General features: G+C 43.0%; 2 protein-coding genes and 1 pseudogene across 5 annotated transcripts; 2 read left to right on the forward strand and 1 right to left on the reverse strand.

Annotated features, from left to right (window-relative positions):
* The first annotated feature begins 9,409 nt into the window (after positions 1 to 9,409).
* Positions 9,410 to 12,680, forward strand: LOC147639387 (ferritin-like catalase Nec2; annotated as a pseudogene). The gene is made up of 3 exons (XR_015263490.1): positions 9,410 to 9,730; positions 10,662 to 10,887; positions 12,210 to 12,680. The product of XR_015263490.1 is annotated as a ferritin-like catalase Nec2 (transcript).
* A 41,552-nt stretch (positions 12,681 to 54,232) lies between these two features.
* LOC147639388 (uncharacterized) lies at positions 54,233 to 112,828 on the forward strand. 3 transcript variants are annotated; one of them, XM_086790762.1, is made up of 3 exons: positions 54,233 to 54,575; positions 110,545 to 111,542; positions 111,641 to 112,828. In XM_086790762.1, the coding sequence occupies exons 2-3, from the start codon at positions 110,574 to 110,576 to the stop codon at positions 112,577 to 112,579; spliced, it is 1,908 nt and encodes a 635-aa protein (XP_086646888.1). In that variant the 5' UTR covers positions 54,233 to 54,575; positions 110,545 to 110,573; the 3' UTR covers positions 112,580 to 112,828. The 3 variants fall into 3 exon arrangements, with proteins under 3 accessions (XP_086646888.1, XP_086646899.1, XP_086646894.1); XM_086790773.1 differs by having other exon boundaries at positions 54,273 to 54,575; positions 110,515 to 111,542; XM_086790768.1 differs by having other exon boundaries at positions 54,274 to 54,575; positions 110,510 to 111,542.
* Positions 112,829 to 113,604: 776 nt separating this feature from the next.
* Positions 113,605 to 116,525, reverse strand: LOC147639389 (ACT domain-containing protein ACR4-like). The gene is made up of 7 exons (XM_086790779.1): positions 116,420 to 116,525; positions 116,263 to 116,308; positions 116,026 to 116,140; positions 115,685 to 115,752; positions 115,009 to 115,587; positions 114,822 to 114,926; positions 113,605 to 114,566 (listed from the first exon to the last, which is right to left on the reverse strand). The coding sequence occupies exons 1-7, from the start codon at positions 116,482 to 116,484 to the stop codon at positions 114,213 to 114,215; spliced, it is 1,332 nt and encodes a 443-aa protein (XP_086646905.1). The 5' UTR covers positions 116,485 to 116,525; the 3' UTR covers positions 113,605 to 114,212.
* Between the last annotated feature and the right edge of the window lie 27,654 nt (positions 116,526 to 144,179).

Here is a 144,179-nt window from a genome sequence, read left to right on the forward strand (position 1 = left end):
CATGGACACTCTTTGGGAGGGTAGGGTCTACATAAGATGTGAATGGTGAATCTACTACCCCTCCTTCTTCATTTACTTCGCTTGTCGCATGTTCAGAGCGTGTAGCTCTACTAAAGGTCTCTATTAGACGACTAAACATGCTATATCCGGGTTGTGGGGCCCACACTGGCATGTTTTGGCTTGTCTCCTCAGGGTTCTTGGTAGGGTGCCCTTCCATGGCTTCTGAGTCAGAGGACGAGTCACTATCCACTATTCGTGGATCTTGGGTTGCACTCCCTTGGGGGCCAAGATGCTAACGTGGAGGGATGGTGTGAGCCTGCGTAAACTAAAACACTTTCTAGTGGTTTAGGCTCTAGCACCCAACCAGACGTAGATGCATGTGACGTGGGTACCCTACGTGCGTTGGTAACTACCCTTGAAACTCACACAAGTGGTTTCTTAGGTGTTTCGCACCCCATTTTTACTTGTTTTTAGATTGTTTTTAACCCGTTTTTGACCCCCTTACTTATGGTCGAACCTGGACTAGGGCGTGTGATAGCTCGAAACGAGCGTATTGTTCAAAGGGTCCTAGTGTGCTTTACAGCACCGTGTTCGCCTATCCAGAGCTCTCGTGGTCCTCAAAACAGTCCGTTTCCCTATGGGGGAAGGGGCAAAAGCCTATTTGCTTTGGAGGAAAGGGTGAGGGCTTTATCCCACATGCTCCCTTTACTCCTTGGGCAGTGGGCTACATATAGGGCACGACTTCCCATAAGCTCTCACTTGAAAGAAAGCTATGGAGGCTCACTCTCCTATATATATATATATATATCAAAAGACCGAGACTGAGACCGGGGCCGTGGGTCGTGGGTCAATTGGGGTTCTTTCTTTTCAAAAATTTTTTTCTCCAATTAGAAAATCTTTCCTCTCCACACGTTTGGTTCTTTCTTTAAAAATAAAATTTAATTTTTAATTTTTAATTTTTAATTTTTTTGATTTTTATTTTCTGTTTTTTTTAAAGATAAGTATTCTAGGGTTTCTTTAGGGTTCAGCCTTGGCCGCGGCGCAGTTCACACACAGCACAGGTCTAGGCATTCAGAAATCCCCCCTCACACGCAGAAAACCAGATAACAGAATACATGCCCACACGCGGAGCGGAAAAATAACAAAAGAAACAGAAATGCAGAAGACAAATTGCAGAAACAGAGATTGAAAACCACAGAAACACCTCAACAGCAACACAGACGCCTTTCCTACAGTGTCAATTAAACTTCACGCAGCAGCCCGAGCTGCAAACCGGAGCTTGGTGCAGGGCAACTCCCCAGCGCAGCGGCACCAAAAATGTGCGCTTTTGCCGCACAGGTCGGAAGAGCTGGGGACTTGCCGGACACTGTATGCGAGCCACAAATGGCTGCAAGCATATAACCAGGGAAGGAAGCTCAAACAGAATGCAAAGGGTGTGTCACTCACCGCTCAACCGCCGCCGCCTTGAAGGATTCCCGCGTCGCAATGAAGAAGGAGCCACCGTCGCCGCTCTACCGCCTCTCCGCCGCCCCGTCGTGCCACTACACAGTGCTCGATCGCTCTCTCACTCTCTCTCTCTCTCTCTCACACGCAAGAGAAGGAAACCAAGGAGATAAGGCAAGAGCACTCTTGTATTCACAACACATGAGAATGAGGATTTTAGGGTTACATTTGACTCTTATAGGTGACTTGGCCGTTCACACTTGGGCGCCCATACATGGCCGGCCGACCCTAACCCTTATCCTACTGATACTCAAGGTGCGCCTCTCATCGGCGATCACCCAATCCCTTCATCCTTAACATATGGTGCCGACAAGCCCGGCCCATGACTCAGAATATTTAAATTAATGACGTAAAACATAGTACGTCTCAATGTCCGTTCATAGGTTAACAGATTCACAGAAGGCTTGGGATAGGTGATTCAATACAATATGGGAAGGGGCCACTGAAAAGCATCAATGTGTTGGAGTGGTTAATATGTTACAAATCATTGTGGACATGTGACAAGATGAATAAAAGGGGCTTGAGAGTTAGCATCATGCAAGATATGTGGGGCTCAATCATTTATTCATCTGATTCCCTTGATCCTCCACCTTATGGAATAGAATTCGTTGTCTACTCTTAGAGTATCACCCTCCCAAGCTTTCTTGAAAGGAGATCTTGTGTGAAGAGATGATCTGTGTTTTAAAATTTTCAATGATGTGTGGTTTGTTTGGCATTAAAGATGTTGTGTTGTTTGCTTGGTGAAAAGTTGTTGCTTTACTCATGTGTTATTGTTTTATCTTTTACAGTGTGGAGATAATATTGGAAGACACAACCACCCATTTTTGTTGAGATATCGAGCTCATCTAGTGAGGCGGTGGACACTGATGACCCGCCTGGGGGATAGGCCCCACACTTACACCACTGGCATGGTTGGTGAGATCATGGGTGATATACGGCCAATGGGATGACAGGCTGTGTGACAGCCATTCTGGCATAGTTATTCACACTATAGAGAACCCTAGTATGTATTTGGTTGAGTACCTTTTCATATTGTGTACTCTTATCTTTGTATATGGTGTGTTGAGTGTTGTGTGAAGAAGAAGAAGATTTTCAGCCTCTCACCTAGTGTGCTCTCTTTTAGGGTTTTGTGAGTGTGTGTGTGCTTGTAAGAGCTCAAGCTCTCTTCTCCCTCGCATCTTTTCATGGTATCAGAGCCTGGTTCATGCAAGCAAGGGAATCATAGGAAGCGGTACAAGGGTAAGAGCTTCATCTACTCTTCCCTATTTGTGTTGGCGAGACTACACCCTTGTCGAGAGCTCTACGGGAGGCACCGGCAAACGATCTCTGATTGAGGAGCTTTCTTCACGCGGGAGTAAAGCTATAGAGCTTCATCTACTCTTCCCTATTTGTGTTGGCGAGACTACACCCTTGTCGAGAGCTCTACGGGAGGCACCGGCAAACGATCTCTGATTGAGGAGCTTTCTTCACGCGGGAGTAAAGCTATAGAGCAACTATACTATCTTATTGGACGATATTTTTGGGGCCGAAAAAGCATTTCGGGCGCATTATGACCTCCGTTTTTCAGAAAGCAGGCGATTTCGAGCACTGCGAGTAAGTCATCGATTCTCTGCAGAACTCTGTTTTAAGAACTACTACAGGAAGACAGATTGGTTGTGCAGACATTGTGTGTGCTGTGCAAAGGAGGTCAACAGTTGCCATTGGGTGTATATATGCACATTGAGGTCACTGGTGGTTGTTGTGATATTTGAGTGCAGTACAGTACCGTTGCAAAAAATACAGTAGTTTGTGCAGGACAAACCAGAGTGCTATTTCTGGTAAATTTGTGTGTCTGGCAAGTTGTCAAATGATGACATAAACCAGATTGTTGCTGAGAAGCTTGATAAGAACAACTTCCATGCTTGGAGGTTCAAGCTGACAAATTTCCTGATGGGAAAGGGTTACTGGGACTATATAGAAGGTGAGCATGAAGAGGCACCGGAGATACCAGAGATCAATCCGACTGCTCTGCAGATGTGAAAGAGTTCAAGGATTGGAACCAAGGAGCCAGAAAAGTTATGTATTGGCTCTCTATCAGTATACAGGACACCATGATTGGGCACATACAGGATGCCAAGTCCCCCAAGGAGGCATGGGACACCTTGGTAAAAAATGAATACCAAGGCACGAAAGATACAATTGAAGAATGAACTTCATACTGTGGAGAAAAAGAGTATGTCTGTGAATGAATGACTATGCATTGAAGATCAAGGGTATTGTGGAATCCCTTGCATCTATTGGCGTTTCAGTAGGATGATGATGATGATAAGGTGGAAGTCTGTCTACGTGGTCTCGGGCCACAATAGAAGGCATTCAAGACGTCTATTCTCACTCGGAAAAACATTCCCAATTTCACAGATTTGGTGTCTATGTTGATTATAGAAGAGAAGAGCTTGGGTGATGACTAACAGCCTTCACAAAACAAAAATAGTTCAGAGCAACAGGCCTTCTACACAAGTTCAGGAAGAGGACGAGGTAGAGGAGGCCGTGGACGCGGCCTGGAGCTAACCCAAGGAAGCAAAACCACGGAGGAATATCACCAGGCATTCGCTCTCCTCCTCAAGTGGCCACAGGTAATCAGAATTATGGCCAGCAACAAGCAGCAGCAACAACAACAACAGTCCCAAAATTCACAACAACAACACGCATGTGGAAGAGGCCAATTCAGAGGCAGGGGGAGTCAAAGAGGTCATGGAAATTGGCAAAGGCAATATAATGATACACGTGGATGATTTTATTGTGGTAAGCCTAGACATGTGCAGGCAGATTGCTATAAGAAGCAGGCTGACATGCAAAATGAAAAATTACAGCAAAACAGCTATGCATCCTTGAGCAGAAACAATGAGGATAATGAAAGGTTGTTTGTTATGCAGCATGTCGTTAATGCCATGTTTGAAAATGTTGAAGTAGCACATAAAGATGATGTATGGTATGTTGGTTCAAGTGCTTCAAACCACATCACAAGTCATGGGGAGTGGTTCAAGGAGATGTATGGTATGTTGATTCAAGTGCTTCAAACCACATCACAAGTCATGGGGAGTGGTTCAAGGAGATGAAAAACCTTGAAAGACCAGGTTTTGTGGAAACATGGGATGACACTGCTCATCCAATTGCCCATGTTGGAGATGTGCCATTGTCTATGCAGGATGGCAAAGTGAAGTACCTTGTAGATGTACTTCATGTTCCAAACATAACAAAGAATCTGGTTTTAGTTGGCCAGATGATTGAGTAGGGTTTGCAGGTTCGTTTTAACCCTGATGGTTGTTATGTTGACTTTAAAGACACGTGTAGGTTGGTTGCAAAAGGCAACAGAGTGGGCAGAATGTTTACATTGAATGTAAACATGCCTGAAGTGAGTGTTGCGATGTTTGCAAATGGTTCAGGAATTGTTGCAAACACAGACATTTGGCATAAAAGAATTGGGATGTGAATGTGCAGAGAATGAAGCCTATGCAGACTAAAGGAATTGTGAGAGGGCTGCCAAAGTTTAAAGTTGAAGATATGCAGAAAATATGTGAAGCATGCCAATTTGGAAAGAAAACAAAGCATGTATTTCCACATAATAGAAATGTGAGCAGAAATGCACTAGATGTTGTGCATTCAGATGTATGGGGTCCTACGAAGACCATGTCTATGGGGTCCTACGAAGACCATGTCAAGGAGAAGAGGTGTTCACTCATTTTCAGAATTTCAGAGTTATGGTTGAAAAGCAAACAGGGAAATATGAAAAGTGCCTAAGGTCAGATAGAGGGGGAGAGTACTTCTCCAACGAGTTCTCTGAATTTTTGAAGAAGAATGGTATTCGGAGACAATTTACATGCAGATACACTCCGCAGCAAAATGGAGTTGCTGAGCAAAAAAACAGGCACATTGCTGAGATTGCGCAAGCATTGATGGGAGAGAAGAATATGCCGCATAGCTATTGGGCTGAGGCTATTTCTACACAGCAGTTTACATCATGAACAGGACTCCAAACTGCAGCCATACATGATGTAACTCCAGAGGAGAGGTTTACTGGCAGAAAACCTGATTTGTCTCATGTGAAAGTCTTTAGATGCATTGCATATGTGTATGTGCCAGATGAGCTGAGAACCAAGCTGGATCCAAAAGCTGAAAAATGTGTGTTTATTGGATACTTCTGTATATATCTATAAAGGACAGAGAGAATATTCAAATACACGTATATACATACATACATACGTGTATATCTATATATGAGCAAAGGGATACAGGTGTTATAACCGTGCTACACGTGAGTTGAGGGTAAGCAGGGATGTTGTTTTTGATGAGATGAGCAGCTGGTATGCTGCTGAAAAAGAAGCTGTCGGGGCTGATGTGAGTGGAAATGTGGTTGCATAGAATACAAGTCAGCAATCACAGTCTTTGAGTGGACCAGGAGAGTCCTCATCTAGTGGTTCAATTGATAGACCATGGAGTGGCAGGCTGTGTCATAATACCAGTCCTGCAAATGTGATTAGTACATCACATAAAGGCAAAGAGAAAGTGGTTGAGCCCCTTAGTATGCCTGACATTTCTGCGGGGCATTCTCATGTTGATGATAGAGAGTCTAGTGGCTCAGAGATGAGCCTTGATGAGGATCTTGGGATACCAGCTATGAGAACACCTGGTGTAAAGAAGGCTATGGAAGCCATGAATGCAAAGCTGCGAAGATCTGGGAGAGTGAAGAATCTTGTGCAGAGGTTTACCTACGATGGTTATGTGGCACATCACTATGCATACATGGCAAAAGTTGTGCAGGTTGAAGAGCCCACATGCATTGATGAGGCTATTGGAAATGTGTGTTGGGAGAAAGCTATGGATGAGGAGATGGATGCACTATATGGAAATGAGACTTGGGATTTAGTGCAATTGCCTGAAGGCAAGAAAGCCATTGGATGCAAGTGGGTGTACAAAGTAAAACATAACAGTGATGGAAGCATAAGCAGGTACAAGGCTAGACTGGTAGCCAAAGGATATGCACATACATATGGCATTGATTATGAGAAAACTTTCAGCCCAGTTGCCAAGATGGCAACAGTGAGAGTTGTGATAGTAGTGGCTACGTCAAAGCAATGGTCTTTACATCAGGTGGATGTAAAGAATGCATTCTTGCATGGGGATTTGCAGGAAGAGGTGTATATGTTGCAGCCACCTGGTTATGAGGATATGAGTCACCCCAAGCATGTTTGTAGGTTGAAGAAAGCCTTGTATGGCTTAAAACATGCACCAAGAGCATGGTCTGACAAGATTTTTGAATATCTTGTCACTATTGGCTTTCATGTAGCCAGTGCAGATTTCTCGCTGTATGTGAGACACAGTGATAGAGGGGTTGTGCTTGTTGTTATCTATGTAGATGACCTGATCATTACGGGGGACCATGATGCAGAGATCTTTGATGTAAAGATCTTGCTTAGACAGAAGTTTGAGATGAAGGATCTGGGGGAGCTCAGATATTTCTTGGGCATTGAGGTGATTAGGTCACCACATAGTATTGGATTCCTACAGAGACAGTATGGCTTGGACATGTTGTGTCCAAGTATGGTATGACAGGTTGTAAGCCTATCTCAGTGCCATTAGATCAGAATGGCAAGTTGAGTACAGATTCAGGAGAGATTTTGGAAGATCCTACTGTGTATAGGCGCATAGTAGGAAACTTGATCTACATGACGATCACCAGGCTAGATTTGAGCTATGCTGTTGGGTTGGTGAGTCAGTTTATGCAGGTTCCTCGAAAGCCGTATTTGGATGCATTGAGATGTATACTGAGGTATGTGAGGTCTACTTTGCATTGTGGACTATTTTATGAAACTGGGACAGAGATATGTGTACATGGGTACACAGATGCTGATTGGGCTGGTAGTATCTCAGATAGGAGATCTACTATTGGCTTCATATTTTCTTTGGGGAGTGCTGCTGTGACTTGGAGCAACAAGAAGCAGCCTACGGTTGCTCTATCCAGTAAACAGAGGCCGAGTACAGAGGTGCTGCTATGCCAGCATGTGAGGTAGCTTGGTTGAGAAAGCTACTTGCAGATTTGGGTCTATCAGTGGATAGACAAGTTGTCATTTTCTGTGACAACATTAGCAGTATACAGTTAGCTAGGAATCCAGTTTTTCATGCTCGCACGAAGCATATAGAGGTCCACTACCATTTTGTCAGAGAGAAGGTTTGGCAGGAGACGTTGACCTTGTTTATGTCAGCACACAAGATCAGGTCACTGACATCTTCACCAAAGCATTGGGTAGTACAAAGAAGCTCCGCAGATTCAGGGCTTCGCTTGGTGTACAAGAGATGGAGTTGAGCTCGAGGGGGAGTGTTGAGATATCGAGCTCATCTAGTGAGGCGTGGACACTGATGACCCGCCTGGGGGATAGGCCCCACACTTACACCACTGGCATGGTTGGTGAGATCATGGGTGATATACGGCCAGTGGGATGACAAGCTGTGTGTGACAGCCATTCTAGAGACTGCTGGCATAGTTATAGCGCCAGCTCATTTAGTTGGGTTCACACTATAGAGAAGCCTAGTATGTATTTGGTTGAGTACCTTTTCATATTGTGTACTCTTATCTTTGTATATGGTGTGTTGAGTGTTGTGTGAAGAAGAAGAAGATTTTCAGCCTCTCACATAGTGTGCTCTCTTTTAGGGTTTTGTGAGTGTGTGTGTGCTTGCAAGAGCTCAAGCTCTCTTCTCCCCTGCATCTTTTCAATTTTGATCTAAGAAGTTAAGGAGACTCCACTATCCCATCCCTCATATGCTTCTTTAGATATGAACCTAAGAATTGCACTATGCTAAATCACTAATTTAGTGCAAAGATGCTATGACTAATCCACTCCCTTATGCAACTCAAGTATGTGACTCTTGGGATTAAAGTCGACATTATATCTCTCTTGACCCTACTTTGATGAAAGGGTAACTTTTACAGATTTTGGATTACATAAGTAATATATTGCTCTAGTTTTAGAGAAAAGAAAAGAAAAGAAATTTCTCAAAGAAGTGTCTCTCACATTTGAAAGAACCAACATTAAAGAGTGATATAATTTTTAGTTGTTCAATACATAAAAAAGCATTCCATAAGGCATGAAACCTTTTAAGCCATAATCTGTAAACTCCTAAAGCTAGATGGAGGGAGGTGTTGTCAAACCCTGATGTCTAAATAGTTGAAAACTTCAAATTTCTTACACTGACTTGTGTTTCAAATCGATTGGCAAAAATACATTAAGTATATGTTTTTTATAGATAGATAAAGGCTTGTCCTTAACGTGGTATTTCGAGAGATCCTAATGTTCTTAAGATGATAGCTAGCTCGTGAGTTAGCCCTCTAGGAGCAAGGGATGTTCTTCAAGTTAACACAAGGGTCATGACGACTTAACTCAGAGTGTGTACCTTTGTTGTTAAGTCATGCAATCACTCTTGTAAATGTAAGTGTATACATTGCATTTCACTCAATGGGAAGGTATAAAATGAAACGAATATGAGAGGGGGGGGGGAACAAGAAAGTTGTTGGAAGGGAAGACATACAAAAGATCAAACTTGAAGAAGGGATAAAAGTGAAAAGGAGAACTAATGAAACGAAACACACATTGGGCATGGCCGAGTGAGGGGAAAAAGTGTGGGTGAGTGGGATGTGAGGAGTAAAGCCCAAGGAAGTGCTAGCATTGCTTTATATAACACGATTTTCTAATGGCAAAGCTATATATATATATATATATATATATATATATATATATATATAGAGAGAGAGAGAGAGAGAGAGAGAGAGTGTGTGTGTGTGTGTGTGTGTGTGTGTGTGTGTGTGGAGGGGGGTAGCAATGTGGCATTATAATGGTGGAGCGTATTTGTGTGTGCTCTGTCTTGTGGTGGCGGTGGGGGGCGGTTGTTTTGTGGAAGCCACGGATTGCTGCCATCCTTTCGACCCGTGCCGGTTTTACAGCAGGTCCACGGGGGCGTACACGCCCGCGACCAGCGTCAGCACGATGGACGAGGACCTCATGGAATTTGCGCTCAACTTGGAGTTTTTGGAGGCCGAGTGGTTCCTGTGGTCTGCATTCGGATATGGTCTCGACCTAATCGCTCCTGAGCTCGCCCGTGGTGGGCCAAGTCCCATCGGCGTCCAGCGCGCCAACTTGGACGACTTCACTCGCAGCATCGCCAGCCAGTTCGCCTTCCAAGAAGTGGGCCATCTAAGGTAAGGTTAGAGGAACACTAATAAATCCTTTACATTACTAGAAGAGGACATTCTAATGTCTCTCTCTCTCTCTCTCTCTCTCTCGCTCTCTCTCTCTCTCTCTATAGAGTGGGAGCTGAATTTAAGGTTAGTCAACAAATGATACAATTTGGAGCTTCCCAACTAGAATGATCGTGGGCATCCTACAACTAATTACATTTGATTAGATTTTCTACAATCTACCTATTCAATTCACCCAAGTTCTTTACTAAGCTGGTCTATAAACCATACAGTGTGTGTGTGTGTGTGTACGCACATACATGCATGAGTGCATGTGCATGCACATACACACAAGCACACGCACACACACGCACATGTCTGCATACGTGTATGTTTGTGTACATGTATATGTTTGTGGACGTGTGTGTGCATGCATATGTGTGTACGTATGCATGTGAGTGTATCCATGTGCATGTATGTATGTATGTGTGCATACGTGCGCACGTGTGTGTGTGTGAGAGAGAGAGACACACACACACGCACACACACACACACAAGCACGTCAATTTTAAAGCCAAGTCTCCTCCTCCATCAATTTTCATCATATGGATTTGATATGCATTTAAAGCCAAGTCTCCTCCTCCATCTGACTTCATCATCATATGGATTTAAAGCCAAGTCTCCTCCTCCATTAGTTTTCATCATATGGATTTAAAGCCAAGTCTCCTCCTCCATTAGTTTTCATCATCATATGGATTTGATAAGGAGTGGGCATATCTTTATGGTCGTTATCCCACTTTACAAAATGAAGTAGTAGGTTTCCAAAAAACCTAACATATGTTTAGAATTTATGATGGAGGTTATGGCTATCCTTTGTTGTGGATTGTCTTCTTTTGTGTGTACTATAAGCCATAGATTATTCACTAATGTTTGCATTTTTTGCTTTGGCTAGAGCAATTTTGAAGACCGTGGATGGATTTTCACGACCACTATTGAACCTTAGTAAAGGGGTCTGGGAAGGAATCATGAATGAAGCATTTGGAAGACAACTAGAGCCCCCATTTAATCCTTATGAAGACGCCTTGAAGTTTATAATCGCTAGTTATGTAATACCTTATGTTGGGTTAACAGGGTATGTGGGTGCCAATCCCTATTTGGAAAGCTACACAGCAAAGCGGGTAAGCAATAATAACTATGTCTAGGTGCTTTTTGGTGGTGCTACACATGACTATGCATTCATGCATGAGTTTAGTGGTCTTACCCATGTCAGTGAAAACTAAAGGATTGATTGTTTTATTCAATGCTTAGACATATTATTAAAAGAAATTATTGTCTTTATAATAAATAAAGTTTATTCCTTAGCATCTATTTATTTTTACTAGATTACAATAAATGCGTGCATAACATCTCGTATGTTTTGTTAAGAAGTAGATTTAAAATCACTTTTTGTGTAGAAAATATAGGCATATTGGATCATCATGTTGTGAAATTTTTTTTTAAATATTCCACCTTGATAAGACCAAAATCCTCTGTAAGGCTAACAAAATAATAAGCCAGTTGTAATTTTACAACCCTTTACCTTTTCATCATTAAAGAGAATACAAAAATAGCTTTTCCATCATCAAAGGGAAAGCATGTTCATTATTTGATAAGAAAGAAAGGATGTACTGGTTTATGGTTGCCTCGCCCATAGTGGCACTACATGTCTTGATTCCATAACTATGGTTGTTCAATTTCTAATTTTATAAATGAAAAGGCTTCAAAGGACACATTGAAGAGAAATGCCCCATGATTAGACTTGAATCTAAACTACCACTAAAGCCTTTCTTTCTATAGCATGCCAAAGAGACCAAGGCTTGCATGAAGGAGGACCATCTACAGAGCCAGCTTGCCAATAATATTTTTAAATTATTTTAAGACTACTTTATTTGAATTTTGTGATTAGATATTGAAAACACAAGGGTTCTTTTCAAATTTAAAGGAATTAAGACTTGGTAGATAAAAGCCAATAGTTACAAGAGCTCACTCTAAGAAGTTACTTTTGGGAAGCAACTATTGTATTGATATTAAATCCAAAATACTTCAACTATGTGAAACCTTGTTGCAAATTCAAGAACACATCTTACACCCCGTTGTCCATATATTGGTCAAGTTAAACACTTTACCTTTGCTGCCCACATTATTTCCTGAGTAGCTAGTAGGAGTTCTTCCATTGCCTCTCCATATCCTCATTGGCCCAATCCTTAAAGACAAGCATAACATTTGCTATCATCCATTGAGTGAATACCCATATATATCTCGTGCTTATTTTTGTGAAACATAAGGTGGCAGCTTGTGGCCACATGGGTTCGAGGACCCCTCTACAAGGGGTGGCACGTGTGGGTGTGTGTGGTTCTTTCTAATTCGAGCCAATTGTTTTTTAATAAATTATAAACATAATGTAGAAGTTTATGGCCACATGGGCATAGGAAAAGCTTTATTAATTTACTTAATGTGGCAGCTGGTGGCGGGGCTACTAGGGGTGGAATCCGGACAAGATGCAGTAATCAGGACATACTTATATCGCAGGAAGGATGTGAAGGTTGATGGGTACACGGTGGCCGACTTCACAAACAGGATATCGAGGCTCAGGAATAAACTCGGGCGGACAGGCGTTGTGGATGAAGGGGTTGTGGTTCCCGAGTGGAAACCGAACCACCCAAAACGTGCTCGCTGCTGATCGATTCTCCGTCTCTTACTCGCGTGCACCGGCTCAAATACTTGGCATTGTTTATGGTACCGGAAGTGAATTTTACCCCGGTGCCTTCTACCCTAACGGTGCTAAAGGAAACATTGCTACATCATACCTCACCTATCCCCCCCCCTAACTCACGCCCACATAACACCACCCCACCTTCCATACCCATGTACCATCTCAATCATATGCACCCCCCACATAACACCACCATCTAGATGCCCACCTTCCATACCCATGTACCATCTCAATCATATGCACCCCCTTCCGTAAATAATTATGTGTATGCCTCCTACCTCTGTTTTATCAGTATTCGATTGTCTTTCAAGATATCGTTCATGTCGCTTACATGAATTTGAAAGAGGTGCATTATGCTTCTCATGTAAGGTGTAGAACACAGATGATGTTATCGATACATGACAATATATCATCATTTTTCCTTTTTTCGTAGGAAACTTCTAAATGAAAACATATTTCATTATGCTTCATGAAGATGAGAACCATTTATGGTGCATGTGTGCTATATTATAATGGAGAAGCCATATGATGCTATGTAGCCTCTCTCTGTCTTCATGCTATATCAACCTCTTTCTTACATGTCTCACCCTGGAGCCCATATGCACTACTCGAAATCCGTGCCCAAGTATGTCTAATTCATAAAAATCAAAATCCGTGAGCTTTTTATTTATTTATTTAAAAATCGTGAGCCCACTAGCAAGACGTGAAGAGATGAGTCCACCGGACACCTAAGCCAATATTCATACCTCTTATGATGGCCCTACCAAGGTCAAAGAAGTAAACCTTGCTGGCCCAGGTGAAGAACCTAAGCCATTATTCATTGCCAAAGACCTCACCCTAAAGGAAAAAGGAGAGTTGGTAGCTTTGCTCAAAGAATTCCAAAATGTTTTCACCTGGAAGTACACCGACACACGAAGGGAATTCCATCCCTCTCACTATGAAGGCACAAAACCATTAAGTGAATCCCAAGTATGGTCAAGTGGTTAAAGATCTTAACAAGCTCTAGCATGAGATTTGCGTATAAGATTGAGCACACCAAAGTAGTGATCGTTTCCAAGAAGATGTTTCCAAGAAGATGTTTCTAAGAAGAATGGAAAGCTTAGAGCATGCTTACCTCAAAAAGGTTATACCAAAAAGGAGGATGGAAATATTAGAGCATGTGTACCTCTCATTGTGGAGGCACAAAACCATTAAACAAATCCCAAGTATGGACAAGTGGTTAAAGAGCTCAAGTGACAAGCTCCAACATGGAATTTGTGTATAAGATCAAGCACACCAAAATAATGATCATTTCCAAGAAGACGTTCTAAGAAGAATGAAAATCTTAGAGCATGCATACCTCAAAAAGGTTACATCACAAAGGAGAATGGAAAGATTAGAGCATGTGTACCTTGGTTCGTGATCATTATCCTTTGCCTTACATACATATATTAGAGCAAGTCACAACAAAGATGCTTACAGCTTCTTGGATGGCTTCTTAGGCTAGAGCCATGCATGTCATTAGGAATCAATTGATAACATGAATACTTTACAAGAAGGGTCGAGAGGGCATCATGAGGAAATGCATTCATGATGATGACTTTGTCACAGTCCTTAAACAAGATCATTCTATCATAGGCGAAGGACACTTTCCCAAGGACATGATAGCCCACAAGGTTCTCCAAGGTGAACTATGATGGTGGCCTACACTCTATGGAGATGCAACAAAACTCCAACAAAATTTATCAAATGTTGCATGAATGCCAAAGGTTTTGCTAAGGTCCAAGAGAAGGATCGCATACCCTTAACCCCCATAATTTTAGAGCACCATTAAAAAATGGGGATTAGATTTCATGGGTCCCATTAGCCGTTGCAACCACTAAGGAAACCCATGTGCACTTCACTATAGTCACCATCAATGATAAGTGGGATGAGACCAAAGCTACGTGGAAAGTTAGCACGAGAACTACCACCAAGTTCCTTTATGAGAACATGATTATTGGTTTTGTGCCCACCACTAGAAATAGTGAGCGATCATAGTACACATTTTATAAACAAAGTAGTGCAGTTCTTGCTCAAAGAATTCCTTATGTTGCACAAAAAGTTGACACCTTACTACCCACATAAGTGAACAAGACAAGTTGGCAGAGATAAGATGTTGTGCATTATTCTCACCACGGTGGTAGAGGCACCGAGAGAAGAGATTGGGAGCATAAGTTACACCTCTATGGACCTGCCGCATTGCCTACAAGGTGGTTCAGCTTACATTCAGGCTTGATGCTATCATGCCCGAATGAAACAGTTATGCCAACACTTGACGCAATCATTCATTGGCTTGGCCAATGAATCACTTAATTCCAATCCTTCGAATTGCAATGCTGATTGGTGCTTCACCACTAAGTAGGCTTGATAGATGACCTACCATGACATGTTTTTTGTCAGGTCTCACAACTATGGTAAAATCAAATTCAAGAAAAATTAATAACCGCCTTGTGATTCTCCTTGTGGAGCATGGTTTGTTTAACAAGGTATAAGAGAGCTTGATGATCAACATAAACAATAAATTTATTAGCAATAAGGTAATGTCTAAATTTCTTAACAGCATATACCATTCCTAAACCCTCACACTCTATGGTGGTATAATTAGTTTCAGCCTCATTTAATTGACGGCTTGCAAAACTAATAGGGTAGTCCAATTTATAATCACCTCGCTAGGCTAGGACACATCCAATTGCAAAGTTAGAAGCATCAATATGCACATGGAAGATAACATCCTATTTTGGCACTCGTAGTATGGGAGCGCTAGAGCCAAAGCTTGCTTTAACATGTCATAGGCTTGCTGGCATTCTTCTATCCACTCAAATATAATGAGAAGCTTATACAAAGTTCTAGCTATCTTAGCATAGAATAATATGAACCGTCGATAGTAGCCAACATGGCCCATAAATTTTTGGATCCCCTTGTAGTTTGTGGGCCAGCGGTAAGTCTAAAATGACTTTCATTTTTTCCTCATCTATAGAAATACCATTTTTGGACACTATATGTCCCAAGATCATTCCATGCTTGACCCAAATTTGGCATTTGAAAGGGTTCAATGATATGCAATAAAGCTTACACCTTTCAAATATCTTTCTTAAGCATGCTAAATGTTCTTTCCAGGATGAATGAACGCATAAGTCATCTAAGAAAGCTTTAACAAACTCTCTTAAGAAGTCCTTAAAGGTAGTGCTCATCAGCCTTGGCAATGTGGCTGGTGCATTGTTTAGGCCAAATTGCATAAAACGATAAGCATACACTCCACCTTCTTCAATAAATGATGTTTTATCTTGGTTCTCAGGTGCAATGGAAATCTTATTATTATAAAAAAGCTTGAGTAATGATCTAAAAAGCTATAAGTGTCCTTGCCTGCAACTTGCTCTAGCACATGTTTAGAATAAGGCAAGGGGTAGTGATCCCTGTTGAGTGGCAGCACTCACCCTCTTGAGATCCATGCACACTCTAAGTTTTTCTTGGGCACAACCACAATAAGTGAAACCCACTCTGAGTGTTCAATCTCATAAATGAATTCGTATTCAATAAGCTTGTTAATTTCTTTATTCAAAATTTTGGCATATTTAGGATTCATTGGATAGAGTCATTGCTGAACTGGTCTAACATTTGGTACCATTGGGATGGTGTGTTGTACAACACTACTAGGCACTCCCTTCATGTCATGATAAGTCCACGCAAAGCAATCCCTATACTCCTTGAGGAGAGCTATATGTTTAGCCCCCTCGGCCTTACTTAAGTCCCTAGCTATGTACATAGGCTTGGGATCTTCTCCGAATTCAGCTAAGTCTACTTCCTTGACCTCTGTAGGCCCATCATAGACTCATCCACTCTCTTTTGTAGGGTTACATTTAGCATTATCAAACACTAACTTGCATTCCCCTATGGTGCATGGCTTGTAATTCTCAGGTGTTGGACATAAATCACGCTCATTGTCCTTTCCTTTATCAGTTTTACATCACTTGCAGCCTTAGCCTCTCGTTCCTTCTGTGTGAGTTCATGATTTTGTTTCCTTGTGGGCTGAGCGACTAAATTTTGGTTCATCATAGACTTTCACCTTAATTATATATCAATTGGGGGGTGGCCTACAATACTTGACCTTTTGTAACTCCTCTCCCTAATTGTCTCTATAAACTTTCAATGTAAGTCTACTACCCCATGTAGTACTGGAGCCATTGGGCGGTAGTTGTTCTCTCTTCCAGCCTTCTATGATGAGTTGTTACATAACGTTTACATCTCCACCATCTTTGGAGATGCTCCTTGGTATTTTGAGGAACTTCATCCCTTTCTTCATATTGGAAATCCGTATGAGATTCAGAGCTACTCCCTGCAGTTTCTTTTGATGTCGTTAGCTCTATTTTTCTTGTGGTAGCTAAGGAGTTGGTGTTGCTTTCAGTCTCTGTTTCTTCATATTGGAAATCCGTATGAGATTCAGAGCTACTCCCTGCAGTTTCTTTTGATGTTGTTAGCTCTATTTTTCTTGTGGTAACTAAGGAGTTGGTGTTGCTTTCAGTCTCTGTTTCAAACTCCTCACCACTATTGGTCTTAGGCTTGAGTCATCCCATGTGTCACTTTCAGTCTCTGTTTCAGACTCCTCACCACTATCGGTGCTTGGGCTTGAGTCATCCCATGTGGTCTCAAGTTCACTAATAACCAATCCCCTCGACATTAAAAGGTACAGCATGCATCATTCGTAGAGGGGCACAACCTTAGGGAGCTCCTCACCATCAGGTGTAACCCATGTAGATCCTAGCCATCATGTATATCCAGTTTAGATCATCTTCAAGCTCAATAGCTTGTTTTTTAGCATCTTTATAGGGTGGGTCCTTCCCTACATTGGTCTCTTCTCTACAAGTACATCAGTATTGCAAAGGGGTCGAATAGATGGTAGTATCAAATCTCTAGTCGAATAGTCCACCACTACCCATTGGATGTACGTGACCAATCACCAGGTCTACTCTAAGGATTAAGTCATCAAATTGTAGGTAGACATGGTTTTTGGACCAATCATGGACCATTTTAGCTTCACGCATAAATGGTCTCCCTAAGATCATTTCATAAGAATAAGGTTGCTTGGAAAAGTCCATCATGATGAATATATGCCTCACCCAATGTTTCAACACCTTGATCTTAAGGTTACGTAACATTCCCATTAGTTTGGTAACAATACCATCATCGATTTTAACCACAATGTTTGAGACTTCAAGCCGGGGTTTTTGACCATTTTTTTCTAGCATTTTTTGGTGATTATACTAACTCCTGCACCACCATCAAGGACTCCCATTACTTTGGCAATGACTAGTAGTAATACGTTAGATTCATTACCTTCAAAGTATTGACCCAATTTATTTCATGGAATTTTTACCATTGATTTGGCGTACTCATCCTCTACTTGGATTCTTGGATCTTCTATAACTTGAGTCGGTGAAATTTGATAGTAGGGTTGAGTCTTGTGGGTTTCTACAAATGGTGGTAGTCCTATAGGAGTTCTCCATTTAAAAGATCTTTCAATGCTCTAAAGAGCTTGGGATCTCCACAAAAGTGCTAGTCATCATGGTCTTTATTTCCAAAGCCATGAACTCCAACATTTAGGATTGTTCAAGGAAGTACTCGTCACCTCTCTACCATATGAGAGTGCTGGTGATATTGGAATTTCCACCTCTTGAATGGGTTCAGGGTTCTCATACTCAAACATTCTCCTAAAGAGTTGAGAATTCATGCTTGGGATAGGTGAGTTCTCACTGACCTCAAGGATGACACTAGGTATATCCAAGGGTTTGTGGGTTACAACGATAGGCTTTAGGTTGTTTGGATAAATAGTGTCAGAGATGTTTACTTGTTTTAGTCTTGGTTCTAACTCCTCCGATGTATGTGTTGAGAATTCATGCTTGGGATAGGTGAGTTCTCACTGACCTCAAGGATGACACTAGGTATATCCCAAGGGTTTGTGGGTTACGATGATAGGCTTTAGGTTGTTTGGATAAATAGTGTCAGAGATGTTTACTTGTTTTGGTCTTGGTTCTAACTCCTCCTATGTATGTGTGACCATATCCCTAAGCTTATAAACTCGTTCCAATTCTTTTATAGGGTTAGGGTATAAACCAAGTTTCTCTTTGTTTGGTTTCTTGAGGGACTGCATCCTTTCCTTTTTGGTCTACTTACTTTTTGTTTGAGTGTCTCTAGTTTTCTCAGAGGTAGCGTGTGTGTCACCGAATCGGAATCCTCATCAATATCATTCATATAGATTGGTTCATTAGGTTTTCCAAGTTCACTCATTCTATTTTCTTTGTGTTTCTCCCTTTTATGGATTTCTTTCTTTTATGGCTCCTCTTCTTTTTGGATCCCACTACTGAAGTAGCCTGGTTTTCTACTTTCTTTTCCACAACAGGTGTGTTTTGAGCCATGAGTCTCATTATTGCATTCACAGGTGGGTTATGATTTCTCAAAATTGATCTTTGAGTTTGACCACCCACTTCAATCATGTTGAGAGGTATGATGGTAGGACCATTCTACTAATTTTCAACCACCACTTTCATTGGGCAATCTTTGATCCAATAATCTATGCCATAATGATTATAGGTTGCAGCACAACAGGTGGCATGCTGTAAAATGAAATTGGGGTGATTGATTAGTTTCTAATGAAACACTTAGAGACTCGGTGTGGTCCCTGACAATGATAGCATTGAAGAGGCATTCTCTTGGTAGTAGAGTTGTTGATGTCTCAACCTCTTCCTACCATGGTTAGTTGGTATACTGGTTTGCCTTTACCTTTTGCATCAACTACATAGTAGTCCGGATAAAGCTCTGTGTGGAGTACCTCGTATCCTGGACACTCAAAAGGTTCCTCAAAACCTATCTGATTCAATGGTGTGATCCTCGGGGGTGGAGGTTGAGATCCCAAAAGTGGTGGAAGTAACGACAAATTTTGTTGCATTGTAAATCTCCCTTGAAATAGGTGGTTATGTCGTTTGCTCAGCATTGGGTTAGGTGTTTGTTAACCCATTTCTAGGGTTAACAAGAGCTACTAACATGATCTTATATCAAGGAGTCAAGGTAGATATACCAAAAGGTCATACATTCAAGATATGAAGCAATGATGTCCAAATCTACAACTTGGACGGGCGCCCGTAATGGTTTGAAGGAATACTTATGGGTAATTCTTGCTGCAAGAGCATGTGGTAGTAAGTTAGGATAAAGTCCTAAGTGATGTACTTCATGGATATATTATGAGAGTAGTCATTGTAATAGCATTAGGCCTTTGATGAGCCTAAAGTGCCCGACCAACCACAGTTTAAGTGAGTGTGAACACGTATGGCCATGTATATAAGTGAATTTCTCTCATAATACAATATACTCTCCCATTGTGCAATAGAGTCTTGCTCCTGCTAATCTCTCTCTCTCTCTCTAATGCATGCTAGTGAGTGTGTGTGAGTGATGTGAGGGTGAGAGGAGGGATGAGTACACGTAGTGCAACGCGGTGATGTGACAAAGCTCGCGGGAGGTGCGGTGGAATTATTTCTCAAAGGAGTTGTAGAGCTTGAAGACCTCGAGGGTTATGACCTCGGCAATTGGAAAGATCCTCACGATAGTTGAAGTTCACCCGGTAATCTCTTATTGGATGTGTTCCAAGGAGGGTTAGGGTGAGCTTTAATAATGTTACAGTAGGCATTATGGCTTGTGGCTGTGTTATGGAGCTGGTAAAGCCAACCAGGTTTGGAAGCATTAGCAAGGGTTTGCAAATGCGTGCATCACTGTGAAGCCTCATGACCATAACATCCACCAAAAGTAAAATTTCCATTATAATGTGCCCTTAGGACTGGGCACTCATTAGTCAAATGCCCTTGTCAGCAGATTGAGCACCATTGAAGCTCTCTCTCCTTGGATACATATGTACGTTTTCTGGATATTTATTGGCCTTCATTCCCTCTTGGAGTACTTTCATTCATCTCTGCTAAAGTGTTTCCTTTAGCAAGGGGTTTAACTATAGAAGTGCTATGTCCCGTGACTTCAAAAGCAACAAATTTAGAATCCGGTGCATTGGCTCCCTTGACCATCAGATTATCATCTGGTTGGATGACATTTGTTGTAACTTCATCCCATGTAGTGATCCCTCTAATGACTAATCCATTACAGGTCTCTTCATTTTTAAGTCCATGGATGAATCTTTCAAAAGTAGTTGATTATCCAAATAGCATTCATGTGGAAGCCAACGAGAGTTCAAATGCTTGAGATGACTAATGAAATCTCTAATCAACTCCTCTTCTTCTCTCTCAGCTTTGTGTATATGTGAAGCTACAACCCATAAGACTCCTTGATGCACAAATTGCTTCAAGAACAATCTCCTAAGAGTAGTGAAGTGCAAGCATCCTCAACCTTGAGAGTTCTATACTAATCCCCAGCCTTACTATCTAATGTTAAACTAAAGGCATTGGTCTTGGAAACCTCATTTCATTCTTCGAGTACCCACACACTTGATCAAATACCTCTAAATGTCTCCTAAGATCACCATCTCCAGTCAATTTATGAGTTCGCTTGGCTATCTAGGTAGCCTTTCCATGGCTATGTCGACCACCATTCTCACAACAGACACTATGCTCTCCACTATCGCTCTTCCAAGGGCCTATGCAAAAGCAACTGGGTATGTGGGTAGACCTGGTGCTAGCATAACAAGAGCAATGATAAGAGTAGGTGGAGGTGCAAAATGTGGCACTGCTTGAGGATGCCCTGAGGACCCTGGTGGGGGTGGATGTGCTACATAAGGTATGTGTCCTACTGGCACCCCAATAAGTATTTTAGTCATGTGGGCATTAAGCCAGTTGGTCTCACAGCAAGAGTTGGTAGCACACTCACTCTAGGGAAGGGATGTTTCATGGGTGCACTAGAATGAGATGTAACTCCTCTAGGAATAGCAATACTGGTGGATATGCCAGGCGGCGCAGGGGGGTCCACGTGTGAAGTGGTGGTGGCTATCGTGGTAACCGTGGGCATGTGGCTCAAAGGTAATAATGTGTTAGTCATAGGTGCCAAAGTTGGTGGTGTGGTGCTTACCACTAGATGAGGCAGTGTACTAGCAATGGCTTGGTGGAGGATCTAAGAAGGTGAAGGTCATGATAGTATGCACTTAAGTCCCTGTATCGCCTTGTGGGTTAGAAGATGTTGGTTGGTCCATGGTATAGCTGGGTGAAACTACAAAATTAGGATCCACTGGGCTCATAGGAGGTGTTACCATTTCGCTCACTATGGGCATTCTTGCTTTGAATGTCTAGATTTATGCCATAGGTCTTTGGATTCTTTCATGTTCAGTGATCCTATATATGCAATCGTAGATGCCCTGCAACAATCGCTCCTATGTTGTGGCCATAGATATTGATTGGACAGTCCCTTCCCAACTAGCACCATAAGATTGGCGTGTATTGAAATCCAGAAGAGTCTCTTAAAGAGAATGCGGGGGAGAGAGAGAGAAAGCTTGAGTTCCTTGCAAGCAAAAACACACACAAGAGAGTGAAAGAAGACACAAGAGAGAGAAAAGGATGGCTAAATTTTGTTCTATCTTCTTCTCTTCTCTATAACCATATAACTAAAAGATAAGAGTACATACATAAAAGGAAAGTACTCTCCTACAATAACATACAATGGTCGATCCATAATGTGAACCCAACTATATGAGCTGGTGCTATAACTGTGTCATAACTCTAGTACTCCAAAGTGACTGTCACACAGCATGTCATCCACTGGCGACATATCAACCATAATCTCACCAACCATGTGAGTGGCATAAGTGCGAAAGATATCACAAAGGCGGGTCATCAATGTCCGCCCATAGCACTAGCTAAGCTCGATATCTCAACACTCCCCCTTAAGCTCAACTCCACACATTGCACTCTAAGTAAGCTCCTAAACCTGTGGAGCTTCTTTGTGTTCAATGCTTTCGTGAAGATGTCAACCACATGATCCTCTGTGCTGACATATACTAGATCTACATCACCTACTAGAACCTTCTCCCTCACAAAGTGATAGTGTACCTCAATGTGCTTTGTTCTAGCATGGTATACTGGGTTACTAGCCAACTATATGCTACTTATATTGTCATAATAAATGACAACTGCCCTATCCACGGGCTCACCCATATGCCCAAGTAGCCTTTGAAATCATGCTGCCATAGCAGCATCCCTGTACTATGCCTTTATACTCGACAAGGCAATTGTTGGATGCTTCTTACTGCTTCAACTCACCCGCAGCACTCCCAGATGAGAACATAAAACCACTAGTAGATCTCCCATCTACAACACTACCAACCAAATCAGCATCTGTGTACCCATGTAGCTGTATCTCTATACCAGCCTCATAGAAAAGTCCATAATCAACTGTGGACTTTATGTACCTAAGAATCCGTCTAGCCGCATCCAAGTGTAGCGTCTTAGGGACATGCATAAACTGACTCACAATTCCAACAATATAGCTCAAGTCTAGCCTAGTAATGGTCATGTAGATCAAGCTACCCACTATGTGCCTATACACGTAGTGGGGTTCTCCAAAAGCTCACCTGCATCTACGGAAAGCTTTGTGTTCTGCTCCAATGGCACTGAAATAGGCTTACAACCTATTATACCATACTTGGAAAACATGTCCAAGCCATATTTCCTCTGTAGTAACAAAATTCCATGAGATGATCTCACCACCTCTATGCCCAAGAAATACCACAACTCACCCAAATCCTTCATCTCAAAATTTTGCTTCAAAAGCCTCCTAACATCATGTATCTCAGCATCACTATCACTAGTGATAAATCAAGTCATCCACATTGGTATTTTAAATCCAATGTTAACAAGATACTCCTTGATCTTGTTTGACCATGCTCTGGGTGTCGGCTTCAAGCCATACAAGGCTTTGCGTAACATGCACACAAAATTTGAGTGTGTATCACTCTCATAACCTGGTGGCTGCATCATGTATACTTCTTCGTGCAAATCACCATGCAAAAAAGGCATTCTTTGCATCCATATAATGTAAAGACCAACCCTACAGCCATAGCAATGATAGCTCTCACGGTTGCCATTCTTGCAACCGGGCTGAATGTCTCCTCATAGTCAATGCCATAAGTCTACGCATAGCCCTTGGCAACCAATCTTGCCTTATACCTGCTCACTGAACCATCAACGTTATGCTTGACTTTATACACCCACTTACATCCAATTACCTTCTTTATACACCGACTTACATCCAATTACCTTCTTTTCATTAGGCAAAGGCACTAAATCCCATGTTGCATTTGCATCCAATGTTGGTGTCTCCTCATTCATGGCATTTCTTATTTCCAAGTGCCTGGTCAAAACAAGTGGGTTCCAACTCTTATATCTTTTTAACCATGTAAGCATAATGATGGGTTGTATATCCATCATATCTTAACCTATCAACATGGTACCTAACCCTCATAGATCTATGTACACCTGGATCACTAAAAAGTGTCCTCAAAATAGCCCTTGTTCTCCTTACACTAGGAGTAACCACACAGACAGAATGCCAAGCTCCTCATCAAGGCTCTGCTCAGAGCCGCTAGAGTCACCATCCACATATGAGTGACCTACTAACAGATCAAGCAAAAAAGGTTGATCTACCTTTTCTTTCCCTTTACATGATATATGTGTACCTACATATGTTCTCAACCTACTTGACCATGGACTGACATTTGATCCACTACTAGAGGACTCTCTAGGTCCATTAAGCACATGTGATTGCTGCTATACATGTGGAGTAGCATCAACACTTCTCACATCTGCATCTTCTGTTGCCTTTACCCCACTGTGCCAGCTACTCATCTGCATCTTCTATTGCATTTACTACTGGTGCATACCAGCTACACATGTGGTGCAGCATCAGCACTTCTTACATCTACATCTTATGTTGCCTTTATCGCGGTGCATACCAACTACTCACCTCGTCTCACAAAGACATCTCTACTTACTCCATCTCACAAGTGGTAGGGTTATAACATTTATAACCTTTTGGCTCCATAGCATAACCAATAAAGACGCATTCTCTGCCTTTGGATCTAACTTTATTCTTTCTTCATCAAGAACATGCACATATGCAATACACCCAAACACTTTCAAGTGAGACACATCCGATCTTCTTCCTGTAAACTTCTGTTCAGTTGTCATACCATGAACAACACAGTAGTTGCTCTACTTCTTCTGCCCAAAAATAACGTGGCATATTCTTTTCATCCCATCAAGGCACGTTCCACTTCTGCAATGTGTCTATTTTTTCTTTCTACAACACCATTCGGTTGCAGTGTACCTATATGTAAACTGTCTCTTGATTCCTTGCTTTCTAGAAATTGCTGATCAATGAATGTAACATAATACCTACAACCTACAGTTGTTTTGTAGCCTTGGCTGGTCCGCAAAAATCTGAATGTATAACATCTAATGGCCTTGCACTAACATGCTTTTCATGTGGGAAAGCATGTTTGGCTTGCTTACCAAGCTGGCATGTTCACATACTTTATGTAACCATCAACCTTAAACTTTGGCAAACCTGCAACAATATTTTGGGCCTGCATAGGCTTCAACCGATTGTATATTCACATGACCAATGTGCTTGTGCCATATGTCAATATCTGCAATGACACTGGTTCCATGCGCAAACATGGATGCCCTTACCTCATGCATGTTCACATCCAAAGTAAACATCCTACTATTTCTATTACCCTTTGCAACTAAGCGACACTAATTTTTGAAGTCTTCCACAAAACATCCTTGAGGATTAAACCTCACTTGTGGACCCTACTCAACCATCTGTCCAAAATAGAAACCAGGTTCTTTGTATATATTTGGAACATGAAGTATATATTCCAAGTACTTCATTTTGCCATCCTGCATAGACAATGGCACTTCTTTATATATATTTGGAACATGAAGTATATATTCCAAGTATTTCATTTTGCCATCCTGCATAGACAATGGCACTTTACCAGCATGCACAATGGGATGCACAGTATCATCACCTGTTTCTACATAACCTGGTTTTTCCATTTTCTACATGTCTCTAAACCACTCACCAATGACTGATCATGTTGTTAGAGGTGCTAGAATCCACATACCATGTATCTTGAGATCCTAACACATCTCCTGTTTGTGGAATTGAGCATGTGCTGCATTTGCAAACAACTGCTCACTTTTGTCACCACCACCCTGTTTACTAGATAATGCATAATTGTCTTGCTGTAACTTTCCACTTTTAAAGTCATTCTGCTTTTTATAGCAATCATTTGCCATGTGCCCTAGTTTGCCACAATAATAGCACTCTATGCTATTTGCACTCTGATTTCTTTGCCAACCACCTTGACTTATTTGGCTCCCCCTACCTCTAGACTGCCCTCTTCCACCTGTGTATGATTGTTGCACATTTAGATTCATTGGACTATTGTTGTCCAAAATTCTGATTTCTTTGTCTAGGCCACCACCTTGACCTTGACCACGACCTCTACCTTTGCCTCTACCTGAATTAGAGTGGAAGGCCTATTCTGTTGTGTTCTTGCTTTTTGAAGAAGTATCCTCACGTAGATACTTTTCTTCTATTATCGGCATAGACACCAAGTCCCAAAAGTTGGGAATATTCTCTCTAACTACAATGGAGGCCTTGAATGACTTGTACTCTTTTCCAAGCCCATTCAAACAGACACTCACTGATACATTGATGGACCCAAGGGATTCAACAATGCCCTTGATCTTTAAAGCATACTCATTGATAGAGATGCTTTTCTTTTCCACGGTATATAGTTCTTGCTTTAGCTGTAATTTCCTTGCCTTTATGTTGGTCTGGAAAATCTGCACCAGATTCTGCCACGCAACTGTTGGAGTGTTGGCATCCTGTATGTGTCCTATAATCATGTCTGTGACACTGATTAAAAGCCAATACACAACTTTTCTTGCACCCTGATTACAATCCTTGAATTCCTTTATATCTGCTAGAGTGGCATTCTCTTTAGACAACTTTGGAGGCTCCTCATTGTCGCCTTTGACATAGTCCTAAAATCCTTTAAATATCAGGAAACTAATCATTCTGAACTTCCAAGCATGGAAGTTATTCTTATCTAGCTTCTCAGTAACAATCCGATTGAGCTCAAACATATTAGCCTGCAATAACAATCAAAAACCTGCAAACAGATAATTTTTGTATGCAACCCGTAACATAGTAGTATCTTCTGTGACTACTACAACGGTGCTTCTGCACAACCTGTATGTCACCAGATATGACCAGAGTACATGTACATACACCCAATATTAACAATACATATGCAAACACCGTCTGCACTTCCAAAATGCACTACTGCACTACAAAAACGAGATTTTGACCAGAGACAGTTTTCCACCAGAACTTCCCAAAACTATCAAAATACCTTACAGTGATGAAAATGCCAGAACTTCTTGAAACTACCAAAAATACCTTGCAATGATGAAAATACCAAAACTTCCTGAAATTGCCAAAAATACCTTGAGCGATGAAACGAAGACCAAAACATAATTTTGCCCAAAAAATGTGATATAAAGTACTATGTACCACACATGTACCTCCAAGCCTGTAAAGGCAACTCCTCAATCGGAGATGTGTAGCTCTCGAAGCTACCGAGGGAGTGTTGTACCTAAACCAAGAAGGGAAAGACTTGCTTGTTCTTGCCTCTTGCTTTCCTCCTTAGCTCTCACATGAACTGGAGCTTTAATACCATAAGAGAATGTGGGGGAGAGAGAGAGCTTGAGTTCCTTGCAAAAGTAAACACACACGAGTGTAAGACACAAGAGAGAGAGATATGGATGGATGAATCTTCTTCTCTTCTCTATAACCATATAACTAAAAGATAAGACTACATACATAAAGGAAAAGTACTCTCCTACAATAACATACAATGGTCTGTCCACCCGACTATATGAGCTGGCGTTATAACTATGCCATAACTCTAGTACTCCAAAGTGGCTGTCACATAGCTTGTCATCCCACTGGCGGCATATCAACCATAGTGTGAATCCGACTATATGAGCTGGCACTATAACTATGCCATAACTCTAGTACTCCAAAGCGGCTGTCACACAGCTTGTCATCCCACTGGCGGCATATCAACCATAATCTCACCAACCATGCTAGTGGCATAAGTGCGAAAGATATCATCCAGGTAGGTCATCAATGTCCATCGTAGCACTAGTTGAGCTCGATATCTCAACATCTCTATTAATGTGTCATACTCCCAATCATCTACGCGACGAGAGAAGAAATTGATCCAAGATTTACAAGCCTAACTCTTTCCTCGAAGTAAATGCAATGTTATTGCTTGTGTCAAGACTATCCGTGTGGCAGTACTTGCGCAACAGCAGCAGTCCTGGCTTGGGACTCATTTTGGGCATACTGAGATGTTTGGACTGCTAATCGTTATTATGCCACTTGAAAATTCTCTTCTTCCTTTGCTCTAGAAGCCTAGATTAGTGCCTCTATTGCCTGCACTTCTTCTAATTTTCTACCATTATGCATAAACACTTGTACAGGGGGTGGTTCGATATGGACATGGATATCAACGTGAATGCTCCCTATTTTTGTAAAACGATGACACTATCCCAAGTGTCTCTCTAGAGTTTACCTCAACTTCCTCATCATGTGGTCAGTATATAGTAATATTTGGTTCAGAGATAGCAGTTGAGACCGAACCTCTAAGGTAGATAGCTATGTGCTCAAAAAAGACTGGTAGCTAGCCTGACTGGTGAGGCATGGTTAGGGATCTCACTTCTTGGGACTAGGGATCCTTCCATTGACTTAAAATCAAATGAAGTATCACTAGCCCCTATTGCAGGTCCTTGTACAATGCTAAACTGGGTTTCGACCAAAGGTTTTGAGCCTAGTGTAGACTGGTATACATCTAGCTTGATAGATGCACTATCGTCTAAATAGGCCTCTAATACATGCCCAGATCCTAGGTGCACATGAATATGGGGTGTTTGAAGGTCCTATGGATGCCTCAAACAAGTTTGAGAATTTTCACCAAAAAAAAATTATTGTCCAAACATGTCTTTGGTGTTTCTTAACCCGTCTGGCATAAAAAATATTGTATTTTTTTGGGTCTGTCAAGCACTACAAGCGCTCGCTCCGATAGTTGAAGCTTAACTATAGTACATAATTTTTTGGGGTGTTACACAAGTTGTGTCAACACGAACGTAATGGCCAAAACATATATTAGACAAACTTGTTCATGCACTTTTTACAAAATTTTCCTCTTTTTTTTCCTCGTAGACCTCTTCCGACACCATTTTCTCTTTGTGCGATGGGACATGAATTCTATGTAGACCTAGAGGGAAATATATATATGCCCACGTAAAACTCCTCGAGTGTATCTAATCATTTGGTCTGCCAACTAGAGAACAAGACCTCATAAAGTCCAAAATTTTTCAAGAGCTCACAGGGAGCCAGTCAAGACGACTCAACTTCCAAATGTAATAGACAAATTCTTCCTATGGAGATTTCAAGCCAAACAAGAGGTGATGTCTTAGCCTATATGATGATGCCATGGGAAACCTCTTTAATGTTACAATTGGGACAGAGGGATGTGGATGGAAACCAAAAGTTTCTAGATGCACCCCTAGTCAACAAAGGTATTATCATCCAACCACTGAATGAAATGCCATATGTAGAAGAGGACGGTAACATATATATCTCAAGAATGTCCAATGAAGCGAGAAAGATGAAAAGGTTTAGGCAAGGGGAGTCTTCCCATCCAATATAGACCTAGAGCATAGAACTTTGAGGCTAAGTGAAGTGAAGACCTCTTATGAGGGAATCACCTCAAGACCAAGAAGCTTTGTGGACCCTAAAAAGGGAAACCCTTCAGCTTCCAATGAAATGAGAAACATTAGGCAAGAGCCTTTAGAAAGAACCAAATCGATGACCCTAGTTGAACCAGTAGTACGAATCTAATTAGGACAGGGAACCACAAGAGTTGAGAGCCAAGAATATAGAGCTTGAATATACTAGTTAGATCCAGAAGGGGACCGAGAGAGAGGAAGTGTATTATGACCATTCCAAGATAAGACCCTCTCTCATAGCCAAGCTGATTTTAAATTTTGACATAATCATTAATGAAATCCATTGAGATTTCTCCCCAAGGGGAATTAGGAATAGGTGACAGCATGAGCAAGCCATACTATGTTCCATGATGCCACTTAAATAGATTCAGAGACAAATTTATTAACATCGTTCTTTACATTAGGCCAATAAAAATCTTCTTCTTACTGCTTTCAAAGTAATGATTATTCCTCTATGACCCATGTAAGGTGGCGTATGCAACTCTTCGAGAAGAAATTGTTTAAATAGAAGAGTGACGCTTTTTAAAGAAAATAAACCACTGTTAGAAGGTAATATACCTAATGACATTAAGTCACAAAATGATGCTTACAAATAGAGTTTAAAAATCAATACATAAGACTCGGTCCACTTGGCCCACACAAGAGTGAGCCCATGCTTCCTCTTGGTTTATTCGTATTACTTGAAATAGCTCAAAATAGTTATACTTTACATACACGTCCATGTAAAACAAAAATAGCTTGCTTTACTATATATGTGCATGTCTTTACTTGACATACATGTCTATTTACTCAAATTGGAGTATCCTTTTAACCAAATAAATATTTATAACCTTTGCAATAAAATCCAACACCCATAAGAAAACTTTCATAAGAAATAGCAAAAATAGCTTGCTTTACTATATACGTGCATGTCTTTACTTGACATACATGTCTATTTACTCAAATTGAAGTATCCTTTTAACCAAATAAATATTTATAACCTTTGCAATAAAATCAAATACCCACAAGAAAACTTTCATATGTTTAAATAAATATCCACTACCAATAAATATGAATGATGTCCAAAAATGGAATAAATAGTGAGCATCCAACAAAATGAAATAACAATCTTCGGACACCCAAATTTGGCTGTCTCAAAATCTTCAAGACCACCACCAGCTTACCTCCATTATCCAACCTTAGGATCTACACTTACATCAACTACACCAATAAATTAATAAAATAGTTGATTAAATTTCCAAATACGAAAAAAAACACCTAAAATCCAACTAAGCAAGATGATGCAACCAATAATATCACAAATTTACGAAGTCACCTATTTACATTCAAATTAGGCTACGACCACCCAGATTTAAAAGGCATCCCGATCTAAAGCCGTCTAGGAGGATTCATAACTAATGAAAAACAAGGGAATATAAATTCTATGAATTACTCCTCATAACAAATAAATTCTTTTATATGGGATGTGAAGGCTGAGGATCCAATCAAGTAGTCCCATGTACTGCTCCCTCTTCCATGTGGGAAATATATGAATCCTCCAGAATCGAGCCATCTAGACATGCCATTGTAAATGATGAAGTTATGTGTTGCACCCATCTAGTAAAGCTCTACTCACTATTGCGAATCCCATGTCCTTTGAGGTCCCTTGGTGCCCATTTTACTGGGGTCAAGCTCATACATAATGGTTGATTCTAGATCAAAATCATATGGTTAAGATTGGAGGTGTCTGTGCATTAAAGTCTCCAACAAATAGGATATCTCCTTGGTGGGAAGATTCCTACATGAGGAGAATCTCAATCTGTTTAGTGGGAAGAGTCCTATGGCATGTACGGGGGAAGATTCCTACATGAGGAGAATCTCGATGTGTTTAGTGGGAAGAGTCCTATGGCATGTATGGGGAAGAGTCATGCAAGGAGAATCTCGATGTGTTTGGTGGGAAGTAGCATACCTTGGAGTTACTAAACCTACTAATCATGTTTGGTTGTAGCAATGCTAGTGTTACAAGCCTATTTTGGTGAGTCCCTAACATTTGTATTTTCAAAAAGCTAACCTTGACCCACATGAATCTAGATTCCTTACATCCCTTTTCACTATTGTGACCATGTGGCTAAGATGGTCTCTAACAGTTTTAACACTCCCCTTGATCTTCAAACCTGTCCATGAGTTCTAGTTTTAGCTCTACATGTAGACCCTCATGCGTATCCATTACTGGCAAACCTCTCCACAAACTCTAATGATTCTAAGTGCAGAAAACGAGTTGTCTTTCATAATGTGTGAGGATCAAACCACAACGTCCCATTGTAATTCCATATTACTATTTTCAACATGTCCTTTGTCCCATAGACCTCACACCATCATTGGTGCCGTTCAGTGATGGTTACCCTTCTATCTCTATAGACCACATATTTACCTTGAGCTCATGCTTTTTGGACCTTTCCATGTGCTCTTTCCTATGTGTTACCAAACTGCACGGTTAAGTCATCTCTTATATAGATCTTTGTTCCTTGCGCACGAGGGGAAAGCTTCACATGTACCTCCTTTGTTTGCATGAGGAATTGGGGCTGTAAATCCACCACTTTGGAATTCTAAATTCCTCTTGGTCACACTGAGCTTTGTTTCAATCTCTCTAATCTAGGTGTTCTTGCCATCTAATTCAATCCTTAAGGCTTCAATTATTTCCCTTAGTGTTGCAACCTCTACATGTAATGCATATGTGCGTTCCTTCAAAATTTTGTCCACGTTATTCAGGGCTTGATTTCTATGTGATGTATTCTCTTTTATATGCTTAATGTATATTTCAAGCTCTACGACTATAGGTGTTTTCTTGGAGGGGGGACAAGAGAGAATGGAGGAAAAAAAAATCCAAGAACCAAAATCAAATAGATTAAGAAAAGTAAGAACCTTGATGAAGAAAAGTAATAAAATTGAGAGAGAGAGAGAGAGAGAGAGAGAGAGAGAGAGAGAGAGAGAGAGAGAGAGAGGGGGGGGGAGCTGAACCCTAAAAAGCAAAAAAACCCTAATTATAGCAAGACCTTAAAAATCTAAAAATGCATAGTAGCCATGGTTTAAGAATCCTAGAGTGCAGGTAAAACCCTAAAACATAGGTAGAAACCCTAAAACACATGGTAACCTTGATTTAAAACCCTAAAATGCAGCATGAAATCCTAAAACAAGCTCATGAGAGAAAGAGAGAGAGAGAGAGAGTTGTTTTACCTTTTGTGCGAGCTAAAACCCTAAAACACATGGCAACCTTGATTTAAAACCCTAAAATGCAGCATGAAATCCTAAAACAAGCTCATGAGAGAGAGAGAGAGAGAGAGAGAGAGAGAGAGAGAGAGAGAGAGAGAGAGAGAGAGAGAGAGAGAGAGAGAGAGAGAGAGAGAGAGAGAGTTGTTTTAACTTTTGTGCGAGCTAAATCGGCCCATAAAACAAAAAAAACTCTAGTAGAAGATTAAAAATATTCATTAACTCAAAAAAGGAAAGTAATTGTACAAATGTGTGGATTCGTTAACTTTGTCACCTATCACATGCTAGTAGGCTTATAATCCTTCGATTATATTATGTGGTGGTCCTGTGAGATAAAAAAGGATCATGCTCATTATTGTGCATATCTCCATGTAATCACAATGTCTACATGATCTAATGAGAGGCACCCCCTATTGAATTTGACATCTCTAGGGCATAATGGGAGACATTTATAGAGAGAGAGAGAGAGAGTATTATGAAGGGGGTTCGCCTTCTTTCTCATAATCATAATAAAGGCAAACTAAAACGAGTTCAAATAGTATTTGTCAAGCCTCCATGCAAGGCACCCTAGGTCTCTGTATATCAAGCCTCGTGAAAAAAATGTGAGAGAGAAGAAACAATGTGTACACATCGCACGTGTAAGTCCCAAGTGTTGCCATGTGTAAGGGTCGTAACATTCTTTCCTCCTTTTAGAAATCATCGTCCTTGATGATGACAAACTGAGGATAAAGCTTACGAAACTGAAACTCCGTTTCCCAAGTTGCACGTGTTAAAGGATGTCATTTCCATTTTACAAGGAACTCCCAACAAAGAATATGATTTCGTAATCCTCTTTCTCTTCGTTCCACGATCTGTTCTGGTTCATGATCTTCTTAATCAGGTTCGTGTAAAACCATCAACTAAGTTATCACTATCGTGAAGATAATGCTTCAATTGACTTATATGAAATATTGGGTGGACATGATAGTCTTGTTGGTAAGTCTAACTCATAAGCCACATATCTGACTCATTTCAAAAATGTCCATGGCCCACAATATCTAGGCAACAACTTAGTAGATTTACCTGCACAAAGTGTCTCAGTTCTTTGAGGAATAAGTAGAAACACTTTCTCCCCGCCTTTAAAATAACGAGCTATCTTCTTGGTATTAGCATACTTAATCGCTCAATCCATAGCCCAACGGATATAATCTCGAGCTCTAGCTAAATTTAGTTGTATCTGAGATAGAAACACAACTGCACTAGGTGTCTTTTGAGGTAATCCAATTGTACCTGGCATCAATGGATTATACCCAGAGAAAAGTTTGTAGAGGAATGCTTGTGCGAATTATACGCAAACTCCAATAAAGGTAAACACTTTTACTAATCGTTATGTTATTCTCTTACATAAGCTCTTAACATATCCTCTAAGACTTTGTTGACTCTCTCAGTCTCTCTGACCATCAGTCTGTGGGGATGATCACCTTTACTCATGCAGAGTTATGTGCAAAGTTTGCCAAAAAATTACCTATAAATCGGGGATCTCTACCCAACACAATGGATTCTGGCAAGCCATGTAATCTAAACACATTGGCAATATTCCACTACTTGTAGAGCTTCAACCTTGTTTATTGTAGGAACAAAATGTGCTATCTTAGATAATCTATCCACAATGACAAAGATAGCATTAAATCCTTTCCTGGTTCTAAGTAAACCCATAATTAAATCCATGGAAATACTTTATCATTTCCTCTCTGGAATAGGCAATGGATGTAACAACCCGGGCGACTTCACACACTCAAATTTAGTAACTTGACAGTGTAAACAATGTGTCACATAATGATTAACATGTTTCTTTAATTGTGGCCACCAGTAGAAACATCTAATAAGCTCAATAGTTTTCTTAATTCTTGGGTCTCCAACACATGGACTATCATGACATTCTAGTAATATCCTCAAATTATTTGATTTTGGAACGTATACCTTGTCGTTCCTTTTGAGAATCCCATTCTCAATGGTGAATCTATGTTTACCAAACAATAAATGAGATGGAGTTGATTCCTCATCTACTTGGCTAGCCTTATTCTATAATGATTGAACTTATGGATTTATTTTTTGAGCTTCACATATTCTATGAATGATCTCATTCTCTACTAAGGTACTCCTCAATCACCTTTAACACCTTGTTCTCCTCAACCAAACTCATCCGATATGCGGGGGTCTATTAACTACAGTTACACCGAGCTCTATTCGTTGACGCCCCACATTTTCGTGTGGAGGCAAAGAAGAGGGCAGGTTAGATTTGAAAACATCAAAAAATTCCGTTAGAATTTTCTCTTGCAAAGATTTTGTGGCATTACAAGTTGGAGTTCCACTTTCATGCGTGTCTATAACACTTGGAACTTTTTAAACCCAACATAAAAAGAGAGACCTACAAGATATTCCAAGCATTTGTGTAGTAGTAATTAATGCATTATTGGGTAGATTTGGCTCACCTGTTATGTGATGCATCCTCCCCTCATGCAGATATTGATAGACATTCATTGTGAAGTTGATGAGAGGTTTCTTCCATGCATGCCATTCTTTCCCCTAGCACAACATCAAAATGTGCCAGTCGAGTAATATCAAAGTTGAGCTCCTCAAAGTAGGATTGAATGGTGAGACCAAGGCCTACAACTTGTTGATCCCAAACTTCTATAAGTCCTTTGCCATTTGCTAGCTCCATTGTACTGATATGGTGTTTTCAACTTTAACTTCTTAGCAAGGTGAGAACTAACTACATTATGGCTAGAGCCCATATAGAGTACCTTCACTAGTTTCCCTTTAACCAAACCCTTCATGACAATAAGTTCTATTAACTGGAAACTGGTAACCACAACTTTAACTTCTTAGCAAGGTGAGAACTAACTACATTATGGCTAGAGCCCATATCAAAGAGTACCTTCACTAGTTTCCCTTTAACCAAACCCTTCATGATTGACAATAAGTTCTATTAACTGGAAACTGGTAACCGCAACTAGCCCTCTAAAGATAAGATTGTATTTTCAGCTGTGGGTACCCATTTCTCAATTGACACTGAGAGTATCCCAGTAGAATGATGGGGTGTGTGATCTGGAGTATCATCCAATAAATCATCCTCATGATCTGAATCTATAGGCTCAATGGCCATATTTGTAGCTATGCATTGCTTCTTTAACAAACAATCACACCTTTGTTGATGCGCCCATACAAGCATAGCATAATTCTTTATTCTTTGCTTTCTCAAGCTGCTCGGGAGTGAATGAAGATCTGCGATCATTCTTCATTGACACCTTTCTATTAACTCTTATATAAGAGTTTTTTAGAACAAATGTACACTAGTCATAGATGCCTTTCCCTTTTGCCCACTAGTGTACCTGGAAGCTTCATAAGTAGGTTGCATAAAATGAGACTTGGAACCTTGGCCCACTACCAGACTTTGACCTTTTTGACCATCTTCATAAACTAAAGCCATCTATACAGCTCTGGATAAGGTTTGACACTTCTCTCAACGTACTAATGGTTGAAGCTTATCGTTTAACTCCAAGACGAATTTATTAACCTGTAAAAATCTGGTAAAATTTGGGGTATTTTCATAAGCACTTCTCGATACTTGTCTTCTGCATACTCCTGAACTGTAAGATTCTTTTGTGAGATAAAAACCAAGTATCAAGTTCTCTACTCTGCTCATCTAGGGGCACAAAATCTTGAATAAACATATCTCGAAACTCCTCCCAAGTATTTGAGATTACCTTGTCCTTTTGAATTTTCCTCCACCAACGATGAGTCACATCTTATAAATTATATGCATCATGCTAGATTCTAATGTGCTCATGCGTGATATTGCATAAAGTAAAGTATTGTTCCCACTTAGAAAGCCACTGATCTACTACATTAGCCATGCAAGAAGGTAAAGCACTTTTGTGGTTTTAAATCCTTTAAGGTACTATAGGTGCTATCATAGTGTGCGGATATCATTCATGAATAGATTCATTTACTCTCGCAAATCATGCATTTGTTGGCGAAGAGGGACATATTTGAGTGATTATGGGGACAAGTAATCGGAATCCATTTTTAACCACAAATATGCAAGAAGCACCAAACAATGGAAAATAAAAGAGTAGGGATAAGTGAGCCCCCTGGTCATAAGGATGTCAAAGTTGATGAAGTTTGAAGCCATGAAGAGCTACACCTTCTAATGACATCATCGCTTATGATAGTAAGTGTGAACGGGCAACGTTCATGGGTGAAGGTTGTGTGCCAAAGACCCAGTGATGTACATGTAGCATGGGGGTACTAATGGGGACACAAGGGGCACATGAGTATGGCGTGTGGCCGGTAAGGTATATAATGTTTGGGTGGTTAAACATGGAATGCCAAACTAGGTTTGTTTTTGCTATTCTTGAGTTCATCTTCTTCTCTCTCACATTTTTTGCATCATGAGGCTTGATATAGACCTAGGTTGCCTTACATAGAGACCTAACATTTGGTATCTTAGTATAGGCTACTATGGGGAAAGACTTGCACTAGGTGTGGTCGCTAAGCCCTTTTCTCGGTGTGGTGTTGTGGCCATTGCCTCTAGGTTGTGGTGGCTAAGCCCTTTTGTCGGTGTGGCTAAGTCTTCTTTGTGACCTTGCAGCACATTGCTTGCAAGCCGTGCATCCACCATCAACGCTGATGTTGTTGTCGATTGTCACTAGCACACCATAGTGTGACTAAGGCAAGCCACAAATTGTGGTGGTCCTTAGGATCCGTTATACTGACAAAATCTATCAAAAGATTTGAAAAAAGATGGCATGTAGTTAATGCAAAAATTTTTGAAGTTTGGAAAAACTACCTCCAATATTCCTTTTGGAGCCCATACCATTTTCATTCTTCTTCTCAATGTCTAGAAGCTCTCATCTTCTAGCTCTCTCTCATCTCTTTTTCGACCTCACTGAGCTTCATTGCATCTTCTAGCTCTCTCTCATCTCTTTTTTGACCTCACTGAGTTCCACTGTCTCATTCTCTTGCTTCTATTCTATATGGAATCCACAAGACGTCCTTCTCGTTCAATAAGCTCTTGTGTTGTACACAATAAAAGGGATGATGGAACTTGGGAACCCAAGAGTTTCACTGTAAACGACTGGGTTACTATGTTGCTCTCATGCCAAGGGATCTCACAAGGTGAAAAAAATGAAAAGAGAGGATACAAAATACCATTGGAAGGGATGCATTGCTGCTTTCAAGGTTACATCTTAAGGCTAGTTTTGCTTAGGTCCAACATGTTTACATGGCAAGGGATATGTACTTACCTCCAACTCAACATATTCCTATGCAAGCACATTGTAAGTTGTAGTTCAATTTTGCAAATATGTTTTCTCTTTTAATACAAGTTTTAACTTCAGATTTCTTCAGATCTTTCCCTCAACAAGTTTTGATATAGATTGCATGTCACTTAGGTTTGAGTTACAGGTTACTCCACATGTTGGAAGAAAGGAGGTTAATGTTACCTCTCAGTGGATGTTAAAAGACGTTAGGGAAACCTTGGAGTTTCTTGACAACAGCACCCCTAGTTATAGGTCAATGGTACTACAAATTGGAAGAAGAGTTGAATGCTCTATATCTTGTATGAGTTGTTTACCTCCAACTGTTGTAATTTTTAAACCATGAATGAATAGACAATTGACATTTTTCTTATCCATTGCCATTTGTGAGAACAAACATTTAGTAGATAACTACGTCTTTCATAAATGAATTGTAATTTATATACAATAAATGGTACAAATACATCTTGCGAGTTACAAAATGTCACTGCGTGTGTGAAGCTACAAAATATTCTAATGCTCTTGATCTTCACTTTGTTTATTTGGGCTCCCAGACTTTGCCTGCTCTTGATCTTCACTTTGCTTATTTGGGCTCCCATACTTTTCCTGCTCTTGATCTTCACTTTGCTTATTTGGGCTCCCATACTTTTCCTGCTCTTGATCTTCACTTTACTTATTTGGGCTCCCAGACTTTGCTTGCTCTTGGGCTTCACTTGGTTTTTTTGGACTCCCAGACTTTGCTTCCTCTTGTCCTTGAGCAGGAACAGCACCAAAGTTAAGGGGCTTCTAAGCAGAGGGCTTCTTGCATGAGATTTCTTTTGTGAGGTCCTCTTTAGGTGAGATGTCTTCTTTGCAGAGGACTTTTGCAGTGGTCTCCTTTGAGGCTTTTTGCATCTTCTCAAATTTTAAAGGAGAATGCACTAGCAAACCCTTACCTTTGCCTTTATGTCTTTTCAGCTTCTTCTCCTTCCCTTTTCTATGAGCCTGATCTCCTGGATGAGAGCGGGATCTACAAGTGTAATTGCTTTGTCCAATATAATCTCAATACATCTCTCTCTTATCCACCAAATATAAGATTCAGGGTATTTATTGCACTACCAAAAAAAGTGGAGTTCTAAGAAAAATAATGTACAAATACATTAAGAGAAATGCAAAGGATTCTCTGGGGTTCTTTGAATTGTTGTTTTAATAACTTAAAATCTATTGTCCTAGAAGCATTTGCAGTTACCCTCCACAACTAGTACTGTCAGACTCAATTGGAACCTAAAATAATAGTGTAATTAGAAGAAAGCCATCTTCAAACAAAGAAACATCCAAACTAAATTCTCAATACCTATTGTTGAAGATACTTAAATGGCTTCTCTGGATCTGCAAGGTCTTCATAATTCTTCTCTAAATATGTTAATACAATTTTGCACAAGCACTGCAATAAAGAGCATATCAAACAGGTGGAATGTTTGTAACAAAATTGTGATAGTTAATGAAAAGAGATATTATGGTAGTTGATGATTAAAAAGAGATACTTACATTTTGCATTGACCATGGATACCAGCTAAGGAGTTCATGAAAGTAACCTCTCTATCCAAAACATCAATGAGTGTAAGACTCCAACGATGAGGCAAATAAAACAATAGTAAGAAAATATCTACTCACATGAGTTATGAATTTAAAACTATTAAAAAATACTACCTTAAAACTACTAAAAAATACTACCTTTCATTATATGGGAGGGATAAATATATAATAGTTTCTCAGGCTATCATATGCACAAAAAAACACTTCAATATTTGATCTTGTCTTTGAAAAGATATCACTTGATATTAGAGGATCAACCACAAATATGCTGCTTGAAACCTCTGTGGGCATTGTAGAAATGTATGCCCTATAATCAAAGACTGTATTAAGTATGCAAAAACAAGAGAAAAGGACAAAACTATGGCTAAAGAATGATGCTCACCTCATGCAACTGAAAAATACAGAGTCGGATATTTCAATATGTGTCTTCTCTAACATCACTTTTTCCTCAGGTGAAATGCTCAAGTAATATGAACATTATGAGGCTTGGAGGAGACATTGATAATAATTTTACCAAATACCTTGCCCATTCTATCATAATTCATAGCACCAAGTCTCTTAACTTCCTCTTTATAAAAATTATCCTCCCTCTCAAGAAGCATCTCTTTTTGGTCAAGTGTTTTTCTTGTTTCATACTCATGTGTAACATCTTCAATAGTAGGCCCTTCAGCTTTGCGGGACCTCTTGGGAGGAATTGTCAGGATATCAAAGGCCCTAGTATCTGTGGTGGGAAGTGGCTTAAGAACTTTATCAAATCTATACCTAAGCTTGCTCACCACTGAGAAATCCTTGTTCATTAAAGTGACCATGTGTGCATGTGTAGCAGCAATATAGGCATCATTCATGAAATCTATAAGAAAGTCTTCAATTGCTTCTTGCAAGCACCACAATGTAGAAGCTTGCCACTTTTTGTATGGGGTATTACTTTTGGTCAAGAGACCAATCCTATCACATATTCGCTTTACTACACGGATGAAGGCAGCCCTTGGGATAAGATGATGAGTGTCATCTTGGGCCTTCCTGATCTTTGAAAAACACCTCTTCATATAATACCATCTTGATCTTCTTTTCTTCTTAGGACTGGGTGTAGTAGCAACCTGTGCTATCTTTGGATCTTCAGTATATACTTTCCTTGCAGTTTTCTTTGTCCTTGCCATAGATTGCAATTTTCTTTGTCCTTGCAATTTTCTTTGTCCTTGCCATAGATTGCAAGCTGAAAAATATTTCAGAAACCTTGCAACAGTAGTCAAAATCCTTTCTAGATTGATAGAAGACCCTTAAACAAGAAGAAATAAAGAAAGGATGTACATGGCCAATGGAATAAAGAAAGGATGTACATGGCCAATGGAATAAAGAAAGGATGTACATGGCTAATGGTTTCATGAAGGCACACAAAAGGATGTCCCAAATAGAAGCAAGAAAATATTGTCCATACACTTATATGCTAAGTGCACACACCAAAGATAAACAAGGAGGTTGGATATGATGGTATTTCCAATATAAGACGTGCACAACAATCTGTAATGGCGCGATAGGTGGTATATCCCCTTGAAGATGCAAGCAATTCACACCTTACAGATGGTAAAAAACACATATTTTTAAATTGATGATCAATGAATAAAGTATTTCCACATAAAAGACATGCAGACCATTCCGTAACGGTGCGATAAGGTGGTAATTCCCTTGAAGAAGCAGGCGATTTGCACCGTTTTACGGACGGCTAAAAAACACTACTCTCTCCTTGGTAGCACTAGCACCAAACTTGGATAGAGAGGGGGGCCACTTACAATATCAAGTATGTAGTCTTATTTCTATGACAAACACCCCTACAACCTTGTCGTCTCACCCCTACATGCTATTTTAGATCCCTTCCTGCCGTTACGGAAGTAAGAAGACCTGGATTACCAGAAGGCACGTGGAGACTTCACTTGGGAATGATGTGGTTGCACGCAAGGACATAGCTCTCTCGACGTGGAAAATGAATAATGTGGTCCCACATATCTATTTATACCTCACGGACCATTGGACACACGGCACATTGCCATTCGTTGTCTCCAACGGCTAGTGACACGTGGCACATTCTTACTAGATCTTTCATCAACGGTACATTCCACGTGGCCTTCTGTGATTCGTTGTTATACAAGGTATGTAAATGTTGTATATAAACGTTGTCGCTCATTTCATTTTTCCAATGTATCCGCAACAACGGCACGAAGGCTTGGTTTATAGAAATTAAAGGTCTTTGTTATCGCACCGTTTTGGAATGGCATCTTCCCCATCACCAACTCATGCCTCACCAAGGTCACCATCTCCAGTGGGTGGTTCACCATCTCAAAGGTCTACCTCACCAAAAACACCTATTGGTTTGCAGTCTTCACATGTATCTCTATCCATGTCCAAAGTTTCCAAAAAGAGAGGGCTTTCCAAATCTCCTATAGCAGTTACAAAATCATCTAAGAAAGTGAAGGAGACAAGCCAACCCTCTCCAACAAAGCCTACTGGGTCCTCAAGTCTTTCTCTTAGTGCACTAGATATCCAATCAAAGTCTAGTGTATCCAAAGCATGTGGAAGGCTTACAAAGTCACCAAAGGCAGGTCCTATAGTATCAAAAAAGTTTAAGTCATCACCCAAGGCTCCTGGTCTTTCTAAGATAGTAGACGTCTTTCCAGTTGCTAAGGATATTTTCTTAGAGAATGTTGGATTTTCTTATTGAAAGTGAAATTGAGACATCTTTCTTTCCAGTTGCTAAGGATATTTTCAATCCAAAAATTGATGTTTCAACGATTATTAATCATGCCATGCAATTCATCAAAGAGGACTTTGATGAATTTGAGGAACTTGTAGGGCCCTTCTATCTTGATTGATAACAAGGAGTATGTCCATATCCCTGTGGGAACCTCCTCTGTCTAGAGACAAACATTTACAAAGAGGTGTAGTATGTACAAACTTCAAAGGTTTTTAGTGGAAAATGCAGAATGCTCCTCTCATCCAAAAGGCTGTAGGAGAATGGTCAAAGCTGCTGCATTCATAGTTTTCTCCATTGTCAAATATCCTCTTAGAGGTGAAGAGGAGGACCTTGAGGAGATTGAAGGCTCTTCAAACTTTTGCTTTCTTAGAGATTTAGAGGCAAATGATATAGAGGAGGAACTTGGATCTGAGGAGGAGGAGAGGCTTGCCAAGGATAATGAAATCACAGAATTAAAGGCACATACAATTGTTTATTCACCTAAGGAAGGTGGAGATCCATTGCATAAATATATCGTTCCTTCATTGCCAAGTTTTCCTATCAAGGATAAGGAGTATTTACTCCTTATTGATATTCAAAAGTTATTAACGTGAGGGAGGACTATTGTCTTGCCATCATTGCAGAGGGTTGTGAAGCTGCTGAAGGGCTCATTGATATTGAGAATGAGCATAATGATGAATTTGCTGCTTTAGATGTGTCTACTTCAGATGACAAGTTCATTGACTCAACTCATGCTTTATCATTATGTATTAAAAAAGCACTGGAGTCACAACCATTGATCTTCGAAGATGAATTTAATCAGCTTCAAGATTCACTTGGTATTACTAATGTTGGTAGGGGGAACAGAGTGATTATGCCCAACTTACAGACATCAAAGAAACCTCAATCTCACTTTGGACATCAAATATACTTGAACAAGATAAAAATCAAAAGGTAAATGAATATGAAGTTGAATCCATACATTTTATTGTTTTAACTTACAATAATTTCACAATATTCCTCTTGTTTATAGTTGGAGCTAGCAGATGAAGACAACTTCTTAGGGAGAGGTAAAGGCTCAAGGCAAGCAGGCTCTAGCAAGAAAGATACTGCACTTGGACACTATTTGTCCAAAATGGATGAGAATATTTTCCATGTGTTGCATAGCCAGTTCTCTGAGGATGCAAACTGGCTTATACTTTATATTAAAGCTCTCTATAGACTGTATGGCTTCTCAACTATACAAGCCAATGTTAACAAAATCATGTTTCTTGAGAAGACAGCTGCTACTATAACTTTTGGTTATGGCCCTAGGTTTTCCGCCTCTAGAGCAGAATATTTTTTGACATACTCTACGTATGCTCTAGCTGCAAATAAAACCAATGTAAACACACTAGGTGGCTACAATAGAAGGAAATTTCTATGCTCTAGGGGAGCACTGACAAAGGATAATGATGTGAAAACTTTGGAATAAACTTTTTATACATACTCCGGATTACAATAGGTAACTTCTTGTACAAAGTTATGAATAGAACAGTTCTCTTTTTTTACAGTGTTCTGTCCGAAATGTCATTTTTTTGCATTCTTTGTAGTTGTCTTCTGAAAAACCAGTTGAATAACTTTGTAAGAGCATTGCTTCTTGTAGCCCCTCCAGCATGTCTCTTGTGCTCTAAAAGAATGATATGCATGCCTGGTAGTTTGACTTTTCCATCCCTTGATTACTGTATGTTGCTAGGGGTCCATGCTCCTCAACAAAATATTTCCCATGTACATGGAGGATGTGCTGCATAACAAAAAAAAAAAAGCATATGTCAATTCCACTGAGTGTATCATGAATACACTCAGTATCATGAATACAAAGGAGTCTTACCAAATAGTATATGATATCTTTTTCTCCCCATGCTTCTTTGATTATTTAAATGAGATTTATAATAGAACTTTTGTATTCTTGCGCATATGTAGATGATGTCTTCTACTGTCTAAGAACATTTAAAAAGATGTGAAAATGCTTCCAAACCTCCATTCTAAGATTTGCTAGCTGCGGTGTACTGGCAACATTTGTCGTGATCTCACGTAGTTCTTTCCAATAATCCCACGTAGCATTCACTTGTTTTTTACTATGGTTTCCTAAAAATCTTCTGGCTTTTACACCTCCCATGGAGACATCTGCCAAGACATCTTATTTTTTCCTTGAAACTATTGGATCTTTCCTTAAATGAACCTGACCCCCATGAAAGCCCATTTTTTATAACAATGCTTCACATTTATCAATACATTGATCTGCCAACGATGTTGGTTTAATAGAATATGCATAATCAAGATGCAATCTTAGAAGCTTGTCAATTATTCTTATCTCTACATGCAAAGTGCATATGTGAACATTCTTAAGAGAGATAGGAAGAATGGGATCCCAAATGTCTTCTTTATTCTTGAACTTACTCAGATCTATAGAGTCTCTCATTGGGACTCTCCTTGTTGCTGGTCGCAAAGTGCTCCACTCTTTTGATCCCATACCTTCCATATAATAAATGCAAGGATACTTTGTATTAGCCCCGTTGCATATTCCAAGCATACATTTGATAGTCTTTAAGTCAGCACCCAAATGCCATTCCACTTTGAAATTGCCAACTCCATCAACTATGAACATATCTCCACCCAGTACTTTGGGATTGAATGATATTAGGAATACTTGTGTGGGAGAACAACCATTTGAGGGTTTAATGATTTTCAATTGGTATCTGAGCTGCACCAACCCACCAAAGCTCCATCTCTGACTAGATTTTATGTTATGGTTCCTGTCCTCTATCATTGCTGTACTCAATTACCTTGTGTTGCCATATATATAGGCAGTGATGTGTGTGAACACACTTAGGACCGTCGGGGCACTTTTTCCCTCTTTAGGAGATTTTTTCCCCCGACTTGTATATACGCCCATTATTCTAGGGCTAACTCATCTTTGTACAGTGACACAATCTAATACACTTTGTGTTGTGTGCATTCTTGCTTCTTATTCTCCAAGCTTTGTGTGCTTTCCTGCAACCCTAATTCCAACAATTGGTATCAGAGCAAGCATCGGCTCCCAGGGCTATGCCGCCAGCACCCTCCGACTCACGTTCTCTGATTGAGGTGAGTTTTCACGAGCGCTTGCAGGTCCCTATACTTTGCAAATCATCCAAAAGGGCTTGGCATTCTCAGAATTTGCATCTGAGGTCATTTTGGGCTCCGTTTTTCCATTTCAAGTTCTGCACAGGTGTTTTCGTCATTTTCTGCAAAAATTTTAACAGTGCAGTTTTCTGCAAAACACGCATACGTCTTCTATTGTGGACCGTGCTGTTCAGTCTTTGCTTCATTACGGGTAGCTTTTACATCAGTTTCAGTCAGTGGCCATGGCTGATAACAGCAATGATGTATTTCGCATGTTGTCTGAAGACAAACTGGTGGATGGAGACAGCAACTACCCACTTTGGGCATACATGATGCAGCATGTTTTGGTTGCAAAAGGAGTGTGGAACATTGTGCAGGGTACGGATGTACGTCCAGGTTCTGTGGATGTAGTATCTGTTGAGGATGTTGTAGGTTCTAGCAGCTCTACTGTTGCTACTGTTTTACCCACTGCTGAACAAGCTCGTTGGGATGGTAAAGATGCACAGGCTCATGCCTTGATTGCACTTTCTGTCAAACGTAACATCACCCCACATATTCGTTCAGCTAAAACAGCAAAACAGGCTTGGGATATTCTAGCTGATTTGTATGCAAGTCGTAACGAGGCAAAAATCTCTTACCTGCGCAAAGAGCTAGAATTGAAGATTATGCAGGAGGATGATGACATGAATGTTTTTCTTGCTGAGATTAAAGATCTCAAAGAACAATTGATTTCTGCAGGTGAGATTATTCCTGATCATTCTCTTGTGCAGACTGTTCTTGATACTTTACCTGAGACATATCAGACTTTTGCTTCCACGTGGAGACTTCTTGCTAGGATAGACCTGATGCTGTCAAGTATGATACTTTAGTCAACAAGCTCTTGCAAGAAGCGCAGTCCAGGCAAAACAGGGCCAGGCAGCAGCGTGAAGTTGATCAAGCATTTATTGCTGCCCAGCAGCAGAGAAGAAGTGGTAAGGCAGTCCCTTCCACTGTTTCTTCTCCTATTAGTAGGTCTGCAACTTCTTCTCCTTCCACAGGTAGCAACAATAAGTCTGAGAAGGCTCTTGATAAAGGCAAGAAAAAGACCAAGTGCAACTATTGTAAGGTAAATGATCATGTCATTAAGAATTACCCTAAGCTAAAGGCTAAAGAGGCAAAGAAGAAAGAGTCAAATGCAGCCACAATAGCGGATGCTTCTACAAATGCAGATTCTGCAAATGTTGTGCAGGATACAGAATGGGCGTTTAGCGTGTATTGCTAGTATGACCCATCTGTACATGATACATGTTTGGCAGTTTCTATTGACTCTCATGTATGGTATTTTGACAGTGGTGCTACAAAGCACATTACCTCGCATCATGATATGCTCACTTGTCTTGAGGCTGTCTCTAATGGGAATACTGTCACATGTGCCAATAATGCTTCTTACCCAGTGAAGGGCGTTGATAAAATTATGCTTACTGCTGCAAATGGCAACGCTTTCACACTTTCAGATGCTTTGTATGTGCCAGGGATAAAGAAGAATCTATTGTCTGTCTCTGCGCCGCTTGCTAGACTTGGATTTGTAGTCAAATTTGTGGATGACAGATGTACTGTTCATGATTTGACTTCTGGTGATACGATTATTGATTCTGGCACCTTGTTTCGTGGGCTGTATAGGCTCAATTCTTATGACAAGTGTATGGAAGATTCAGCAAATGCAGTTTCTGATGAAAAGGCAGTTTCAGATGCAAAACTATGGCATGCTCGTTTTGGTCATCTGAACTTTGCTAGTTTGCTGCGTTTGCAAAAATTTGATATGGTTGCTTCATTTCCCCCTCTTGAGGCACCATTGAAACATGTTTGTGAAGGCTGTATTTTGGGCAAAATGCAGCATTCTGCGTTTCCAAAGGATGGTTCTGTGCGGGCCACTCGCAAATTGCAGCTTGTACATAGTGATGTATGTGGGCCTATGAAAATTCCGTAAACACTTGTACTTCGTGACTTTCATTGATGATTACTCAAGGCATGCATGGGTATATCCACTGAAGGCAAAGTCCGAAGTGTTTTTGTGCTTCAAACAGTTTATGCTTATGGTTGAAAATGTATCCAATTGTATTGTGGGCACCCTCCGTTCTGATCGAGGGGGGAGTACATGTCTAAAGAGTTTGATGCATTTCTGGCTAGTCGTGGGATAAAACACCAATGTACAGTGCCGTATACCCCTCAGTAAAATGGTGTTGCTGAGAGGAAGAACATGTAACTTATGGAGATGGCACGATGTATGGTCAAGAGCCAAGCTTTGCCACATGCGTTTTGGCTTGAGGCTATCATGTGTGCTGCATATGTACTCAACAGGAGTCCCACTAAGGCCTTGCAGTCTATTACTCCATATGAAGCTTGGCATGGCAGGAAGACTTCTATTGGTCACTTGCGTGTCTTTGGTTGCTTGGCCTATGCTTTAGTGCCTGTGCAACAACGTAGAAAATTGGATGATAAGGTTGTCAAATGCATTTTTGTTGGTTACAGTGTTGAAAGCAAGGGTTGCAGATTGTATCATCCGCAGTCAAAGCGTATCTTGATTAGTCGAGATGTTGTTTTTGTGGAAGATGTTGTGTAGCCCTTGTTATCATGCACCAAAGAGACAAGTGTGAGCTCACGGGATGTATTTGATACGTTGTTGCCTCTCTTTACAGGTGGGAATTCAAATGTAAGTCCTAATGAGGTAAATATTCAGCCTATGCAGATTTCAAACGATATCATAGATCAGCCTATTTCTGATGCAGATTTACAGGATGTAATTCATGAGGATAGGGCTGAAAATGAGCAGGCTAGAGGTATGCCTAAATGGCTGGTGCAAACCTTGCGTGATAGTAAGATTGATGCACCTATGACTAGTCGTACTCGTTCAGGTTTTCAGCATGCCTCTTATACATCAGATTGTTATGCTTTGGCTGTGTCTAGTATGTGTGAAGAGGAAGAACCTCTTTCATTTGATGAGGCACAAAATTCAGAAAATTGGTTGGCTGCAATGCAAAGTGAATATGATGCTATAATGAAGAATGGTACATGGTCTTTGTGTGATTTGCCTATTGGTAAAAAGGCCATTGGATGTAAGTGGGTTTTTAAGTTGAAACGAAAGCCAGATGGCAGTGTTGATCGCTGTAAGGCTAGACTTGTTGCAAAGGGTTATGCTCAAGAAAAGGGCATTGATTTTGATGAGACCTTTGCTCCCACTTGTCGTATGACTACCATTCGTAGCATTTGTGCATTGGCAGCTCATAATGGTTGGAATGTACATCAGTTGGACATAAAGACTGCGTTCTTGAATGGAGATTTGCATGAGGAGGTGTATGTATCGCAGCCTCATGGTTTTGTTCAAAGAGGGCAGGAAAACAAAGTGTGCAAGTTGAAAAAGGCTTTATATGGTTTAAAGCAAGCTCCACGAGCTTGGTATGAAAAGATACATGCATATTTGACTGCACATGGTTTTCAGAATAGTCCAACAGAAAGCACTTTGTATTTTAAACATGTGGATGATGTACATCTAATGATGTACATCTAATGATGTACATCTAATCATTGCTCTCTATGTCGATGACATGCTGCTCACAGGACCAAATGAGAGTCATATTGCTGATTTTAAGGCTGATTTGGAACATTTGCATCATTATTTGGGAATACAGTTTGGGACATTTGCATCATTATTTGGGAATACAGTTTAAGCAGTGTGATGGAGGTATTGCTTTGTGTCAAACAAAGTATATTGAGACATTGTTGCGGAGATTTGGCCTTGAAGACTGCAAGCCTATTGCTACTCCAATGGAGACAGGTTTGAAGTTGAGTCTTCATGATGCTAGAGATTACTTTGATGTCACAATCTATCAGACAACTGTTGGTTGCCTCATCTATGTATGCATTACGAGGCCGGACATTCAGTTTGCAGTCTCACAGGTGAGCAGGTTTATGCATAGCCCAGGGTCTCAGCATTGGAAGGCAGTTAAACGCATCTTTCGCTACTTGAGTGGCACCATACATCTTGGGTTGACGCCAGATTTACATGCTTTTTCGGACTCAGATTGGGCTGGTTGCTATGACACAAGAGTGTCCACAAGTGGTTTTTGTTTCATGCTCGGTAGCTCATGCATATCTTGGTTGAGCAAGAAGCAACCTACTATGGCCACTTCTAGTTGTGAAGCTGAGTACAGGGCAGCTTTCACAGCTACGGTTGAGTGTGTGTGGCTCAGACGGCTTATGGCTGACTTGGGTGTTGGACAGGAGTCTACCACCTCTATCTTCACTGACAGTCAGAGCGCATTGGCAGTTGCGAGAAACCCAGTTTTTTATGCTCGCACAAAGCACATTGAGGTGCATTATCACTATGTCAGGGAGAGACTCTCAGCAGGAGAGATCAGCTTGGCCTATGTGCCAACACAGGACAACCTCGCCGATCTTTTCACAAAGGCACTTCCTCGTGAGAAGTTCGAAGCCTTCCGCAAAGCTTTGGGCTTACTCCCCTTTTTGTGGATTGATCTACTTCGGGCATGGCACTCCCCTATACATGAGTGCCAGCTCTCGTTCACACCATCACTCCCAGGGGGGATTTGTTGCCATATATATAGGCAGTGATGTGTGTGAACACACTTAGGACCGCCGGGGCACTTTTTCCCTCTTTAGGAGGTTTTTTCCCCTGGCTTGTATATACACCCATTATTCTAGGGCTACCTCATCTTTGTACATTGACACAATCTAATACACTTTGTGTTGTGTGCATTCTTGCTTCTTCTTCTCCAAGCTTTGTGTGCTTTCCTGCAACCCTAATTCCAACACCTTGTTCATGATAGATATTCTCACTCTTTCCATCTTTTGTCCTTTTTGGATCTGTGCCTCATCCAGCTTCAACACGAACTTTAGCACACCACCACATTCTTCTACAGTAATTTTATACATACGCAGCATTGTAATTTGTACTTTTCTAAGATCCACCCATATATTGTTGAATGCATTATAGACAAATGTACTCTATTTCTTTTGCTTCTCATAAGGCATTGTCCCTTTAATATGTATGTACTCTCCAAAAATACTCAAATTTTTTTAATTCATAGCAGTCCTAGCAGTAGAAACTGAAAGGGATATTGGCAAACCAAAATCCCTTATTCTCTTGCATCTAAGATTTTGGAACCATAATCCAAAAAGAGCTTGGTAACCTTTGCGACTAATACCCACAGTGTCATAAGTCTCTACTATTTCATCTGGTTTCACAATGGTCCTTAAGTCTCTTATCAACTCTTTGAGAGTAAGATCTCTCAAATTTGTATTCTCTGGAGATTGAAGAATTCTGACTAGGTCTGCCTTGTTCATGGTTTCAATGGAAAGTTTGATTCTCTCCTCATTTCGACGGATATTAATACGTGAAATGTGAGAGACACATTTCTTTGCAAGGTTGAGTCTCCTCTTTTTAGCCCCACTACTTTCAGACAACTCACTTATATTCTTTAAAGTTCTCTTCCTATCTCTGAATCCTCCTAGGGTTTCTTTCAAGTTTACTAGTTTCTCTTTCAAGGAGTGGTTTATAGCTTCTAGCTCTCTAATCTTATCATAAAGCTCTGAAATAGTTTTCTGAAATATTAATAAAGTTTCTTTCAGTTGATGCATTTGGACTGAGCACATAGAAGATGCAGAATATAACTTCATACAGTAACCAAGCAGACCATCAAAACCATCTCCAACAAATCTAATCAAGTCATGAACATTTACAAATGGAGAAGGTCTACCAGTTGAAGGATTATTGGGATAAATATTTCCATCCACCCACAAATCAATGTGCTTTCTTCCCTCTAGTCGTAGTCTGTTTGCCTCATCTTTGTCCAACAATGCTCGGTGATTAATATTTCTCCAAGATAAGTAGACCTGATATCTATGTTAATAGCAAGTTTGTATCTGCATTCTCTTGCATTGAGTAAAGAGTTAGCGATAGACATTAGAGTATAATCCACTGTGCAAGGGTATAACAGAAAAGAATAGAAGAGAAGAGAAGAGAGAGAGAGAGAGAGAGAGAGAGAGAGAGAGAGAGAGAGAGAGAGAGCACTCAAATGATGACGAGAGGAAAAACGGACATTTTTGGTGGGAATATTTGTATAATAGACGTTTCAAAAGTTGAAATGACACGAGAATAACGACTAAAAAGTACCTCTGACATGATTTAAGGAATGTTAGCATTTATTGTAGCCCATCTCTTAAATGCACCTAAAGTGCCTCTGAACGGTCAAATTTGGAGGTCTCATTCTACTAAAACCTCAGCTAATTAGTGTTTTAATCAAAACCTTAATTAAAGGGCCCTTTTTTATTATTATTTTTGGCCCTAATGGTGCAATAGTATGCCACCATTGGTTTTCCCATGTAATGTCCACGTGTCCCACGCATTACTAGCATGTAAATAGCATGTAAATCCTAGGTAACAGTGTGTACACATCCCACATGTTGTCACGTCGTGTAAAGGTCGTAACAGTATTGTGGAAGGGGTTCACCTTCTTTCTCATAATCATAATAATCATAATAAAGGCAAACTAAAATGAGTTCAAATAATGTCATGATGGTTTTAGTCTACTTAGTTGATTTAAATGAAAAAAATATTAATTTTGGCTTGCTTTCTCTTACAATAGAGGAAATAATGTTAAAAGGAGTCCAAAGCATTTAACTAGGCTAGTGAACTAAAGTTGGCATATAGTGAACTAGGTGACATGATTCTTGAGATCTAAGTTGACAAAACAAAAACCTCTTTAATTGAATTATAATTTGCATTGGATCTAGGGTCATTTTGGCCATGAAAGTTTTCAAACTTTTCACCTTTTTCCCATTCCTGGCTTTGGAAATGAAGATGTGATCTTTTGTGTAACACATAAAACAAAAGTTCATATGACAAGCTCTACTTAGTAGATGTAATTGTAAATGTGAATTTAATATGAGTAAAGGATATAACTTTTTAAGAACATGAGAGGATGAACTTTTAATTACAAGTATGTTAAGGAATTGGTTCGATGGGATATGCGTGAATTGATTTATTTTATTGATGTAATATGTAAAGTTCGCACTTATGTTTATTCTATTATATTGATTTTCTTTATTAATGTAATATGTAAAGTTCCCACTTATATTTATTTATTTGATCTCTTCAAAAACATCTTTGAAGGCACCAACACATAAGTTAAATGTTAAAAAAATGAGAATAAGGTTTTCAACATAAATGTGATATGGCTACACACATAAGTTAAAGTTCTATATAATGAGAACAAGGTTTTCAATATAATTGTCATATATGGTGGCTTAGATTGTACTACATTATGTTAGTTTCATTTGTGTAAATTTTTAATAATGTAAATTATGGGTGATTTAACATAGCTTCTAATGAATTTTCTAGCACTTCATTTGTGTTAAAATACATGACATGTTCAATGGACATTGAAAATCAAGAGACAACAATGTAGCCATTATCTTGAAACATACTAGAAAAATCACTTTGTTGTTGTGTAGTGGTAGTCAACAAACCACTCCACTATCTTGAAATGGGTGAGCAAAATGGCCCTATTCACTTAAACTTTCTTGTAAAACATCCCCATCAAGGTTAGAAAGGTTTCTATAATGAAAGCATCAAAAGACTCCATGGTTTAAGAAAACCCTTTTCACAACTTAGAAATGCTACTACGTGTCAAAGCTTAGGCATCCTCAATCTTTCTTATGGATTAGAAAGGTTTTTATAATGAAAGCATCAAAAGACTCAATGGTTTAAGAAAACCCTTTTCACAACTTAGAAATGCTACTACATGTCAAACCTTAGAAATGCTACTACGTGTCAAACCTTCCTTGACCTTGGCATCCTCATTCTTCCTTATGGAATTATATAGAAAAGCACAAATGCCATAGGTTATGGAAGGCATGCCACACAAATATTTAAAGTTTCAAGGTTGACTTATTACATTAAGGACTTCTAGAAAATCATACCCACCATGAAAAAGTCTCAAGGTTGACTTATTACATTAGCATAAGCTCATGGATTGGAACATCATTACGAATATTATTTGAGAAAAGAATGAAGTATAAAGCTTCTTGAATGCTAATATATCGTTGCGATGTCTCCGAGACTGTTTGCTAGTGTCCATCATTCGTTGATTAAACCTTGGTATGCTGATTTTACTAAGGTTTAAACCTTAGTATGTTGATAAATTAATGGCTGTAACCTGAATATGATATTCACTCTATTTATGAGTGACATATATTCAGGTTAAAACATTAAATTGTGCATGTGAAGGTAAATGGGACTCATTAAAAAAGTAAAGGTGCTTGTAAAACCCAACCAATGAGAGGTTGCACGAGTGACAACCATGCCGTGTCTTTTAAAAGTACTATGATTTTGAAGACACCTCACATTGATATTCATGATGCCTTAACCTCTAAACAACAAATTGTTGAAGCTTGAAGGCAAGGATGGAGGACTCTTTTACTTTTCATACTAATGCTAAAATATGCTTTATAGAAAACAACGTAATTTTAAAGCATGACACTCCTCTTCAACCCATATAGGTATATAGAGACCCAACGGTTTACGAGGACAATGGAGAGGAATTTTGATCACTTAATAGCTCGGTGTCTCTAGAGTAAAAAAATGTCCCCGGGGAACGTTATGTAATACGTATGGCTCTGTAGGCTGAATTCGCAACCCAACTCCACCCATATATGTCCCTTGGGAATGTAACATAATACATTATGGCTCCGTAGGCCATTACTCAACAAAATTTACTCGAGGAGACTTACTTTGAAACCCCATTTTTAAAATTTTAAAATTTTTGACGACTACTAGAAGGGATCAACATACTCCGTGAGGACCCCTCATATCCTCTACATTGGGTTTGTTCTAGTGGTTAAAGGGGGTACTCTTGAAAAAAACAAGAGTACGTTACAGCGCAACCCAAAAAAAAAAAAAAAAAAAACAAAAGATTAGGTTAGAGCACAACCTTAAAAAAAGAAGATTAGGTTAGAGCACAACCTAGGAAAGGAAATCAGAGGTAATTAAGTGCTCACTAATCCTGAAGTGAGAGACTGGGACTTAATCACGCACACTAACCCACGAATGACAGAATGCTATGTGCCAAGCTATGCCTGGGGAATGCAGCCAAAGCAAGCGCAAAAGGCGCCACTAACCTCTTTGAAGGCCCAATATAGCCTCATCATTCCATGCCTTTGAGCACAGCCAAGCCATCGCAACTTGGAAAAACTACAGGTACTTTCGCTGCCTTTCTTTCTTCCGGTTTCAGTTCATCATAAACATGATCAACTTAACTGTTTTTATTAGACCATTTTAGCAGGCTTGCCCCTCCTATTTAGTGAGCCTTACCACCGTGCTTGATGACCCCAAAAAGATATAAATTAAGTGGTGATCGTACTCTACTTTCTGTGTAACCTAGCATTATGCTCATTAGGCAACATCCCAAATGAGTATTGCAACAGCTCCATCATCAGAGATCATGAAATGCTGCTACTGGCATAGTCAATGAGCAGCTTGGTGTAGCATTGACAGCGTAGGTGCAGTGATTCCCTTTTCACAGTTGTAGGGTAATGCTTTGGATTTGTTTATGGCCTTAAAACTTTAGCACACTATCATCCTAATCATATGAGTGGGATACTGCCTTGAGAGATGCACTTGCTGCAGAAATATACGGTGAAAGCTGTTTTCTCAGCATTGAGATGCTCTTGGTTGCCTTGGAGAGATGCTGATGCATTGAATTTGCTGCAGACACACGGATTTAACAAAAATGAAGCTTGGCTTCTTTCAGCTCTCAGCATATTGCTTCCAGAAGAGGGATTCAGGAATGTGTTTTGGTGTGCCCCATGATTGAGGTTCATACCAAATGTAGAGAGAGAGAGAGAGAGAGAGAGAGAGAGAGAGAGAGAGAGAGGATACAACATGCGGTGTATACAAGAGAACACTTATAAGAACTAGGATCTTTCACAGCACAAAACTTCAAAACTCAAATTGCACAATAATAGAGATAGAGAAGAAGGCTGTATTTACTCAAGTGATACAATAGATGGCAAAACTCCACTCCTTTGTGCTTCTGTGAAGGGAACTTTGATGGTCGATTTGGGAAGTGACAGGTTAGGAGAAAAGCTTTTAGGATGGATGAGAGGGCTGAAGCGAATTTGCAGCTTTGGGAGACGGAGAGCTGTAGATCGCATATGTAGATCTTGCACAACCTGAATGCATGAGTCAACAAGAAGGGAGAGATTGAATTTATAGGGGTATTGAGTTAAAAAAAGTTCCTTTGCTAAATTTAGTTTTGTGCTTTTCGAAAAGGGAGGGCTTAAAATTAAGCCCCCTCCCGCTTTTGTACAAAAAAAAAGCCCACTTGTGCTTAAAAAAAAAAAACTCATGCTTTTCCATTCATGCCTCTTTTAGCCTTCCTTCTCCCACATGGCCCACTACAATCGCATGTGCACAACCATGCCTATATGCGCCACACGGGCCTCTACTCTGTGTCTGATTCTCTGCTCGCTTATTAGATCACCAGGGTTTGGCTGCCTATATGGGCAAGCCTTCTCGCCCGGGCCTTTGGCTGCACTCGCTGGCAGCTCTTGGCTGGGCTGAGCTGGCCGCTTTGGGTAGGCCCCCCATGGCTGCACTTGCCTTGGTTATTCAGGCCACTCATGGCTGGTCTATGCGCAAGCGTTCTGGCCACCCTATAAGGGCTGGTCCTAGGGTCGGCTATGGAGCTGGCCCCAGACCATAACCCTGACCTCTCTCATGGCGACTCCACACCTGCCTGCTTTACCATGGCTGCTCTCTAGCTGCCTTCTGCAGGTCACCTAAAGGCCACCCAATTTGCCCCGCCTGCTTTACCATGGCTGCTCTCTGGCTGTCTTCTGCAGGTCACCTAGAGGCCATCCAATTTGCTCCCTTTGTTGCCTCTTTATGGCCGCCCATGGCTGTCCCTTTGTTGCACACAAGACCACCCATCACCTGACTGTTCTCTGCTGAGATAACAAGCCTTGTCTCATGATTACAACGCGGACAAAAACGCAGCCCCAAAGGTCATCATGATTACCTTCATGCTTGAGACAACAACCAAGGGCAAAAAGCTAGGGTTTCATGTAACATGCGGAAGCTCGGTGGAAGAATCGGTAACTTCAATGCTTAGAATTCAGCAATTGTTTTTTACGACGAAGATAACGCATAGCATAGAGAAACATGTGCAGAGAGAGAGAGAGAGAGAGAGAGAGAGAGAGAGAGAAGAGGACACAGTATTGGGTCCTGAATACCCTCTGTAGGGATCCAAAGATCTGTTCTTGACCTGCACCTTTCACCTTGGCTGTAGTACTCCCCTTGGCTGTTCTGGCCCTTGGACTGCAGCAACCCTTTGTGAAATATGAGATGAATGTACTGATTACTGCTTGGGGTATTTATACCTACAAACAAGGCTGGTCAGCTGGCCCAAACAGGGGTCAGCCTGTTCACGACTGGGCCCTCTTGCAATTAAATGCTTTTTAATGCAATCGTTTCACACTGGCTGGCCCTTGTGCTGTCTGTCCAGGGTGTTGTATGCTGTCCAGACCATGCGCTTAGCTGTTGGGCAGCCCCTAGGCATTGGTCGCCTGGCTGGGCAAGGCCCCTAGGGCTTGTTGGCTGCCTGGCCAAGCCCCTTGGGTTGGATGCCAGCCTGCCCAGCCCTTCTATGGGCTGGTGGGCAAGGCCTAGGGCCTTCTTGGCCCCTCTTGGGTCGCCTAAGCCTACCTAATACCCAATCTAGAGATGACTCTCCTTCTGGGGCATCTGTAAGGGTTGGACCCATTTCTACATGCAATTCCTACATGCTTCTACAGACGCACAACTGGTTGCAAACCAACTACTCAGGTCATTTGACATCATTCCAGAGGGAGACTCACAATACGGACTAGCACTCCTTCATGTGCAGGACAATGCACATCTGATCTTGGACGCGTAGAGTGGAACCCTCGCTGATTTGTCCCGGATTGGGCTCATGTGGGACCAGTTTCCATTCTAGGTCACTTGCATCCAACTGCGGGATGCAAGTGACATCCTTTTCTGCTTAACTTGACGGAAGTTGCATAGCCTCCAAATAGTATGTCAATAAAGCCGGATAGTCTTCGAAGAATTCTTTGTCAAGCCAAACCGCTTCGTGAGTCCCTCGGTCTTGAGAAACTGTATTTGTCTTTGGCTTGAGCCATGCTTGAAGCGGTGCAAAAGGAGCTGTTGTGGAATCATAACTTCAACTTCATCAACTATATTTGGTTCTGCTTCGTCTTTCACTTCTGAAGGGATTGGACCTACATATGGTTTCAGCCAACTGGCATGGAACACATTGTTCATAGTCCAGCTCGGAGGTAGCTTCAACTTCACTCACACCTCATTGATCTTTCTCTGGATAGGAAACGGTCCGAAGCTCCTGAACGATAACTTTGGGCATCGCTTGCCTACATGTTTCAATCGTTGCTTCATAATCCAAAGATTCACCCAATCTCCTTCCGAGAACTTCACATCCCTTTGGTCTTTGTTGGCCTGTTGAGTGTAGGCCTCTTGCTCTTTAGCCAACCTGTCTTTAACGGATTCCAAAATCTCTTGGTAAGCTCCGTCATTCTGTTCGCTTCAGGTAGTGAAGACAAGGTTCTGGTCAATAGCGACTGGAATGTCTTCCAAATACTGCTTCATATGGAGTCCTGCCAGTAGTAGCTGAAGAAAATGAATCATTCAAAACTGCTTGAATTAAAGGCAAATATGATTCTCTTTTACCTTGCTGATCATGGACATAATACTTCAACACATCAAATGCCCTGGTTGTAGATTTCTGTCTGGCTATTAGTATGTGGGTGAAATGCACTAGAAAAATCCAGTTTAGTACCAAATTATCAAACAATGCCCTCCAGAAATGACTAGTAAACTTGGCATCTTGGTCTAACACTATGGTCCTAGGGTGTTGGGGTAAAGGCGTTATGCCCACCCTTATAGTGTGTACAAGCCCATAAGTTATAGTACATAGTACACTTAGTACTTTTAATGTACTAAGTGCACTATGTGTACTAGTGCAATATACATGTGTGATAGGGGAGTCACACTCTCATGCTTTTCATGAGTTGACTTATCCCCACAACTCTCTCTCTCTCTCTCCCTTGCTTCTCTGTGTATGTCTCCCATGAATGAACTCTAACCCTAATTACAGGTTTCTCCCCATCAACTGGTATCAGAGCTTTGGTCTCCAGATTTTTCTCCAGGTTCTCCTCCCTCTTCTACTCTGCTGGTCGCCTGCTCTTGGGCCTTTTGATTCCTTGGTCGCAGGGGCTGGCCAGATAGTGCCTGTGTGTTAAGAGGCGTAGCCATCCAGTCATCGCAGCAAACAGGGAACCCAGGCATATAGCGTGGAACTGGTGAGCGTGGAAGGTCGCAGGCAGGCGTTGGCTCTCAGCAGCGAGCCAACCAGGCGAAGGCAGCAGCCGTAGGCGAATTAAGTCCACATGGCGGAGGTCGAGCGTGAGCGTGGACTGGCGACGGTGTAACACACCTAGGCGTCTGTTGACAGCTAAGATAGCTGGCAACGTAAGTACACCTCGTGGCTTTACGCCTGCAGCAACCAGCTGGAAAGGGCGAAGGCGTTGGCGAACAAGTGCTGGCTACTAAAGCGCTATCCAGCAGCGGAGGCGGCACTGGTGGCGAGCGTTAGATTCAGGCGTGTAGCGTCGGCTGGTCCAAAAGCGAGCGAAGGCAGCAGCCAAAGCAGGCGGAGCGTAGTCGGGCGAACACAGGCTGCGTAAGCGTGAAGCGAAGGCAACGGGCGAAGCCGTAAGGGAGTCAGCGACGGCGAAATGGGGCCAGAGAAGAGGCCGCTCCCACCTCGCCCCCTGTAACACGCACGAACACCTCCACGACCTGCGAGGGATCCAACTTGGGCGGCATGGCTGCAGAGTCTCTAGTTTAGCTTCCGCACAGACACGCAGAAGACAAGACTCGCAGGAGAGGTGTGGCGTTCTGCTGTTCAAAATCTGTTGAGTCTCGACGGATCAAGGTGGCGCATTTTTATAGTGGACTGGCCTGGAGTTGGGCTTTCCGGGATGGATCACACCACGGATAATCAAGAAGCCTCCCTCCCTTTTCTGCAACAGCATCAAATCTCCTGCAACAGCATCTGCAATCAACAAAAATCAACCTGCAAATCAGAAAAAATCAGAAATTTCAGAGGTATTTGCCTCTAATTTTTTGCGAATTTCTTATCAATTTAATCAATTGAGCAGGTACAGGTGCCCAATTGCTCATTTTTTGAGCAAAATTGGCAAAATTGGGTGACATTGGTCACAATCAGGATAAATTTGCAGGAAATTGGTCAAATCAGGATCAATTTGCAGGAAATTGGATGTCGAAATTTGGGGCTTTTGATGTAATTGTGCAATTAAGCACTCATACATGCTGTATGATGTAAAAAATCGCATATTTGGGCAAAATCGCAGCAATTGCAGCAAATTGCAGTGCAAATCAAGGGGCTTTTGTGCCGATTTGGTTGATTTGCATGCAGGCGATCGCATTTGATGCTGTGGATAATGTGCTGATGCCTTACAAGCACTCAATGTGCCTGTAAATCAAGGGGCTTTCATGTATTGGATGTATATGTGGCCAGGGGGAAGCATCGTGAACACTCTGGATGCCTTCATGTGCGCCAATGTACCATGCATGATCAGAAATTGATCTCAAATCAAGGGGCTTTTCAAGTTCGTATGCTTGTTGAGCTTGGCAAAGCAGCACGCAAGCCATTTATGCCTTGAATCCTCAAAAATCAGCTTGCAGTCAAGGGGCTTTTGCCCAATTTCTGTTCGGGACTGTTTTATGCAGTGTTCGTGACTGTAAAAATCTGATTTTCACTCATTTGGACAGCCAGGAGAGCATTTATTGCTACTGTACCTGCTGGTACAGATTTGGCACAGCTTTGTGCATGTTTTGACATGGCTGTACACTGTTTTGAGTGATCAAAAGGTTCAAATTCAGCTGCTGAAATTGCCGGTACAGGTTTGGTACATCATTGGTGAGCACTTGGTACTGCTGTACAGTACTTTGGAAGGGCAAAAGAGCACATTTAAGGTGCTGTCCAAAATCTGCAGCAACCAGATTTTGGTGTTTTCATCACAAAAAGTGGGAGAAAAGTTGCATTCTTGCTTCCGCAGTGGGAGATAAAGCTTGGGAGCACATTTGTGAGCACTTTGTGTGCTTTGGGTGCAGTGTTTGCACATCTTTTGGTGCAGTGTTTGCACATTTGCAGGGAGTCAGGCATTACAGGTTGCATTTTGCTATGGCAACCACAGGTGAGAGCTCTTCATTGCTTCACATCAAGAAGCTTGAAGGCTCGCATAACTATGATATTTGGCAAACCCAGTGCTACAATGTGTTGCTTCAGAAAAAGCAGCACAAGCCTATCAAAGAAAGGGGTGTGATGCCCGCTTCTCTTACGGCTGAAGAGTGGGAAGATATGGATGAGCTGGCAAGATCTACTATCATGTTGTCTGTGTCAGACTCATTACTTTTCAGCATTCGTGAAGAGAAGACAGCTTGGGGAATGTGGCAGAGATTGCAGGACTTGTATGCCCAACAAAGTGCCTCAAGCAAAGTGTATTGGTTGAAGAAACTCATAGGTCTTCAGATGAAGGAAGGGGCTTCTATGACAGCCCATCTCAATGAGTTTAATGGTATTGTCAGCCAAGTTATAAATCAAAAGTTGGCAATGGACGATGAGTTCAAAGCCACTTTTTTGTTATGCACTTTGCCAGAGAGTTGGGACACATTCAGGACAGCCACTAGCAATTCGCATGCTATGCTGTCATATGCAGATGTTGAGGGTGCTCTTCTTCAAGAAGAGATGAACAGGAAAAACAACTCTGTTGGCAAGTCTAATGCAATGAATGCACGTGGGAGATCCCAGCAAAGGGGGAAAAGCCAAGAAAGGGGAAAAAGCAAGTCTCGCTCCAAAAAGGATTTGGAATGCCATTATTGTGGCAAGAAGGGACACATCAAAAAGCAATGCTACAAATGGAAAAATGATCAAAAGGAAAAGGGAAAAGGCAAAGACAAAGAGAAGGATGAAGCCAAAGATGTAAAGCCAAAGGGCAAAAGTGGAGTCAAGATCGAAGAAATCAATGTGTCACATGCAGGTGGCAGTGAGGATGAGGTCCTCTTTACGTCTTCACTTGATGCCCATTCACTTCTTACAGGTGGTCATGGTATGCACTCATGGATCATTGATTCAGGTGCCTCCTTTCATGTCACAGGTTGCAGAGACTTGTTTGTCAGGTATACTGCTGGCAATGAAGGAGTGGTTTATTTGGGTGATAACCATGCATGCAAAATTCTTGGCAGAGGTGATGTGAGGCTTGTATTTTCAGATGGCTCACAGCTTATGCTCCATGATGTCAGGCATGTGCCTGAGATCAAGAAGAATCTGCTTTCTACTGGACAGCTTGATGATGCTGATTATGTTACCACATTTGGTAGTGGAAAGTGGAAGATTAGTAAGGGCTCACTGGTTGTTGCCAGAGGCTCTAAGGTGGACACTCTTTATTTCATGCATGCAGGTGTTTGTCACCATGCTAATGTAAATGCAACCGAGCTGCCGGAAATTTCTATGTGGCATAGCCGGTTGGGACACATGAGTGTCAAAGGAATGGAGCAATTGTCTCGTTTGGGTTACTTGCCTTCTCTCAAGTTTTCAAGTTTTCAGTTTTGTGAGCATTGTATATATGGTAGGCAACTACAGTGCCCCCACAAGAAAGCTCTTGGACAGAAAGATGCTCAGTTAGAGCTTGTGCATACAGATGTATGTGAGATGCCTCAGCTTTCTTTGGGAGGGGCAAAATATTTTGTGTCTTTTATTGATGATGCCACACGTAAGGTGTGGGTCTATCCTCTTCGTTTGAAGAGTGATACATTCTCAGTGTTTGAGAAGTTTGTTGCTCTTGTTGAGAATCAAACTGGCAAAACACTGAAGGCTTTGCGTTCCGACAATGGTGGAGAGTACATGTCCAAACAGTTTCAGGACTTTTGTGATGCTAAAGGCATCAAGAGGGAGCTCTCTACTCCTTATGATCCTCCACAAAACGGGACAGCAGAGAGGATGAACAGGACCATTCAGGAGAAGGTCCGTTCTATGTTGTCACATGCTGCATTACCTCATGGTTTTTGGGCTGAAGCTGTTATGACAGCCGTACACCTTATAAATAGGTCACCTAACACGAGGCTTGGTGGGAAAGTGCCAGAAGAAGTATGGACAGGGAAGCCTCCGTCATACAAGCACTTGAGAGTGTTTGGTTGCGTTGCGTACGTGCACATACGCAGGGAAATGCGCACCAAACTTGATCCCAAGTCTCACAAATGCATATTCCTAGGATATGGTGACAGAGGTGAAATGGGGTATAGACTTTGGGATCCCATGAATAGAAAGATCATACGCAGCAATGATGTCATTTTTGATGAAACATGCATGTATAAGGAGCCTGCAAGGCAACAGGAGCCTGGCAGAGTCATCTTTGATGATGATGGACATCATGGACAACATCAAAGGGCTGTAAATCAGCCATTACAGCAGGAAAACCAGCCCTTAAATGGTGCTGAAAATGGTCCAAATGGACAGCCAGAGATGGCAGAAGATATCCCTATGGATATACCACAGTTGGAGGATATACCGGGCATGATTTTTCAGCCTTATGGCATGGAACAGGAGCCACCAATGGGTGATATGCAGGCTGGACAGCAACCTGCAAATGATGGTCATTGGGTACGGAGGTCCACTAGACCCTCCAGAGTCCCTGACAGGTTTGTTCCAGGGGTTGACTATTTGATGCTTACTGACTGTGGGGAGCCCTCATGTTACAAAGAGGCTTTACAGAGGGCAGACAAAGCTCTATGGGAGCGTGCCATGAAGTCAGAGATGGATTCTCTGCATAAAAATGGAACATGGAAGTTAATGCCTTTGCCTGCAGGCAAGAAGGTTTTGCCATGCAAGTGGGTATACAGGCTCAAAGTTGCATCAGATGCAAAGCCAAGATACAAAGCCAGGTTAGTGGCTAAGGGCTTCAAGCAGGAATATGGTGTGGACTTTGATGAGATCTTCTCTCCAGTGGTCAAAATGACCACACTTAGAGCTGTATTGGCTTTGGTTGCGCATGATGATCTGGACTTGATTCAGATGGATGTGAAGACTGCTTTTCTTCACGGTGATCTCCATGAGGAGATATATATGCAGCAGCCAGAGGGTTATGCAGTGAGTGGAAAGGAGAAGCTTGTATGCAAGCTGAAAAAGAGTCTTTATGGGCTCAAACAGGCACCAAGAGAATGGTATCATAAATTTGATACATTCATGAAAACTCAGAAATTCAGGAGAAGTGACATAGATCACTGCTTGTACACCAAGAAAGCTTTGGATGGCAGTCTCTTGATTCTCATTTTGTATGTTGATGATATGTTGATTGCCGGGAAATCTCGTAAAGAGATAGATGCCTTGAAGCAGAGGCTGCATCAAACCTTTGATATGAAGGATTTGGGTGATGCAAATCACATCTTGGGTATGCGGATACTTCGGGACAGAAATCAGCATGTGTTGTATTTGTCTCAGAAGGAATACATTGGCAAAGTCTTGCAGAGGTTCAATATGGATGGGGGGAAGAAAGCTAGTACTCCTTTGCCTCCATATGTGAAACTCAGTGCTATGGACAGCCCACAGTCGGATAGTGATAGGGCTGATATGGCCAAGATTCCGTATGCTTCAGCTTGTGGCAGTCTCATGTATGCCATGGTTGCTACTAGGCCGGACATTGCATTTGCAGTGGGAGTGGTTTCTAGATACATGGCCAACCCTGGCAAGAAGCATTGGGAAGCAGTGAAAGGTGTCATGAGATACCTAAAGGGCACACAGGATTTGTGCATTTGCTTTGGCAAACAGAATGCATTAGTGCATGGTTACACGGATTCGGATTATGCCGGTCATCCAGATAACCGGAAGTCTACTACCGGTTATGTATTTACATTCACAGGAGGTGCTGTGTCATGGATATCCAGGATGCAGAAGTGCACTGCCTTATCTACTACAGAGGCCGAGTATATTGCAGCCACAGAGGCTTGCAAGGAGGCATTATGGCTATCTCGGTTAGTGGTTGATTTGGGTTATACAGGGGATATTCCATTGTTGCATTGTGACAGTCAGAGTGCCATCCAGTTGGCAAAGAACCCTGTCTTTCATGCAAAGACGAAGCATGTGGATGTGAAGTATCACTTCATCAGAGAGGTGATAGAGAACAAGCAAATTCAGCTTGTTAAGATTCATACGGATGACAACCCGGCTGATCTGTTGACAAAGAGTTTGCCTCCGGAGCGGTTTGCTCATTGCAGACACTTGATGGGCATTGGATGAGGCCAGTTTCAGCCTTGATATGGCCTTGTATATTATCATGTACATGCTGATTTTTTCTTTTCCTTTACTTAAGGGCATTTTGCCTTTAAGTGGGAGGTTGTTGGGGTAAAGGCGTTATGCCCACCCTTATAGTGTGTACAAGCCCATAAGTTATAGTACATAGTACACTTAGTACTTTTAATGTACTAAGTGCACTATGTGTACTAGTGCAATATACATGTGTGATAGGGGAGTCACACTCTCATGCTTTTCATGAGTTGACTTATCCCCACAACTCTCTCTCTCTCTCTCCCTTGCTTCTCTGTGTATGTCTCCCATGAATGAACTCTAACCCTAATTACAGGTTTCTCCCCATCATAGGGATCCTGCCAATCGGGTACCAATGCCAAATGAATAAATGGGCAACATCTCTGACGATTACATTGGCCATACATGGAATAAGCATAACAAATTTGCTAAATCTATTAACAATAGTTAAGCACTGCGTATTACACTTACCCGGATTGTGAGGCAGATTTGTGACAAAGTCCATCGATATATCTTGGAAAGGTCCTTCGAGAATGGGTTAAGGCTGTAACAACCTTAACTTCTTCCCATGAGGAGCTTTCACTTTTTAACAAATGTCACAGTGTTGCACATGAGTGAACACATCTCGCCTCATTCTTGGCCAATAATATTGTCTTTCCAGCTTCTCCAAAGTTGAATTCATGTCCCGGTGACCACCAGTGATGGCGTCATGGGTGTCATGGAGAAGAGTTGCTCCAAATGACTTCACGACACAAAATCGGCCTTTGTAGAGAAGCCAACCATCTTATATCAAAAAGTGGCATGGTCTTGTGGCATCCAATGCCTGCTCCCATTGTGTACCGAATTCCTTGGAATCCGCGTACGTGTGCTTTATGGCATCTAGTCCCGCACCAACAAGGTCGAGTCTAGTGGTTTGAATCAATGTCACTGTTCCCTTTCGTGGTCAAAGCATCGACCACTGGGTTGGCCTTTCCTGGAAGGTACTTGATCGTACCACCAAATTGCTGGTGCTTACGGTCACTCCATTGTGCACTTGTCGTTGTCTGAATCTAGTGCAAAGCCTAATGGTCAGTGTGAACCTTAAATTCACAGCTATAAAGGAAATGCTTAAGGCTTGAATAATTGCTAGGAGTTCCTGATTGTTGACCGAGTAATTCTTTTCTACGAGTAGTAACTTACAAAACATATAAGCTACTGGATGGCTATTCTGTTGTAATACAGCTCCAATCACGATTTTACTCACACCGGTGATTACTTGGAACGACTCGTCCCATGAGGCAAGCGCTAGATAAGGCACTTTTGACAAAGTTACCTTGAGGTTCTTGAATGTCTCCAACGCTCGTGGAGTCATCTGGATCCGCTGCCTTCTAGTCTTGACACCCTTTAGTAGATCGTTGAGATCTGCCGAGAGGTTAGAGAATTTGTCTATGTGGGTGGAGTATGCTATACCTACAAAGGATCTGATGTTGTATGCGGTCTGTGTTATCTCCCAATTGACAGTCTCGACCACCTTGGCCGGATCAAGTCGGATGTCCTCAACATTGATTATGTATCCAAGGTAGTGAACCTCGAACAAATAAAATTCCGACTTCTTCTCATTGACGTAGAGCTCGTTGCTTTCCAACAACTTCAAGACTTTTTCCACATCAATGTCGTGCTGCTCAACCGTAGCTGAAAATACCAATATGTCATCCAAAAATATAAACACACTGTTCAATTAAGTCCCTAAAAATTCACATCATCATGTGGTTGCATGTGGCTGGGGTGTTCGTCAAGCCAAAGGGCATGACCACAAATTCAAAGTGAGCCTGTTCCATACGGAAGGTTGTCTTGGGGATGTCTCCCTCAACAGTTATATCCCGGTTCACACTTAATGATTACGGGAGCCTTTGACACGTTACGGAGAATCCTGAACGTGTGCTAGTCCCAATTAATATTTGGGGTGAACTTATGAAACCACTGGATTCCTAAGATTATGTTTGCATCTACAAGAGGGGCAACCATGAAATCTTGCATAAATTATGTGCCTTGGATGACTAATTTAGCCTAGCGAGCTTCAAACTTGATGCTCATTGTTATACTCATGCTAAATTCCTCTACTTTCTTGTCTATCGAGGTCGACGAAAACCGGGCTCGTCGAGTGGCTTGTTCTGTGACCACATCCTCTGTACTGCTGTTGTCAAACAAAACAACGACTCTTCGTTATGCTCATACTCTGTGTCATGTTGTCCTTTTGAATATCTTCGAGTTCTCGATTGACAATGGCACCAACGGAAGGTGTGGGAGCTGGAGGACTGGCGACCATCGGGGGGGTCGGTGTGGGAGGCTGGCTCACCATGGTGGTTGTCGAGGCCGGGGTGGTGGTTTGAGTCGGGGTCTTCTTAGGGAAATCCCTAATAGTGTGTTGTTTTGTATGACAAAAGAAGCACCACCCCTCCTCCTTGTATTGTTTGCGCTTTTCAACTTTCCGAGCTTACCACTTGTGCCAACTAGAGCATTTTGGTCTGGAGTAAGGTGAGGTCCGATGTTCGAGTTCTTGGAGCCAGAGGCTCCCGGGGTAGACCCGGAGTCTGTCTAAAAACCAACCACACAAGCGATTTTTTTTTCTTTTTTCTTGGCTGAATTACTTTACCAAAAGGCAAAGCTCTGATACCACTGTAACATGCAGAGGCTTACAGACAAGATTATGCTTCGGATAATGAATATTCAGCTCCTTGGTTCTTGACGATTTGCACAATGTAGTGTAGAAGTAAGAGAGAGAGAGAGAAAGAGAGAGAGAGAAAGCTGTATTAACGTCTACTAGAGACTGAACTTGACATATGAGACAAATCAATGTACAACTGTCAATGTCTTCTGGATGTCCAGAAAAAAAAGGACAAAATGAACATGAAATAAACTATGAAAGTACTGAGCTAGTGGGGGGGTGTGATGGATGGAGCACTACTGCTAGAGGCTCAGTATGCTAGAGAGAGAGAGAGAGAGAGAGAGAGAGAGAGAGAGAGAGGAGAATCACAATAAAGATAGTACACCCGATTGGGTCCCAAATACCCTTCGCAAGGCCCCCACCAAGGATGGTGTATTTGCTTTATTGAATGACGAGAAAAAGACTCAAATCTGTAGATCTTCTTTTGGCTGTAGACTTTCAGCCTGTAGATGATCTGGTTCTTGACCTTCAATTTTCACCTTTGCTTTAAGCTCCCTTTGGCTGTCCTGGCCCTTGGAGTTCTTCAGCACATTGTGAATTATGACATAGCTAAATCACACTCTAGCCTACGCTTATATAGTCATCATATATGCTGGTAGGTTTGTTCTAGGAGGCAGTCGGCCTGCTTTATAAATTCCCACGACCTGTTTTGCTTGCCTAAAATAGACGCCTCTTTCCTATTGGCTGGCTGCCTTGGAGATGCTGTCCAGGCTGCTGCCCAGGCCTGTGCGTTGGCCTGTCTTGCTGTCCAGCCTACCTGGGTACTGGCTGACTTGGCCCCTAGCCCTTCTTGGCCTGGCCAACTTGGCCCCTAGCCCCTCTTGGCCTGGCCGCCTTGCTGCCCAAGCCCTCCAAGCCTGGCCGATAGCATGCCCAGCCAATGGTGGCTGTTGGGCTTTGGCCATGGGCCTCCTTGGCCCTTAGGCCCTAGGGTGGCCTACAAGGCCTACCCCCCTTTGTAGGCAAGGGTCTTAACCCTTTTTTGGGGTGGCCCACGGGGATGCCCCTTCCAGAGGGTGACTCACAGTATGGACTGGCACTGCTTCATGTGTAGGACTTGCATACCTGACCAAGACCATGTACGGGACTTGTACACTTAACCTTGTGAAAGAAAGTGAAGCAAATAGAAAACATAGATGTAGGCCTAGGTACAAGACCTGGAAATGCTGGAAACTGATGTTTATTGTTGAAAACTGAGCACGAGGGAAGCCCGTAGGTGCTGTACAATGGTAAGAAGAAGAAGCAGCTGCTAATGACCTCAACTGGATGCAAAAGAATGAGATGAAAATGAGGGAAAGGGTGAGAACCCTTATATATCCCTCAGAGTGTCAGTCGGCTAACTGTAGCAGGACAATAGCATAAAATGCTATAAAATACCTAAAAAATGGTAGAAAAATGCTGAATAATATCTACTAAGATATGCCAATGCAGGCCCTCATAAATGGCCAGTACAAGCATGAAAATGGTGATGTAGACCATCTGGAGATGATATAATCCAACACCTTGGACACTTACAGTGGAACCTTGGCTAAACCCTGGTTGACTCATCCCGGACTGGGGCTCACAAGGGACCAGTTTTCGCTCCAGGTCTTGTACCTTTTGTACAAATATGTCCACGTGGCATCCAAGTGTAGGATGCACGTGACACCACGTCCTAGCTAAGTCCTAACCCCAACCTGGGTTAGTTCATGTCCCTAGCCCTAACTCTAAGAGGCTTGTCGAGACATGATAGTGTCCAAGGCTGTCCACACAGCTACGTGGTCTTTTTGAGAAAACTCTAGCTCAAGGTGAGCCGGTTTACTGTCGTTTCTATTTCAAAAGCACCTTAACATGAACATGGATGTAATTTCGGACTGTGTAAACCTTGTTCCTTGCTTCTATGGAAGAGTGTCCATACGTGAATCCAAAACTTGGAGTCGTCAAGCAGCGAGAAGGGCTCTCATATTCCAGTTCCTCATCTTCACCATCCACAACACCTTGTTACAAGCTCTACATGTATCAATTGAAGTGCTCAAGGCTGTAGTGTTGCATGCTCTATAGACATTGACTAAGGTGGTCTGAACGGTTGTGTTGGATTGGTCTGTGAGAATACCCCACGCTAGTGTGCAGTGAACTCCAAGTATACAGAACGATGAGCTATTGGACAAACTGCACCCATTATCCCCCAATGGTGGACTGTGAACACATCTCGTCCCAAAACCTCAGACAATGAACTTGGAACACATCCAATTCATAATCTCTGCTACAACAAGCAATGAACCTGAAACGCATTTAAGCCATAGCTACCAAAGCTGACCTTGTCCTACCGGATTTTTCATGCTTGGAACTTTGACTCATGGTTTTCATGCACCAAAAAATTGGAGCTACTAACAACCCCCTCTCCCGCCCACAAGCCTCCTTTGGCTAGCTGCATGTTGGGGGAAACTGTTAGAAGTCATCTCCTGTCTTTATTGAGACACCAGGGCCTCTGTTGTGGGTGTGCCCGCCCTCGTAGGTGTTTTTCTCATTTTTCCTCATTCCCCGTATTTTTTCCCATTTTTCCCATTTTTCTATGGCTTGGGTTGTTGCCTTGTGATGGTTGGAGCTCACAGATTCTGGCCTAATGCTGCATTAGGTCCACGACTTCACCTATGAGTTGGCCGACTCATTATAGTTGGCCGGCTGGGTGCCTTGTGCAAGTTGTGGAGGTTTAGGGCCTGTCGGCTACTTCTGATGCAGGCCGACTGTAGTATAGGGGCCATATAAAATGGCCCCATTACTCCCTTGTCATATTATCTTGTATCATTCCGGGATCTTGTGTATATAGAGCAGAGTTACATGCCTATCTCTCTCCCTTCTCTTGTGCTGTCTATTTTCTGCACTCTACTTGCTCTTGTGGTCTCAGATTTGGTTATCATCTCTGCTGCGTATTCTGACATGGTATCAGGCCGACTGTAGTATAGGGGCCATATAAAATGGCCCCATTACTCCCTTGTCATATTATCTTGTATCATTCCGGGATCTTGTGTATATAGAGCAGAGTTACATGCCTATCTCTCTCCCTTCTCTTGTGCTGTCTATTTTCTGCACTCTACTTGCTCTTGTGGTCTCAGATTTGGTTATCATCTCTGCTGCGTATTCTGACATGGTATCAGAGCCCTAGGCTCTTGATAGATCTTGGGAGTTGTGTGAGCAAGAGGGGGACTGTTGCGTTGTTGATTGGTGGATTGTTCGGGAAGAGAAGAAGCAAGAGGACGGCGGGCTGATTTGCTGGACAGCCACTTGCAGGTGTAAGTTTTTTTTTCCCACCCACCCACCCTTTTCAGTTACATCCCCACAAGGGCAGATTTTTTAGAGATGGCTGAGAAGCATGTGAAGATCCCAACACTCCCCATGGTCCTGATGGACCGTCAGTTGGATGGGAACAATTACGGCATATGGAAGGTTATGATGGAATCTGTGCTGGAGTCATATGACCTTGCTGATTTCATCGTTGTCGGGGTTCCACGGCCGGAAGCAGAGGAAGGGGAGTTACAGTCAACCAGAAAGGACTGCGAGGCATAGGCACAATTGTGGGATCGTGTCAATGCCAGGGTGTGTTCTTTTATCTTCCTCAACTCCACACCACAGGTAATTAATCATGTAAAGCATATGACGTTGGCTAGAGGCATATGGCAGCACTTGGCTTCTCTTTATAACAAGGTATCGCCCATGAAGAGGATTTCCTTGGAAGTACAGATGCGGGTTGAAACCGATCCCGTCAAGTGGGAATAGACTCCGTTGGACAACCACACGCGTAATAGCACAACTTAATATCACAATTTGAAATGGACAACTTAATAACAACTGGAATTTGAAATGAAATGAAATGAAATAGATGGACACTTGCACTGGGGCCGGAACGGGCCGACCCCCCCTCAATATATGATATATTTATTGGGAGTATTTAACAAATACAATGCTCCATGGGTTCAAACAACCAGATGATGTCCATGTACAAATGAATACAGTACCAAACAAAAGGCTCGAAGTAGATGTTCGAAGCAGACCGACCACTTGAGTGGTCCAGTCTCTACGGTCCTGTGCCTTCACTGGACTCCGCGGAGAGCGCCCCATTGGTGTTCCAGGACCACGCACAAACAGGCGCTCCCGTACTAACGCCTGGCTCTCCCGATCTCAGCACCTTTGGACCGTGGTTCTCCAAGAGCTTGGACTACCCGGCACCGAACGGGTGTTGCCGTAGAGAGAATTCCTTATCAGATTTATCACAAAGTTCTTTACTTAAATCTGAAATTCACTTACTTGTAGATTGCAGATGGAAGACTAATACTCATGGTGTCTGTGTGCAGTTACTTGAGAGGGACACCAAAGTGCAGTAGCATGTCGAGAGGAGTAGCTGCTTGGGGAAAAGTATAGCCTCCTGAAGGACGGAGATGCCGCCTATGTAAAGGAGGCACAACTGCCTACAAAGAAACAGCAGCCACCTTCTTGTGGGGAAGGAAGAGGAGTAGTAGCCGCCACTGTGAAGAGACGCCGCCTGCAAAGGAGATGAAGCGCATAGTTGATAGCCGCCTGCTGGAGCTGGAGCGCAGCTTGCTGGTGGTGGATACAGAGTCGGTTGCTGTGGTAGGCAGCGCAGCCTGTTTGGCTGCCTGTCAGGAGGCGCACACACATACAGCCGCCTGGCTGCTGAGAGGAGAGGAGGCGCCTAATCGACTGCAGTAGACAGGCGTAGCCTGCTGGACAGAGGGGGCGTGCGTAATCTGCTGGAGATGGCAGCCGCCTATTAGAAAGCAAGTGCAAGAGATGATCGCCGCTAGATGGTGGAAATGATTGCCGGGTTAGATGGTGGAAACAATCGCCGGGTTACCCCTCCACGAAGGGTGGTCGCCTTTTTTTATGGGTGTTGGAGGAGAGTAAACAAATAGAGCTGGCTGGCTCCCATGTTTGCATGTGGGCGGCCAGCTCCAAGGTGGTGTGGGTAGGTGACCATGCACCCACCCCCACACACACACAAGTTAAGTGTGGCTCCCCACCTTGGCCCCTAAGTGGGTGCCCACTTTTAAGTGAATGTGAACATACAAGCTTATAAAATGAAAGGTTAGAAAATAAAGTATTAAACCAACATGTGCAAGACACTTACCACCTGTTCACACGCAACAAAACTCGTCAGAAGACAGAGCAAACTTCACGACTCACTGGCAGGCATCCCTGCTCAGTAAGTAACACGTCAAGCAGGCAAACACAAAAATACAAGTCATGCGAAAACAGTTTCAAACATGCAAAACATGAGTGCATAAATCTTGGTCTTCCTATGGAGTGACAGTCCCATAGATAAGACACAGTTCCAGGCACGAGCCTCCCTATGGAGTGACAGTCCCATAGGCAAGACACGGCACGAATACTGGCTCTTCCATGGCGTGACAATCCCATGGATGGAACACAGTCCAGGTCATACACGGGTGGCACCAGTCTGGCTCCCGTCCATACAACACCTTCCTGCTAACACGGGTGGCACCAGTCTGGGTCCTGTCCATGTCAAGCAAAAATACTAGCCTCTTCATATGAGACACCGGCCTGGCCTCAAGTGAACGAGACACAAAAACTGGAGATGGACCAAATGGTCAGCCAATTGGTGACATCCCCCTGGGCTTCTAAAGAGTTGTCCTCAACTGAAAAGCCTCAAGATATGCCTACAACAACTGTGGGTAATCAACAAAATAATCCTCATTTACCCATTTGGCATCAATAGACAAATAATTTTTAAACTTCACAAGGTATCTCCTGGAAAGCTTTCGTGCAGGTAGCTTTCGCTCCTTGTGAAAAACAATCTGTTCTGGCTGGAGGATCTCCTCAAGCTCATCAATCTCTGGCAGATCTTCTGTGACAGGCTCGTCAGGATCTGGCCCCACATATTTTCGAAATAGACTCACATGAAATGCATTGTGAATCTTCCAGTGACTAGGTAAAGCAAGCCTGTATGACACTTCATTGATCTTTTGAATCACCTTGAAGGGTCCATAATAGCGAGGAGAAAGCTTAGGATATGATCCTTCTCGTCTTGGCCTCTTTCGAAGCCTAGCCTTCTCAAATTTCAACAAAACCCAATCACCTTCTTTGACTTGCATGTCCCTTCTATACTTGTCAGCAGCCATTTTATGCTTATCTTGTGACCTTGCAATGGCTGTCCGCACCTGAGCAAAGGCTACTTCCAAGTCACGAACATATTCATCAGCTGCAAAAATCTCATCCTTTGTACGAAGGATGGGTGGCAATACCACTCTGCCATAAATAATCTCAAACGGAGCCTTTCCCGTGGAGGCATGGATCGTATTATTGTAGGCAAACTCAACAAGTGGAAGATACTTCTCCCATGCAGTCTTTTGATCTGCCACATAACACTTCAATAAATCCAGGACGGCTGAATTTGCAGCTTCACTTTGGCCATCCGTTTGGGGATGATAAGCTGATGAAAATTCAAGTTTAGTACCCATATTATCAAATAAAGCCCTCCGAAAGAGGCTTGTAGTCCTGGGATCTCTATCCCCAACAATGGATTTAGGCATGCCATGATGCTTAAAGATATTAGCAAGAAAAAGCTTTACCATATGATCAGCTTTAATGGTTTTCTTGACAGGCAAGAAATGAGCTTGCTTGCTAAACCTGTCCACAATGGTCCAAATAGCATCATTCCCATGCTGGGTTCTAGGCAAATCCATAATAAAATCCATAGTAATACTTTCCCAAGGTTGCGAGGGAATAGGCAATGGCTGGAGCAAACCTGGAGGTTTTTGCTTGTCAAATTTCACCTTTTGGCAAGTAATACATGCACGCACATAAGCCTCAATGTCTTTACGCATGCTTGGCCAAAAGAAATATCTCTGAATCATGCGTGTAGTAGGCATGATACCTCTATGACCAGCATAAGGTGGAGCATGACATTCCTCCATAACCTTTGGACGCAAATCCTTCACCACACATAGGATTGCGGTTAGGGCATTGTCGAAACATGTGGTCTTTGCTACCACAAGAAAAACATATTCCGTCCTTAGCATATTGCTCTCTTTGCTCCGGAGTCAAGCCGAATTTGTTCTTCTTTGGGCCCTGATCTTTAGATGTGGTATTTTCAGCTTTACCACCCTTGTGGGTCTCCCGGAAGTTCTTTTTAGGTGGCTGTCCACCTTTTTGCAGATTTGGGACAGCCTTGTCTTTCCCCTTTGAACCGCCTTGATCCTGTTTAATATTGAGCACCAATTGCTCTGTAGCAAGAGCAGAAGCTGTGCGCTGTTGCAAAGTATGTTTCGGGTGCAATTCAATGCCCGAACGATATGCTGGTTGCAGTCCAGAGCGAAACTTCCTCTTTCTTTCATCCTCCGTGATTTGCATAAAAGGAGTTACTTCCAGCAACACTTTCCAAAACTTGTTGACATACTGTTGCACGCTTTCATTATCTCTTTGCTCAAGTCTGTCCCACTTTTGAGTGAGAGTTTGCTCCGCGTTTGGTGGCAAAAGCTGAGCATAGAATCTGTCCTTAAATTCCTTCCAGGTGCAAATGGGGTCCTTGGTGATCTTTTCAGTGATCCATCAATGAGCAGCGGTCCCTTTCAAAAACATGCTAGCATGGCGTACTTTAGACTTCTCAGTGAAGTCCTCATCGCTAAAAGCAATGTCAAATTGTGCCACAAATGCTAACACTTTGGAAGCATCATGCTCTCCATGAAAAACATCAAACTCGACAGATTTGTCGCCTGCTTTAAATTATTTGAGCTTTCTGGCACAAGGCTCATGGTCTTCTCTTTTTCTTTTCCCCTTATCCAATGGGGCAGCCCTATCTGCATGGGCTCCATGGGCCATCATAGAAGTTTCATGAGGCACGGTGGCATGTGCTCCACGAACTTGAGAATCAGATGCATGTGACTTTCCTGCATATGGCAATGTCTCTCCATGAGACAACTTAGTGGGCAAAGCTCTTCTAGTTGCAGACCTGTCACCCCTACCATGGGATACATGTTTTGAATGCATGTGACTTTCATGCCCTCCATGAGCACTAGCATGCATATACCTGTCAGGCTTTGTGCCTTGTGGAGAAGATGCATGACGAGAGGTGACTGTCACCTCTTCCTTTTGCATAAAAGACCTCAACCTTTGAGCTGCGGGATCTCCATGCTTCAAGCGAGGTGGATTTCTGAATTTCAGCTCTCCATCGTCCCCCTCTTTGATGTCACCTTTGTGGAGGAGGTAGGCAAGTGCCAACTCCCTTGGCTTCTTGCCCACTTCCCGTGCCATGGACTCAAAGGTCACATCTACCATGGCTTCTTGCCCACTTCCTGTGCCATGGACTCAAAGGTCACATCTACCATTGCATCGGCTTTCCTTGCTTCAATGGCACTTTGCACATGGGGATCTTCATGCAAAAATTTTAGCTCTTGCTCTTGTGCCTGCAAAAGCTTTCTCATATGTTCCAATTCAGCCCTCATTGCATCAGGCTCTTCTTCTAGCATGACTGTCTTTCCTCGAGACAGTTGTCCCTTTGAATCACTATCATTAACCCTTTCAAGGGGCTTGTGCCTTCCTTGTAGAGCATCAGAACCACGAGAGGCACTAGATGGACCCCTCGAATTAGGCACTTCCAAAGGGTTGCCTTGCCTGTCCATTGTGTTAAGTGTGCTAGAAGCGGGGTGTCCAATACACAGGTTCGTTTCCCCACTAGGAAGAGGGAAACAACTGTGCTCTGATACCAATGAAACCGATCCCGTCAAGTGGGAATAGACTCCGTTGGACAACCACACGCGTAATAGCACAACTTAATATCACAATTTGAAATGGACAACTTAATAACAATTGGAATTTGAAATGAAATAGATGGACACCAGCACTGGGGCCGGAACAAGCCGACCCCCCCTCAATATATGATATATTTATTGGGAGTATTTAACAAATACAATGCCCCATGGGTTCAAAGAACCAGATGATGTCCATGTACAAATGAATACAGTACCAAACAAAAGGCTCGAAGTAGATGTTCGAAGCAGAGCGACCACTTGAGTGGTCCAGTCTCTACGGTCCTGTGCCTTCACTGGACTCCGCGGAGAGCGCCCCACTGGTGTTCCAGGACCACGCACAAACAGGCGCTCCCGTACTAACGCCTGGCTCTCCCGATCTCAGCACCTTTGGACCGTGGTTCTCCAAGAGCTTGGACTACCGGGCACCGAACGGGTGTTGCCGTAGAGAGAATTCCTTAACAGATTTATCACAAAGTTCTTTACTTAAATCTGAAATTCACTTACTTGTAGATTGCAGATGGAAGACCAATACTCATGGTGTCTGTGTGCAGTTACTTGAGAGGGACACCAAAGTGCAGCAGCATGTCGAGAGGAGTAGCTGCCTGGGGAAAAGTATAGCCTCCTGAAGGATGGAGATGCCGCCTATGTAAAGGAGGCACAACCGCCTACAAAGAAACAGCAGCCACCTTCTTGTGGGGAAGGAAGAGGAGTAGTAGCCGCCACTGTGAAGAGACGCCGCCTGCAAAGGAGATGAAGCGCATAGTTGATAGCCGCCTGCTGGAGCTGGAGCTGGAGCTGGAGCGCAGCTTGCTGGTGGTGGTGGATACAGAGTCGGCTGTTGTGGTAGGCAGCGTAGCCTGTTTGGCTGCCTGTCAGGAGGCGCGCACACACAGCCGCCTGGCTGCTGAGAGGAGAGGAGGCGCCTAGTCGACTGCAGTAGATAGGCGTAGCCTGCTGGACAGAGGGGGCGTGCGTAATCTGCTGGAGATGGTAGCTGCCTGTTGGAAAACTAGTGCAAGAGATGATCGTCGCTAGATGGTGGAAACGATCGCTGGGTTACCCCTCCACAAAGGGTGGTCGCCTTTTTTTATGGGTGTTGGAGGAGAGTAAACAAATAGAGCTGGCTGGCTCCCATGTTTGCATGTGGGCGGCCAGCTCCAAGGTGGTGTGGGTAGGTGACCATGCACCCACCCCCCCACATACACAAATTAAGTGTGGCTCCCCACCTTGGCCTCTAAGTGGGTGCCCAAAGGGGGTGCCCACTTTTAAGTGAATGTGAACATACAAGCTTATAAAATGAAAGGTTAGAAAATAAAGTATTAAACCAACATGTGCAAGACACTTACCATGTGTTCACACGCAACAAAACTCGTCAGAAGACAGAGCAAACTTCATGACTCACTGGCAGGCGTCCCCGCTTAGTAAGTAACACGTCAAGCAGGCAAACACAAAAATACAAGTCATGCAAAAACAGTTTCAAACATGCAAAACATGAGTGCATGTGCAAAGAGTATCATGGACATATCTCCCGTTCATGGAACAAGTACAAAATATCTGTCGGCACAAAAATGGCACGACGTAAAACATAAATCTTGGTCTTCCTATGGAGTGACAGTCCCATAGGTAAGACACAGTTCCAGGCACGAGCCTCCCTATGGAGTGACAGTCCCATAGGCAAGACACGGCACGAATACTGGCTCTTCCATGGCGTGACAATCTCATGGATGGAACACAGTCCAGGTCATACACGGGTGGCACCAGTCTGGCTCCCGTCCATACGACACCTTCCTGCTAACACACGGGTGGCACCAGTCTGGGTCCCGTCCATGTCAAGCAAAAATACTGGCCGCTTCACATGAGGCACCGGCCTGGCCTCAAGTGAACGAGACACAAAAACTGGAGATGGACCAAATGGTCGGCCAATTGGTGACACGAGTTATGAACCTTGCAAAGTCGTCGACGATGCGGGAGCATATTAACAAGCTGCAGGCCCTTCAGCAGGAAGTCCTTCAGGCTGGGAAGGAGATATCATCAGAAGATATAGCCATCACTTTGCTGTCCCACTTGCCTTCTCAGTATTCCACTTTCTACTCTTCTTTGATTACTAGTGGCAGGCTCAGCACCATTACATGGGAGGAGCTTGTGCCCATGGTCTTGGACCAGGAGGAACGATTCACGAACCCTTCTCACAGTGGAGGTTTGAAGGTCTTAACTGGCCAACGGTTGAAAGGCCGGAATAACAACAAGGGCAAAGGGAAGGCTTCACCGGAGAAGTCTTCTGAGAAGAAGCCTGACACGGATCGAGAGAAACTGAAGGCCGAGAGGTCCTGCAATGATTGTGGCGAGAAAGGCCAGTATTGGAGGAAGTGTCCTAAGCGGATTGGGAAGAGTGCTGATTCTTCAGCCTAAGCTGCAAAGACTCTAGCATTTGTGCACTTAGAGATGATGGACTCAGATGCTTCATCGTCTTCGAGCGAGGAGGCAGTTGGCTTCACCACAAAGGATACCCGGGAGTGGATTCTTGACAGTAGTGCTTCCAGGCACATGACTCCTTCCCGAGACTTCTTTTTGGATTTAAAACGGCAGTCAGGTCGCATCTTCATTGGCGACAACTCCACCATTCCGATACACAGTGAGGGCCGGATGGAGATTATTCCCGGCGGCAAGGGGGATAAGCATTCCTCTCGTGTTCTTTACGTCCCTGCTCTTGGTTTTCATCTTCTGTCAGTGCATGAAGTATGCAAGACTGGCTTTCGGGTGGAATTTGAGGAGCATTCAGTTGCTCTATGGGACTGTGAGACTGGCCAGGTGGTGTGGAGAATGGTATCTACAAGCTCTCCGCACTCTCCTCATTGACAGGTTCTCAAGTCGGAGATATGTGGCACTTTCGGTTTGGCCACTTAAATGTGGATGCACTGCGGCGAGCTTTTCGGGACCAGATGGTGGTTGGCTTGCTAGATGTTGGCAGCAGGCAAGGACGTTGCAGTTCTTGCATACGTGGTAAGCAGCATAGGAAATCCTTTTCGAAGCAAGCTTCCAGGCGGGCTTCAAAACCATTGGAGTTGATTCACACTGACTTGTGTGGATCTCAGCAAACACCATCATTGGGAGGTTCTCTATATTTTATGCTGCTTGTTGATGACTGTACCAGATTCACGTGGGTCTACTTTCTTTCACAGAAGGACCAAGCTTTTGCACGGTTCAAGGATTGGCACATGATGGTGGAGAAAGAGTCTAGATTGCAAGTAAAGACTCTCAGGGCTGACAAAGGAGGTGAATTCTCTTCGAATGCTTTCGTCAGATTATGGCATCAAGAGGGAACTGGCCAATACAGGATCGCCTTCAGAGAATGGAGTTGTAGAATGCAAAAGCAGGAGTGTGGTGGAGATGGCGAGGACCATGTTGGAGCATCGTGATCTTCCTCATCCACTTTGGGGAGAGGCCGTGGCGACGGCTATCCATACCCTCAACCGGTCTCCAACGACTTCAGTACCTAATATGACTCCGTTTGAGGCATACTTTGGTAGGAAACCTGATGTCTCCCACTTCCGTGTTTTTGGGAGCGATGCGTATGTACATATTCCGAAGAAGCTGAGAGGGAAGCTTGACTCCAAATCCCGTGAGCTTATATTTGTGGGGTATAATTCTCTTTCCAAGGGATACAGATTGTATGATCCAGAGAGGAATGAGATTGTCGTCAGCCGAGATGTGGTCTTTGATGAGCATGTTCTAGTATCCATTGTCGAGGAGCTGCCACTTCTTGGAGATCAAGAGGAGTCTGATGATGATTCCCAGTCCATTGTTCCAATTGGTCAACCACAGTCAGTACAGGAGGTTGAGCCCGCAGCTGGAGTAGAGCCCCCGCAGCAACAGGAGGCTCTGCGATCTTTTCGAGTACCCAGGTGGTTGCTAGACACCCTTCGAGAGTCAGGTGTCACGGAGCTTCCCTCCGAGTGGACCACAAAGGATGGCCCTCGAAGATCGCACAGAGTCCGCGACAAAAGCCATTCAGCGGAGCTTCTTCAGGTAAACTATGCTTTGATGTCTTGTATCATGCGAGACAAGGAGTCCACTTCCGTTAAGGAAGCCCTTTCACAAGATACTTGGAGGAAAGCCATGCAAGTGGAACTTGATGCCATCGAGAAGAACAACACATGGGAGTTGGATCCGAGGCCGTCGAAACGATCGGTCATTGGTGTCAAATGGGTCTATAAGACCAAATATGTGTCAGATGGGTCGGTGGACAAACACAAAGCCAGACTTGTGGCTAAAGGTTATGCTCAGCGGCCAGGCATCGGCTACGAGGATACCTTTGCACTGACAGCAAGGATGACCACGATTCGGACCGTTCTTGCCCTTGCTTCTTCTCAGAGGTGGCTTGTGTATCAAATGGATGTAAAATCTGCGTTCCTTAATGGTGACCTACAAGAGGAGGTGTATGTTGAGCAACCTCCAGGCTTTGTTATTCCAGGATCAGAAGGGATGGTTTACAAGTTACGTAAGGCCTTGTATGGTCTTAAACAGGCTCCCAGGGCTTGGAATCTGAAGATTGATTCCTTATTTGTTCGGTCTGATTTTCAGAGATCGGTTGCAGATCCCAACCTATATCTCTTTTGGGAACGCGGCATGGTTACGATTATCATCCTTTATGTGGATGATCTCATTCTCACCGGCGGTCATGTGGAGCACATTGGCGTGACGAAGGCTGCCTTGTCAAAGGAGTTTGAGATGACCGTTACTCCACTTCTTTTTGGGATTGGAGATCTGGCAAACCTAGAGGGGGTTTTTCGTCTCTCAGCAGCGATATGTTCATGAGTTGCTTGAGGCCTTTGGGATGGAGAACTGCAAGCCTATTACTTCGCCGATGGACCCGAATACAAAGTTACCTGTTAATGATCCTTGTGAGATAGTTGATGCCTTGCAGTATCGGAAGCTGGTTGGTTCATTGATCTGGTTGTTGCTGAACACCAGATTGGACTTGAGCTTCTCCGTGGGGCTGTTGAGCTCTTTTATGCAGACACCATTGAAGTCTCATTGGGACGCAGGATTGCGGATCTTGCGGTTTCTGCAGAGTACGAAGGATCTAGGACTCTTCTACACAGGAGGGGTTGGAGTCATACTCCAAGGTTGGAGTGACTCAGATTGGGGAAGAGATCTAGACACGAGGAGATCTACTTCAGATTACAGTTTACCCTCGGCTAAGGAGCGGTTTCTTGGAGCAGTAAGAGGCAGCCAACTATTGCCGTATCTTCGATAGAGGCAGAGTTCTGGGCTGCTTGTGGTGCTTCTTGCGAGGTTGTGTGGCTGCGGAGGCTACTAGGTGAGATTGGGTTTCCACAGAAGGAGCCCATAGTCATCCAGTGTGATAACCAGAGTTGTATAGCTATTGCTCGAAACCCGGTCTTCCATGCCCGAACCAAGCACATAGAGATACAGTATCACTTTGTACGTGAAGATCTTGGCTGGTCACATCTTGCTACTTTATTGTTCGACGGAGGACAATGCGGCGGACCTCTTCACGAAGTCTCTACCTTAGGCTATGCTCAGGCGGCACTCCAGCTCCCTAGGGTTGGTTTCACAGCCAGAAGCTGAGAGGGGGTGTTAGAAGTCATCTCTTGTCTTTATTGAGACACCAGGGCCTCTGTTGTGGGTGTGCCCGCCCTCGTAGGTGTTTTTCTCATTTTTCCTCACTCGCCATATTTTTCCCATTTTTTCCATTTTTCTATGGCTTGGGTGGCTGCCCTGTGATGGCTAGAGCTCACAGATTCTGGCCGACTGCTGCATCAGGTCCATGACTTCACCTATGAGCTGGCCGACTCATTATTGCTAGCCGGTTGGGTGCCTTCAGCAAGTCGTGGAGGTTTAGGGCCTGTCGGTTGCTTTTGATGCAGGCCGACTGTAGGATAGGGGCCATATAAAATGGTTCCATTACTCCGTTATCACATTATCTTGTATCATTCCGGGATCTTGTGTATATAGAGCAGAGTTACATGCCTATCTCTCTTCTTCTCTTGTGCTGTCTATTTTCTGCACTCTAATTGCTCTTGTGGTCTCAGATTTGGTTATCATCTCCGCTGCGTATTCTGACAGAAACTTGTCCTTATGGCCAGAGAAGCACACTGTCGTCCTGAGCTGGGAGGGCCCTTGGAACATTCGAAGACGAAGAATCGGAGTCACTTTCCTGTTCTTTGTCTATGCCCTTCTTCTTTCATGAAGACTTGTCCTTGACCTTGGCTTTGTCCTTCTTCTTGGACAAACAATCCTTTGCCAAGTGACCTTTCTTCCCACAAGAGTGGCACCGACTTCGACCTTTCTTCTGCACTGTAGCAAGTGCTTGATCTTGACCATTAAGAGACATCTTGACCTTACCTTGTGAAATGAGGACGGACTCTTCTTCCATGAGAAGGGAGATGAGATCATCAAAATCCAACTTGCTTTTTGTGACTTGGCACCACAAAGCCCAAGAAACCACATCGTACTCTTGTGGAAGCTTTGTGAGGATAAAGTGCAACCATGGTCCAAAATTTACAAGAGAGCAAATTCTCAGCTCCTCTCCGTAGCAGGACACAGGATGGTTCTAGGAATGAACCACATCATGTGGATGTTGCTTGGTTGAGTAGCTTGTGTGATGTCGATGAGCCAGGCTCATTTTAAGAAGCGCAAGAACATGAGCATTGGATAAAAGCTATGCAGGATGAGATGAATGCCATACATAAAAATGACACTTGGGATGTGGTGGATTTGCCTCCTGGCAAGAAGGCAATTGGCACTAGGTGGGTGTACAAAGTGAAGACGATTTGTCGAGCTAACCATACCAGCACGGAGTGTCCACACTTGAGACCCCAACCCACTCTTTATTTTGCTTACTGTCAAAGGTGGGGTAATCATGAAACCACCAATTGCTACCACTAGAGAGCCGCCCAAGCACGAGCTCTGCCCTAAGCCTTATCCCCAAACCCTAGATAGCTACTAGTGGCCCTGCCAGTGCCAGCATTACACAGTGCACCTCAACTGAGCCATGAAGTGGCTCCGAGAGGAATTATCAGGGTGCCCAAAGTACCCTTACCACCCTCAGTTCTACAATCGCAGTTGTCATTACCACGAATCACACCTGTTCTCACGAGTTGACCTTGACAGAGATCTTTGAAGAAGGTGAGGAGGGAGAAGCCGCTAACAATATCACCTTTAAGCTCATTGAGTCAAGTAGTCCACTCTCTGAGATCCTGAGTCACGATTTGATGGAGGGAGAACACATGTACCTAGTGTACCTAGCAACCCCAACCCCGCGGGCCAAATGACCACCGATGTAATGCTATCATTGTGTAGGGCCTCATCGAGTAGAGGAGTGTCTGGTCAAGAAAGGGATGGCTAGTACGCTTGTGGGTACTTTCACCTTAACTCCCTTATATGAAATGTTTTAGCTTGTCTTCTTCAGATATACCCAACTGTTGAGCCATGGTAGTGACCTTGTTGGAATAGGTCAAAACAGGGGAACCATTCTAAGTGAGTTTGTAAAACTCATCCTCAAGATTGGTCATATACTGTGGAGGACGAATACAGGCCTTGAGGTCAGCCACAAAAGTAGCCCAATCAAATTGAAATTGGCCTATTAATGGGTTTGTGTGAAGTTGAGACCAATGTTGCCACCAAGTAACAGCTCCCTAGTGAGTTGAGGTGCTGCCACATGGACTTTGTCTTGTGGATCTATAATTTTAGCTAAAGGAAAATGTGCTTGAAATTGATGAATAAATTGAGTAACAGCATCATGATCGCACTTACCATCATACTTACTAAAGTTTGGTGAAGTTCGGATGACGGTGGTGGTTGGGGCGGTGGAGGACGAAGGATTTGGAGCCATCTTGGGAAGGGACGCCAGAATATGTGCCATCATCTACTGATGGTGGATTTGCATAGCCTCCCAGTTGAGTCTTTGCTGTAACTCTCGATGAGCTTCTTCTCGACGGTGCTGGTCTTCCTCATACTTGCATGTGGCTTCCTTATCCCTTTGTTCCTCTGCACGTTGATATTCTTCTTTATTTTTTTTTCTTCTTTAGCTTTTCTTCGTGCTTCTTCACGTCTTTGTCATGTGCAAGACATGTGCAGGGCTGATCTTAGAGCTAATCTTGAAGGGCAACAAGATAAAGAACCAGTTCAGAACTTGAGTTTGGAGCATATTTTGCTGTTGTGGGCAGGGAGTGACTGGTGGAGGACATTGAAGGGCTGATCTTCTGTATGCGTTTTGCATCACAGGTTGTTCCAAGATGGTGTTTCGGGCTGAAAGAACACTCCCAAAGCTTCCACATGCAACAGTCTTTTGTCGTCTTTTCTTCTTTGTTCTTCTAGACTGAAGAACATTTTTGCCAAATCTGAGAGGCCTTCTCTTTTTCTATTGCAAGCTGCATCTTCAATGAATTTGTTTGCTCCATCATTATTCTTAGGAGTTCTTCTGTGCTTGGCGGAAGCATACTTTCTTTTGGTGTGTCACTTTGAAGGCTTTGTGCCTCCATAACTTCCTGCTACCTTTCTTCTTGATGCGATGTCTCTCCCAACATGGTGGAAGCTTGGGTGGTTTTTCCCGATCACACTTTTACCATCCATCGGATGCTCTCACTTCTTTAGGTAGTTGAGCTGGGTCACCAACCTGATGCTTTGATACCAATGTTACATGCACTGAGGTTGATTGTGGTAATGCACAATAAGCCTTCTTTAAACCTTTTCTTTGGTCAGATCTTTAGCATCCATTCAGTGAGTAGAGAGAAAGAAAGAAAGAAAGAAACTTTTATTAACATCTTCAAAAGACCACTAGGGTCTATGAGACAAAAAAGGTGTTACAAAGTATCTAAGTGTTACACTGATCCTGGTTAAACATAAAAATAAAACACTGGAAAAAGACTACTAGCTACAAATACAAGTAGCATCCTCAGGGATACAATTATCCACTAAAGGTCCCAATTACCCACTAAAGCGCCCCCCCCCCCCCCCCCCCCCTCTTGCAAGCACGAGTATTTGCTTATATTACTTCTTTGGAGAACCTTTGTACAATTCTTGAGCACAAGCGCTATGACTGCCCAAGCAAGAACGAGGAAGACCGTACGTCGGCTAAGAATCCACCAATCCAAGGGCAATGCAAAAGACCCTTATGGGCCACTTATGCAAGTCCAGGATAGCTGTAGGTTTGCACAGATGCTGGTTGAATGTTGAAGAGAAGCTTCAATGAATTGCCTGGAGAGAAAGGAGATTATTTGTTGACTTGATGCCTGAAATCTGCTTGTTGACTTGACTGTTGATGAATGAATTATGCTGAATATCGGCATTTGCTTTTATATGGACAAAGGCTGCTGGTCAGCCAGTTTTTCTGTGGACAAATAATGCAAAAAAATATTTAATGTTGCGCAGGCTTGGCTGTCCTTTTCTATGCTTGCTCGACTGCTTTATTGACCCTGACCTGCTGCTTGTGATGTCCTCTACTTGCTGGCTCGAGCAGGTTGCTCCCTACAGCTGTCGATTGGCCCTTAGATGCTGTCAAGGGCTGTGAACAGCCCTTGGACAGACTGTTGTAGCCATGGGCTGGCCCATAGGCATGCAATGCTTTTGTTAATGCTTCTGATGCACACCTACTACTAAGGCGGCTAATTGCTACATGCACTTATTTGATGAGTTCTCCAAGTGGGTTAAGAGGATTGACTCTAGACTGACTTCTATGACTCGGAGACTGCTGACCTATGTAGCTCATGCTAGACTGTCCCTAGATTGTGAGGGCTCACAGCAGGGTCATGGCATACGACAAATATTCCTAGAAAAGGTATTACGTGTGTACAAATGTTGCATTGATGATGATGCCAATGTGTCAGTAGGTACCCAGTGCAGGGTGCATGGGACAACATCTGTTCCATTGCTGTCCCCATGCTTGCTATCCCTTACCGGAACTGATCATGCCCTATTGCTAGGCCTTCAGACTTGATCTGAGAACTTAATGATGTACTGCTTTTGAGTACATACCCTTAGGGAATGCTTTCCTCTAGCTTTGCATGTTGTAGACCACTACATCTGCTACCCTGCTGCATTCTTCTGATGGATCTATGCACCTCCTTGGGACTTGCTTAGTGGCCGAGCCTGAATGCTCTGATACCAACGTTGCATGCGTGGAAGCCTTGTTGTACTGATCCACAGCCCTAAGCTTGATTAAGAACAAGATGTTGATTTAAACATGATTAAGACAAGGAGACAGAAGAAGAGAGATAGTTGGTGTCTGGTTTTCTTGTATTTAATATGGTACAAAAACGTGATTGGATGAATGTACAAAAGAGGTCAGCCCCAAAGGGTGACCTTTGGCCCCCTTTCTACATGCTATATGGTGGAGCTACTTCTGTAATGTAGAAATGACTTGATGAAATGATGTGAATGATGGCTTTTGCTTATATACATACATGGGGTGTTGGTCGGCCAGCTACTGAAGCTGTTGGCCTGTTGCATGGACAAATAATCATGTAAAATGCTTATAAATGCTGCACTTTGCCTTCTTGACTATTGCTGATTGTCACGTTCACCCGTGCACTGTGGTACATGGTGACAAACTGGCTCGTCAATAGCGCAAGAATCATTTACAAAAGTAGTACCTTTTAGTATATTTTGTTGTATGCGTTGACCCCTTTGTGAGCCGAGTCCAGGACATGTCAGGCATGAGCTACGTAGGTCAGTCTCCTAGCCATAGAGGTCAGTGTTAGGTCAGTCCTCTTAACCCATTATGGAGAATTCAGCAAGTGTCCATCATATAGGTGCATGTAGATGTTAGCCATAGCAGTAGGATGCATTGTAAGCATTTAGTTGCACACCATGTAGAAAGGGGCCAGCTCCAAGGCCAGCCCCAAAGAATGAGCAAGCCTTGCAAGGGGCACTCAACACCCCTAGCCTCCATATAAGACCTGTTGGCAACCCTTGTGTGCTTGGGCAGCAATCGGCCAGGTCAGATTGTGGTCGGTAGCAACCCGACCAACAAACTGACCAGCCCAAACAACCCAACCAGCATTAAATGCTATTTAATGCAAGTCGTGGGCTTTTCTGCAAGCTGACAACATTCTAAGGCAGTCGACCAGCACCTTGTAGCCATATAAAAAGGCGTGACTTGTTTAGTTCCAAAAATCAGCAGATAAAATTAGAGATTATCAAGCAAAGTCGGTCAAGCATGTGTGCATAGGCTCCAGCCTTTGCATACCTACAACCCCTCTTGTGCTTTCAGCTCAAGGCAAAGAAGCTTAGTCTCTTCAGGAGTATTCAGCACACCAACCCTTAGTCTCGGGCCGGTGTATTCTCCAGTCACCGGCACAGTTTTGCCCAACGTTTGGTCACTTTGTCCTTGCGTTTGGCGGTCAATCAATCAGTTTGTCCGCTTAGTCTTGTGGACACAGTTCATCTTCTATACAGCTCTCCATAAGAAGAAATAAAGCAAATACTGCTGCTTGCAAGGGGGGGCCTTTCAGTGGGTAATTCAGGACCCCATTTGGTGCCGTCTCTACTGCATCTCTTTTAGATTCATGTAATATGTTTTAAAGGATTGCTAAAGATTCACTAAACTTAGGTTTAAAGAAAGGCTTCGTTGTTTCACACAGTCCTAGCTCGGCGCATGCTACACTGATGGCTGCTTATGATGCTCTAAATGCTGTCCTAATTAGGGATTGTGATGTTCCTGCGGAAGATTAGCCATGCCAAACTGGGTTGAGTACCAAACTCTGCGGAATCGACATACTGATCTTCTAAGTCTTTTCCAGAGACGTTAAGAATGGTAGACTTCTGACTGGTCGGGATGCTGGTCTTTCTACTAAGAACATCTGCTACTGGGTTATGCTGACCAGGGATGTACTTAATCATTCCTCCAACTTGTTGGAAGAGCTGACCCTGTCTAGTGTGCTGAGCACTCCACTGGGCGCTTGGCATCGTCGGGAGCCACTTAAGTGCTTGGTGGTCTGTGGTGACTGTGAAAATGTGTCCATAAGGAACATGTTTCAAATGTTTGAGAACTGACTCTTGTTCTAGCTTGCCCTTGAAAGTCTTGGAAAGACAAGAGGGAAACTTGCTAGGAGGTTCTGTTGACTATGGGATACTGGGTAGGAGATCATCCTTAAAAATGTCTGAATGAGAAAGGAGATCTGCTAACTGAGGGACTGAAGATGATGAGACAGGGGTTATTGATGAGATAGATGCTGTCTGAGCATAAATTAATGCTCCTTTTGCTCCCTTGCACATAGCTCGTCGGGCATGGAGATGAGAAATCATAGGAACGCCAAGTGATGGGGAGAAACTGCAATTAGGGTTTAGAGTTCATTCATGGGAGATATACACAGAGAAGCAAGGGAGAGAGAGAGAGTTGTGGGGATAAGTCAACTCATGAAAAGCATGAGTGTGTGACTCCCCTATCACACATGTATATTGCACTAGTACACATAGTGCACTTAGTACATTAAAAGTACTAAGTGTACTATGTACTATAACTTATGGGCTTGTACACACTATAAGGGTGGGCATAACGCCTTTACCCCAACAACCTCCCACTTAAAGGCAAAGTGCCCTTAAGTAAAGGAAAAGAAAAAAATCAGCATGTACATGATAATATACAAGGCCATATCAAGGCTGAAAATGGCCTCATCCAATGCCCATCAAGTGTCTGCAATGAGCAAACCGCTCCGGAGGCAAACTCTTCGTCAACAGATCAGCCGGGTTGTCATCCGTGTGAATCTTAACAAGCTGAATTTGCTTGTTCTCTATCACCTCTCTGATGAAGTGATACTTCACATCCACATGCTTCGTCTTTGCATGAAAGACAGGGTTCTTTGCCAACTGGATGGCACTCTGACTGTCACAATGCAACAATGGAATATCCCCTGTATAGCCCAAATCAACCACTAACCGAGATAGCCATAATGCCTCCTTGCAAGCCTCTGTGGCTGCAATATACTCGGCCTCTGTAGTAGATAAGGCAATGCACTTCTGCATCCTGGATATCCATGACACAGCACCTCCTGTGAATGTAAAGACATAACCGGTAGTAGACTTCCGGTTATCTGGATGACCGGCATAATCCGAATCCGTGTAACCATGCACTAATGCATCCTGTTTGCCAAAGCAAATGCACAAATCCTGTGTGCCCTTCAGGTATCTCATGACACCTTTCACTGCTTCCCAATGCTTCTTGCCAGGGTTGGCCATGTATCTAGAAACCACTCCCACTGCAAATGCAATGTCCGGCCTAGTAGCAACCATGGCATACATGAGACTGCCACAAGCTGAAGCATACGGAATCTTGGCCATATCAGCCCTGTCTCTATCTGACTGTGGGCTGTCCATAGCACTGAGTTTCACATATGGAGGCAAAGGAGTACTAGCATATGTGAAACTCAGTGCTATGGACAGCCCACAGTCAGATAGAGACAGGGCTGATATGGCCAAGATTCCGTATGCTTCAGCTTGTGGCAGTCTCATGTATGCCATGGTTGCTACTAGGCCGGACATTGCATTTGCAGTGGGAGTGGTTTCTAGATACATGGCCAACCCTGGCAAGAAGCATTGGGAAGCAGTGAAAGGTGTCATGAGATACCTGAAGGGCACACAGGATTTGTGCATTTGCTTTGGCAAACAGGATGCATTAGTGCATGGTTATCTGGATGACCGGCATAATCCGAATCCGTGTAACCATGCACTAATGCATCCTGTTTGCCAAAGCAAATGCACAAATCCTGTGTGCCCTTCAGGTATCTCATGACACCTTTCACTGCTTCCCAATGCTTCTTGCCAGGGTTGGCCATGTATCTAGAAACCACTCCCACTGCAAATGCAATGTCCGGCCTAGTAGCAACCATGGCATACATGAGACTGCCACAAGCTGAAGCATACGGAATCTTGGCCATATCAGCCCTGTCTCTATCTGACTGTGGGCTGTCCATAGCACTGAGTTTCACATATGGAGGCAAAGGAGTACTAGCTTTCTTCCCCCCGTCCATATTGAACCTCTGCAAGACTTTGCCAATGTATTCCTTCTGAGACAAATACAACACATGCTGATTTCTGTCCCGAAGTATCCGCATACCCAAGATGTGATTTGCATCACCCAAATCCTTCATATCAAAGGTTTGATGCAGCCTCTGCTTCAAAGCATCCATCTCTTTACGAGATTTCCCGGCAATCAACATATCATCAACATACAAAATGAGAATCAATAGACTGCCATCCAAAGCTTTCTTGGTGTACAAGCAGTGATCTATGTCACTTCTCCTGAATTTCTGAGATTTCATGAATGTATCAAATTTATGATACCATTCTCTTGGTGCCTGTTTGAGCCCATAAAGACTCTTTTTCAGCTTGCATACAAGCTTCTCCTTTCCACTCACTGCATAACCCTCTGGCTGCTGCATATATATCTCCTCATGGAGATCACCGTGAAGAAAAGCAGTCTTCACATCCATCTGAATCAAGTCCAGATCATCATGCGCAACCAAAGCCAATACAGCTCTAAGTGTGGTCATTTTGACCACTGGAGAGAAGATCTCATCAAAGTCCACACCATATTCCTGCTTGAAGCCCTTAGCCACTAACCTGGCTTTGTATCTTGGCTTTGCATCTGGTGCAACTTTGAGCCTGTATACCCACTTGCATGGCAAAACCTTCTTGCCTGCAGGCAAAGGCACCAATTTCCATGTTCCATTTTTATGCAGAGAATCCATCTCTGACTTCATAGCACGCTCCCATAGAGCCTTGTCTGCCCTCTGTAAAGCCTCTGTATAACATGAGGGCTCTCCACAGTCAGTAAGCATCAAATAGTCAACCCCTGGAACAAACCTGTCAGGGACTCTGGAGGGTCTAGTGGACCTCCGTACCCAATGACCATCATTTGCAGGTTGCTGTCCAGCCTGCATATCACCCATTGGTGGCTCCTGTTCCATGCCATAAGGCTGAAAAATCATGCCCGGTATATCCTCCAACTGTGGTATATCCATAGGGATATCTTCTGCCATATCTGGCTGTCCATTTGGACCATTTTCAGCACCATTTAAGGGCTGGTTTTCCTGCTGTAATGGCTGATTTACAGCCCTCTGTTGTTGTCCATGATGTCCATCATCATCAAAGATGACTCTGCCAGGCTCCTGTTGCCTTGCAGGCTCCTTATACATGCATGTTTCATCAAAAATGACATCATTGCTGCGTATGATCTTTCTATTCATGGGATCCCAAAGTCTATACCCCATTTCACCTTTGTCACCATATCCTAGGAATATGCATTTGTGAGACTTAGGATCAAGTTTGGTGCGCATTTCCCTGCGTATGTGCACGTACGCAACGCAACCAAACACTCTCAAGTGCTTGTATGACGGAGGCTTTCCTGTCCATACTTCTTCTGGCACTTTCCCACCAAGCCTCGTGTTAGGTGACCTGTTTATAAGGTGAACGGCTGTCATAACAGCTTCAGCCCAAAAACCATGAGGTAATGCAGCATGTGACAACATAGAACGGACCTTCTCCTGTATGGTCCTGTTCATCCTCTCTGCTGTCCCGTTTTGTGGAGGATCATAAGGAGTAGAGAGCTCCCTCTTGATGCCTTTAGCATCACAAAAGTCCTGAAACTGTTTGGACGTATACTCTCCACCATTGTCGGAACGCAAAGCCTTCAGTGTTTTGCCAGTTTGATTCTCAACATGAGCAACAAACTTCTGAAACACTGAGAATGTATCACTCTTCAAACGAAGAGGATAAACCCACACCTTGCGTGTGGCATCATCTATAAAAGACACAAAGTATTTTGCCCCTCCCAAAGAAAGCTGAGGCATCTCACATACATCTGTATGCACAAGCTCTAACTGAGCATCTTTCTGTCCAAGAGCTTTCTTGTGGGGGCACTGTAGTTGCCTACCATATATACAATGCTCACAAAACTGAAAACTTGAAAACTTTAGAGAAGGCAAGTAACCCAAACGAGACAATTGCTCCATTCCTTTGACACTCATGTGTCCCAACCGGCTATGCCACATAGAGATTTCCGGCAGCTCGGTTGCATTTACATTAGCATGGTGACAAACACCTGCATGCATAAAGTAAAGAGTGTCCACCTTAGAGCCTCTGGCAACAACCAGTGAGCCCTTACTAATCTTCCACTTTCCACTACCAAATGTGGTAACATAATCAGCATCATCAAGCTGTCCAGTAGAAAGCAGATTCTTCTTGATCTCAGGAACATGCCTGACATCATGGAGCATAAGCTGTGAGCCATCTGAAAATACAAGCCTTACATCACCTCTGCCAAGTATCTTGCATGCATGGTTATCACCCAAATAAACCACTCCTTCATTGCCAGCAGTGTACCTGACAAACAAGTCTCTGCAACCTGTGACATGAAAGGAGGCACCTGAATCAATGATCCATGAGTGCATACCATGACCACCTGTAAGAAGTGAATGGGCATCAAGTGAAGACGTAAAGAGGACCTCATCCTCACTGCCACCTGCATGTGACACATTGATTTCTTCAATCTTGACTCCACTTTTGCCCTTCGGCTTTACATCTTTGGCTTCATCCTTGTCTTTGTCTTTGCCTTTTCCCTTTTCTTTTTGATCATTTTTCCATTTGTAGCATTGCTTTTTAATGTGTCCCTTCTTGCCACAATAATGGCATTCCAAATCCTTTTTGGAGCGAGACTTGCTCCTTCCCCTTTCTTGGCTTTTCCCCCTTTGCTGGGATCTCCCACGTGCATTCATTGCATTTGACTTGCCAACAGAGTTGTTTTTCCTGTTCATCTCTTCTTGAAGAAGAGCACCCTCAACATCTGCATATGACAGCATAGCATTCGAATTGCTAGTGGCTGTCCTAAATGTGTCCCAACTCTCTGGCAAAGTGCATAACAAAAAAGTGGCTTTGAACTCATCGTCCATTGCCAACTTTTGATTGATGACCTGGCTGACAATACCATTAAACTCATTGAGATGGGCTGTCATAGATGCCCCTTCCTTCATCTGAAGGCCTATGAGTTTCTTCAACCAATACACTTTGCTTGAGGCACTTTGTTGGGCATACAAGTCCTGCAATCTCTGCCACATTCCCCAAGCTGTCTTCTCTTCACGAATGCTGAAAAGTAATGAGTCTGACACAGACAACATGATAGTAGATCTTGCCAGCTCATCCATATCTTCCCACTCTTCAGCTGTAAGAGAAGCGGGCATCACACCCCTTTCTTTGATAGGCTTGTGCTGCTTTTTCTGAAGCAACACATTGTAGCACTGGGTTTGCCAAATATCATAATTATGCGAGCCTTCAAGCTTCTTGATATGAAGCAATGAAGAGCTCTCACCTGTGGTTGCCATAGCAAAATACAACCTTTAATGCCTGACTCCCTGCAAATGTGCAAACACTGCACCAAAAGATGTGCAAACACTGCACCCAGAGCACACAAAGTGCTCACAAATGTTCTCCCAAGCTTTATCTCCCACTGCGGAAGCAAGAATGCAACTTTTCTCCCACTTTTTGTGATGAAAACACCAAAATCTGGTTGCTGCAGATTTTGGACAGCACCTTGAATGTGCTCTTTTGCCCTTCCAAAGTACTGTACAGCAGTACCAAGTGCTCACCAATGATGTACCAAACCTGTACCGGCAATTTCAGCAGCTGAATTTGAACCTTTTGATCACTCAAAACAGTGTACAGCCATGCCAAAACATGTACAAATCTGTACCAAATCTGTACCAGCAGGTACAATAGCAATAAATGCTCTCCTGGCTGTCCAAATGAGTAAAAATCAGATTTTTTACAGTCACGAACACTGCATAAAACAGTCCCGAACAGAAATTGGGCAAAAGCCCCTTGACTGCAAGCTGATTTCTGAGGATTCAAGGCATAAATGTCTTGCCTGCTGCTTTGCCAAGCTCAACAAGCATACAAACTTGAAAAGCCCCTTGATTTAAGATCAATTTCTGATCATACATGGTACATTGACGCACATGAAGGCATCCAGAGTGTTCACGATGCTTCCCCCTGGCCACATATACATCAAATACATGAAAGCCCCTTGATTTACAGGCACATTGAGTGCTTGTAAGGCATCAACACATTATCCACAGCATCAAATGCGATTGCCTGCATGCAAATCAACCAACTCGGCACAAAAGCCCCTTGATTTGCACTGCAAATTGCTGCAATTTGCTGCAATTTTGCCCAAATGTGTGATTTTTCACATCATACAGCATGTATGAGTGCTTAATTGCACAATTACATCAAAAGCCCCAAATTTCGACATCCAATTTCCTGCAAATTGAACCTGATTGTGACCAATTTCCTGCAAATTGATCCTGATTGTGACCAATGTCACCCAATTTTGCCAATTTTGCTCAAAAATTGAGCAATTGGGCACCTGTATTTGCTCAATTGTTGATTGTACTTGCTCAATTGCAAGTCCACCAAAAAAAAATTGAAGCAAAATACCTTGTAATTTTCTGATTTTTCTCTGATTTGCAGGCGAATTTGGTGCTGATGCTGATGCTGATGCTGATGCTGATGCTGATGCTGATGCTGATGCTGATGCTCCTGCAGCTGTGTAGGTAGGGACGGCTGGGTGACAAACTCCTGGTTTACCCTCTGCTGAAGAGCTTCAAGACTCCAAAAAAAAATTGCAGAGTGAAAGCTCAATTCAGCAGGCCTCTGGACGAGGAAGCCACTTTTGCTGCAGATTTGATCACCTGCAGGTACTGCCTCACGACTGTCCTGTAACACGCTTAGCTCTTTGCTTGTTAGCGCTTGAACGCTTAGCGACCACAACCGAACGTGAATGGGAGACGCCTGGTTCACTCGCTGCTGAGCGCCGAAGCCTGCCTTGCGTTCGATTCTAGCCTTGGCCACCGATTAGCAGCGCTACATACGACTAGGCGCCTACACTTGCAGTCGACGAGTCGGGTGGCGCTTGACACGCCTTCGTATGAAAAGGCGCTTGTTTCTTCGCTTAGCGCTGGCGCCTTCGCCTGCGTGTACCAGCCGACGTTTTCGCCCAGCAGCCTTCGCTCGTTTTGCCTGCGCCGTGTAGAGCTGACCTCCTTCGCTCGTTTTCGCCTAGCGCCAAGCTGGCCTAGAATCGCTCGCTTATGAGCGCCACCCACCTACAGCAGCAGCCGCCGCTGGTGGCCACAAAGCGCAACAGTTGAAACGCAGCCCAGCCCGTGATAGCTCATAGCGAATACGTCTACACAAAAACAGGCGACCAGCAGTGGATTGAAGCTGAATACGACCAGAACAGACTGAGGGAGGGACCAAGATGGCTCTGATACCAGTTGATGGGGAGAAACTGCAATTAGGGTTTAGAGTTCATTCATGGGAGATATACACAGAGAAGCAAGGGAGAGAGAGAGAGTTGTGGGGATAAGTCAACTCATGAAAAGCATGAGTGTGTGACTCCCCTATCACACATGTATATTGCACTAGTACACATAGTGCACTTAGTACATTAAAAGTACTAAGTGTACTATGTACTATAACTTATGGGCTTGTACACACTATAAGGGTGGGCATAACGCCTTTACCCCAACACCAAGAATGCTCCTATCCCCCCGAATCATGACAGGCTCAGGAAAACCTTTAGAGATAATACAGGTGTCCTGCCCCCAATTGGGAATAGGTTCATAATGACGAAACCACTGGATTCCTAAGAGCATGTCATATCCCAAAAGAGGAGAGACAATGAATTCTCGCTGGAAGGAGGCCTTTTGAACTTGAAAAGAAAACTGCTGTGCCTTCTGAGAGACGTGGGTGCGGAGACCAGGTGTGAACCCATCTACCTCCAAATGATAGGGCACTAAGGTACAGCTCATGTTGGTAGCCAACTGGGGAGAGATGGCGTCCTTAGAACTACCCATGTCAAAAAGGATTATGAACTGTCGGCCCTTGGCAGAGCCATAAGCTTGGATCAGGCTTTTCTGTGTGGTTGTTGCCTCACCCTCCTGTTTAGCATCAAGTACCACGGATGGCATGGAATGCATAGAAGGTAAGATCTGAACCGCATTGGTGGTAGCAGGCAGGTCTGGAGGAGCGGGGGATACTGCGGCAACTGTGGCAGAAGGCTCTTTGGAGGCTTGCTCCACTTGTCTTTTTGGACAATCCTTCTTACCATGCCCAATGGTATGACATAAAAAACATCTGTTTTCTGACTGATACTGTCTTTGCTCCTCTGGAGGAAGATAGTCTCCAGTGATGCCTGCTCGAGCCTTTTCCTCAGGGGTCTTCTTAGGCTTGGATTCCTTACCCCCTGAACTAGAGCTAGGATTGTTGTCCGTCTTAGTGTCTTTAGAAGACGAATTACCCTTCCCCTGTTGGGGTTTGGTACTGGATTGAGATGACTGCTTGGGCTTGCCTCCGTTCATCTTCATTTCTTCATTCTGAGCGAGAGTCAGAGCTCGGTCATATGTACTTGGTTCAAAGTTACGAACTGTGAACCGAATGTTAGAGTCCAATCCACGAATGAACTGCTCCATCTTAGCCTGCTCAGATAACCCTAACTGATGTGCTAAAGTAATAACTGCTGGGTTTTATGCTGTGTATGCACCTAGAGGAGTGCTAGTGATCATCAGTAGATTACTGGGGCTGTGCTCAGTACAGTAAACGTACCTGCACAGTACCTGCCACGAATATCTGCCTGCAGTCGCCTTCTGTTCTGCACAGTACAAGTCGACTGTACCTGCATAGTACAGTCAACTATACTTGTTCTTTTGGTGGACTGTACCTGCATATGTGCATTTGGTACCACAACCTACTCAGTCAACTTGTGGTAAGCATTACAAATTTTGTTTTTTGGGCAATTCTATTTTCTCTGTGAAAATCTACAGGCACTACAGACAGACTTTCTAGCAAAGAAGTCTACAGGCTTTTTGCACAGTTTTGGGTGCAGTAATTTTGGGCATTTTTGGGGCATTTTGGCATTGTGTACGCCATTTTTGCTGCTCTACTCAGTCATTGGTGCATTGAGCTGCACATTCAAAGGATTGAGAGTGCAGGCATATTTGGGTGAACTGTATTCAGTGGAGTACAGTTGTTTTCAGGGTTCTTGCTATTGGGTTTTTTGATACATAGGTACAACATTGTGCATAGGCATAATGGCAAATCAACAGCAGAGTGATGTATTCACGTATTTGTCTAAGGAAGACAAATTGGACGGCACGAACTACTCCTTGTGGAGTTTTATGCTGAAAAATGTGCTTGTGGCAAAAGGTCTTTGGGATTTTGTTAGTGGTGATGAACCACGTCCAGCCTCCAGGTCCATTGGCTCCAGAGACTCCTCCCCAAGGGGGTGCTCGTGGACGAGGACAACAGGTACAGGCTCCAGGGCAGCCATTGCCTGTTCAAAGAACAAATGCTCAAAAGACATGGGATGCCAGGGATGCACAAGCTTTGTCACTCATTGCATTGTCAGTACAGAGGTCTATTATACCTCATATTCGTTGAGCTGGCTCTTCACAGAATGCATGGGTGACTTTGGAGCAGATGTATGCTGCTCGTAATGAGGCTCGGATCTCATTTTTGAAAAGAGAGCTGGAAAATCAGAAAATGAATGAAGGAGATGATATGTCTAGCCACTGAAACAAGCTGCAGGATTTGAGAGAGCAACTCATCAATGTGGATGAGATTATTCTTGAGACACAGCTTGTGTCCACCATCTTGCACTCTTTGCCAAGATCTTACTTGGCTTTTCATACCTCTTTGAACCTCAGCATGAGGAATGCTGTTGAACCCCTTAAGTATCAGGAACTTGTTGCTCTCTTGCTACAAGAAGAGCAAATGAGGAAGAATATGAATATGAACACAAGTGCTGAACAAGCATTTACTACAGGTCAAAAGGGGAAAGGAAAAACTCAGCCAAAGAGTTCAAATCAGAATTCAGGTGATGGTGGTTCATCTCAGGATACCAAGAAAGGCGATGGACAGCCCAAGAAGAAGGGCAAATGTCATTACTGTAAGAAGCCAGGTCACTACATCATTGAATGTAGAAAGAGGATTGCCAAAGAAAAGGCAAAGGAAGGTGGGATGTCTGTTAATGATGCTTCTAAAGCTCCTCCAGAGATTGCTTCTTTTGTTGAGGACAGGGATTACTGTTTTTATACATGCAGCTATGATGCCTCTTGGTCTTCACAGGCACTCAGTATGACAGAGCATGCATGTACTTGGTATTTTGATAGTGGTGCCTCAAAGCATATCACATCTCGCAGGGACTTGTTTAGTCATGTTGGCCCTGCCCCTGCTGGCAAGTGTCAACAATGCTTCATATCCAGTTCGTGGCATTGGGGAGATTCAGCTCACAGCCATTGATGGCTCTATTCTCCGTCTTACAGATGCCTTATATGTACCAGGGATAAAGAAGAATTTGTTGTCCATTTCTTCTTTAGCACATTGTGGTATGCAAGTCCACTTTGATGATGATAAATGCATGGTCAGAGACAAAGCTAATGCTTTGACCTTGATGCTTACTGGTACATTATGTCATGGACTTTATCAGTTGGATGCATTTCAGCCAGTGGATCAGTCTGCTTATAATGCATTCACTCTTACTCCAGCTATGGTTGATGCGGAGTTATGGCATGCTCGCATGGGGCATGTAAATTTTGGTAGTCTTATGCTTATGCAGCGACATAACATGTTTACAGATCTACCTCTCATGGAGAAGCCTCCAGATCACATTTGTGAAGGACGTATTTTGGGAAAAATGCATAGGTTCTCCTTCCCACGTGATCAGGCTCTACGAGCAACTGCAAAGTTGCAGCTTATACATAGTGATCTTTGTGGTCCCATGCAGACGAAGTCATTAGGTGGTTGCTTCTATTTTGCAACATTTATTGATGACTTCTCTCGTATATGCTGGGTCTATCCTTTGACACAGAAATCAGAGGTATATGATGCATTTTTGGCCTTTGTAGCACTTGTTGAGACAGAGTCAGGATGCAAGGTTAAGACTCTCCGTTCTGACCGAGGGGGGGAATATATGTCACACATGTTGAATTCCTTTCTTGAAAGTAGAGGTATAAAACATCAGTATACTACTCCTTATACTCCACAGCAGAATGGGGTTGCAAAAAGGAAGAATCGGTCACTCATGGAGATGGCCAGATGTATGCTAAAGGCAAAGAGGCTACCACATATCTTTTGGGTGGAAGCTGTCATGTGTGCTTGTCATATTTTGAATCGATGTCCCACAAAGGCATTGGTTTCCATTACTCCTTTTGAGGCTTGGCATGGCCGCAAGCCTTCGGTATCACATTTTCGTATCTTTGGGTGTCTTGCATATATGCACACATACCCAAAGAGTTGAGGAGGAAGTTGGATGATAAAGCCACAAAATGCATTTTTGTTGGGTATAGCCGTGAGAGCAAGGGCTACCGGTTATATGACCCACTATCCAGGAAGATATTCACTAGTCGGGATGTGATTTTTGATGAAAAACCAGAAATATCCATGGCTGGTTATGATGCAAATCAGGCTGAAAATGATGTGTTTGAAGGTCTACTACCTATGGAGTTTCATTCCACAGTTGGTGATCCAACTCATGAGGGTACAGGACAGCCAGCAAATGATGAAGGTGGTGCAGAAATTCAGCAGCAAATTGAGCCAGAAGCTGAACCAAATATGGAGCAGCAGGCACCACAGGTCAGACACATACCTAGATGGTATTTGAGGACATTACAGGACAGCCATTTAGAGGGTCCTCTTGCTGGTCGTACTCGTAGGGAGACACGGACCAATGAGCATGCACACATCATGGATTTGAATCTGGTTATGGCAGCCAGTTTACAGGATGATGATGAGCGTGATTCATTTGTGGATGCACGAGATAATGTGCATTGGAATAAAGCCATGCAGGATGAGCTTGATTCTATTAAAAGGAATCAAACATGGGATTTGGTTGATCTGCCCAAAGGCAAGAAAGCAATTGGTACTAAGTGGGTCTATAAGTTGAAAAGACATGCAGATGGATCCATTGACAGGTACAAAGCCCGTCTAGTTGCAAAGGGCTATGCACAGAAGAAGGGCATTGATTATGAGGAGACATTTGCTCCTACATCCCGTATGTCGACACTTAGGTGTGTCATTGCATTGGCTGCACATCGTGGTTGGGTTGTTCACCAGTTGGACATAAAGACTGCATTCCTACATGGGGACCTCAAGGAGGAAGTTTATGTATATCAGCCCATGGGTTTTGTAGAACATGGTCATGAGGGGAAAGTATGCAGGCTGAAAAAGGCCTTGTATGGTTTGAAACAAGCTCCACGAGCTTGGTATGCAAAAATAGATGCTTTCCTACTCACTCAGGGATTTGTGAACAGTCCATCAGAAGCCACTCTGTATGTAAAGAAAGAAGAGACAGACCTGCTGGTCATCAGTCTTTATGTAGATGATCTCTTGATGGGATCAAATGATGACAAAATTGCAGCTTTTAAAGAGATACTGCAACAGACATTTGACATGTCTGACTTGGGGCTTGTACACTACTATTTGGGCATACAGTTTGTGCAGGATAACAGAGGCATTGGGTTGTTGCAATCACGGTATGTTGCTAAACTTCTGGAGAAGTTTAAATTTCAGGATTGCAAGCCTATTAGTACTCCTATGGAGCTTGGGATGAAACTGTCACTACAAGATGACAGTATTTCCTTTGATGTCACTACATATGCTCAGGCTGTTGGGTGCCTTATTTACTTGTGTACTACACGGCCAGATATTCAGTATGCAGTTTCTCAGTTGAGCAGATTCATGCACAGCCCACGGTTGTCACTGTTGGGGTAAAGGCGTTATGCCCACCCTTATAGTGTGTACAAGCCCATAAGTTATAGTACATAGTACACTTAGTACTTTTAATGTACTAAGTGCACTATGTGTACTAGTGCAATATACATGTGTGATAGGGGAGTCACACACTTATGCCTCATGAGTTGACTTATCCCCACAACTCTTTCTCTCTCTCTCCCTTGTTCTTCTCTGTGTATGTCTCCCACACATTAACCTAACCCTAATTCCTGTTTCTCCCACACAACTGGTATCAGAGCTATGGTCATTCCCTCCCTCTTGATAGCATCTTCGGCCAGCATAGAACAGTGAAGGTAGACCGCTGGCTTTCAAGCGTTGGGTGGCGCACCAAGAAGGGGGCGAACATTCAACGTGTAACGCAGGAAGGGGGCGAACATTGAAGGAGACGGCATCGCATCAACAAGGATTGCCCGCCGTGGGCGAACATTGAAGGAGGCGGCATCGTAGCAACGGAGCGAACAACCCGACGTGAATCGAACACGTGAAGTCGTCGGCTGGCGCTAGGCGAAACATAAGCGAAGGCAGTGAACCCAACGTAATCACTGGAGCCAGGCGAGCGAAGAAGGAAGGGGCGTCCGTTAGCGAATCGTAGGCCTTTCGCTCCTCGTCACCTTCCCCACGACCTGCCCGACTACAATGCGATTCAAATCGTAGGTCCTTCCCTTCCTCGTCATTGAGTTCGACACCTGCATGGGCCACCTCCAGAAACTCCTCTCGGTCGCAATTGGGAGGCAAGTTCCATAGCTTGAGCTTGGTCGCCTTCAGCAATTCAACCAGAGCTCCTCAGCTATTGCCTACCTGCACAACAAGCAGCATCATAATCACCCCTTTTCCTGCAACAACAAAACCCGCCTGCAAATCAGAGAAAAAATCAGAAATTACAAGGTATTTTCCTCAAATTTTTTTGGGATTTGCAATTGAGCAAGTACAATCAACAATTGAGCAGGTACAGGTGCCCAATTGCTCATTTTTTGAGCAAAATTGGCAAAATTGGGTGACATTGGTCACAATCAGGATCAATTTGCAAGAAATTAGTCACAATCAGGATCAATTTGCAGGAAATTGAATGTCGAAATTTGGGGCTTTTGATGTAATTGTGCAATTAAGCACTCATACATGCTGTATGATGTGAAAAATCGCACATTTGGGCAAAATTGCAGCAAATTGCAGCAAATTGCAGTGCAAATCAAGGGGCTTTTGTGCCGATTTGGTTGATTTGCATGCAGGCAATCGCATTTGATGCTGTGGATAATGTGTTGATGCCTTACAAGCACTCAATGTGCCTGTAAATCAAGGGGCTTTCATGTATTTGATGTATATGTGGCCAGGGGGAAGCATCGCGAAGACTTTGGATGCCTTCATGTGCGTCAATGTACCATGTATGATCAGAAATTGATCTTAAATCAAGGGGCTTTTCAAGTTTGTATGCTTGTTGAGCTTGGCAAAGCAGCAGGCAAGACATTTATGCCTTGAATCCTCAAAAATCAGCTTGCAGTCAAGGGGCTTTTGCCCAATTTCTGTTCGGGACTGTTGTATGCAGTGTACGGGACTGTAAAAGTCTGATTTTCACTCATTTGGACAGCCAGGAGAGCATTTATTGCTACTGTACTTGCCGGTACAGATTTGGCACAGCTTTGTGCAAGTTTTGGCATGGCTGTACACTGTTTTGAGTGACCAAAAGGTTCAATTTCTTTTGCTGTACTTGCCGGTACAGGTTTGGTACATCATTTGTAAGCACTTGGTACTGCTGTACAGTACTTTGGAAGGGCAACAGAGCACATTTAAGGTGCTGTCCAAAATCTGCAGCAACCAGATTTTGGTGATTTCATCACATAAAGTGGGAGAAAAGTTGCATTCTTGCTTCCGCAGTGGGAGATAAACTTTGGGAGAATAACTGTGAGCACTTTGTGTGCTTTTGGTGCAGTGTTTGCACATTTTTGCAGGGAGTCAGGCATTGACAGGTTGCATTTTGCTATGGCAACCACAGGTGAGAGCTCTTCATTGCTTCACATCAAGAAGCTTGAAGGCTCGCATAATTATGATATTTGGCAAACCCAGTGCTACAATGTGTTGCTCCAGAAAAAGCAGCACAAGCCTATCAAAGAAAGGGGTGTAATGCCCGCTTCTCTTACTGCTGAAGAGTGGGAAGATATGGATGAGCTGGCAAGATCTACTATCATGTTGTCTGTGTCAGACTCATTACTTTTCAGCATTCGTGAAGAGAAGACAGCTTGGGGAATGTGGCAGAGATTGCAGGACTTGTATGCCCAACAAAGTGCCTCAAGCAAAGTGTATTGGTTGAAGAAACTCATAGGTCTTCAGATGAAGGAAGGGGCGTCTATGACAGCCCATCTAAATGAGTTTAATGGTATTGTCAGCCAAGTTATAAATCAAAAGTTGGCAATGGACGATGAGTTCAAAGCCACTTTTTTGTTATGCACTTTGCCAGAGAGTTGGGACACATTCAGGACAGCCACTAGCAATTCGCATGCTATGCTGTCATATGCAGATGTTGAGGGTGCTCTTCTTCAAGAAGAGATAAACAGGAAAAACAACTCTGTTGGAAAGTCCAATGCAATGAATGCACGTGGGAGATCCCAACAAAGGGGAAAAAGCCAAGAAAGGGGAAGGAGCAAGTCTCGCTCCAAAAAGGATTTGGAATGCCATTATTGTGGCAAGAAGGGACACATTAAAAAGCAATGCTACAAATGGAAAAATGATCAAAAAGAAAAGGGAAAAGGCAAAGACAAAGAGAAGGATGAAGCCAAAGATGTAAAGCCAAAGGGCAAAAGTGGAGTCAAGATTGAAGAAATCAATGTGTCACATGCAGGTGGCAGTGAGGATGAGGTCCTCTTTACGTCTTCACTTGATGCCCATTCACTTCTTACAGGTGGTCATGGTATGCACTCATGGATCATTGATTCAGGTGCCTCCTTTCATGTCACAGGTTGCAGAGACTTGTTTGTCAGGTATACTGCTGGCAATGAAGGAGTGGTTTATTTGGGTGATAACCATGCATGCAAGATTCTTGGCAGAGGTGATGTGAGGCTTGTGTTTTCAGATGGCTCACAGCTTATGCTCCATGATGTCAGGCATGTGCCTGAGATCAAAAAGAATCTGCTTTCTACTGGACAGCTTGATGATGCTGATTATGTTACCACATTTGGTCGTGGAAAGTGGAAAATTAGTAAGGGCTCACTGGTTGTTGCCAGAGGCTCTAAGGTGGACACTCTTTATTTTATGCATGCAGGTGTTTGTCACCATGCTAATGTAAATGCAACCGAGCTGCCGGAAATCTCTATGTGGCATAGCCGGTTGGGACACATGAGTGTCAAAGGAATGGACTGGTTTGGGTTACTTGCCTTCTCTAAAGTTTTCAAGTTTTCAGTTTTGTGAGCATTGTATATATGGTAGGCAACTACAGTGCCCCCACAAGAAAGCTCTTGGACAGAAAGATGCTCAGTTAGAGCTTGTGCATACAGATGTATGTGAGATGCCTCAGCTTTCTTTGGGAGGGGCAAAATATTTTGTGTCTTTTATTGATGATGCCACACGCAAGGTGTGGGTCTATCCTCTTCGTTTGAAGAGTGATACATTCTTAGTGTTTGAGAAGTTTGTTGCTCTTGTTGAGAATCAAACTGGCAAAACACTGAAGGCTTTGCGTTCCGACAATGGTGGAGAGTATATGTCCAAACAGTTTCAGGACTTTTGTGATGCTAAAGGCATCAAGAGGGAGCTCTCTACTCCTTATGATCCTCCACAAAACGGGACAGCAGAGAGGATGAACAGGACCATTCAGGAGAAGGTCCGTTCTATGTTGTCACATGCTGCATTACCTCATGGTTTTTGGGCTGAAGCTGTTATGACAGCCGTTCACCTTATAAATAGGTCACCTAACACGAGGCTTGGTGTGAAAGTGCCAGAAGAAGTATGGACAGGGAAGCCTCCGTCATACAAGCACTTGAGAGTGTTTGGTTGCGTTGCGTACGTGCACATACGCAGGGAAATGCGCACCAAACTTGATCCTAAGTCTCACAAATGCATATTCCTAGGATATGGTGACAGAGGTGAAATGGGGTATAGACTTTGGGATCCCATGAATAGAAAGATTGTACGCAGCAATGATGTCATTTTTGATGAAACATGCATGTATAAGGAGCCTGCAAGGCAACAGGAGCTTGGCAGAGTCATCTTTGATGATGATGGACATCATGGACAACAACAAAGGGTTGTAAATCAGCCATTACAGCAGGAAAACCAGCCCTTAAATGGTGCTGAAAATGGTCCAAATGGACAGCCAGAGATGGCAGAAGATATCCCTATGGATATACCACAGTTAGAGGAGATACCGGGCATGATTTTTCAGCCTTATGGCATGGAACAGGAGCCACCAATGGGTGATATGCAGGCTGGACAGCAACCTGCAAATGATGGTCATTGGGTACGGAGGTCCACAAGACCCTCCAGAGCCCCTGACAGGTTTGTTCCAGGGGTTGACTACTTGATGCTCACTGACTGTGGGGAGCCCTCATGTTATAAGGAGGCTTTACAGAGGGCAGACAAAGCTCTATGGGAGCGTGCCATGAAGTCAGAGATGGATTCTCTGCATAAAAATGGAACTTGGAAGTTGGTGCATTTGCCTGCAGGCAAGAAGGTTTTGCCATGCAAGTGGGTATATAGGCTCAAAGTTGCATCAGATGCAAAGCCAAGATACAAAGCCAGGTTAGTGGCTAAGGGCTTCAAGCAGGAATACGGTGCGGACTTTGATGAGATCTTCTCTCCAGTGGTCAAAATGACCACACTTAGAGCTGTGTTGGCTTTGGTTGCGCATGATGATCTGGACTTGATTCAGATGGATGTGAAGACTGCTTTTCTTCACGGTGATCTCCATGAGGAGATATATATGCAGCAGCCAGAGGGTTATGCAGTGAGTGGAAAGGAGAAGCTTGTATGCAAGCTGAAAAAGAGTCTTTATGGGCTCAAACAGGCACCAAGAGAATGGTATCATAAATTTGATACATTCATGAAATCTCAGAAATTCAGGAGAAGTGACATAGATCACTGCTTATATACCAAGAAAGCTTTGGATGGCAGTCTATTGATTCTCATCTTGTATGTTGATGATATGTTGATTGCCGGGAAATCTCGTAAGGAGATGGATACCTTGAAGCAGAGGCTGCATCAAACCTTTGATATGAAGGATTTGGGTGATGCAAATCACATCTTGGGTATGCGGATACTTCGGGACAGAAATCAGCATGTGTTGTATTTGTCTCAGAAGGAATACATTGGCAAAGTTTTGCAAAGGTTCAATATGGACGGGGGGAAGAAGACTAGTACTCCTTTGCCTCCATATGTGAAACTCAGTGCTATGGACAGCCCACAGTCAGATAGAGACAGGGCTGATATGGCTAAGATTCCGTATGCTTCAGCTTGTGGCAGTCTCATGTATGCCATGGTTGCTACTAGGCCGGACATTGCATTTGCAGTGGGAGTGGTTTCTAGATACATGGCCAACCCTGGCAAGAAGCATTGGGAAGCAGTGAAAGGTGTCATGAGATACCTGAAGGGCACACAGGATATGTGCATTTGCTTTGGCAAACAGGATGCATTAGTGCATGGTTACACGGATTCGGATTATGCCGGTCATCCAGATAACCGGAAGTCTACTACCGGTTATGTGTTTACATTCACAAGAGGTGCTGTGTCATGGATATCCAGGATGCAGAAGTGCACTGCCTTATCTACTACAGAGGCTGAGTATATTGCAGCCACAGAGGCTTGCAAGGAGGCATTATGGCTATCTCGGTTAGTGGTTGATTTGGGCTATAAAGGGGATATTCCATTGTTGCATTGTGATAGTCAGAGTGCCATCCAGTTGGCAAAGAATCCTGTCTTTCATGCAAAGACAAAGCATGTGGATGTGAAGTATCACTTCATCAGAGAGGTGATAGAGAACAAGCAAATTCAGATTGTTAAGATTCATACGGATGACAACCCGGCTGATCTGTTGACGAAGAGTTTGCCTCCGGAGCGGTTTGCTCATTGCAGACACTTGATGGGCATTGGATGAGGCCAGTTTCAGCCTTGATATGGCCTTGTATATTATCATGTACATGCTGATTTTTTCTTTTCCTTTACTTAAGGGCACTTTGCCTTTAAGTGGGAGGTTGTTGGGGTAAAGGCGTTATGCCCACCCTTATAGTGTGTACAAGCCCATAAGTTATAGTACATAGTACACTTAGTACTTTTAATGTACTAAGTGCACTATGTGTACTAGTGCAATATACATGTGTGATAGGGGAGTCACACACTTATGCCTCATGAGTTGACTTATCCCCACAACTCTTTCTCTCTCTCTCCCTTGTTCTTCTCTGTGTATGTCTCCCACACATTAACCTAACCCTAATTCCTGTTTCTCCCACACAGTGGGAGAAACAGGAATTAGGGTTAGGTTAATGTGTGGGAGACATACACAGAGAAGAACAAGGGAGAGAGAGAGAAAGAGTTGTGGGGATAAGTCAACTCATGAGGCATAAGTGTGTGACTCCCCTATCACACATGTATATTGCACTAGTACACATAGTGCACTTAGTACATTAAAAGTACTAAGTGTACTATGTACTATAACTTATGGGCTTGTACACACTATAAGGGTGGGCATAACGCCTTTACCCCAACAGTCACATTGGCAAGCTGTGGAAGCGTGTATTCTGGTATTTGCAGGGTACCTTGTCTCTTGGATTGCTTTATCCCGAGGGGGGTGACATGCAGTTATACGCTTACAGTGATTCAGATTGGGCTGGTGATTATGATACCAGACATTCCACTAGTGGAAATTGTTTCTTCCTTGGCTCTTCATGCATTTCTTGGCTAAGCAAGAAACAGACCACTGTGGCCACTTCGTCTTGTGAGGCAGAGTACAGAGCAGCCTACACTACTACTATTGAGTGTGTTTGGCTGCGTCGTCTCATGAATGATATGGATATTTCAGTGGAAGAGCCTACACCTATCTATACTGATAGTCAGAGTGCCATTGCTGTGGCCAGGAATCCTCTGTTTCATGCTCGCACGAAACACATTGAGATTCACTATCATTTTGTTCGGGAGAGACTCCAGGCAAGAGATATCAGTCTGATCTACTGTCCTACAGATCAGAATGTGGCAAACATCTTCACCAAGGCATTACCACGTCCGAAATTCGAAGCATTCCGCACTGCTTTGAATTTGTTTCCTTTTGGTGGATGATGTACAGTGATCACATATCACTCCAGGGGGGTTTGTTGGGTTTTATGCTGTGTATGCACCCAGAGGAGTGCTAGTGATCATCAGTAGATTACTGGGGCACTTTTTACTTCAGTTAGTGGAGGTTTTTTCCCCCAGTTTAGCTTAGTTTCACTTATAAGCAGTTTATAGGTGTTTTGGTCCACCCGGCACATTTTATGGCCGGACATGTGAACACATCTCTTTAGGTCACTTATTATGTGGCTATTGTACTTCACATTTTATCATCTGAATACACTGAAGTCGTGTTCTCTCTCTGTTGTTCTCCATGCTTGTGTTTGTACCATCTCCAAACCCTAACCCTAACACTCCATAGGCCTTCAATAACCTTACCGGAAAACTGAAGCACTGGGGATCCGTTCTGTCTGAGTCCATAGAACTCGTCTTTCAGACTGGTCATGTACTGGGGCGGGAGAAATCTAGTCTTCAGGTCATGGACAAAGATGTCCCAGTCAAAGGCTGTGACACGTGTTGCCTGGTCTGTATGAATACTAGACCAATGCTGCCACCAAGTGACTGCCTCACCAGTGAGATGGGGAGCCGCGAAGTGGACTTTGTCTTGTGGGTCTGTGATCCTAGCTAATGGAAAATGAGCATTAAACTGATGAATAAATTGATTAATTGATGAATGATCACACTTACCATCATACTTACTGAAGTTTGGTTGACTGCGAATGATGGTGGTTGATGCTGCTGCGGACTACTGGCTGGTGACACCTATGACTGGGGAGACTGAGGAGAGCTGCTGATACCTCAAGTATATGGCCTCCTTTTCCCGTTGCTGCTCGAGTAACATACGTTCTCGATCAAGCTCACGTTGGTGTTCCCGAGCGGCGAGTTCAGCCTGACGCCTGTCTTCGTCGATCCTGCATTGGGCTTCCTCATAGTCCCGTCTTTTTGCTTTTTCTCTTTTCTTCGGGCCTCATCCTCTCTCCTTTGTTGTTCCATCTGAAAGAAGAGGGAGATGTAGTCAGGTGCTGCTGGAGGTGTAGAAGGACGTGCTGCTGCTGCCTCCAAGAGTTGGAGACGCTCCATGAGGAGCTGGTTCTAAGCTTTAAGAAGAGCTATGGTGTCTGCTGTAGGCGGAAGAACATGGTCTCCTTTGGGGAGACGTCTTCCCGCCGATGAGTACTCTCTTCTGTAGACATGATGCTGAAGTCGGTGGTCGTGAAAGTTTATATTTATAAATGACAATAAATGCTAAATAAATACCAGAAAATAAGGAAAAAATACTAGATAAATCCTAGTAAATTCCCCAAGGCTTCTGGGATGTTCTAAATGATGCACAGGCATATGAATGCATATTATGCAGGATACAGAGTGCTTTCTGATGCAAACCCTAAGGCTTCTATACTGACTCTACATGCATGAATGATTCTCTCCAAGTGGGTTAAGGGACTTGACTGACTGACTGTTGGCTTGAATGGTGATGGGGAGAAACCTGAATTAGGGTTTAGAGTTCATTCATGGGAGACATACACAGAGAAGCAAGGGAGAGAGAGAGAGAGTTGTGGGGATAAGTCAACTCATGAAAAGCATGAGTGTGTGACTCCCCTATCACACATGTATATTGCACTAGTACACATAGTGCACTTAGTACATTAAAAGTACTAAGTGTACTATGTACTATAACTTATGGGCTTGTACACACTATAAGGGTGGGCATAACGCCTTTACCCCAACATAACGTTTCAACCATCTCCTGCATGTGCAGGTGCTTTCTTTCAGTCCATCCCAAGCCTTGGTTATCTTCCATGGTCACACTCTAGTATGTTCAGTCAGCAAACAATCAATTGGGCAATAGTGCCCATTTTTGTCTACCTTGATCTGCCTGCCTGGACTGCTTTTCATGACTTGTCCTGCTGTTCCTGTTTACATACCTATCCTAACTGCTGCATTGATGTGCCCTACAAGTTGGGGCTCACAAATTGCAAGGCTTGCTAGCGGAGCTACTCTCAACAAATTTTCTGAGAGTTATGGAAACAGATCCATGTTCTTGACTGTGTTAGCATTTCCATGTTTTGTTTCAGTATGCGCATGTGTATGCTTTGTGAGTGTGTAAGTGTACACAATAAATGGTAAATTCTTTTTTTCCTTCTGGTTTTTGTGTGCATGCACACTCATGTGAGTATGCACACAATCCAAGGCTTCAATGAGATATATCCTATTCTAATTGCAGACTAGTTGTGCTACTTGGAGTTTATGCTGATACAGGGCATGAACGACATTGGAATGGTTAAGAGATGGACAAGAGCACACTAGATTGTCCATACCCAGGATGTTTCTTTTGTGTTATGAAAGAGGCGAATCCCACTAAGCGGCGTGCAAGTGTGACAAAGTTTTTCAAGGAGTTTCCCAGTCAAAATGAGGAAGGCCAGGTCCTTGCTGTCAGCGGACTCTGGAATACGGCCATGGCCCATCCCAATGATCCAGAGTTTATTGAGCTGGGGGTATTCGAGTGCATGGAAGCCCTCATATGGAAAGGCATCAAGAATAGGCAATGGCTTGCCAAGGACCAAAATATCTACATCCCTTATTATGCAGCACATATCATTGGCTCTTACACCATGAATATTGAGGAGTTTGCAGAAAGGGCGGTCAGGGCAGGTGTCATTCCACCATTGGTGGAGCTTCTTAGAGGGAGACTGACGTGGGTGGAACAGAGGGTAGCCGTACGAGCTCTAGGACACCTGGCTACCTATGATTCAACGTTTCCATTTGTTGCATTGCAAAGCCAAATCCTTGAGCTCGCCATTCAACTTGCAACCAGCGGACTTGAGATTGTGTATACACACTTCTTCCAGTTTGTGGATAAGCGATTGAGCTACCACTGCGACTTGCTGACCCGAGGAATGGGTGGTGTGGAGATGGAGTCACGGAAGGCGGAAGAGTGGGCTAGTCAACTGCAATGCTGGTCGTTGCAGCTGATCAATTGCTTTGCGTTTAAACCTGAGTTTCTTCAGACGATTTGCAAGTCGGACTTTCTGGCCAAGCTTCCAGGCATGTGGGGCGGTTTAGTAAATGAATCCTCACCTGCTGGTGTGGGGTTACTACGAACTATCTGTCATCAGAAGCTTGGAAGGATTGCAGTAGCTGGTTGTCCGGGTGTTATCGAAGCTCTGTGCAACATCGCTCGTTCATCAGATGATTGGCAGTACATGGCAGTGCATTGTCTGCTTTGGTTATTGCAAGATCCTAGCACTCGATACAAGGCAAGGATACCTGTTTTGCAGGCAGTTGTGTTTCTTGTCTACTTAGTTTATCATCACTCTTGCATGTGTGGTTTACCTTTTGATTTTCTTTAGTGCAGGTCATTGATAAAGCTGCTGCAGCTCTTGCAGATCTAGCAGAGCTCCTCAGGTTAGGGGAACACAAGAAACTTGGTGAGTTAGTGATGAATGTTCTCTTGCAAGAAACTGCACCGGCTTCTCCAGCTGGTCTTAGATCACCGGTCAGCCCAAAGACCAAAGAGCTCCTGCAGGAGCTTGCTGCCCTGCACCAGAAAATCAAGTGGGAAAAGAATGTGCTTAAAGAAGATCTACATATCAAACAAGCAGCCGCACTGGTGGTGAAGTTGGAAGGAAACTCCAAGTTCTCTGCCGGGGATATTGTGGGTGCCACTTCCAAGTACACGGAAGCGCTAGCATTGTGTCCATTACGGGCAAAGAAGGAGAGAGTGGTGTTGTTCAGTAACCGGGCTCAATGCCATTTGCTTCTGCAAGAGCCTTGGGCAGCTATCAGTGATACAACCCGAGCTTTGTGCCTTAACAACCCTGTGAACCGCCACAGCAAGAGCCTTTGGAGGCGAGCCCAAGCCTACCAGATTTTAGGATTTGCCAAGGAAAGTTTGCTGGATGCCATTATGTTCATCAATGAATGCTCACAGGCACCTGAGGGAGATTTGAGCTTGAAGCAAAATCGCCTCCCTGACTATGCGGAGCGTCTTGTGAAGAAACAAATGCAGGCTGCGTGGCTTTTCAATGAAGCATCTCAAAAGCACGGGGGTATACAGTATGATCTGGAGGCAGCAGATGAACATGGGAGAGAAGAGGATGAAGGCTCTGAGTGGGAGACTGCAAGTGAGAGTGATACAGGCAATGAGGAGAGACAGGAAGAAGCAGCTTTTGGTGAAGAGAGTGAGTGGCAGACTGAGGATGAGGAAAAGGGAAGCCTTCATAGACTAGCACCCATCTTTAAGGGTGTAACCCTTGAAGACCTTCTTGGTCCTCAATACAGCAACACTTTCTGAGTTTTCAACTACTACATCCTTCTCAAGCGTTCACAAATCTCTCTAGGGACGCAAGTATGAAAATGTTACGGTTATGATTGTAGTAGTCCTAGCAATAAGTTGCAAAGTGTTTTTTCTTGGATCCTAGTGTTTGGAGTGTGGAAAGGCAACTGGAATCCTTCAATTAATTTGTGAATATGCTCTTATTTGGAGAACTTGTCCAAGACATTAGTCTTTTAATAATTTCAGTTTAATGCCTTCTTACTAAAAGCAGTTGGCATGGATGTGGATATGCCCAGAGACCCATTTGCTTATCATTTGCTTTGTTCTATGACACACGATGCCAAGCATGCGGTGTTGGCTATAAATCCTTATAGAGCTGAGCTGCATTGCCCCTTCGCATGTCGAGGCTATGAAACTTCGAACTGCCAATGACCATGTTTGAAGTGTGTAGTCTCTGGCAACTAATCATCCGGTTAGTATTAGTGTGTGATACACTGTCATCATGATGTCATAGCAATTATTTGGGTACAAGGAATAGTGTCATATTTAAAGGAACATATATACTTTTTGGGAGGTGTTCAGCATGCCTTTTGCCCCTTTATTATGGCCCAAAAATTGGAAACCACTAAAGAAGACACCTAGTGCTAGTGTAATGGTAAGGATCCAAGCAAGATTCCCAAAACATTTTGATTTAGCTTCTTAATTGCATGGCATTGAGGGAAATTCAAAAAATGCAAGGAAACAACTGTTAAAATTTATACGTGTAGAGTAACCTTTAAAAAAGCTCACGTCAGTCTTTTAACTTTGGAACAGCCTATTGACCACTACAACGTGCCGTTCCGTTTCGATCTTTAGCATTTGTTAAAACAGCACGTAAGTTAATCTTAGTAAGTGCTGAATTCTTACCAAGTGTATGTAGATACTGCAATTGCAAAGGTGGTTTTAGACACAAACATGCTATTGGAGTGTTATGTAGCAAAAAGGATGATGCTTACCTAGGAGTAACAACAGACACGTATGCAAGCATGTCAAGGACATGGGAATTAACAACAATCTCTCTACTCATTCATTATCATTAATAAATAATAATGGCTTGTTAGCTACATAGGAAAAATTAGTAAGCAAACTAGCAGTTTGCTACTATCCAGTTGTGCATGTATGTCTTGTTACGAGAAAGAATAAAAGGTACCAAACATAAAAATCTTAGTGCTGCCAAACGAGAGGAAAGGTTCATAGTTTTGACGTTGTCCCTGATACAAGAGCAAGCATGGCTCTCAAAAAGTCATGTCCCACCATAAACTTCAATCAGAAGACGGTGGTAAAATCAGGTATATCCACAAGAGAAACTTATGGAGTGCCCATCTCACGTATAGTTTCTTCTTTTGCCACCTCTTGAACACATATTGATACTAGTTGGGCATTCAGGCATTGCCTCCATTTGAATCTTCAGGAAATCAAAAAGCTACTCATACCAGGCACACTGGAAGGGAGTATATATGTACAAAGGATGAAATGCCAAGTCATCCAAAACTTGCGGGGACATACTAATAAAACCTGCAGTGCATACATGAGAGCTTTGCAGACTAGTAAGGCCCTTCCATACCAAGTACAGCCCATCTGAAACATGCAAGTACTGGCATTCCATGTATAGCTAAGATAGGGATCTAATCAACCCCAGATTATACAGAACTTGAGAGGGCCTCCCAAACAAATTGCCAAGGGAGAACCTTGACCTTCCTGATGTCTCTGTGGATTGGGACATGTAGTATAAAGGCATTTCTTTCACTTGCAGAACAGCTTGTCCTATTTCTTGCCTCACGGCTTGGACTACTTTCAAATCCACATGGTTCCCTGCAGCATCTGTTACATAGAAAACATTGATTGCTTTATCACCTCTGGTGGTGACATCTGCTCTAGTTACAGATAGCCCATGCTCTCTGAAAATCCGAGTTACGTCTGACAGAAGTCCAACCCTATCATTAGTGCACAACTCAAGTCTCAAGCCCTGTAAACAACACATATAGTAAACCCAATTCAGGTTCAGAATTCAAGTTCAGATTCACTGTCCCCTCCCCCCCCCCCCCCCCCACACACACACACACACACACACAAAACACAGGCACAATTACTCGTACTCAAATTCAAGGTTCAAAATTAAAATCTTAGCAGATGCACAAGCAAACAGTACTGCATGGACAAGCCCAGTTAAGAATGCAAGCCATGTTCAGATACCTAATGACCTCACGCCTAGAGATCTTACCTCTGTGACACGTCGTTTAATAGCTGCTCTGAGGCATTGGATTACCCTTTGCCTCTCTGCCTCTGAATCGAGTGTGCATCCATCAATGTGGCGGATGTAATACTCCTGATCAGAGGGGCAGTCAAACAAGGAAACAACCTTTGTCATTGAAAACAACATGCCTGTTTGAGGACATTTATGTACTTACTTGATAAGCTCTCTGCCCATCAGTGTCAATGGTTGCATGAAATATTACATACTCCATATCTGTCAAAGTGCATATTGTGTCAAAGAGCAGCTTGGGCCGATTTCTACACTCAACATCCACTACAGAATAGCCCTTCTCAACACAATTCTCCACTGTTATCTTGCCATCAAGATTCCACATCTGCTCATCGTCCTCCCTTTCATAATCACGGTCAGCAAACATCATCTGGTGAAGACGCCTTTCAGTGTGGGTAAGGCTTGTAGAAAAATCTGTCCTTGCACTTTTGGAGCTTTGATCACCCTTTAATACATTGCACAAGGACTCCTTGATTCTACAGAGTCTTTCAGGCTCCTCTATGGGGCCACTGGTGATTTCATCTGTGATGTAAAGAAGGCAGGCCACTCTCATGTTATGAGTCCATAGCTCTGCAGCCACAATATTACACCTCATATCGGCTAAAAGGGCAGAAATCTCAGACATGAGACCTGGCCTGTCAGTTCCAGTGAGCTCTATTGCAGTATGCTCAGCAGCGCACTGGACCCCAAGTCTCCGAGGGTATTGATGACTGATGCCAATACTCTGGGTAACATCACAAAGCACCCCATCATTGATCATATCAAACTGCCATGTAAAAGAAGAGGACATGCATTAGGCTACATAGCATGAAAAGCCAAACCTTCTCTATGAAGCTGATGGTCTCTTCATTTGTGACCTTGTTTCCTTCCGCATTAGTCACATGGAACACTGCATAAGGAGGGTAGACGTATAACATGAAAAATTATACTCTCTGCAAAATGTGTAGGCCTATCAACGCTATTTAAGTTACGTGACGCTCAGCATTTTCGACAAAAGAAAAACAAAAAGCATGTAATTTTAGTTTAGTAATCAAAGAAATCTGTAGCACAGAATTAATAAACGTGCTGTAACAAAATGGAGCGAAGAGCTTTTAATTTTTGGCATTCGTGGGGGGATTTACTGGTAAACCCACAGGCAAATTCTTGTTTCTTGGCAGCTTACCGTCCATGAACCATCCACCGTCAGAAGAAATGTAAGCCTTATGGATGTTGAGTTCGAGATCATTAAGCAGCTGGACCACTTCAAGAAGTATGCCATGTCTGTTGGAGCTATCAATCTGCCCAAAAAGAAAAAGCCAAGAAGCAAAACTGGTGAAAATGGGGGTGGGTAAAATTCGCTACCAAAATGAAGGCCAAAAACAAGCGCGGAGATACAAAAAAGAGCAGATCTCTGGGGTACCTTGAAGAGGGTGGCTTTCTCGCAGGAAGCATTGTCTACTACAACTCTGAAAGCAAAAGAAGAGGGAGAGAGGGGTGTAAGAAGAAAGCAAAGGCGGCCCATTTTCGCGTAGAAAGAATGGAGCAAAAAAAGCACAAAAACAAAGCAGAAATGGGACCTGGGGGGGTTCATCCGCCATACGAACTTCTGGTACTCATCGAACTCTGGCTGCGAGGCCTCCATGGAGGTCAGAGAAGCAGAGACGTGAAAGAGACGCCAAAACAATGGGGAAGAAGGGGCGACGGCGAGCGGCTTTAATAGGTGCTTTCCTGGAGCCAGCCTGGCAGAATATGATTGGCCGTTGGTGGCTTTACTGTCGGGCAGTCATTTCAGACTCAGTCCAGGCTGGCGCGGCCACCTCCCGGCCCCGGGCGTCCGACTCCCAACGTGAACCAATCACTTCATGACAGTTCATGTTGTAGGCAAGCGCCCGACAGCACGTACTGCCAACCTGGTCCCCACCACATGGCGTCCGCCCCGCTTCTTGCTGTGCAGCTCTCCCACGTGGCCAGTCTTTTCTACGTGGCCCGCCTTGAAAGCGGCTTTATGACACGTATCGCCGTTGCCCTTTCATTGCTCTCAGACATAGCGTCACGTCCTTTCCACGTGGACCTGTGTATTTAATTGGTCTAAAACAATTGAATTTTTCCCACACGTGGCATTAAAGCAAGTCACTAGTCTGCTCAGTGCTTGCTGCGTTCGAAGAAAACATTTTTCCCAACAATTAAAAAAACCTTGACCTCAAATTTCTGTAGGTTTTTTCCTAAATTTTAAAGTTTTTTAAAGCAAAATTATAACTAAAATCCCTTAGTTTTTGTGAATTGTTATTTTGAAATTTGAAGGTTATTTTTCAAAATTTGCCACTCACTTGACACTAAACCTCGGTTTTTCGTGAACATTGGTCTGCTGTCTAATTAGATTGATCAAATAAGATACATCCCTCGATTGCTAAAAATAATCCTTTTTTCCAGTGCAATTAAGGATTATAAGGACTCATCGACACGACCGTGCCTCTTTTTTTTTTTTGGGGGGGGGGGGGGGGGTTCCTAATCACCACTTAAAAACCTGCACACAAGTCCTCCCCCTGCACCCTTACAAGGTGATGCCCCCATAGCAGAGCACTGAGCAGTATATCAAACCTAGAACCGCATTTGAACAACTTATCGACTGAGTTACGCACAGGTGGTTAGACCATGCCTCTTCTTATAGTACTAGTGATTGACCCGTTCGATATAGACCCTCACGTTGTGTGTGTGCATAATACATATGTGCATGTGTGTTTGACATGGACATGTGTGTTCACACACATGTGCGTATGCGCATGCACGCGCTCAAGCTGTGTGTGTGCATGTAAGTATGTGTGTGTGTGTGTGTGTGTGTGCATCATGTGTGTGTATGCATGTGCATGTGCGTGTGTGCATGCATGCACGTGATGTGTGTGTGTGTGTGTGTGTGTCAATTGTGTGGCAGAAAGCATGGGAGATAGGGGGGGACAATGAGAGAGAACATGGGCTGCCATGTGCCCCCTCCCAAGTCTACAACCCCTACATTGCTATTGTATAAAGTTTTTTCTTGTGTGTGGGTGTGTGCATATGCAAATGTGCAACTACATGCGTGTGTGTCTATGCGAGTGTCTGCATCATGCAAGCGTGTGTGCGTGCATTTTGTGTGTGCTTGCTTAGAGTCTATATGTGTGCGTGTGTTTGTGTGTGCCAGTGTATATGTGTGTGTGTATGTGGTACATGTGCGTATATATATATATATATTAAATACACTATAATTATATATTATATATTTTTATATTGATATTTATATTATGTTAAATATATATCATATGTATTAACTTTATAACTTTTTTATTTCTTATATATATATATATATAATATATATATATAGTTGTATATGTATATATATATATATATATATATATATATATATTATATATCTCTATATATTTATTAATTCCTTATATGCTTATCGTGAAGCGTGAGGGTCACGCTCACCTCCATTGCCACCAGTGTTCTCATGAAAAATTGAGGGTCAAGTGAATGGCAAATTTTGAAAAATAACCTTTAAATTTCAAAATAACAATTCACAAAAACCTATAAAGTTTAAGGGATTTTAGTTATAATTTTGCTAAAAAAAACCTTTAAGTTTTAGGAAAAAACCTACAGAAATTCAAGGTTGAAGGTTTTTTAAAATGTTGGGAAAAATGTTTTCTGCGAACACAGAAATTTGCCACTTGACTCCCTAGGCGCTCACACTCATGACTTAACTCCTTACTCGCCTTAAAGTCTCATCCCCCGACTTCCTTATCAAGACTCAGCCCCATAAGCTCACACCAGGTGACCATCTTAAAGCAGCCCTAGCAAGATTTCCCTCTACTGTCACATGGTTGAAGCCGATGTTGGCTTTCTTTTCGCCATGTGGCAAGGAGAGGAATTAGTGTAAATAAAAGGTAGTATAGATTCGGATAAGTTCCCAAAGATCCCCAAGGATTATGAGGGTGCATGCAGGAAAGGAAGCATTCAATTTGGTGGAAATAACTCTTGGAGGCTTCATTTTCTTCTACACTTTCCAACTCTGTCCTTTTAGGCAAAGTTGAGGGTGTTGACTTCACTACAATAACTACATGGAAATGAAGCCCCCCTATGGGAACTCCTTAAATTTCATGGGGTACATGTACCTTAAGTTTTAGGGGAAGTTAAATAAACGAAGCCTTTTTTAATGCTTGTAGCTAACGAAGTCTAGTTTTCGTGTTCAAAACTATGCCATTGGAACTTGTGGGAACGTTTTGTTTATTTGAAATTTCTAGTATTAATAGAGAATTAGATGCTAAAAAGCTCCATGGGAAAAACTTAGTGGTATCCAATCATAAAAATGATTAGACTAGTATTTTTGTCAATTTGGGGATGCCATATATTCACTCTAGAGCATTAATTAATTAATCGAACTACGTTTGATAAATTAATTAATGGCTCTTCCTAAGCTTCTAGCTTAGACTAGCTTACCTAAAATAAATTTTATTTATTCTCTTTATCTCTCCTTCCTTCACTTCACCTACCTCTCTCTCTCTCTCTCTCTCTCTCTCTCTCTCTCTCTCTCTCTCTCTCTCTCTCTTTGCCTACACCACTCTCCCTCCTTCCCTCTGTCTACTCCCCCCCCCCCCCCCCCCCTCTCTCTCTCTCTCTCTCTCTCTCTCTCTCTCTCTCTCTCTCTCTCTCTCTCTCCACAGCTATGCACTCTTATACATTTTATAAAAGCCTAGAACATTCCAGAAGTCAGCCATTTCCAAAAGTCGCCAAAAGAACTAAATCATAACCTAAAAATTAAAAGCTCTTCTAAGGTTTTTAGGCATCACATCGTTTCCATCTTCCCTCTCACATCATTTCCAGAAGTCGCCAAAAGAACTAAATCATAACCCAAAAATTAAAAGGTCTTCTAAGGTTTTTAGGCATCACATCATTTCCATCTTCCCTCTCACTAATTAATTAATAGTGAGTAGAATTTGGCACCATTTTCATGACATAGCTAACACTACTAACATAATAGAGGACGTTGAGAGTGCATATTCATGACATACCTAACACTACTAACAAAATAGAGGACATTGAGAGTGCATATTGCCACGTGTAGGTTTATGATATGCAAGGTAGGGTTGGGGATAGTGATGTGACATGTGAGTGGACAATAGGCTTTTTGTATGAAGAAAGTACCATAAGTTAAAACTGTATCGATGAATAATTTGTAAGGGTGGAGGGTAATGTTTTACCTTTATGGTGTACAAAATACTATAGGTTAGGGAAGGTCTCATATATTATATAAGATAAACTAGTACTTGCCCCGCATGCTGTTGTTGCAGCTTGCGCACTGCCCTCTTGGTATTCCATTGTTGCCATGTGACATGTGGTTAGAGAGGAGCTCTCAAACCTGCCATGTGGTAGATATGGGATTAGTTTCCTGCATTGTTGCTCGAGCAGTTGTGCTGCTTTTAGAAGAAAGAGCATGTGGCAGGAGAGAGCATGCAAGTCATGGACTCGTGCATAGAAACAAAACTCATCAATCACCTTGAAATAATATTTCAATTGCCCTATGTACTATCTTGTGAGATGTGTTATTTATAGTGTGCGTGTATACATGCACCTATGTATGTGTGTTTGCACACTTGAGTGTGTGCAGGCACGTGCATGTGCGTGTGTATATCTATGTTTGTTGTGCATGTGTGTATGTGTGTGTGCAAGTGTGTACGTGTAAGTGTATATGTATACGTGTGTATGAATTTATGTGTATACACATAAATGCATGTGTGTGGGTGTGTGTGCATGCATATGCATGTATGTGTCTATTCTATGTGCATGTGATTGTGTGTGTCGATTCTGTATGTTTTATATATGTGCACACTCATGGAGGTGTATGTGTGCATGTGTGTGTCGAGTGTGCGTGTGTGCCAACTCTCTGTGTACGCATGTATGTGTGCCTTTGTGCCGATTGTGCGTATGCACATATGTCTATGTGAGTGCACCTTTATGTATATTAAAGCCTTAATAAATGTAGCTCTCATGTTACCCTCACGCTAAGACTATGTGTATCAACTTTGTGTGTGCACGCATATGATTATGTGCATCGACAAAATCGCATGTCTATGTTTGCGCTTGTGTGTGCATGTGCTTTTGTGTATGCATGTGTATGTGTCTCTATGTGTGCATACCTAAGAGTGTATGTGTGCCTGTGTGTGGATGCACATGTGTTTATACATGTATGTGTGTATACGTCTATGCATGTGCATGTGTGTGCTGCATACGTGCACATGTATGTGTGTGTGTGCATGTTCAAGTGTGTGCATGTATATGTATTTGCATGTGTATGTTGTGTGTGTGTGTGTGTGTGAGCATACGAATGTGTGTGTATGTGCATCATGTACACGTGTGTATGTGTGCCATGTGCACTTATGTGTATGCATGCATATATATGGGTGTGTGTACATGCACATGTATATGTGTGATTGGGCGTGTGTCGATTTTGTGTACACGCATGAGAGTGTGCACGTGCACATGCACTTATGTGTGCATGTGTGTGCATGCACACATATGTGCATGTGTATGTATGTGTGGTTTGTGTGCAAGCATGCAAGAGTGTGTGTATACATGTGTATGCCTTTATGTGTATGTGAATCATGTGCATGTGTGCATGCACATGCATGTATGTGATTATGTATGTGTCGATTATGTGTGTTTATGTGTGTACATGAGTGGAAGTATATGTGTGTATATGCATGCATGTGTGTCGAGTGTTGCATACCAACTCTATGTGTGTGCACGTGCATGCAAGCATGTGTGCCTTTATGTGTTAATAGTGTATGCGCGCACATGTATGTGTGAGTGCACCCTCATCTATTAAAGCCTTAATGAAGGCGGCTCACGTCACCCTCACGCTGAGACTATGTGTATTGACTCTATGTGTGCACACGTATAATTGTGTGTGGCGATAATCACATGTTCATGTGCATCATGTGTGTGTGCTTGTATGTGCGTATGCCTATGTATATGCGCGTGTATGTGTCTCTTTGTGCATGTATGCAAGAGAGTGCATGTACATGTACACGAGAGAGTGTGTGCGTGCATCTATGTGCATGTGTGTGTGGATGCATGTGTACACATGCATGTGCGCTTATGTGTGCATGTGTATGCATGCATACGTGCATGTGTGTATGTGTGTGTACACTCGAGTGTGTGCATGCACATGTATTTGTGTTGTGTGTGTGTATATACAAGTGTGTGCATGTGCGTCATGTGTACATGTGTGGGTGTGTGCACACACGTGCATGTGGATGATTAGGTGTGTGTCGATTCTGTGTGCATGCATAGTCGTGTGTGTGTGTGTGTGTGTGTGTGTGTGTGTGTGTGTGTGTATGTGCATGTGCATATGCAAGTGTACGACTATGTGCATGTATGCTTGCGTGTGTTTATGCATGTATGTGTATGTGAGTGCGCATGAGTGCATGCAAATGTGTGTGTGTATGCGCGTGAGAGTGTGTGTGCATGTGTGTCTATGTGTGTGGGTACACGTGTGTATGTGTGCATGTATATAGAAAATTTTTTAAGAAAAAATATTCAAAAAAATAGAAATGGTTATTGCTTTTTTCATGAGTGGAGATGTGTGGTGAGGTGTTCTCACTTCTTATATCCGCAAATAGATTCACCTTACATATAATGATGGGGTGTAATATTTTCAAGCAATGATGATACAGAGAAAGAGAGACACGTTTTCATCATATAAGTGACCTCCCTATAGCAATGTCTCCTCTTTAGACTAAAATTTGAATTTGAAATGGGAATAAAGCTTGTCTTTAACTCTCCCTTCTTACATATGATAAAATGAGATGGCCACCCATAGAGTAACAGTGAATGCCGTGGCAGGGGAAAAATAGTGAAAGTAATAGTGCAGGATGCTAGAGAGAAAGAGATATACGTTTTCAACATATAAGTGACCTCCCTACAACAATGCCCCCTTTTTACACTGAATTTGAATTTGAATTTGAATTTGAAATGGGAATAAAGCTTTTCCTCCAACCTCCTTCTAGTTGTGAGGAGAAAAACCTTTCTTGTAGAAATTCTATCCTTGATTTCACAAACAAATATTTCCTCTAAGTACTCGTCCCTATCTACAAGCACCCCTTCCTTCCTCCTTCCTCCACCACGTCTTAGCAAAAATAATTCTCTCCTAGATTTTATATACCTCTCTCTCTCTCTCTCTCTCTCTCTCTCTCTCTCTCTCTCTCTCTCCCCCCCTCATCGCCCATGCCAAAATAATTTTAAAAGCATTTAAAAGCAACACAAGGGGAAATGGTGGTGGTGCTTCAATGAGCGTCCCTTTGCATTAGTAGGCGCAACATTTTCTATAAGCTATTGATGGCAATTTACCACCATGAGTTGAAGTAACTCCATATTCCCATTGGCCACCTCCTCACTTACTTTTTTGACTCTTGCTCCCCATGTGGAGACGAGTTTGTATTTAGCCGTTATGGCTGCTTTTATTGGTAACTAATAGAAGGATCTTTTTCTCAAGGAAAAAAATAGAGCACCAATCCACTAACAATTTTCCCTCTTGAAACCCTTTCCCACTAGACACTGACTTTTGTGAGTCAAAAAATGTTAAGACCTTCCCATAATTTGCCCATCATTTCTATCTTTAGTTAAGTCTCTTGTCAATACATATGTTATGTGGATACTTTCCAAAGAGCCGAAAATGCAACTTTAGCTTGTGGGGCTTCCTCTCGTTTTGTCTTCACACTTAAGAGATCCTTCCATTTGGTGATCCACCCTATCATGTAAGCCTTTTTCACTCAGCAACATGTATAGTAATGCTTGTTTGATGGGTCAACAAAGACTACATACTTGTTATCTAGGAGATAATGTATGTACTTTTTTGCTTGGTTACCCTTATCTTTTTGTGGTATTATAGTTACATTTAGCATCATTGAGTTGAATGCAAGCTTGCGGCATTCAACTCACAAGAAGTCCATGTTGCTCTCCTGTCGCCCCACTATAAGCATGCATTTAATAGTAGTAAAGGATAATGTGTCGATATGGATGTGGAAAACCACCTTGGTGTTCTTAGTATGGGTGCACTTTCTGGTGAAGATGAATCTCCTATAATACCCTATATTTCCCATGAATCTTTGCACCCCTTTTTAGTTTCTAGGTGGTGGTAATTTCCAAATTAAACAAAATTTTATTTCATTGGTAGAAATGCCATTGTTAGAGATAATTTATCCCAAGATGACTCCATGCTTGATGTAAAATTGGCACTTCAGTGGGTTCAATGAGACGTAATTAAGTCTCTGCTCATGATAAGAGCATACCTTAGCCTTTGCCAAAATAAGTATGTAGTTAACAAACACTACATACTTGTTATCTAGGAGATAATGTATGTACTTTAACAAACACTACATACATTATCTAGGAGATAATGTATGTACTTTTTTGCTTAGCTACCCTTCTCTTTTTGTGGTATTATAGTTACATTTAGCATCATTGAGTTGAATGCAAGCTTGCGGCATTCAACTCACAAGAAGTCCATGTTGCTCTCCTGCCCCACTACAAGCATGCATTTAATAGTAGTAAAGGATAATGTGTTGATATGGATGTGGAAAACCACCTTGGTGTTCTTAGTATGGGTGCACTTTCTGGGGTGAAGATGAATCTCCTATAATACCCTATATTTCCCATGAATCTTTGCACCCCCTTTTTAGTTTGTGGGTGGTGGTAATTTCCAAATTAAACAAAATTTTCTTTCATTGGTAGAAATGCCATTGTTAGAGTTAAGTTATCCCAAGATGACTCCATGCTTGATGCAAAATTGACACTTCAGTGGGTTCAATGAGACATAATAAAGTCTGTGCTCATGTGATAAGAGCTTATGTTAGCCTATGCCAAAATAAGCTGTTTGGTACTTTATCATAAAGTTATAAATGCAACTTCTATTATGGGTGTGTGCTAGCCCCCCATTACTCGTCGCAACCTCTCCTTATTATCACACCAAAGAGACTCTAAGACCATGGTAGAGCTCTCTTTGCCTAGATGGAGGAAAGAAGAGGGTAGAAATGACTAGCTTTCACACTAGGCCATACAAAACTTAAAAAAGGTCCATGGCCAGTAGTGCTAGTCTTAAGCAAGTATGTACACAAATTTTGTGACTTTGTGTATTAAGCTTAGATAAGGCTAGGTAAGTTTTCTCCATAGATTCTAGTGACTCTTATAAGGAGTGGGCTTCCTTTATATGATGGTAGGATAGGCATGCAAAACCATTTTAGCTAGCAAAGTAGTTCACATACTCATCGAATAGATTTCATCCTTACATCACCAAGCTCAAGTGGTGAAGATGCTACCAGTTTTGGAGAGATGTGGATGGTTAAAAATGTGGTTGGTGAAGAGTACAAGATTGTAGTAAAAATGATAATGCCTAAAACTAAGCTATAATTAGTGGAAAAATATCAAATTTTTTTGAATGACATCATATTAATATCTAGATAAAAAGGGGCATTAAATGTAGTAAAAGAGAGTTGGAGATGACATGTCCAACACCTCTTGTTTAGCTCTAGCACACGTGGGTCCGACTCCCATATGGGCAAGGAGCTGATCAATAGTATCTCAAGGAAGAGGTTTGGTGAAGAGATCAATAAAATTCTCCTAAGAAGGATAGTTCTCCAATGTAATAATGTCGGCGAGACCAGCTCACGAACAAAGTGAAAGTGGACCTCAATATGTTTGGTCTCACCATGGAAGGACAAAGTTCGAGCCATGGAAGGACAAAGTTCGAGCCACCGCCAAGGCACTCTGGCTGTTCATAAGAAGAGGGATTAGATAATCTGAGAGTGCATTGATATTGCTCAACATCTAGAATAACCATAATAGCTCATAGTAGGTATCTATATAAACACAGTAGTCAGCCTTAGTAGAAGATAACAAAACTGTATTTTGCTTTCTGAAATCCATGAAATAAGAACAAAACCAAGATTGAAGAAATAACCAAAAGTGGATCATCGAGTATTATGATCACTTGCCCAATCAACCATCAGATTATCCAATAAGCTTAGTGCCTGCTCTAAAAGAGATACCATAGTCCAACGTATCGAATAAGTATCGAAGAACCCTTAGAGTGGCCTGCCAATGAAAATGTCGAGGAGTAGAAGAAAACTAACTGAGAACACTGACACTGTAAGAAATGTCAGGCATGGTGTAAGTTAAATAAATAAGAAAACCAGCAAGTCTCTAGTACTATGTATTGTCCTTGAAGAGGGGAGAGGGATCATTATGGGAGAGCTTGGGGTTAGGATCCATCGAAAAAGAAATCGGACGGCACTCGGTCATGCAAAATGTCTCTAGGGGCTGCTACATATATTTGTATTGGCTAAGAAACACTCCATTAGAAGAGTGATAAACCTCCATACCAATGGAGAAGTCCTAAATCAGTCATCTCAAAGGTGAGAGCTAAATCTAATCAGAGCTACTCAATCTTGGTAAGAGGTGAGGCAATGATAAATAAATCATCAACATATAAAACAATCAAATGGCAAAGCAAACCATCTTGAAGAGAGACATAAATGATTTTTTCTGCAAAGCATCTCTAGAATCCAAGGGAAAGAAAGAATGCATTAATCTTATCATATCATACCTTGGGTGCCTGTTTCAAACCATAAAGGGCTTTGTGTGCAATATGTACACCTTTACCCTCATGTATGGGAATCTAAAAGCCTTGAAGTTGTACAACATACACCTCCTCATGTAAGTGACCATTAAGAAAGGTAAACTTGACATCCATTTGGTAAATCAGCTACTAGTGCTCACGAGCAGAAAGAGTAAGAACTGTATAGATGGTGGTGTATCTGGCTATAGGAACAAAATTTTCCTCATAATCCACACCCTCAATTTGAGAGTACCCCTTTGCACAACTAATATGGCTTTGTATTTGTCCAGAGATCCATCAGCATGAAACTTGGTCTTAAGGACCCACTTGACCCCAATGACCCGTCGATGTGTAGAGGCTGGTCCACAAGCTCCCATGTAAGATCCCTCTCAATGGAATCAATCTTGGCCTCGATGGCTGCCACTTTGGAAGAGCAAGAGTCTCTTTAGATATTGTAGGCTCATATGACCGTATAACTGTACTTATTAGGGAAAGGTTTCAATAATGATGAAGTTGTTGTAATCTCCATGCCCATGTTAAAGATTGTGCTGAAGAATCAACAAGCTCCATATTGGAGAGATGAGAATCATGAACAATGGTCTCCAACCATCATGGAATCTTGGGGGCAATCCTCCTCTGCACATGACTAGGAGGAGGAGGAGGAGAAGTTAAGGAAGGAGGAGAGACCTCGATGGTAAGCTTGGGATGAGAGCAAGAATCATCTAATGAGGGTTCAACAAAGTGAACATTGCAAGAAAACACCAAGGATGGTGACTCTAGATCCCATAATATGTAAGCTTTGGAATGAGAGCTATACCCAAGGAATTTGAGCTTCTTGGACTTGGGATCAAATTTGGATATGTCAAAATTAGGGATATGAACATAGGCATCATAATCAAAAACACTGAAATGAGAGACGGAAAGTTTCTGCCCAGTAAAATCCTCCTTTGGAGTCATATGAACATAGGCATCATAATAAAAAACACTAAAATCGAGAGATGAAAGGTTTTTGCCTAGTAAAAGCCTCCTCTAGAGTCATATGAGAAACTGTCTTTGTAGGAGAACATTTGATGATGTAAACAATAGTGCTCACAGCTTCTCCCCAAAAGAGGGAGGAAGATCAAAAGAAGAAAGCATGGTAAGGGCCATCTCCTGAATAGTCCTATTCTTGTGTTCAACCACACCATTCTGCTGAGGAGTGTGAGGTGTGGAAAATTGACGGCTTATATCTTTTTATTAGCAAAAATTATGGAAGGTTATGAATTCTCCTCCATTGTCAGAGCGGACTTGTCAAACCTTCTCTATGGTTACAATCTCAACCAAAGTCACCCACACTTGGAAGTGGGATAAAGCTTGAGATTTTTTTGCCAAGTTATAAACCCAAACTTTGCGTGAGTAATCATCAATAATAAGCATAAACTTGGCTCCTCCTTGGGTAGTAATTGAAAAGATGCAGGGGCGAAGAGAGCTTGAGCTCTTGCAAGCACACACACACACTCACAAAACCCTAATAGAGAACACACAAGGTGAGAGGCTGAAATCTTCTCCTTCTCTACTCAACACTCAACACACCATATACAAGAATAAGAGTACACACAATATGAAAGGTACTCAACCAAATACATACACGGGTTCTCTATAGTGTGAACCCGACTAAATGAGCTGGCACTATAACTATGCCAGTCTCTAGAATGGCTGTCACACAGCCTGTCATCCCACTGGCCGCATATCACCCAAGATCTCACCAACCATGCCAGTGGTGTAAGTGTGGGGCCTATCCCCCAGGCGAGTCATCAGTGTCCACCGCCTCACTAGACGAGCTCGATATCTCAACACTCCCCCTCGAGCTCAACTCCATCTCATGTACACCGAGCGAAGCCCTGAATCTACGGAGCTTCTCTGTACCCAATGCTTTGGTGAAGATGTCAGCTACCTGATCCTCTGTGCTGACATAAACAAGGTCAAGATCTCCTGCCAAGACCTTCTCTTTGACGAAGTGGTAGTGGACGTCTATATGCTTCGTGCGAGCATGAAAGACTGGGTTCCTGGCCAACTGTATACTGCTAATGTTGTCACAGAAAATGACAACTTGTCTATCCACTGATAGACCCAAATCTGCAAGTAGCGTTCTCAACCAAGCTACCTCACATGCTGCCATAGCAGCACCTCTGTACTCAACCTCTGTACTCGATAGAGCAACCGTAGGCTGCTTCTTGCTGCTCCAAGTCACAGCAGCACTCCCCAAGGAAAACATGAATCCATTGGTAGATCTTCTATCTGAGATACTACCAGCCCAATCAGCATCTGTGTACCCATGTACACATATCTCTATCCCAGTCTCATAGAATAGTCCACAATGCAAAGTAGACTTCACATACCTCAGTATGCGTCTCACTGCATCCAAATGCGGTTTCGGTGGAACCTGCATAAACTGACTCACCAATCCAACAGCATAGCTCAAATCTGGTCTGGTGATCGTCATGTAGATCAAACTTCCTACTATGCGCCTATACATAGTAGGATCCTCCAAGATCTCTCCTGAATCTGCACTCAACTTGCCATTCTGATCTAATGGCACAGAAATAGGCTTATAGCCTATCATACCATACTTGGACAACATGTACTGTCTCTGCAGTAATCCAATACCATGTGGTGACCTAATCACCTCAATCCCCAAGAAATATCTGAGCTCCTCCAGATCCTTCATCTCGAACTTCTGTCTAAGTAAGATCTTTACATCAAAGATCTCTGCATCATGGTCCCCCGTAATGTTCAAGTCATCTACATAGATGACAACAAGCACAACCCCTCTATCACCATGTCATCTACATAGATGACAACAAGCACAACCCCTCTATCACCATGTCTCACATACAATGAGAAATATGCATTGGCTACATGAGAAATCTACATGAAAGCCAATAGTGACAAGATATTCAGAAATCTTGTCAGACCATGCTCTTGGTGCTTGCTTTAAGCCATACAAGGCTTTCTTCAACCTGCAAACATGCTCGGGGTGACCCACATCCTCATAACCAGGTGGCTGCAACATATACACCTCTTCTTGTAAATCCCCATGCAAGAATGCATTCTTTACATGTAAAGACCATTGCTTTGACGCAGCCACTGCTATCACAACTCTCACTGTTGCCATCTTGGCAATTGGGCTGAAAGTTTCCTCATAATCAATGCCATATATGTTAAAACTCATTCAAGCATGTGAAATAGGCGCCTCCTTCATGAGGGGAATTCCCCCATGCAGAGGTGTCAAAAATGCATCATTTCACCTAAATATCTCTCTTTTTTAACTACTAACCTTGTCCTTAGTCAACTCTTCATCTTATGTGAGTATTTACTCATTTTTGGGAGATTTTTCTTTTATTTCTTCATTTATCTCCTCCCTACATTTGGATGAATCTTATTGGTCCATAGGAACCTTAATTTGAAATTTCGAAAAAATCTTCACCCCCAGGATAATGCCTCTTGAATAGATTATACTTAATTTCTAATGCACCTTCTGAATTTTTTTTGAACTTCTGTTTCAGGGTAACTTATTTTAATGAGATGAGATATTTTTCTATCTAAAAATATTTAAAATCTGAATATTCTCTTTCTAGAACATTTTCTCTCTCTTGGCCAAAGAAACAAGATCTTTTATATTTCTGAAGAGGGATTTGATTACAGGGAAAGATGCTGGACATTTTGAGAGGCTGGGGAGGAATCTTACACATGTTTATTGGCACTAATGGTGGCATATCTTGCCCCTCACGCGTCACCCAACTTGTGCCTCTATTTTTCCATGTGTCTATGGTTATCGCTAGGTGTACCCAATCCACGTTATCCGACTCAATCATACCCGGTAGGACATCCATATAAGGAGAATCTTTCCCATCATCAGTCTCTTTTTTGCATGTATAGCAATACTTTAATGGGGATGAGTGAATAGTGGTATCCGATCGATTATCGATGATAACCTTGCTTCCTAAAGGATGCGTGCGACCATTCTCAAGATCAACTCGAATGACAAAGTCCTGGAATTGTAAGTAGACATGGTTTTTTGACTAGTCATGCACCATTTGTGCTTCCCTCATGAAGGGGCATCCTAAGATCATTTGATATGACATAGGATGCCTAGAGAAATCCATTACAATGAAGGTATGTCTTACCTTGTATCCCAGAACCTTGATCTTAAGGTCCCTTAACATCCCCACCATAGGTTTAGCTATAGTTCCGTTTGCCATCTTAACCACTATGTTTGTGACTTCTAGGTGAGGTCTTCAGATTCCCAACAGTTTTTAGTCACAATGCTCACTCCAGCACCACCATCAAGGATTCCCTTTAGAGTTAATCCATTGGTAGTAATGGGGAGGGTTGCATTAGATTCATCACCTTCAAAGTACTGTCCCAACTTGTTAACACGTATTTCAACGACCGAGTCTTCATCTAGGTTGGACTGTATATCCAAATGTTCCTCCTCATCTTGAAGCGTGTCGAGTCTAGTCATATTTGCAAATTGTGGTAACCTCGCCTTCAGTTCTCCATTTGAGAAATGCCCGAAGAGCTAAGAATAGCTCAAGATCTCCGTATAACTTGGATATGATCGTGGTTCTAATTTTAGAGGACATGAAATCCATTAGTTTGGACACATTCATCAACAGTACTTTTCGAGATATCGGACCCTGACTAGGGACAGGTGAAGATGGAATCACTTCCTCTTCGATGGGGTCAGGCATTCCCTCACTAAACATTCTTTCAAGCAAGAAAGGTGTCTGCCCACTTCTTGATGTCCTATTCTCACTTTCTTCCCGAATGATACTAGGTATAGCTAATGGTTTATGGCTCTTGTGAGGCTGAACTTATGTAGAAAACACTGTGTTTAGAATTTTGATTCTTCTTGGGTCTGCTGGCTCTAGTTCTCTTTGTGTTTCTTCTACCAATCCCCTTAAGTGTTGCACTCGTTCAATCTCCTCTACTCGGTTTGGGTAAGTTTCAATCTTTTTCTTGAGGGTTTTTGGCCCACGTGGCTTGTCTTTGGGAGTCTCAGTCGGTGCGGGTAGCCGAGAGGGCATTAGCTAACTTGGTTGTGGGGCCGAAGGAGTTTCCCTTTGTTTCCCCTGATTTATGTATTCGCTTGATTCTCCTTCGTTGAGCTCCCGAGTGGGTTCCTCCCTTAAAGTAGTGGCTTTGATCCCCATGGTTTCTATTGAATCAGAATCAGCTTCAGGATCATTCATATACACGGGGTCATCTCCTGTTCCTATGTTAGTCTTTGAACTAGGCTTGGAGCTTGTGGCATTAAGCGATCTCTTCCGTCGTGTTTTCTTTTTCTTTGCTCGAGCAATTGATGCAATATCCCTCTCTTCAAGAATGTAGTTTTGATTTTGAAGCATTGATCATGTGACTACATTCGCGGGTACAACAGGTGTGGTTCCTAGTGCCTCATTGGTGACCTCAACCAGATTCAATGGCATAATCTTGGGTGCACCTCGGATTATGTGGACATTGAGCAATAAAATGATCTATGCCACAACGAGTACATGTAAGTACCGGCATTCCCGACGTGCTCCCTTGATTTGGTTACATTTGAGTAGCGATCTTCTGTAGCCTATTAAGGCACTCCGCTACACGATGCGGTCCACCACAATCGTAGCATTGAAGAGGTGGTCTCCTTGCCAAGGTATTAAGGTTTTGCCCTCTTGTGGTGGTGAGAGCAGCCGCTTGATATATAGGCTTGACTTGCCCGAAATGATCCTCCATGTAGTACTGGGGAGTCATTTCAAACGTATCAAGCCCATATGAAACAGTGGGGTCTATATCCTCTTCATAATCCCCACACGCACTATGTGACTCACAACCCATTTGGTTTATAGGGGTAATCCTTGGATGTGGAGGTTGTGGTCCTAGCACTGGCGGTGGTAATGGCACAGGTTGGACTAAATTTGGGTTCCTTGGAACTATGTGTTGTGACGGTTGCTCGACAAGTGTGCAAGCATCAGTGCGAGTACTTGAGGTGTGTTTGACCAGGCTAGTGGTGCCTGATTTGCTAACATACGCTTAAGTACTAGACAATCCTTAGATTGATGGCCATACTTACCACATGTATTGCAAATCCCATTGAATTTAACTCTGAATGTGGGATATTCACTCGTGCTATATGGTCCTAAGCAAACCGAACACCATTGTTGCTCTCTTCTTGGGTACATATGGCTATTTTGAGGAGCTCGATTATCCCTAAAGTATTCTTGGTGGAGAGCCTTAGTAAGGTCAACTATAGACATTTCGGATATCTTGGGCTTCTTGGCAATAGGTTTTACAGTCATTGGCTCGTGCCCAGATACTTGCGAACTAACAGACTTTATCTTCCAAGACACCTTTTTACCTGCAAATCATCAAGTTGTCTTCTAATTGGATTGCATTGGTAGTGACTGCTTCCCATGTCGTAAGACCTCTAATGACTAGGCCATTGTATATGTCCTCGTGGCACAATCCTTGGATGAATCTATCAAGAAGTTGGTTGTTATTGAAGCACTCATTTGGGAGTACAGTGAGAATTTAGATGCTTTAGTTGACTAATAAAGTCTTTCACTGACTCTCCTTCCTCGCGTTCAGCTTTTTGGAGTTGAGATGCTACTCCCCAAAGCACACCCTCACGTATGTATTCTTTCAAGAACAATCTCTTGAGAGTGGGATAGTGAGTATGCTCTTCAACCCTTCAAGTTCGATACCAATCTCTGGCTTTTCCACTCAAGGTTAAGCCTAAGGCTTTACATTTATGTAGCTCATTGTGCTCTTCCAAGGAATCACACACGTGTTCTCAAAAACTTCAATGTGCTTCCTATTATCTTCGTTACCCCCACTGAAGTTCTGAGTGAGCTTGGCAACTTGTACTGCCTTGCTTCTAGGCTCTCTCTCAGGCATGCCACGCATGTTTTCCGCAATAGATCGTCCGATCGTTTGAGCAAACGCTGCTAGATCACCTAAGTGAGCAGGCATAGCTGGTGGAGACACTTCTGGGATGGCCTGGTTGATAGGAGTTGGCATTGGTCTTGATATGTATACAGCTGACATAGGATATGATATGTGACTAGGCATAGCTCCTCTTGGCTAAGGGTTGTGATATATATGCAGCTGACATAGGATATAGCATAGCTCCTCTTGGATAAGGGTTGTGATAAGGCATTCGTGGAGCATACGCCATTGGCATAACAGGAGGCATAGGAGCTACATGAGCATGAGTAACGATAGGTACATATGGTCGATATGCACTGGTACGCACTGTTGTAGGTACTGTACCACTAGGTAACGGTGTTGTACTAACTACAGTGGTAACGGGTGCACTTTCTGTCATGCTCATCATCATCGGAGTAGGCATTGTGGATTCCCTAATAGTAGAAAGTTGAGCCAAAGTTGGAAAACTAAAGTTACTGCTCGTGGGCAACCTGCATTGAGACTCCAGGCGAAACAACATACGAAGGATCTACGGGACTCACCGAAGGAAGTCTCCAATTGCGACAGGGTTGGTTGTTTAGCCTTGCCCGTATCCAAAAATCTCATAGGGCCAATGTGGTGGAAACTAGGTTCACTCCCCTATTCTGCCTCTCGAATTGGATAATTCTATGGATAACTTCACATATCATTTGTTGTTGTTCATCTAGATTGGTGGCACTAGATGTAGATCGTATGACTTCTAACCAACCTACATGGTATGTGTAACCCGTGTATAGGTTAGTTAGAGTCTCCATGTGTAGGTCATATTCCCAATTTTCATTGAGAAATATCCCATCTAAACTTGGCGTGCCAAAAGGTTCTCTTGAAGTGGACGCAATGTCACTTCTTATGGACTGACTTCTAGGGACCTCTACTTTAGGAAGAGCGTCAGAAGGTAGTAGCTCAGCAGGGCCTTCATTAAACGAAGTGGGTAGAATATCCACATGGACAATCTTTGGGAGGGCAGGGTCTACATGAGATGTGAATGGCGAATCTACTTCCCCTCCTCCTTTGTTTACTTCACTTGTCGCATGTTCAGAGCGTGTAGCTCTACTAAAGGTCTCTATTAGATGACTAAACATGCTAGATCCGGGTTGTGGGGCCCAAACTGGCACGTTTTGGCTTGCTTCCTCAGAGTTCTTGGTAGGGTGCCCTTCCATGAATTCAGAGTCAGAGGACGAGTCACTAGCCTGCTATTCGTGGATCTTGGGTTGCACTTCCTTGGGTTCCAATTGAAGGCCACGATGCTAACATGGAGGGATGGTGTGAGCCTGCGTAAACTCAAACGCTTTCTAGTTGCTCAGACTCTAGCACCTGACCAGAGTGTAGATGCATGTGACGTGGGTACCCTACGGGCACTGGTAACTACCCTTGTTTGAAGCCCACCCAAGTGGTTTCTCAGGTGTTTCGCACCCCGTTTTTACTTGTTTTTGTCTTGTTTTCAACCCGTTTTTTACCCCTTCATTTATGGTCAAACTTAGACTAGGGCGTGTGATAGCTTAAGAGACGAGCATATCGTTCAAGGGATCCTAGCATGCTTTACAGCACAGTGTTCGCCTATCCAGAGCTCCCGTGGTCCTCAAAACACTCTATTTGCTTGTGGGGGGAAGGGTGAAGGCTTTATCCTACATGCCCACTCTACTCCTTGGGGGACATATAGAGCTTCACTCCCCTTAAGCTTTCACTTGAAAGAAAGCTATGGAGGCTCACTCTCCTATATATATATATCAAAAGATCGAGGCTGGGGTCAGGGTCAATTGGGAGATTTTTCTTTTTATTTTTTTTCAAATAGAAAATTTCTTTCCGCTGCACGTGGGTTTTGGTTTCGTTTTTTTAAATAAAATAAACAAATAAAATATTTTAAATTTTTATTTTTAAAATTGTGTGTTTTTTTAAAATAAAAAATTACTTTTTTATTTTTTTGGGATTTTTTTCTTTTTTTTCAAACTATTTTAGGGTTGGCCGCAGCTCCTTGCTGCTATTTTGCCCTTCGTGTTCACACGCACACACGCACGCAGCACGCAGAGCTGGGAGAACAACCCTTCATCTTCACACACACACGCACACACGGTTGGTTGGGTAAAACAGAAATGAAAAACGAATAAAAATCAACAGCATACACACAATCAAGCCTCTCTTTGTCTTTCCTATAGCATAAATTTGACTTCAAACAGCAGCCCGAGCTGCATCTAGAGCTTGGTGCAAAAAATGTGCGCTTTTGCCGCACATGTCGGAGCTGGGGACTTGCTAGGCACCGTATGTGAGCCACGAATGGCTGCAAGCACACAACCAGAAACTAGCAAGCTCAAACAGGGAGCAAAGGTGTATCACTCACCGCTCAGACCACCGTCGTGAAGGATTCTCGTGCCACCAGTGAAAGAAGGAGCCGCCGTCGTCGCTCTACCACCTCGCCGCCGCCGTGCCACCACGCAGTGCTCGATCGCTATCTCTCTCTCTCTCTCTCTCTCTCTCTTGCTCTCTCACACACATAGGAGAAGGGGATGGAGAAGATAAGGCAAGAGCACTCCTTGTATTCAACACATTGAGAATGAGAGGTTTTAGGGTTACATTTGACTCTTATATGTGACCTAGCCGTTCACACATGGGCGGCCGATCCTGACATTCAAGGTGCGTCTCTCATCACCCAATCCCTTTATCCTTTACATGTGGTGCCGACAAGCCCACCGGCCCATGACTCAGAATACTTAAATCAATTGCATGACGTAAAAAGTAATACGTCTCAATGTCCGCCACATAGGTTAACACACACACACACACACACTCTCTCTCTCTCTCTCATTGTGTCGCGGATGGATTTTTTTGTTGGCATGTAGGCTTTGGGAAGCATGGACGTGCAGGATGTTGGAAGTGTCGACGAGCTCTACTCCTATCGGCTAGTGTCCAGCTCTCTCTCTCTCTCTCTCTCTCTCTCTCTCTCTCTCTCTCTCTCTCTCTCCCTCTCTCTCTCCCTCCCTCCCTCCTCGTCCTGCGGGCAAGTGCAGCTTGTGCTAAATGTATTCCTCAATGAGAGCACCACCGCTGCATCCTGTAGGTCCACCACATCGCCAACAGCTAATTGTTGTAACAAGGGAAAGGACTGTGGATGTACCTGCACACACGCTCCCAATGGAAATTGGAGTAAACGCGGATGCGCTTATCTGTGAGCCATGCATCAATAGCAGGCCGCTTGAGGCAGTCATGGCGCAAGAAAGAAGAACAAAAAGTAGGTAGAAAAATAAGAGAGAAAATAGAATGTCGTTCCACAAAAAGAGGAAGTTGTTGCATGCAAAACAACGACCGCTTTTTGATGCATGACTGTATGACACCTGAAAAAAGCCAAGCAAAATAAATTGGAGGAACTGCCAAAAAATAATGACGCATCTGAAACCCATTAACCAGAGAAGAAAGGATTTCCCCATGAAGATTTGCGACGTAATAAGAGGCAGGACCGCAAGAAGCATATACCAAAATGGCCCGGTCTATCGCACCTTCAGTTTTGCGGGTTTCTTGAACATGTGCGAAGAAAACACTAGCACTAATTGCCCTCTTTGGAAAAATTTCTTCTTCGAATGCTGATCCACTTGCCACTTTCTGCGACTTTGAATTTCCTGTGTCCAATAAAAGCTTTTCATCCTCTCTTCATCTAATTCTTGGATGACCTCCAGTCTGTATGCCAATGAATTTGCTGGTAGCAATCTATTCGTAAATCCGCAAGGTGCAAACTGGGAACCACAAATTTGACCGGTGTGATGGCCTCCATGCCAAAAGCAAGTTTGAATGGTGTCAACCCAGTTGCGACTTTAAACGCTGTGCGGTAAGCCCAGAGTGTGGTCAGAAGCTTCACATCCCAATCTATTCGATGAAGACTGACCACTTTAGTCAGAATGCGGATTATCTGAAGCATCCACAAAAACATGAAAATCAACCCCCCAATCGGGAGGAATCATCACTGGTGCTTGAGAAAGTTGAATCTTGAGCCGGCGGCAGTAAGCCAAATCATAGTCTTTAGACCAACGGAAATCCTTGTGGTCAGAATGAGGGTAGCATTTAAAGGAATTGCCAAATGTGCCAAAAATCGCAAATGACGACCATGCCACCGAATTTGGCCCAGAAATCACATACAGCCTTTAGGATCCACAGGTGGAGGTTCTTGCATAATAGCCACCACTTTGTCTGGATCTACCGCAATGCTATCCTGGGAAATGATGTGACCCAGCAATTTGCCACTTTGCACCGCAAAAACACACTTGAGCGGATTAAGACTGAAGGGCACCTCCCGGCGGTGACGCTAAAAATAGAGCTACAAGTGCCCCAAATGCAACCCACAAGTGCCAAAAACACTCACATCATCCAAAAAAATGCACATGAAATCGGTGAGAAAGGGCCCAAAGATTTCATACATGTCACACTGGAAGGTGGAAGGTGCATTGCGCAATCCGAACCACATGACTGTGCACACAAACACCCCCCATGCGGTGATGAATGCGGTTTTGGCTTGATCCTCTGGTGCCATCTGGATTTGATTGCAGCCGCTGAATCCATCAAGAAACGAGTACATTTCATGCTTTGCTACATCATCCAAAATGGAATCCATGTAGGGCAAGGGAAAAGGGTCCGGGACTGTGGCTGCATTAAGCTTTTTATAATCCACACAGATACGTAATTTTTTGCTCTTCTTTGGGGAAATTACTATAGGAGAAATCCAGTCCGGGTTTTCAATAGGTGCTATGAATCCCACCCTCAGCAAGTGGTCCAGCTCTTCCTTGACCTACTGCGATGTGGGTTTATGCTGCGATAATGCTGTTGTCTGGAAGGTATCGCATCTAGCTTCAAGTAAATGTAGTGTTGGTAAAACTTCGGGTCCAGACCTTTCATATCAGCATAATCCCAGGCAAACACATCCCGGAATTCCCGTAGAAGCTCCACCACTAGATCAGTTTTAAATGCGGGTTTTAGCAAGGTACTAATTTTCACCGGCCTAGTCTCCTTGTCATCACCTAAGAAAATGGTCTCCAAGAAATCTTCTTTGACATGGGTAATTTGGCTCATTTGCGCCTCAAAAGCATGCTCCTTTTCCAGAATGTCTTTCATGTTATCTTTAGGTGGATACTCCTCAGTACTCTATAATTTTTCCCCAAAGAGTTCCCCTTTGTCCATGGTGACTAAACACACCGCAGGTGCAGGCCCGAGGTATTCCGCAGCAATACATGCCACATCCACTAAGCAGAATGGAATCAAATCCTCATTTACCCGCAAGAATTTTTCCTCGTCATCTTCATCCAAGCCATCTGCCATATTCACTGTTTTCGCAATGACAGACCAAATTGAATTGCTCAGTTGAACATTCTTGTAGAGCGAATTTAACCTTCCTCTGCGACCCCCGTGGTGGATGGTCATCAGATTATGCTCCCAATTATGCCGGACCTTTGCCTGGTGCAACCAAGGATGACCCAGCAGCAAATTGTACTCCTCAGTAGAATCCTCCATGCTTAGCACTACAGAGGACATGACGAAGGGTATAATGGCCACCTCAATCACTACGCCTTTCAAGACACCCAAGGGTCGGCGGACTCTCCTCTGATCAGCCATGCATACCAAAAATGGTGCAGGATCCCATGCTTGCCAACCCATGCACTTACAGGTGGACTCCGTTTGCAATATTGACACCAGCTCCACCATCGATCAGCACTTGATCAATCGTGAGGCCTCGAAAGCCTACAAAAATTTTAGAAATTCTTATATCAGCCACAAGAACTGCCGCCATGGGCTCCGGGTGTGCTTCTTGCATGGATGACACCGCAGTCGGTGTGATCGCCTTGCCCATCTTCTTTGACGGAAGCAATGCTTTATGAAAATTCAGAACCAATTTAAGAAGGTGAACCAATTTGATTTGTAGAGGGGCGTCGAGCAATCCATCCCATCCTTCACTCTCGACCAAACTGAGCTATTGGGATGGTTGTTTTGGAAGCTCCTTCTAGGCTTGTGGCAGCAGAGGCTGCCCCGACTGAGGTATGTCGTCGATGAGAGTCACAGCATCCTAAAACTGCACTTTACTTGGTCCGGGCACTAGAACACGTTTCGGAGTTTGCTTGTCCACCTAGGAAGTAACTTGCTGGCAAACAGCTTCCTGTGTGGGCCAATCCAGAAGTGGTTGCGCTGTGGGCCTGCTGGGGGGCTTCAATTTGAGACCAGAGCATGTGACCACGCAGACTTCCGGATCCACAGTCTCCTCCATGGACTCAATCGGAACCATAGCCATCGTCGCTTGTTTACCTATAGCTTTTGCCTGTTTTTCAGCTTTCTTTCGATCATACTCCTGTGCTTCTGGGCAATCTTGGCACCAATGTCCTTCCTCTGTGCAGAAAAGAAATTTTTGGACTACCGGCCTTTGCAACCACGACCACGACCACGACCGCCACCCCTACCACCACTGTTATTGCTATAGGGTTGCTCAAAAGTGCTCCCAACCTATACCCATGCGGCTGAGAGTTCTGGCGGTTCCGTGTCTTTCCCAATGTTAATGACCTGGTTGCCGGGGCGAGCCTTGTGCCCCCTCCCATTGTAGTAACACTCCGACATTTTCTGGGAATTGCTGATACAGATAGCACACCACTTGTCGTTCATCGCACATTCCGTTTGCTGGATGGCCAGGATTATGGCAATGAGAACACCAGACTTCCTTCGTGGACTTAGTTGCCGAAGACTCCCTTGCGGGAACCGTGCTGACCTTCGCACTTTTGTGAGATTTCCTGGTCTCCCGCATTGGTGCCTTATCAGAATCTGTATTGCTACTGTCCCCTCTGATTCACTGTCCGAGCTCCGTGTGTTCGAATCCTCCTCCAAGCTATGTCAACGGCGTCCCCGTGATGTGCTGCTGTCAGATTTCTTCTTGGATCGCTTCATGGTGGTGGAATCGTTATCCTCCAATGACTCCCCTTCAAGAATATACCTTCAAGAATATACTGAGCAATGACCTCCGCCAGCGACGTATTCACTTTGTCCACAGTGGCCAGGGCCGTGCGCAAGTCTCTTGCTAATCCTTTCAAGAAATAGTCATTCAAGACCTCCTGGGCTGGCCGCTGCGCCAGCGGAACCCTCTGCAATAGTATTCGAAATTTTGCAGCATAATCCTCCGTTGTGCGCTTGCCTTACTTGAGGACCTGTAGCTACTCTAGACTTTGGGCTACTGTCTTCTCCACACGAAACCTGTGCAAAAACGACAGACGTACTGCATCATAATCTTGAAAATGCCCGACGGGGTATTTTGCCAGCCATCTGGGTAGATTCAAAAACCGATTTCTTATGCAGAGAATCAAGGGGTGGAGGCACATTCAGGCCATAAGAGTTGTCAAACTGCCGCACATGTGCATCCGGATCTTCTCCTTGTTTCCCCCGAAACTTAGAATATTTGATGTTGTGGGCTGGCGTGGCTGTCACGATAGGTGGTGAGTGTGTAACCATCGGTGGTGAAGGAAACAACCATCACGCCGCCGTCCGAGGAGAGGTTTGGGGTGTCAAAGGATGCCCACCCGCCTCTTTGGAGTGTGGATAGGAGGACAAGATGAATGGCTCTGTCTCTGCAAACTAGGCTATGGCCCAGCTAGGGAAAAAGGTGGGCTACTCGACGAGCCATGACGAGCTTCATCAAAGAGACGGTGGCTTCTCTGGGACCACCAACTCAGGAGGCCCCTGAGAATACGTGCGCATTCACGAACATCGTGGTCGCCAAGTGTTATCGCATTACTTCTTGCACACACAGTAAGCGATTTTATGAGAGTGGTTACCTTCATTCACAACATACTTATCTTACCAAATGGATAAAAGATTAAGTTAATAGCATGATAGATTGAAGACAAGTATGGAAAAATTACACAGAACATTGCAACAGATTTGATTGATTGATAATTTCCCCTTGATTCGTACATACAGTTACATCCATATAAAGGAATAGTATCCTATGATCCGAATAGATACATCTACCAAAAATGACATCCCCTAGAATCCCTAACTGACTATTGCACATTACAATTTACCCAATGCGGTTACAAAAATACGGTTGCGGTGTGTGGTTAAATGCCGCAACATGACGGCCGGCCATGTAATGGGCATTTGCCTCGAGGGCTAGCTAATGTGTGTGTGTGAGAGAGTATTTGAAATAGTGTGTCCGATTTGAGTGTGTGTGTGTGTGTGTGTGAGAGAGAGAGAGAGAGAGAGAGAGAGAGAGAGAGAGAGAGAGAGAGAGAGAGAGAGAGAGAGAGAGAGAGAGAGAGAGAGAGAGTATTTTATGGGCGTGTGGGTGGGTTTTTAATGTTTTTAGCTTTTTAAAATGTTTCACTAATTTGAGTGTGTGTGTGTGTGTGTGTATGCCGTGTGTGTGTGTGCCATGTGTGTGCGAGTTTTTTTAATTGTTATCCAAGTTTTTTAATTATGTGGTGTGTGTGTGAAGATTTAGATAGTTTTTTAAATATGTTGAAAGTTCTTAAATTTTTTTATTAATTTGAATAGCAAGTGTGTGTGTGTGTGTGTGTGTGTGTGTGTGGGTGTGTCGGTGAGAGAGAGAGAGAGAGAGAGAGAGAGAGAGAGAGAGAGAGAGAGAGAGAGAGAGAGAGAGAGAAAGAGAGAGGGAGAGTGTGTATTTTATGGGGGTTTGTGAGTGTAAAGTTTTTATGTAGGCTGAGAGTTGTTTTTTTAAAAGTGTTCATCCTTTAAAATGAAGTATTTAATAAACAATCTCACCACTCAAAGAGTAATTCTCCTTACTAGAGTAATTTTGACAAATCATATCCCTCATAATAATAGGCTTTGTGTATAGTAATATCATTTCATATAATTGATCATCCTTTAACTGTGCCCACTTCCTTCCACCTATCTACACTTCATAAGAGCGCATGCATGTGCTCTCTCTCTCTCTCTCTCTCTCTCACACACACACACACACACACACACACACACACACACACACACACACACACACACACACACAAACACACACCCACATGTGACGTGCACATGTGCACATACACAAGCACACATGTGCATATATATGCACACACATACATGCATATATGCACACACCCACATACACATAGCCACAGAGAGAGTGTGTATTTTCTGGGGGTGTGGTTGGATTTTAAATTGTTTTTTAGTTTTTTAAAAATGTTAAATATGAGTGTGTGTGTGTGCCGTGTGTGTTTGAGAGTTTTTTTAATTGCTATTCAAGTTTTTTAATTGTGTGGTGTGTGCATGTGTGTGGGTGTGTGGTGAGAGAGAGAGAGAGAGAGAGAGAGAGAGAGAGAGAGAGAGAGAGAGAGAGAGAGAGTAATGATGGGAAAAAGAGAAAGAGAAGATTGCACTCATCATAATGGAGTACCACATGTACTAAAGATGGAGTACCACACACTCAAGAGAGTACAATCATAGCCAAGAAGCATAAAGCTCCAAGAAGTATCAATTCATTCATAAGAGTATGTTGGTAAAAGTATGGTCCCCTAGTTACAATATTCACTCATATACTTGCCCACCATTTCACACTCATTAATGTTAGGCCTCCATACTTGCCCGGACATACATATGCCCATGGGCTCTCCATACTTGCCCGGCCATACGTATGCCCATGGGCTCTCTTTGAGTCTAATTCAAAGCCCCCTTCATTACAAACCATCCCCACCCAAAGGTTTTGTCCTCAAAACCATGTATGGAGCAGTGTATGGGCTGTTTGGAATCTTCTTGACCTCCCTCATGAATGCGGAAGTACATTTGTTGCATCTCCAAAAGTGCCTCACACAAAATATCTCCACAAAGATGTACATATGGACTGCTCTCTATGATATCCATAAGCCAATGACCATGGCTCACACAAAAGATCTCCACAAAGATGTACATATGGACTGCTCTCTATGATATCCATAAGCCAATGACCATGGCTGTCCATACGGTAAATAGCAACGGCATCCTTCATATCATCATCCCATTCCATGTATATAGCTGTCCAAAGGCACCATACAGCTGTACTTATTCCATGAAGACTCAAGCATATAAGGCAATAGGTAATCCACACCAAATACCCATCATTAAGGTTGACTTCCCAAGATGCCCAATTCTAAATGAAACCCTTCTACTTCTAATGGAAATGCATAGTATCCACCAGCGTAAAATGGAAATCCATCCGCTTCAAGTGGAAATGCATGTTGTCCACTCGGATCATATGGAAATCCCTCCGCTTCAAGTGGCAATGCATGCTATCCACCCAAATCATATGGAAATCCACCCAAATCATATGGAAATGAATCCAAATCAAGCATCTTTCCATGTTTACCGGGATCAAATGGGTATGAAAATCCCTCTGCTTCAAGTGGCAATGCATGCTGTCCACCCAGATTATATGGAAATCCCTCCACTTCAAGTGGCAATGCATGCTATCCACCCAGATCATATGGAAATGAATCCACATCAAACATCTTTCCATGTATACCGAGATCAAATGGGTATGAAACATCATGGTTGGAAGTGTCATCACCAACCAATGATATGCCATCAAAGTCCACCCATGAATCACTTCCATGAACCAAAGCATTATCATCATCATTACCCAAAACATTTTCCTCATAAGGATCACCATCAACCACATTATTACTTTCATCCCCAACATCATTTTGTGAATCCATATCATATGCCAGATCTTCATGGTTGGCAACCACAAATCCCTC

The sequence above is a fragment of the Cibotium barometz genome, chromosome 4 (assembly GCF_041138505.1).
Source record: "Cibotium barometz isolate CiBa-2024 chromosome 4, ASM4113850v1, whole genome shotgun sequence".
NCBI classification, from domain to species: Eukaryota; Viridiplantae; Streptophyta; class Polypodiopsida; order Cyatheales; family Cibotiaceae; genus Cibotium; species Cibotium barometz.

Coding starts and splice junctions, on each gene's coding strand:
- LOC147639388 (XM_086790762.1), top strand. CDS start 110,574: ATGGACAAGAGCACACTAGATTGTCCATACCCAGGATGTTTCTTTTGT. Junction 111,543..111,640: donor ATCCTAGCACTCGATACAAG/GCAAGGATACCT, acceptor TCTTTAGTGCAG/GTCATTGATAAAGCTGCTGC.
- LOC147639389 (XM_086790779.1), bottom strand. CDS start 116,484: ATGGAGGCCTCGCAGCCAGAGTTCGATGAGTACCAGAAGTTCGTATGG. Junction 114,927..115,008: donor ATGGGCAGAGAGCTTATCAA/GTAAGTACATAA, acceptor CCCTCTGATCAG/GAGTATTACATCCGCCACAT. Junction 114,567..114,821: donor TTAAACGACGTGTCACAGAG/GTAAGATCTCTA, acceptor TGTTGTTTACAG/GGCTTGAGACTTGAGTTGTG.